The sequence below is a fragment of the Oryzias latipes genome, chromosome 8, assembly GCF_053564925.1.
Source record: "Oryzias latipes strain Hd-rR chromosome 8, Olatipes_Hd-rR_3.1".
NCBI lineage: Eukaryota > Metazoa > Chordata > Actinopteri > Beloniformes > Adrianichthyidae > Oryzias > Oryzias latipes.
In genome coordinates this window covers 4,242,915-4,378,742 of record NC_136244.1, presented here as the reverse complement: position 1 = coordinate 4,378,742, position 135,828 = coordinate 4,242,915, and the positions used below count along the sequence as shown (strand labels likewise).

At 43.3% G+C, this 135,828-nt stretch overlaps 5 protein-coding genes and 1 long non-coding RNA gene across 15 annotated transcripts; 3 read left to right on the top strand and 3 right to left on the bottom strand.

Moving 5' to 3' along the window:
* Positions 1-5,888: 5,888 nt before the first annotated feature.
* On the bottom strand, positions 5,889-38,618 carry prr36b (proline rich 36b). 2 transcript variants are annotated; one of them, XM_004071977.5, is made up of 5 exons: positions 38,315-38,618; positions 22,258-22,989; positions 21,928-22,012; positions 11,231-11,442; positions 5,889-10,644 (listed from the first exon to the last, which is right to left on the bottom strand). In XM_004071977.5, exons 2-5 carry the CDS (start codon positions 22,880-22,882, stop codon positions 7,085-7,087), a joined length of 4,482 nt encoding a protein of 1,493 aa, XP_004072025.2. In that variant the 5' UTR covers positions 22,883-22,989; positions 38,315-38,618; the 3' UTR covers positions 5,889-7,084. The 2 variants fall into 2 exon arrangements, with proteins under 2 accessions (XP_004072025.2, XP_011476894.1); XM_011478592.4 differs by having other exon boundaries at positions 21,928-22,009; positions 38,315-38,585.
* LOC110015522 (uncharacterized) lies at positions 11,328-11,935 on the top strand. Its single transcript, XR_002290740.2, has 3 exons — positions 11,328-11,464; positions 11,536-11,601; positions 11,803-11,935. It is a non-coding gene; the product is annotated as an uncharacterized LOC110015522 (long non-coding RNA).
* A 4,593-nt stretch (positions 38,619-43,211) lies between the features above and the next one.
* On the bottom strand, positions 43,212-53,242 carry mcoln1b (mucolipin TRP cation channel 1b). Its single transcript, XM_004071978.5, has 13 exons — positions 53,000-53,242; positions 51,086-51,330; positions 50,831-50,992; positions 50,598-50,754; positions 49,699-49,780; positions 49,521-49,617; positions 47,897-47,996; positions 47,715-47,821; positions 47,481-47,630; positions 47,272-47,373; positions 47,073-47,195; positions 44,821-45,027; positions 43,212-44,730 (listed from the first exon to the last, which is right to left on the bottom strand). The coding sequence occupies exons 1-13, from the start codon at positions 53,061-53,063 to the stop codon at positions 44,599-44,601; spliced, it is 1,728 nt and encodes a 575-aa protein (XP_004072026.2). The 5' UTR covers positions 53,064-53,242; the 3' UTR covers positions 43,212-44,598.
* A 3,247-nt stretch (positions 53,243-56,489) lies between these two features.
* On the bottom strand, positions 56,490-58,469 carry trappc5 (trafficking protein particle complex subunit 5). 3 transcript variants are annotated; one of them, XM_004071840.4, is made up of 3 exons: positions 58,349-58,469; positions 57,364-57,636; positions 56,490-57,297 (listed from the first exon to the last, which is right to left on the bottom strand). In XM_004071840.4, the coding sequence occupies exons 2-3, from the start codon at positions 57,631-57,633 to the stop codon at positions 57,001-57,003; spliced, it is 567 nt and encodes a 188-aa protein (XP_004071888.1). In that variant the 5' UTR covers positions 57,634-57,636; positions 58,349-58,469; the 3' UTR covers positions 56,490-57,000. The 3 variants fall into 3 exon arrangements, with proteins under 3 accessions (XP_004071888.1, XP_078807329.1, XP_078807330.1); XM_078951203.1 differs by having other exon boundaries at positions 57,364-57,682; positions 58,349-58,443; XM_078951204.1 differs by having other exon boundaries at positions 57,364-57,667; positions 58,349-58,392.
* A 756-nt stretch (positions 58,470-59,225) lies between these two features.
* On the top strand, positions 59,226-63,376 carry pglyrp6 (peptidoglycan recognition protein 6). 2 transcript variants are annotated; one of them, XM_004071841.4, is made up of 5 exons: positions 59,226-59,503; positions 60,240-61,067; positions 61,138-61,348; positions 61,417-61,711; positions 63,297-63,376. In XM_004071841.4, the coding sequence occupies exons 1-5, from the start codon at positions 59,437-59,439 to the stop codon at positions 63,300-63,302; spliced, it is 1,407 nt and encodes a 468-aa protein (XP_004071889.1). In that variant the 5' UTR covers positions 59,226-59,436; the 3' UTR covers positions 63,303-63,376. The 2 variants fall into 2 exon arrangements, with proteins under 2 accessions (XP_004071889.1, XP_078807328.1); XM_078951202.1 differs by lacking the exon at positions 63,297-63,376 and adding an exon at positions 62,234-62,269.
* Positions 63,377-64,840: 1,464 nt separating this feature from the next.
* Positions 64,841-103,173, top strand: wizb (WIZ zinc finger b). Of its 6 annotated transcripts, XM_078951200.1 has the most exons (18): positions 64,841-65,135; positions 65,552-65,688; positions 65,755-65,929; positions 66,124-66,199; positions 68,351-68,484; positions 68,571-70,055; positions 74,033-74,461; positions 76,285-76,707; positions 81,351-81,473; positions 84,584-84,624; positions 84,658-85,129; positions 85,206-85,640; positions 85,712-86,215; positions 87,085-87,630; positions 87,701-87,912; positions 95,962-96,235; positions 99,507-99,672; positions 100,053-103,173. In XM_078951200.1, the coding sequence occupies exons 2-18, from the start codon at positions 65,611-65,613 to the stop codon at positions 100,363-100,365; spliced, it is 5,886 nt and encodes a 1,961-aa protein (XP_078807326.1). In that variant the 5' UTR covers positions 64,841-65,135; positions 65,552-65,610; the 3' UTR covers positions 100,366-103,173. The 6 variants fall into 6 exon arrangements, with proteins under 6 accessions (XP_078807326.1, XP_023813756.1, XP_023813752.1 ...); XM_023957988.2 differs by lacking the exon at positions 84,584-84,624 and having other exon boundaries at positions 84,779-85,129; XM_023957984.2 differs by having other exon boundaries at positions 84,584-85,129.
* The last annotated feature ends 32,655 nt before the right edge of the window (positions 103,174-135,828 follow it).

The window sequence follows — 135,828 nt, the reverse complement described above, 5'->3', positions numbered from 1 at the left end:
GCAAGAGTCCTTTAGGCTGGACAAGGGGGAGCCGGTGATTTTCTGTGTTTATTGCCTTCTGCAGCACTTTTCTGTCTGCAGAAGGTCACCAGCAACTTCTTCTCCAGGTTCCCCCTCCGGATTACGCTCAGGATGGCTGCTAGGCCTTTCTTACTGCCACCAGGGTTATAGTCCAGGAGAGGTCTTCAGTGATCTGCATGCCCAGGATGCAAATAGAATGGACCCTTTCCACACCGTCCTCATTTATGTACAGTGTGTGTGTGTGTGTGTGGGGGGGGGGGGGGGGCGTATCTGCTTTGCCCTTCCTGAAGTCCAGGATTACTTTTGTTTGTTAACCCCCATGCTCCTGGTGGTTATAAGTTATAGGACTGTAAAGCACTAATCAAGGTAGACAAGCGCTTTATAAGGACACACTGTTTACTGTTTATCAATAAAAACCTGACAGGAAGTCATATGTGCTGCATATATTCATAGATTCTACTAAACTCTTACATTTTCAAGGCTCACATGCAGAACTCTGCTTAAATTTGTAACCAGTTGTCTCAAGTCCCAATGTCATCCTTTTATGATGAGGTCATGTAATTTTTTCAATGTGCAGACTCAACCGCTCTGTGCTGCACAGCAACGCTGATGCATTAATGAGTGAATAAAAATGCACTGACCTCAGAGGAGCAGGGACTGCAGCATCCTCAACTGTAATCTCAGAGGGAGGCAATAATAAAGCCTTAATTTATATACATAGTACTGAGGGAAACAGTCAAATCCAAGCATATTGGCAATTAAAAATGAAAGTTAATATTTATTTTCTGACTTCTTCTGCCTAAGGGGTTTTATAAAAGTCGATTTTTTACGTCTCCACCTTTAGTTCAAAAAATAAATAAAAGAACACTCAAAAACAGAAGTATATTTTGAAATATTCGAATTTATTATATATTAGATTGTAATATATTCTTTTCAAGTTCCATACTCTGAACATACCAAGCACTAGCATGGAGGACACCTTCTGGAAGACGAGAAACAACCACTCTCAAGCCTTAAACTAGAAAAAAAAATGTAAACATTATCGTTTCATCTCACTACGTACTGGTTTTGATAGCTGAGGTGCACACGATATGTGACTAAAGGAGATCGAGGCACTGTGGAGTGTATCAAACCAACAGGTGTACATAAATAGATTCTCATATTTGCATGCAGTCCGGAGCTCAGGATTAAAACTTCATATCAAATATAACAGCAAGAAATATTTTTAACACAAACATAATCAAGCAAAAGTCATGCATCTTTAATACTATGATAAACTATGTTCTCTGCTATATATTGATTTAATTCAAAAAGACAGCATCTCTTTGAGGTGATAAAGTTATTTGACTAAGATTGTCGTCACAGGGTTGTGGTCTCTGCTGCCACTAGGGGGCAGTGTTGCGCTACTTTTATGGTTTCTGGCTATAGTCACTGACAGAAAAAAAAGAAAGAGGTTTTGTTATTTCATGGCAGAAATGTTTCTACCAGGAACTGAACGTGTTTGTGACAAGCTTCATAAATGACAGGACAGACGACAGAAGATGGGGATGTTTTAGGCCTGCGTCTCTACATCTTGACATCTTCCTACGAGCTCAGAGGCTGAGAATGCAGCCACCCAGGAAGTGATGCGACCATCCTGGAATGTGACAGAGGGCCCCTCTTATTCTAGCCTCCAAATGAGCTTAAGATCTCCTCTCTGCTGTCCGGTGGGCTTACAGTGACACCCCAGAGGTTAAGATTTTTTTTAGGACAAGATTCATTTAGGACAAATAAGGGCAATTTTGTCATAGCGAAGTCCTGCAAAGACGACCAGTGTCCGCTCTCTTGGAGGGATTTCACTAACCCTTGTGCTATCTTGTGGGGTCCAGATGACCCCCACTCCCAACGTTAACGTGCCAAGGCACGTTAACGTTGGGAGTGGGGGTCATCTGGACCCCACAAGATAGCACAAGGGATAAACAAACGTCCCCCTCGCAGCACAACGTCTACAGCAGTCACCATATTGGAAATCTATACGGGGAAACATACTCTAATGGGATAAGGGGGTTTCAGAAGGACAGAGACCTTGATAAATGTGACAGGGGGGGTCGTTTTCAGGAAAGCTAATAGGATAAGCCGGAAGATCTGTTTGATTCAAACATCTGCAGTCTCACCAGCGTGATAGAGAAGTATGTAAACAACTTTAAAGACCCACTCCGATGAAAATGGAGTTTTTAACATATTTTTAGGGCATTTTTCTGATGATAAAGGGCCAATTTAAGTATTTCTTTATTCAAAGTATTGTTACTCAGGAGTGGATGAAAAAAATGCCGTTTGAAAAAGATCGTATTTGTGTCGTAGAATCACAAGCTCCCTGCTCCGCTCCATTCTGATGCAGCTGCAGACAAATAGATCGATGATCGTCTTTCTTTTCCTCGTCTGAGCTGGAATCTGGATCTAAACTGTGCGGCTGGATAGCTACGAGACTGCTCGCCATTTTTGTTGCACCGCTAACGTTAGCTGGAAAACAATGCAGGCTTTCGATTTGGCAACAAACGGCATAATTCTAAGTAAAAGAGCAGTGGGAACGCTTTAAAATAGATCAAAAGATGATTGGAGTGGGACTTTAAAGCCTCTCCTTTGCAGAACTGAATAGAAAAGAAAGATGAGTGGACTTCAGTGCTGGGTCTCCAGCTCCACCACGGTCCAGTCTCCAGACGGAGAGCTGCTCCGGCTGTCTGGAGAGTAACTGCTGACGGAGGTCACCGTGGCGGCTGGGGGGCTGAATTGGGGAGGCAGGCTGGGCCACATGTTGCTTTCCAGGGGACTAAGTATGCCCCCTGTCCCCACCGGAAGGAGAAGCAGAGGAGGACAGCCTCCGTCTCCGGACAGTAACAGGGTCTGATTGATGAGCTGCTGGACCATGTCCACCTTCTGGTTCCACTCCAGGTCCTGTGGAGGCACGGGACGAGGCTGCTTCTGGACGTTCTGGGGGGAGGGAACCCTCGTTCCGGGCAGCCACAGGTTCTTGTTCGGCTCCTGTCCCGCTTCATCTTCTTCATCGCTGGTTTCCATGGATTCGTAGATGGTGCAGAGCCCCGAGGAAGGGGAGAGCATCACCCCGGTGGGGCTCCTCCTCAGCTGCTGCTGCTGCTGCTGGATCTGTTTCTGCTGCATGCGGTACTGATGCTCCAACTCCAGCTGCCACTGCAGGAGCTGCCTGCGGTGGCGGTGCTCGTGCTGCTGCTGCTGCAGCTGCAGCTGGAGGAGCTCCCTGCGCTGCCTCTCCAGGAGCCTCTGCTGCTCCAGCCTGAGCTGCTCCTCCTCCAGCCACTCCCTCTTCTGCGTCTCCTGCATCTCCTTCACTTGTTCCTGAGTCTGCTCCATCCTCCTCAGTTGCTCCCCGGAGTTGCCCTTCAAAGGTGGGGGAGGTGCAATCTCTGCAAAATGTTCAGCCAGTGCGGGGTCAATGGGTCTCCTGTTGCCAGGCACCAACGCTAGGTAGTGGCAGTTCGCTACGGGGTTCTGGTTCCAGTTGTCTTCCTGCGAGTCACTTTGCCACGTGTGCTCCTCTTCCTCATCAGTGCTCTTCTCGTCTCCTGTGAGACAGTGGAGATCACTTGGAGCATCCGATAAAGATGCATGCATAAAACTGAACGGGGGCCAAGGAGGAGCATTTTCAACAAGAAGAAGGGGGGGTGGGGGGGTGACACGGAAAACAGGGCTCTCTCAAAAAAAAAAAAAAAAACACGTGACAACCGGGGTGCAGCACAAAACAGAACCGGTTCTTTGGTGTGACGTCCGCTCTCTCCTCACCATTGCACTTTGTTCATCATGCAAGACGGCGGCCTCACGGCGACCGGGAGGAAACGAACGGGTGACGGGGTGCTGGAGGGGGGGGCAAACACACGGCTAAGGCTAAAGCTGGACTCTTTCATGGAGCTGCCCGTCTCACACGGATGAATAGATGATCCAATGATATTGTTTAATGTCAGTCAAATAATTGACAGCTATGTTTGCTAGTTTAAGCTTCGATTTCTGGGACATTTTTTGTCTGAATATGTATTTTATCCGTACTTTTTTGTTCAAATAAAAATGTTTTTCTCTCATGTTCTAACTACATTTAGATCATTTTCGGAAAAAATAAAATCCAACAAAATTTGAACCCATCTAAATATTAGACAGGAGTTGTTTAACCAATCAGCTTCTTTTTTGTCAACTTTTTAAATGTGTTTTTAACCAAAGATTTGTTTTTCTTTCTGGAGTGGAGGAAATAGGTATTTGACCCCTTACTGACTTTGACCTAAAAAGATGGTGGGTTCATTGGAGCAGTGAGCGATAGAAAATCACACAGACAATCAAGAAATTATTTGCATTTAATTGAAGTTATTTACCCCCCCCCACCCCCCCCATTGGCAACACAGAGGTCAGATGTTTCTTCTTGTTGATGAGCAGGTTTCTGCACATATCAGGAAGTATTTGGGTCCATTCTTCTTTAAAAACTACTTCTATATCACTCAGATTTGGTGGCTGTTGCTTAGCAACATCCGCTCTCTCCATAGGTTTTCCATAGGATTGACTGGCTGGACCGCTCCATGACCTTGATATGCTTCTTCTTCAGCCGTTCCCTGGTTGTCTTGGCTGTATGTTTTGGGGGTCATTATCTTGTTGGAAGACTCATCCACCACCCATTTTAAGCCTCTAGATGGAGGCAAGGATTTGATGGTACATGGCTCCGCCCATCCTTCCGTCCACACGGTGAAGTAGCCCTGTGCAGATCCCTCCCCCTCCCCTAAAGCATGATGCTCCCACCTCCATGCTTGACGGTTGGGATGGTGTTTTTATCATCTGCAGCATTTTTCTTCTTCCAAATATGACGGGTTGAGTTGATGCCAAAGAGCTCCATGTTGGTCTCATCTGACCACAGCACCTTCTCCCAATCTCTCTCTAAATCATGAAGGTGTTCAATGGTAAACCTCAGTCTGGCCTGCACATGTGCCGTCTTTGTAAGCTCTGCAACATGTTAAACCACTGTGGTGTAAAGTATTAACAATGGTTGCCTTGGTGACTGTGGCTCAGCTGCTGTTGTTTCAGGCCGGTTTCTCTCTGATCTCATGATAATGGAAACCCCACCAGGCATCTGACATCTGGTTTGGAGTCCCTGACCTTTAGGTGGACTGATGGTCACGTTGCACCAACAGTTGTCATGGTAACCCCCAGCTTCTTGCTGATGGTTTTGTAGTCCAGTCCAGTCTTGTGCAGGTCTACAATCTTCTCCCTTGAATCCACTGAAAGCTCTTCAGTCCTTCCCTGTTGGAGAGTTTGGAGTCTGACTGATGGACTGATTGTGTGGACAGGTGTCTTTTCTACAGGTGATCAGTTCAAACAGGTGTCTTCCATTCAGGTGACAGGTTGATTAAGAGAGTCTAAAGGGTCTGTGTGAACCAGAACTCTTGATGTTTACTAGGGGGATCAAATATGTATTTACCTCCATGAAAGACAAATAAATGTATTTAAATGACTTAAAGTCGATTTCTTGATTTCTCCATCTCTAACTGTATAACATCACAGTTGTCAACCACATGCTTGTCATATTTTTCCTTCATGCATGTAAAAACATTAAAGACATTTCAGGAGTGTGTATGTTTTTTTATGCTATTGAAGCTTTTTCTTGTCTAGAGGTGATGTTGGTTTTGTGGACTTGAGCAGCATCTATATTGAGCTACTGAGCAGTTTTTCCTAAATGTCACAGCTTTGCTGGTTTATAGAGCTCAGATGTTGTTGTTTTGTTTTTTCAGCTGAGGAAGAGGAGACACTGAGGGAAACATAAATCCACAAACAGCTGAGGCATGCTGGATCCACTGGGAAAGGAAGAAACAGGAACGAAATGCCTTGCAATGATGCTTTAATGGAACTTTGAAAGATATCCTAGAGTGAACCATTCATTTCTACTGCAGAACTGTCTCAAACGTCAGGTAGTACAAACTGGTTTTGTTAGTTAAACATGCAATATACTGTTGAACAGAAACAAAAAGCCTGCTATGGAGGCTTTCAAACTGGAAAGCTCAGCTGTCACAACCGTATAGGCTTAGCAGGATCTTACAAAATAAAAGCTTTGTGGTTCACCGGAGCACAAACGGTCAAGCTAACGGAGCCACGTCACACAAACGCTGTGACTTTGACCAACCTACGGCAAGAGCGCTGAACCTGCTGAAGCACACGAGAAAACAAAACGTCACCAAGTGCTAGCTAGTTAGGGCTGTCCCACACGAGACTGTGGGGCTGGAAAAATGTATCCAGAAAGTTTGAGGACTCAGATGGGGTTCAGATAAAACCAGTGAGCTTCATTTGCTCCCAATCAAAATAAAAACAAAGAATAAAAAAAAGGCCTCATGTCCATGATCAAAACACTAGTCACACTTAGATGAAAGTCTCCAGTAATTTGGTCAAATTTACCAAAATCTAAAACCAGTGTTTGACAGTAATGATGCTTTTATAGCAGGAGGGTCAGCCCTGAACCTTAGTAAAGCTGTAGCTGTGTTTCTGACGAGGCTTTATTTTGAAACTTTCTGAGAAGAATGCCTCATGTGCAGAGAGGAAGGACCAGAAAACAAACCAAAACAACAAAGCAAATATAAAAAGAAAAGGACATGTGTTTGGTAAAAACAGTGGGATAAATACACAAATGAGTCCATTTCCTTCCGTCAGAGTTTTCCTTTCAGTTTAAAGGCTCGGTCGCCGTGGACCAATCAGTCAGTACCCCGCTGGGAAGGGGGCGGGGCCTGGGGGTTTGCAGTGTTACTTGGTGGAAAAACGGTAGTATCTATAGTCCGTTACGGTTTTAGCAATACACTCAACTCATAACCATGACTGGAACAGTAAGAAAGACAGAGGCTTCATTGAAAAACCGCTACTGTCATTTTTTTTCCTCCTTCTCCTTCATTTTTTTTATTTTTATCTGCTCCTCTACTCTGTTGCTGTCCTCTTTGTCTGCTAAGACGTCTAACCCAAGTGGAGAGGAAACAAACGGGGGCGGGGGGAGGGTTGCAGGGAAAAGGTGCATTCCAGGGAGAACGGGAAGGACTTATACGTTACCTTCCAGGAAACTATCAGTCTTATCGCAAACGGTGGAGAAGTACGGAGGCTGGAAGTCGCCGGGGTCCTCCGCCTCCTGGTTCCGTGTGTGCTGACCGGGCTCCTGTGGACCTTCCACGTGTTCTGCTACAAGCTTCCCGCCGAGCAAATAGTGACGCTCATCCAGACTGGGGTAGGGATCTTCTGTGTGGCTCAGAGGCATCAGGTCCACGGCGCCGCCCAGCAGGTCCTCGGGGCGGGCGGCGGCGGCGGATGGCAGTGTGAGCTCTTTGATGAGGGAGGGGTCTTTGGCCTCCTCTGGAAGCTGCTCCTCGTTCTCCAGGGAGAAGATGCCGGGGCTCTTCCCGCAGCTCTCGGCCATGGAGTGGGCGTTGGAATTGGATGTGGTGCAGTCGAAGCCGTAAGACGCCACAGAGTTGGCAGACTGAGGCGTGGTCCCGCCGCCGTCCTCCTCCCCCTCTCCGGCTGCCGTGTTTCCGGCCTCCTCCTCCAGCGCTGGCAGGCCGCAGGTGGGGCTGGGGCTTTCGAACTCAACCCCGGCATCCATCTTAATGGGGGTCTCTGGGTCGTTGATCTGGATCTCCCCCTCTGTGTCGCTGGCCTCGTCGCCTGAGGTGGAGGGAGAAGATGGGTCGGATGCTGGAGCAGTGGGGGGTCCCGTTCCCGGGACTTCGTCGGCAGGGAGCGTCTCGGCCTCCTCTTCCTCTCCGTCCCCCTTCTCCATGTGAATGCCCAGGTCCTGATCCACGTCCGGCTGGAGCGAAGCAGGAACGGGGGTCTGCTGTTTGTCAGAGCGCGACTCCACCCCGGAGCTGCTGTCGTAGTCCTGGAGCTCCTCCGGAGTGCTGGTCTCACTGCTGCTGTGGGCCGCCAGAGCGCCCCCACTCAGGGTGCTGGACTGGGACACGCCCACAGCCGGAGCAACCAGGAGGTCAGGGGCCTCTTCTGGAGCCACGCCCATCAGCAGGCTGTATTCGGGGGGTTGGCTCCCAGGTTGATGCTCTGTCTGAGGAGCAAAAGACGGGGCGCCGCTGTCTAAGCAGGCCTGGGCGGGAGACTGGGTGGGGGTCTCGGACTCAGCGGCACCATGGTCTGACATGGGGCTGGGGGAGGAGACGGAGAGCAGCGAGGCAGGCTGGCTCCACGTGTCGGAGAAAGGGTTGGTCTGACTCCAACTAGAGATCGGGGGGGCACAGGGCGGGAGACCAGCGAGGTTGATGTTGTCTGAACGCTCCTCCTCATTGAAGCCGTCTTCATCCATGTTCCCGCCGCTCTCCACCAGCCCTTCACTGTGCATCTCCACATCTTCATCCTCCTCCTCCTCATTCTGGTCCCGCTCCTTGAACAGGCCGTGTTGCTCCTCTACCTGCTCTGAGCTCATGTCCATGTCGTCCACCCGTTCATCCTCTTCATCCTCGTCCTCTTCTTCCTCGTTTGCTAAGGTTTCCACGTTGGGAGAGCCCATGAGGTTGCCGTCTCCCTCTGACCCTCTGAGGCTGGAGTCCACTAAGGCGTCTGAGCTCTGGGTGCCCTCCAGTATGGCGGTGTGCAGGGTGCTGCTGAGGTCGGACACGCCCGGCTGTCGACTGCTCGTGCAGCTGCTCACATCCTCAGAGTCCATCCCAGACAGCAAGTCGTCTCCATGCCAACCGGCGGAGCCGCCAAACACAGAGGAGCGGACCTGGAACTCATCAGAGGGCTGAGATGAGCTCATATCGGTGATCATAGACGAAAGCTGGTGTCCCAGTCTCCTCTGTTCATCCTCCTCCTCATCATCCTCATCCTCATCATCCTCGTTGATCTCCTCATCAGCCTTTTCCACTGCCTCCTCCTTTTCACCGGGGGAGGTCAGGTCCCCAGGAATGAAAACCCCTGGAGGAGAGGCACCCAGGAAATGTAGTTGTGCAGCAGCATCAAAAGCCCCCGGAGCCGAGAGGGGAGGGAGGAAGAGGTTTTCTTTCTCACGCTCCTCATCCTCTTCCTTACCCTTCATCTCCTGTCCTTCCTGCTCTTCATCCTCTTCTTGGCTCTGAGCCCAAGAGTCAGAGTGGACATCCACGCGCAGCAGAGGGGAGGCACTCTGTGGTTGTCTGACAGGAGAGGCGGGGCCTGGCGGAGAACAGGGCGGAGACATGACTGTTGTTCCTAAGGAAGGGAACGAGTTGTTGGTGGTCTCTTGGAACTGGAAATGGTCCATCTGAGCGGCGCTGGAGCCCAGTTCAGCAGCTGCTGATGGCTGAGGCGGTCCTACTAGAATTTCTGAAGAAGGTTCTAGAATTTGGTGTGGACCTGATTCATGCTCAGTTTCTTCCTGGGTAGGTTCTGGAGTCGGTTCTCGTAGGTATTCTAAAGTCGGTTTCTGCACCACTTCTGAAGTTGATTCTTGTAAATAATTTGGGGTTGATTCCCTTGCTGGTTCTGGAGTTGGAACCCTAACTGGTTCTGGAGTTGGTATCCTCATCGGTTCTGGAGTTGGTTCCTTCACAGGTTCTGGAGTTGGAACCCTAATTGGTTCTGGAGTTGGTATCCTCTTCGGTTCTGGAGTTGGTTCCCTCGCTGGTGCTGGAGTTGGATCCCTAATTGGTTCTGGAGTTGGTATCCTCATCGGTTCTGGAGTTGGTATCCTCATCGGTTCTGGAGTTGGTATCCTCATCGGTTCTGGAGTTGGTATCCTCTTCGGTTCTGGAGTTGGTTCCCTCGCTGGTTCCCTCGCTGGTGCTGGAGTTGGATCCCTAATTGGTTCTGGAGTTGGTATCCTCATCGGTTCTGGAGTTGGTATCTTCATCGGTTCTGGAGTTGGAACCCTCATCGGTTCAGGGGTTGGAACTCTTAAAGGTTCTGGAGTTGGTACCCTCACGGGTTCTGGAGTTGGTACCCTCACAGGTTCTGGAGTTGGTTCCCTCACAGGTTCTGGAGTTGGTTCCCTCACGGGTTCTGGAGTTGGTACCCTCACAGGTTCTGGAGTTGGTACCCTGACAGGTTGTGGTCTAGGCTCCTGCATGGGTTCTGCAGCTGGTTCCTGTAGGAGCTTTGACTTGGCTTCACACGCTGACTGTGATTCTGGGACCGGTTCCAGAGCGGCCTCAGGTGTTTCCTCCCGAGCTGCAGCTGGTACCTCCACATGAGCCTCTGCCTGAGGCTGCAGCCCTTCTGGTTCTGCAGCGACAGCTGTTGCCGTGGCGATGGCTGCAGCAGCAGCTATGGCTGCTGCCACTTCTTTTCCAGGTCCATCAGCTGCCGCGGGTTTGGGGGCCCGTTTGACAGGGGTCGGGGTGCTGCTCCCCACAGTCTTCTTGGGGCTGGTGGTCTTGGCTGCTGCTGGTTTGGTGCCGCTGTTCTTGGAGGGTGTGGCCCTGCCCTCCTGTGTTTTGGTGCGATTGGGCGTCTTTGATTCTGAAATCTTATTTGGGTTGGACTTTTTGGCCGTGGCGTCTGATTTTGAGGATGACTTGGGGGTTTCGGGCTTTGAGGACTTTGTTGAGGAGGAAGGGCGAGTCAGGGGCGAATCCGCAGGTTTTCTGGCTGCTGGAGTGGACGGTTTGGTAACGTCTAGAAAAAAACAGCACAAGGACTGGTTACATGCTGAAAAACCAAAAATGTGTGACAGGATGACTAAAAAATAGTTGTAAACAACAAATATTTTGGGTCCATTTGCATCCTCAGAAGCACAACTAAAATGACCCAGCAACCTTTTTTTTAAGGTCTCATTAATTACTCCAGGCCTGATTAAAGTGTGGGTTCAGGCGATTGAGTGGATTAGACAAATTAAGAGGGATTAAGTACGTCACTTATAAATAGCAACAATTGCTCCTGTGGGGCAACTCTAACAACAGATTTTAACAATGTTTACTGATAAAACATCTTAGATGACAGAGACACAAAAGGCAGATATGGAACTGGAGTCATCAGAAAGGATCTTCTCTGAAAGCCCCAGCAGGGATTCTTTAGTTTAGGTTTTGGGGCCAAATACTTCTCAGTGGTTTAAACTTCTTCCTGTCATAAAGGCCCCTGCTGCTGAAATGCTGCCGTTATCAGGTCGACGTACTGCTCTCTCATTTGAATTCAGCTCCGCCTTTCATTAAATCCACTCAAAAGGATCTCCTTCACAAAATCAAGGGTTTATTTCCCCCCATACCTTTCTTCGCAGGTGTTGTGTTTCTGGATGCTTGTGATACCGGAGGTTTGCCACCAGAGGGAGTGCTGGACGCTGATTTGGAAGTCGCAGGCTTGCCGGCGTTGCTAGGAGTTTTAGGGGTGGCGGGCTTTGATGAAACCATGGGGCTCTTGGGCGTGGTGGCCGACTGAGATGAGCCGGTGGTGGGCCGGGTCGGTGTACTGGTGGTGGCCCTTACAAACAAAAAAGAAAAGGGTAAGACGGTGACGCCACATCGCACATCTGTGAGACATGCATTCTAATCACATTGAATCTCTTTGTTATAGTTCTTCGAGGAGATGGAGGCAACCACTCATTACAGATCCTCTAATAAGCCTTTCTGGAGGAGATTGGTAAGTTTTTAATTCACCAACTGCACTGATCATACCCCACCATGTTGGCGGTTGTGTTGTCATGTGATCACACGCAGTAAACAATAGGCAGACCCGCAATTACTGCGTAAAACAAAGAGTCTAAAGTAGAAACTACCCAAAATTTCTACTGTTTTCTCTGAAACCGAAGGTCACGTTATTTTTTATTTTTTTTTCTTACAGAAACATCATCAGAAACTTTCAGCTTCAAATCCAAACCCACAGTCTGATCTTCAATTAAAACCCCTCAATCAGCATTACTGTCCAAACCACTGACTGTATATGAGAACTGGACCGAGTGCGTGTGACGTCACCCGCAGAACATCCCAGAATACAACCCAATGAAGTCAGCCGGTCGCCATTTTTTCACGGTATGGACGCCATGTTGGTATCAGAAATCATCAGTAAGCAATGATTGGGTGGAGTCGGTCTGAGTCATAGTTTCTGTGACAACCTTTCTGGCCAATCAGGAGTGAGCTTGTTGTTAGACCACACCCCTACGATTTTAAAGCACGCTTGGGAGAATCTGTCAATCAAACGTGTTGATTGTTCAATGTGAGACCACATACTTTTGTGGAGGCATCTGATTGGCCAGTTTATCACTTGAACTACAGAAATATATGAAAAATAAATGAGGATTATCAAGAACATGGTTATTCTGACCAATAGACTGAGTGGGTCTGTTTATTTCTCAAAAGATATCTATGGGATTTTCGGCTTCTTGGAGCCAGCAAGTACTTCCTGTTTGAAACGAAAGGGGGGTGGAGACAGTTCTCATATACAGTCAATAGTTAAAATGCATGAAATGGAGAAAAGCAGCCAACCAAGGCCCAGCCGACCCCATGAAACATGTGAGGGATGAAGCAGGGCCGTACAGAAGATGAGTCACGACAGACTCCAGAGTCATTCTAACACAAACAGCCCCCCGTTCCCCAACTACATCCACACGGGGGACCAACACTCGGGGCATCATGCATCAGCCAGCCCCTGCAGAGGTTCTGGCCTAGAAGCTGCAAAGCATGTCACATCTGAGCAAAGTCACCTACATCTAGTGGTTCTGACAAGTCTGTGGTGAGCCGTCTCCCGGGTCCATGCTGCACTCACTGCCTGTTTCTAAATAAAGACCTGAGTCAGTCCTGGCAGAAAGAGAACAGCCCACAAAGGTAGGGGGAGGGGGTGAAAACGCCTGGAACAACTTCAATTTTTAATATCAGAGGAGAACAGAAATAACCCCCAGCTGGAACACGTGGGATGTCAGAGGTAGAGGAAGCAGGGCTTCATCGTGTCTGCAGTGGAGGTGGGTCCATTCAGAGCCACAGCTGAGGTTTCCCCATTGATCCAAATCCGTCTGAATCGGCTTTGGTTGCAAAACGGAAATTGAAACTACTCAACAACGTCAGCACGGGTTTAGGAACACACCCGAGTGTGAAACCACAACTCCAGCAGCCGTGTAGACACGGATCCTGGTCAGTTTTAGACTGTAAAGGCCAGGAGAGAAGAGGAGAAACGGGAAAAAGACCGAGATGGAGAGGGGTGATGGGATATCGAAAGAGAAAAGCATTCATAATAATCGGCCTCATGAGAGAAACGAGGATAATCCAAGGAGGCAGGAGTTTGAGGGAGCTGAGAATGAACCAGGTCACTGACTAAGAACGGCATGCTGAAGATGAAGCAGAGTGGATTTCACCTAATTATTTCACTAATTATTTCTCACTTTTACTGAACATGTGGCCAAAGATTGACCTACAAAAGAAATGTGTGTAATACAGATAAATATTGTATAAGTTCAAGAGTTCGGTGATAAATGGCACCCCCATCTCGTCTCAGGGATCAAATGGCTAAAAAGAAATACCTTCAAATGAGTCTTCTTCATCCTGCGTCTGTGTCTGACGTGATTCACGGGGTCAGATTAACCTCAAAGAATTGACTGTTTGAAAAGAAAAGCCGTATTCATGATGTATTTTTCTCCACAGGCTCAGATAAAGATTATAAATTGGGGTTGAAGTTAATTTTAAACCCAACGCCCAGAAAAGCGCTGGAGCAGAAACATCAGATGACTTGGACATGAAGTTGCCACAGGCGCACGAGGCAGAACGCCGCCGTTAATCTCTCCAGCATCCCTGACAACAGATCCATTTTAATCGCCCAAAAGCCCGTCGTCAATCACTCGATTGTACACGGCTGCCTGCTGGTTCCCCAACGCGACAAGACGAGGGAGTCGTTTACATAATGAGACCAGTGAAAAGGGCCAAATGAGTAAGTAAGGGAAAGGCAGGCAAGACGGCAGACATCTTCCCTGCAGCAGCAGCCAATTATGGCAAAGGAGGAAAAAAAAAGGAGCAGAATATGAACAATGAGGCTGTTTTCATTCATTAGCACAGGAGTGGAGGCTGGCCCATTATTCAGATGAACGAGCCTCATCACAGCTTCTCTCACTAAAACGCTTCTCATGCTAGACAATTAAAGATGGAATCAGACAGAAAATAAATAAATCAACGAAAAGAGAGAAACCCTGCACACCCTTTACCCACGCCCCTCCCTCACACAAAACAATGATGGCACAAACAGCTCATACTTATAAAAGTCAATTCTGGAAATGTAAGGCTTGGTTCTGCTGTGAGGAAACAGTATTTTGGGAATCTCTTCATACCAGGAGCCAGCTTGGCCACAGGAACATCGCCACAGTGCCCACCCAGACCGGGACAGCAGTGGGGTCCACTCCACAGCCGTGAGGCTGCAAAGTCGGACCCCAACCGGCCCCACAAAGGGCGACAACCGCAGCAACGACCCCAGACAGAACCGGCAACCCCTGGCACAAAGGACCCCCAAAGGGAAACACTGGGACATAAATTGAATACGAAGTATGTATGTAGAAACATAAATGAAAAATAACAAAAAATGCACAACATAATTTAAGAGCCATGTTAAAAAGGTGGGTCTTGAACTTTTTTTTTTTCTTAAACCTGGCACAACCAAGTGGGAGAACCAAGCCCCCCCACCCCCCTAGGTTTTGGTCTTCACCTTAGGGACAAGCGCCAGAGCACCTCAGGGTCCACGACGGTTCGTATTTTAAAAGCAAGTCACATAGGTAAGAAGGCCAAAGACCATTAAAACATTTATAAACCATTGAAAGAATCTTAAAATACACCCTGAAAGTCTAAGCTTCTGAACAGGGTTCTGCGTCACACGGGGGAGTGGAGGAAGCCTCAACTGTGACAGAGGCCTCCATTCTCGACTTGTTTATCTTATTATCTTCATAAAGACCTTTATTTGTTTGGTCATGCTTATGTTGCAGCTTTCTGTGGTCAGGAGTCTGCAGTGAGCGTTGAAACGCCTCCAAATATTGCATTCCTTGGCTCATTACCGAATCCATTTGGTGAATTGCTCTGCCCTGCAGCCTGGTGCCGTCAAGCCAGCGTCCCGTCACTGAGCATGCCCAGAGCCAAGCAGAAGATTTACCACCGCACCACCCGTCACCCTCACTCTGAGCTGTGGACGACCTCACCGGCGTTGGGCCATTACATCAACCCTAATATACCATGAGTGCCGCATTCAATCCACTCCAATAAAAAAGCACCGCCCCCTAAGGGACCATCGTTAAGTTAAAGAGCGTGACTAATGTGGGAACATGGGCGGCTGAGGAACCACATTAAGGACCAAAAAACCTCAGCCTGTCATTTGATTTATGAGAAAAAACAGCTTCTGCATCATGCAGACGTCCTCACGTTCCCGCCTCACCCGAGTCTGTCTCTGCCTCCCCCTGCAGGTCTGCAGCATCCTGTTGGACCATCTGGATTTTCTGATTCCAATGACCACACATGTATCTGCAGCATTGCAAATGGTATGGATATAACTACAGCTAATACATTAAGCTGTGTAAAAGACTATATTGATTTGACTTGGATTCATGTTTTAAATTCAGTAAAAGTGTTTTTTTTTTTTATATTTCCATTCTAAACCATTTTGTTTATACAAAATGTTTAAATAGTAACATTAACTTAAAGCTTGTAACTTTCATAAATAAAATGAGAAGATGATAAATTAACTGGCAGCATTTCCATCTATACATTTTCCAAAACCCCTTATCCCTTTTTCGGTCATGGGGTTGCTGGAGCCTATCCCAGCTACTGTTGGGTGAAGCCGGGATATACTCTGAACAGGTCAGCAGTCTGTTGCAGGGCCACACACTCACACACCTAGAAACCATTTAGTGTTAAATGAACCTATGAAGCATGTTTTTGGGCTGTTGGAGGAAACCGGAGTTCCTGGATAAAACCCCCACATGTGCGAGGAAAACCTGCAAACTCCACACAGAAAGGTCCCAGCTGGGATATGAACCAGAGCCCTTTCTTGGTAAGATGAGAGCGTCAACCACTCCACCACCATGCAACTCTAAAAGAAGTTTTTTTGCCTTTAAAATATACAATAAATTACCCTAAAAGGAAACTGATTCAAGGATTTGATGAATCAAAATTGATTTTCTAAGTAAAGATTTTCAAATCCTAACTCTACAACAGTTCTCTGCTTAACAGACACAATCAGAATAGAGCATAAATAACCCTGACTATGTGGCCCTCATCTGACTCAAGAGTTTCTGTCCATAATCCAAACACAACCAGAGGTGCCCTTCTCTTACAGTTAGAGGTCATCGTGTAGTGATGGTGTGAAACTGCCTCATGTTCTACAGCAGCAGCAAACAGGACGGTGCCTGCATCCCTGCTGCTGGCTCTAAGGCCATCTTTAAAGGTCAAGAGAACCACTGAAGGCTGGGCGTGTGAGGTGCAACACTCCTCTACAACATAGCAGTAGAGTTTGGAAGGCTACACAGAAAAAAATACAAGCTCCTATGGACGTGATCTAGTCAAGTTACCAAAGGCGATTCTCAATCATTCCAATTGAAAATTCAAAAACCGGTGCAAATAAACAGTTTTACTTATTGAAATGTCGTTTTTGCTCTTAAAAATAATAATAATAATATATTTTATTTATATGGCGCCTTTCTAGACACCCAAGGTCGCCTTACAGATAGAAAACAATAAAATACAGTTAAAGAAAGACACATTAGTTAAAAACAAACAAGACACTGGAATCATAAAATTAATTAGGGTGGGTATGCTTGTCTGAAGAGGTGGGTTTTATGATTTTTAGCAAACTGCGGGAGTGAGTTCTTGTGTTAGATGGCTGTGAACGGCTTTCCGCCAACTGATTTGTCAAGAAGCCAAAAACAAAATACACATTTTCATGGTGGTACAACCAGTGTCCAGTCATACTGGTGATGGCACAACAAGCACAACAACAAGCTTGACCTGGTTAGAGCCTCTCCTGAGCAGGTACCATAAAATAAACTGATATTGTCCCTGCTGAAAAAGCAAAAGAAGGTTAAGTTGTGCCGACTAAAAACTAGTGGACAACCGAATGTTGTTGTTCACCTTCCAGCATACCCCTTTAGGGGTCACCACAGCGACTCAGCTTTCACTAATTCACACAGCTGGTTTGGCAGAGACTTTTACGCCGGATGCCCTTCCTGACACAACCCTGTGTTTATCCGGGCTGGGAACCGGCACAGGGGGACCAAGACTTGGCCCCCTTTGGGCTAACATAGCTAGGCAGAAGCACCAAGTTCATCCCACCCTCAGGGAAATGAACCCTGGTTTTCCATGCGTCAGTCCTACACCCAGCCTAGTGGACAAGTGAATGACATACGAAACGGCCAACTATAACTTTACAGGGTTTTAGATATCCCATAATACTTAAGAGCAGAAACAGTCTGACTTTGAAGGAATTTATTGACTTGCTGTTTGTACCACATTGATTTAAGTGGGTTTTGCTGTCATTTCTGTAGCTCAAACCCGTCACTGCACGTTACTTGGAAATAAGAGAAAACTCAAATAATCTTTAAAATTCTGGATAACATTTCAAGATAGCGAGGGGAAGAAGATTAAAAAACGTCATGTTTGTTTTTAGAACAGTTGTCGAGCAATTCCTACTGCTGGAAGAGGAGTAATCTAAAAAGCTCCCCTGCATAATCTCAATCCACACACACCTAATATTGTGTTGTCAGACAGACGCCTTGAAGATCTGTTTACATAAAGGCTCAAATGATGTGAGCAAGTAAGACAAAGAATTTGTGCACCACATCCATAACCAATATAGTCTGACAGGAAAAAAAGGGCTCATTGTGTTGATGATGGAGCCAGACAATGTCAGTAAGCAGTGATTGGTCCGAGTCAGTCTGAGTCAGTCTGAGTCAACCACACTCACTAATCACGAGTGAGCATGTGGGAGGGCCACACCCCTACCACTTGAAAGTGGGCTCAAGAGAGTCTGTCAATCGATCAATGTGAAAAACCGAATGATTGAGTGAAGCTGTTTATTTCTCAAAAGAAGTCTATGGGATTTTGGCTTCTAGGAAGCCAGCAGGTACTTCCTATTTGAAACGTGAGGGGGGAGGGGTAACTCAGTCCAGTTCTTATTTACAGTCAATGGTACATACACATCTATATATTAAAGAAAAAGCCACCTGGAAACGTTGTTAAGGTATTGATTTACACTGTATTTTTTTCCAGCATTTTCTCAGCATAATGGTTCGAAATACAACATCTACCTGAGATGGAAAATTTCGAGGTTTAGCAGATATCTAGTTTGTGGTGCGGACGATCTGTAATTCCATGTAATTTACGTTTGCTTCATCTCAATGTCGAAATAAAACGGATTCTATTTTTAAAAATCTTTTTAAGGTGTTCTTAAGTGAAGGTCCAGATTGCAAATCCACTAGCTGTGTTTAATGTTTTAGCAGAGCAGCAACTCTGAGGCTTATAATCTGGTTTGGTATGAACCTCTGGCTAACCAGAAGAACCATTCGTCACTTTAAATCAAATCGATGCAGTTCAGTGCATCTGCATTTACTCTGCGCTTTTATTTGCTTGGGAGCTGGAACCATCTCTGAACAGAATGGAATTAAAAGAGCCTTCAGAGGACAGCTGAGTAAACAGACAGCTGGCTGATAACCGATGGACATGAACGGCCGGGTAGGAGAAAGGGGGCCAAGTCTAATTGAAGCAGAAGTCAAAGTCCTCCGTAGAAACAACAACGAGTGCATTCACACCACACATGGTGTGCCTTGAATGTATATAGTGCTGTCAGAGGAGGTGATCATCTTTCACGAGGAACTGCTTTGGAGAATCCTTTTGTTGCATCACACATACTCTCAGTTTAGCACAAAGTGGATAATGTGGTGAGTCTTTCAGTCATATTCCGTCATCTGATGGTGGGAAATACCTTCCTTTGTTGTTTATTTAGTAGCTTAGCAGCCATTTGTGCAGAGAACACGTGTAAAAAAGAAAAACAAGTCAAAACACAGAAATAGGTCTGGTCTTGTTTTAAATCAAATACATAATTATCTGTGTATTTAGGAGTTAGTTTCTGTGTTATTAGAGATGGAGCAAATGTTACCAAACCAAATGTTACACCAATAACCGAACCGCGGAGAAACTGAATGGTTGGATCTTTACAGCATACAAAACTTTATATCTTTAATATTGTTTTATTATATCAGGCTTAGAATAAGCCAACTGAAAGGGTTTTCTTCATAGTTAATTGTTTACTGTAGTAACAAAAAAAATATATACATTTCTGACTAAGTTTTTGTTGGTCTTTGGTATCATACAAATCATGTATCAATAGAAAACAAAACCATGACCCAAAAAGGTTTTTCAGGTTTTTTCGTTGCATCCCTGTGTCTTTCTATAACTACTGGATTGATGAAGAGATTCAACCGCTGACATTTCATCAGTCTGGTAGTGGCTCTTTAGGAACTGATGCAGTAAAAACATGAAATATTGTAAGACGTATGGTTTCCATACAGTCAAAGCCAGCAGTGCAGTGGTTGCATTGGTGTTCTGTGAGAGCTCTGCTACAACACAGCATCCATTAAAAAAGCGTCGAGCTGAGGGCAAGCTTCACGTGTGGCGAGGGCAACAACGGCGTCGGGGACAAAAGGTCAGTCAGATGCCAGCCTTTCAATTTCAGGAATAAGGAGGGAATCTTCCTCTTTATGGGATTGAATTTTGTTTACTCCTCTTCTAAAAAAAAGTTGGCTCATTAGGATCCAACTTCATCTGGTTACCTCTAAAACTGTAAATTGCTGCTTTCCTCACAAAAACATAAACAACATGGAGCATCAGGCTGACAACAACACAAGTTCTCAGAACATTTACTGAAGCATTTGAGTTCGTGTGAAGCAGCTTTGGTCAAAATAGAGAATTCTTCTGTGAGGTTTTTAAATGACCAAAACCCCTTTAGGTCCAGGTCCTCGTTGGGTGAACATTGTCAGCCACTTGGAATCAGCTGGACGATGGCCGTTCAGAGCGCCTGCCACACTTCATTACCAGCATGACCTTGTGTAATTCTTTTTAATGAGATGTTTGCACATCACCCATTTCATGAGGCTGTAATCTGAGCGTAATCCCCATCATCCAGCTGCTCTGAGAGTGGAGGGGGGAGGGAATGGAAACACCTGAGCGGGCGTTCACACACTGAGAAGGAGGGACAGCTTTTCCTTCGGTCAGTGCTGAAAAGAAAACATTTCAAAGCTGATTTCCAGTCAGTTCTTTTGTTCTGTAGTCTGATGCACTGAAAGACTGAGATGTTTGCGTTCCAAGCGTCCATGCTCCGATGTTTACATCCAATGATTACAGGTTGTACCATCTTGCGTCACCCTTACAGTAGAAGATAATAGAAACTGATATCTCCTTTATGTCTACAGCAAAACCTCCAGAGCTCTGGAGTCATTGTTCTATTTATATTATATGAAAACATTAAAACGACTTTGTTTTGCTGCAGAGGACTTGGATTTGAAAAATCAACAGAATCCTTTAAAGACCGACTCCAGTCATATTTAGCTCTATTGTAAAAGCATTCCCAGTGTTCTTTTAATTACGATTATGACATTTTTAGTGAAAATCAAAAAACCTGTATTGCTTTGTAGGACATAGTTTCTGCAGAGCAGCAAGAGTTCATTAGAAATTCACTTCAGAGTTGTGGCCGGGACATCTGGTGCCGAGCAACCGCCCCCCTCCCTATTGGTGAGAGCTCTATTTTTAGGCGCTGTCCCGTTAGCTTACAGCCCCTCGCACCCCAAACCTAACACTAGTGGTGCAACAAAATTGGAGCTATCCAGCCGTACAGGTTTGAGCCAGAGGCCAGCTATTTTCAGTATCTTTTTGTCTGATTCACAACAATTTGCATAAAGAAATACTTTACAAATTTTCTTTACTTAAGCCCTCCATCATTAGAAAAATGCCACAAGAGCATGTTAAAAACAGCATTTTCATCAGATTGAGTCTTTAAAGTATATGAACTTATTAAAAGGGCCTAGTTATTATCTAGCCTAAACTTTTCCCAAAACTATTCAAATAAATCAACTTCGTATAGACTGAGTTCTTGCGTTGGATTGTCTGAGTTGCTCTTTGTCGAGTAAATGATTCATCCCAATGATTCAATGTTTTTACCTCATATGTCTTCACAAAGACATGCCGACTGTGTAAGTTCACCCCCAGCAAGAAAGGCAGCATTGCTCCCAACCGGAAGCCGCCTAAAGGCAGACTGATCCCAATCAACACCGTCCCACACAAAGACCTCCTTCAGCCGAGCCTCCTGGTCTGATGCCAAGCCACCTCAGGATCAAACATCATGCAGACAGTGTGACCCAGGTGAGGAACACTGCATGATGTCTATCTGATGCCACGCCCACACACAAACATGCCGCGGCTCAAAAAAACAACAAAACCACTTACAGCATCTGCTTGTTCCGCATAACCATCCTTCTCCAAAGCTCAAACTTGTTTTATTAATAAGGCTGCTTGCGAGCTCTGATGAAACTCTGCCAGGCATTCCTCTAAGGCTTGTTCCAATGTTGGCTGCTTTCTGGCCTACTTATGCCTGGCTTCCTTCTTCCAGCCTCGATGAGGGGAATCATTGTCCATCGTCCTTCTAGGGGGTTCCATCTTGAACCACTTTGAACCCGAGCAAAGCCTTTTTCAGCGGACACTGAGGTTCATTCAGCCATCCAGCATCCTATCACCACCTTCTCCTTACCCAAGTTTTTGAGCAGGTCGGAACATTTTCCTTTGACCGTAGAAAAGGCGTTTTTTTTTACAGAACCAAAGTATGCTTTTGAAATGTTTTTTTTTTAACAGAAAAATCCAAGAACAGACAGCTGTCTGTGTTATCTCCAAGCCGGCAGAAGGCTCTGGTCTGTGCTTGCTCAAATGGGTGAAGCTTCAGCAAACTTAAAATGTCACCACATACCTGGTTGTCTTGGAAACGGGGGGTTTATCAGGTTTGGTTGAAGCCACGGCGCTCGGCTTGGGAGTGGAATTAGCAGGCTTCGCTGCTGAAGAAAAGAGCAAAAATGAAATAAAACGCCACAGAAATGAGCATTTCACAGATGTCAGTAAGTATGATGCATTTGTAGAGTTTCAAATATGAGAGTTTATGAAATGTGAGGGTCTGCCTGGTTTTCCATTACAGCAATTTAAGTTAAAAGAACATAAAGACAGATTTCTCTGACAGACAGACAGTCTGGATTATCCATTCTGCCTTGGACAAGCTAATAGACAGCGTGGAGGGATGGCTCACCTGGGGGCTTTTTAGCAGCAGCTGCAGCAGTGTTAGATTTGACTCCATTAGCAGTTGTGGACGGTGGCTTTTTCACCGCTGCTGCTCCGCCTGCAGCCTTTGAACTGTTGCTGGAAACGGACAATCCCACAGCTTTCTTCTCCCCGACTTTAGCAGGTGTTTTTGGGACGGTGGCGCCCGCTCCAGCTGGTTTTTTGGAGGAAGCTGGGGTCGGGGTGCTCTTTTTCTCCACAGCAGGTGCAGTCTTCTTAGCGGCGCCATTCATCTGAGGCTTAGTCACGCCATTTGCAATGCGGTTCTGGGGCGTGCTTGTCCGTGGGCCTGATATGGGCTTGGGTGAGCTCGTGCTCCCGGGTTTTGTCTTGGCTGTACCCTTGTTGGTAGCCTTGGGCTCTGCGGAGTTCTTGCTGTTGGTCTTAGCAGCAGAACCCTCCTTGGCCTGGTTTGGTTGCGGGTCCACATGACCCTTTGTCTGTGCTGCAGGCTGTTGGAGCATCTCCTGCACCGCTGGAGCTGTTGCCTGGTTGGGTTCCTGCTCCGTTGGTGGCGCCTCTTCATTTGCAGTGTTGGATTCCAACGTTTCTATTGGCTCCAGTGCTGCCGTGGCAACTCCATCCGGCTTCATCTCCCTGCGAATAGTGGAGGTCCGTCTCTGCAGGACACGGCTGGTCGACTACGGCCTTTGAGGATGGCCACAGCACTACAGGCTCTTTGGAGACAGTGAGGATTACTCTGGTGAGAAAGAGAATATATGGATATGGGTAAGTCAACAGCAGGATCAGACATGCAAAGCTGAGGAATGTTGGCCTAAGGAATCAGAATAGCATAGAATGTCCTTCTTCATGTAGCTTCACCATCTAATTCAAAGAGATATGTCATAATCGGGGTAAACGGGTAAATGCCAAGAAAAAGCAGATAATTCGTATACTAGGTATAGTGTTATCAGTGTTGGATGGTTTTAAAATGTCTAAAAATGCAAATCCAGTTGCTTTTCTGAGCTTTGTTTAGTCAGATGGACAAAAACAAAAAGTATTTATTTATTCAAAGAAAAAAATAACCAATGTCTCAATGTGCTCTGGTCAAAGTAAAAATGATGAAGTCTTAAACGTTTAAGTCCCACTCCGATCTTCTTTTCATCTATTTTGTGGGGCAGCCGTGGTGCAGCGGTAGGGCGGTCGACCCATGATCCTAATATTGCAGGTTCAATTCCCGCCTTGCATGCCCATGAGTCGAAGTGTCCTTGGGTAAGACACTGAACACAACCTTGCCTCTGGTGGGACTTTGACGCCAGTGTTCAGCAGCGAGCCACCAGTGTGTGAATGTGTGTGTGACTGGGTGATTGGGACTGTGACTGTAAAGCGCTTTGGACCTTGTAGGTAGAAAAGCGCTATTTAAGTATATGCCATTTACCATTTATCTATTTTCAAAGCGTTCCCAGTGTTCTTTTAACTGATTATGCTGTTTTTAGTCAAAAGCACAAAAAAAAATCTGTTGTTTTTTTTAGGACAGTTTCCACAGAGCAGTCCATCAGAAATTCACCTCTGAATTGTGGGACAGACAATGGACGCGGAGCAACCCCATCCTTCTGCCCCTCCCCGTTGCTGAGAGCTCACCGTTTACATGCTTTTTCTGCTAGCTTACAGCGCCTCACACCCTTAACTTAACATTAGCGGTACAACAAAAATGGCGAGCAATATCGTAGCTATCCAGGCGTACAGTTTTGATCCAGATTCCAGGTAAGACGAGCAAAGACGTTCGTGGATCTATTGTTCTGCAGGTGGATCCGAATGGAGCGGTGCAGGAAGCTCGTGCCCCCCCCAGTGTATTTTCTACAACACAAATACGCTTTTTTCCCAAACAGCATTTTTTTTTTGTTTGCTCCTCATTCACACAGATTCACAAGAAAGGAACAAAAGGCAATTTTGAGCTTCATTTGCCTTAAATAGATCCTCCATCCTCAGAAATATGCCACAAAAACATTTTAAAATTGTCAAAAACATAATTTTCTTTAGAATTCTAATTTGGGCCTCTATTCTAAAATAATTTGGAACCTACAGAATTGATTTTCTGTAGGTTCCAAACCTCCTTTGGAAATATAGCTGTTCAGTCTAAAGCTCCGTCCAAATTCCTTCATGACTCCCCAACATTGAAAAGACTATAGAGTGCCCTGGATCTTAATGCAATTTGGACACCATGCTTATTCCATCCATCCATCCATCTTCCTCCGCTTATCCGGGACCGAGTCGCGGGGGCAGCAGACTGAGCAGAGATGGCCAGCCTTCCCTCGCCCCGGCCACTTTCTCCAGCTCCTCTGGGGGGACCCCAAGGCGTTCCCAGGCCAGCCGAGAGACGTAGTTTCTCCAGCATGTCCTGGGTCTTCCTCGGGGCCTCCGCCCAGTGGGACATACCCAGAAAACCTCTCCAGGGAGGCATCCGGACTAGATGCCCGAGCAACCTCAACTGGCTCCTTTCGATGTGGAGGAGAAGTGGTTCTACTCTGTGGGTGACCGAGCTTCTCACCCTATCTCTAAGGGAGCGCCCAGCCCCCCTACAGAGGAAGCTCATTTCAGCCGCTTGTATCCAGGACCTCGTTCTTTCGGTCATGACCCAGAGCTCATGATCACAGGTGAGTATTGGAACGAAGATCGACCGGTAAATTGAGAGGTTTGCTTTTTGGCTCAGCTCTCTCTTCACCATAAAGGACAGGTACATCGACCGCATAACTTCATACTTTATTTATTTTGCAGAGGCAAATATGGCGTATCCCATTTGTAGAAGTAAAAATCTAATAAATATGAACATTTTACAATGTCTATTTATGAATCCCCTGTGTTCTGATGATGAAAACTTGGATGGTTTATAAAAAATACATTTACATACAATTTTTTAAAATTAAAAATAAAAAAATAATGAGACACAAGTGGCCGGGATAGGCTACGGCATCCCCGTGACCCCGAAAGGGAAAAACGGTTAAGAAAATGAATGAATGAATGAATGAATGAATGAAAAATAATGAGAATTGATGCACACTGATTTTTGCAGAGACTTTTAAGGAAATTCCAGGACACTGGATGTTGGAATTATGGATTTAGACACCCCAAAAAAGTTGGCGGATGCCCTATAAAGTACACCAAGTAGTGAGGAGTGAGGGAATTGGGACAAATCTTAAAAATGAGAGTCTTTGTGAATCAGCAGCTGTGATGCAGCTGAGAAGACCGTTCACAGCTCCATGAGGAGAGGTAAATCTGAGGATCATCTGATTCAATAAATTCACATTCAGCTGCTCGGACGTGTCACAGACTACAGACGGGAAAAAACAACAGATCCTACTCTAATTTCAGTGTCAACAAGACCACTGCTGCAAATGAGGCCTTTGTGTGACACTGAAAAGCTCAGTGACACACTTGGCCACAGTGTGTTTTTCCTGAGACACTGCACGATCGGAGGCATTAGTGTGGAAAACGAGCATCCAGCGGAGAGCTAAAGTATTTGAACATGCACAAATGAACAAAGCGTACCTCCAACTGCTAAGTTAAATGGGTTATGAAGCCGACAATTATCAACTGGACCACAGTGTTTGTCATCCAGACCCACAGTAAGACCGTCACAGCATTGTGGGAGGCAATCTGAGTACCACAGATGGGATGAAGCTGAGCAAATACTGCGAGAAATCTTCCTCCAATGTTTTTTTCCTTCCTAACCACTTGAATATGAGCATTTTCAGGGAGGTGGGGGTACACAGGAAACTGGCCCGTGAAAGTTTACAAACAGAGAGGGGAGGCGGCAGTGCAAGAGGTTAAATGGTGGGACAAACAATCAGGCAACGCGGAGGCCAGCCCAAAGGAAGACGCTTGGCCTGTGGAGCATGGGAACAGAAAGTTAGCAGGGAATGGGAGCGAGCACAGAGGAGAAAAACAAAAAAAAATGAGCTCACTGTTGGCTGCTGCTCACTGGTCCGGCTTTCAAATCCAGACATCACCAGTCATCCCTGTTTCCACGGAACCAAACTTACGCACACAGTCACTCTCTATTTGGAGAAGTCCGTCATCTTTATTTTGCGCTCTTCTCGGAAACAACTCCTGATATTTCTGGCTCTTTTTGTCCCCCCCTTCTACTCATCTTCAACGCTACATGTCCCCAAAAGCCCTCTTTCATTCTCAGCTGATTTGTCTTTTCTCCCCCCTCCTCGATTTCCTTCCTCCCGCTCTCCTTCCATCCCTCTGTTCTCTGTTTGCCATTGCCACAGATGGCTGGAGCAGCTGAGCAGGGCCAGAGGGGGGAAAGGACCAAACCCAAAAGAAGGATCCGTGGATCTCTAACAGCACAGATCAGACACAAGCAGCCCCAGCAACAGGCGGATTCCCCAAACCCCTGACCCGTTGGTCACAGCGAGGTTTAAAAGAAGCCGCAAAACACGGACTTATCTCTAGATCATTTTGAGCGATGGCTGCTCTAATGAGAGGGGCAGGGTCGGTGATGAAAGGGGAGCAGAGGCTGACGTGATCACTGCAGTCAGAACCAATAAAACCAGAGTAGACAGATGAAAGAATTAAGGAATGACAAGGAGCTTAAAAGGTGAAGCTGAAAAAGTTGTCTAAACATTTGATTTTAGCCGAGGAGTTACGTAGTTTGTGGAAGTGATAAATGAAAAGGGACTACAAAATAAAACCACAGGCTACAAAATACTACAAAATAAACTACAAAATAAAACCACAGGCTTCTCCATTTTTGCAAAGGCTCTCCTCAGTGGTTCTAAACAAAGCTCCACCTTTTTCTTACCTCCTATAATCTTCCATTAAAGTGTTTGATTCAGGAGTATTATAGCTCACAACACTGTGACCTAATTTAACCACAAAAGTGCTTCTGCGCACAACTCCCGCCTCTTTAAAGACTGTTTGGTTTTGGATCCTTCCACAGCAAACTGAATACTCGTTTCTCAGCTCCTTTCCATGGAAACCGGTGCTGCCGATGTCTTACAGGGAGTCATAAATCCACAGCCAGAGGAGCTCTTTTATTTCTTCAGACAGCTGTGAGATTGCACGTCTCTCCCGAGTGTCATCAGGATAATCAGACTGTGGAAAGCAGGAACTAGCAGCAAACCGGGCCAAGAGCAGTCTGGTTTTCTTTGTTTGTTCTTTGTGAAACACAGACATAAATCTTGCACTGAAATTACACTGAGGTCACTCAAAAAGGCCAAAGGCAGATGCTGACTATGAAAGTTCAAGTTCTATAAGTGAAAACATAAATTTCTCACTGCAAAACGAAATTTTTCTGTTTTTTAACTCTAATCTGAACAGAAGTCATGCAAAGTTTCATGTTCAACTGGTAAACCTGAGTTTGAACTTTGGGAATCAGACATCCTCAAATAGACACATTACAATAGAAACAACACTAAACATATTTAACTTTAAACAGACATTTACATGTTGTGATTTTCAGAATAAAATGAAAATTTATTCTTGAACATTAGCTTTTTATTTTAAGGTAAAGTAGTGCCGTTGTGTTGTGGTGTAGAGTTGACAGTTTGTTTTTTGTTTTATTTATTTCAGTTTGAAGACATTGGATTATTTTTGGAACAAATCCTATTAGTACATTATTTATTAGGTATTATTTATCAAGGGTCACTTTTCCCAACTCTGCAGCAAAGACAAGAAAACAGAAGAAGAAGAAGCAATACTTCTAATTCTAAGGATGACATAAGTAAGACCAGCCACCTCCAAAGAATAAAAACATTTGTCAACAGTTAAAAGTGTTTATGGGAAGTCCATTAAGAACCTAATGTTTCGTTTGCTGGACACCTGGAGGCCCAACCAAAGTAAAACCAACCACTCAGAAGCTAAAACAATTTATACCAATAAATTGTTGCATCAAATGTAAACACAGCGATTTAACACACTTAATTGTAAACTCTGATGAAAAGGACAACAAAATATTTTCAGAATTTGAACCATTTACAGTGACCCCTCCCCCCCTGGCATTCCAAACAGGAAGTACCTGGTGGCTCCAAGGAAGCCAAAGAATTGAAAAAGAAAATCCCATTAAATTCTATAGAGAAAAAGCAGCTGTTAGTCATTCTTGCTTCCCTACCTTTTTTTCCTTTATCTTATTGATAATACTATTTTTAATACTTTTTTTTCTGTTGTCCGAGTTATTGAAGTTATAAACTGAACAATCAGATCCCTAAAAGTGCATGGTGTTGCGTTGAACGTTAGAAACGTTTAATTGGAAGCCCTGCTTTCTAGCAGGAGGGGTGTAGACTTCCAACAAGCTCCCTCCTGATTGACGAGAGTGGTTGCCATGGAAACGATGGCTTAACCCAACTTGGACCAATCCCTGTTTACTGATGATTTCTGCATCCAACATGGCGACGTCCGCATTGCAAAAAAATGGCGACTGAATCGACTTCATCTGACCTGAGCCAGAAGCAACAAAGTTTCTACATACGACATCACACTCACTCGGTCCAGTTTTCGGCTACAGTCAATGGTTTAATCAAAGAGTCATTGATGACGACAAACAAAGCCTACAGGAAGTTCATTCAAACTTTACTATTTCACTCTTACTATAAGACTGGTATTTTTTGGAGAAAATTAAAAGCCTCTTTTAGAGCAACAAATAAAGTTAAACAAAGATGCTGATAAAATAAATGACAAACCTCAAGTCTAATCACTATTACACTCGTCAGAACTAAACCCTTCATAATAAAAGCAGTTAGAACCGTTAATGGATTCCACCTCATTTCCTCTTGACGTGTTGATGAGTTTACATGGGGGGGGGGGGGGGGTCTCACATCCATATGGTGACACAAGTCTGAAAGTTGAGCTATGAGGCACAACCCTTGTCGTTTCTAAGCAGCTTGACTGAATCAACTGGGATTAAATGTGTTCTGGTTCACTGGCACTTTAACTATAGCTGCCGAAGGTGGTTTACAATAAGAGGCCTGTAATAGGATAAGATTACTTTGTTCCATTACATAATACTTTTGTGTTGACTTTAGCCCCTAATCTATCGATTTAATATGAATTAACTAGATATTCGTTAGGAAACCCACATTATATGAAAGTGTTGTGGTAGAACATTCTGAAAGTACAGAGATGATCCCATCGCTGGTTTGGGAGATCCTCGAAGGTGGTGCACAGGTGACCCAGAGGAGAAGAAAGGGGACTGATCGACCCAACATCACCACCTGATTTCAGACAGATGACCCTGTTGGATCTTTCAGATGATGTTGAAGCAAAACTCTTCACCACAAAAAAAGCAGGAGGGGATACAAAGATCTACGTCAAATATTGGACTAGTGGTGTTAACAATGTGTCCCAGTCATGCACTATCGGCTTCCCACTCCAAATTCTCTGAAAGCCCCAATGATGATCTAATCAGTGCCAGAGAGTCGAGGACACCCACACAAACATCAAAAATATCATCCGGAAACACGAAGATGAGATACTGTACACACAACAGCCTGACATGAAACAACTGAGAAATACATGTTAACCTGTCCTTTCCAGGCTGCTTTGTTTCTCGTGTTCAGTATGTGGAGCACTGCAGGTGGATCAACCTTAAAGGAGTCACCCTGACCTAATACCCACATGAGGACGTAAACACAGCCTGTTTATGGGAAGGAGCGGCCGCCGCCGCAGCGTTTAAGCCGCCACAGTTCTTGTGTTGGATATGAGCTCTACTCGGTGTCGGAGCTCCTGAATAATCAGCTCATCAACATATTTAAACAACAATCCAACACTCTGACCTCATTTCTGTTCGGAGAACAATCTACCATTATATGTGCTGGGGGTGTGTGTGTGTGTGTGGAGGGGGGGTCGTGTAGAGACTGGCTTTCCTTTATAGAGCCGCTCTTAGAGAACAGACGCACCAAAGTCCAGTTTTCCTTTAGCAGCACCTGATGTGGGGACCCATCATGAAGACCACGTGAGTGAGTTCTGTAAATATATTGATTTAATGTTCATCAGACATTCACACATGTTTGTCAGGACATTAAATCCATTTGAACACAGATATTTTGTTCCACTCATTTCTATTTTTTTTGGACCACAAATGTTGAGCCACAAACAAGTAAAGTACTTCAGAAGCTGTCGGTGTGCTTTCATTTTTAAGAATCTTCATATTTTTTGGTTCTCGTTACAATCTTAATTAAACTAATCTAATTTTTAAAACTTCACCAAACAAATGTAAAAAAATACAACTACAAAACGTAAATAGAAGCTTCTTCCGTCTTCATTCTCATCATTAGATGGTCCACAGTGCAGCAGAACGCACAAAATGACGACAATACACAACTGTGTGCACACAGACAAGTGCACATGCTTTCTGCGAGCCTCCTTCCATCCCCGGGGCCTGCTCTAAATAAGGGAGGGATTGTGGGTAGAGGAAGCGGTGCTGATGGAGGTGGGGGGTGGAGACACCAGAAAGAGATGTATAGACTAAAGAAAGTGAGTCTGTGTGGAGGATGCAACCACCCATTTATGAAGAACCGCAGACCAGACTCCACCGTTACTCCTGGTTTGAGCGGACCGGACCAGACCGGACCGTACTGGGTCAGCTGTGTTCAAAGCAGACCTCTGACCTGGAGCGTTCATGCTTCTTATCTTTACAAGGAGCAATGCTGCTTACTGTTAACTAGCACTAGTGAACTACTCCTTACTGCTGCTGACAACTGAGACCAATTTTTTCACCAATTGTTTTGGAGAAAAACTACATACGCATTAAAAGTCATGTCATGCATTATTGGGTTTCAAAAACAAGATTTTAGTGCACAACAAACCGCACAGCGTGTTGTGTTTCTCAAAGTGACACCTTCAAGAAACCTGAGGCTGCAGAGCGGCTTCAATAATTTACGGCCGCGTTTCCTGCAGCATCACCTAGCATCAGCAGATTAAACCACATGAGATGCAGCTTTTTATTTTTTCCCCCTCTAATTGTGGCCGTTTGCTTTATTAAAACACGGCACAATGGGTCCATCCATGGCTCCTCTTTTCTGCAGACAAAGTCCCATTGGAGATGCCACTTGCTGGCACAGGGCCATAGATTGTTCATTCAGCCCACTCGGTAATACAACAGTTGTTTCAGTGACTTCTCCACTTCATGCATGGACTGTTAAAGGAGTCTCTGAAATGGATATCTATGTGATCACATGTCTCTCGATCTTAAGTATGAGATATTAAAAATAAATAATAATAACTGTGAAATCAATTTTCTCAAAGGTCTGATGCAAAATACGCTTCTTTTGAATATTTTAAGAAGATTTTAAATACGCTTTTATTCTGAAAAGGATCTAAATCAGGCCAACAGTAGATGGATGCTGTTATTCACATTTCTGTTCACAAGTATGAAGCATTTTTTTCCCATTTACTTCAAGCCTATTGGCCTGACCAGAAAAAAACACAACTGTTTATAGACGAGACATGTGCACAACAACTGTTTACACTGTAAAATAAACAATTCCATTTGTAACGTGAGCTCTGCCTTCAAGAATCTGTCAGAGAGAAGAGTCATTAACATCTCTGGACCACAACAAACCTCAGCTTGGATGCATCCAAATGCTGCTGACCCGTCAAAACAGACGAATGATGCGGCGAAGGATTCAGGAAGAAACTTTACAACAAGCGCCGTCCGTCTCCATCCGCTTAATGCTAATCACCTCACAAACACCCCTGAGCTGAGGAAAATGGTTCAAGCCTGAAAACAAACAGCTGCTCTTTGGGGCATTCCCATGGCATCATGGGATTGCTGAGCAAACGAGGAGCAAAAACACTTGGAAGTATATGAGATGTGATTCAGTCAGATGGGTGGAGCGGGATGTGATGCCATCCATCCACTGGTTTGTGTTGAACCCATTCAAAACCACCTCTTTTTTTTTTTTAGCTCTGTGGTCACATTCTTATGACATCATCAAACAAGGCCGTTCCCAAAACAGGACAATTAAACAACCAGATGGACAAAGAAATTCAAAAGTATTTCAGGATTAGAGAACACAAATGCAGGAGATGTGACTTGTTAGGATGAAAACTTTAACATACAAAAAAATAAAATAAAAATCCTGAAATATGAGACGACAAAAAGGTGATGTAATGGATGACCTGAATGTTAATATCTTAAGATTTAATTGACCAACAGGAAAACAGCAGTGGGTGACCATCAGATGGCATCTGGTGAGACTGTGAAAACAAAACCTAACAGCACCTAACTCAAACACAAAACATGACTAAAACACTTAGACCAGGGGTCTGCAACCTGAGGCGCCGCAGCCACGTGTGGCTCTTTCATCCCATCATTGTGGCTGCAAAAAAATGCAAATGCTTTACATGCTTTTTAAAAAAATGATATGTTAGTAAGTTAATTGACACGGGAAGCATTTTTATTTTGAAATAAACTTGTATGTGCTTCTGTCTAAAGTACCGGTAAAATAAATTAAAGTTGTAATACATATCGAAAAATATAATTCTGCATAATTCATTAAAAGTTAATATTAAAAAGGTACATTTTAAATTAAAGAAATTACCTAATGGCCACAAAAATAAAAAGTTGACTTTGCGGCTCTCGTTGGGTTTTGGCGAGGAAGAATTTGACCCAAATGGCTCTTTTAGCATCAAAGGTTGCAGATCACTGACTTAGACCGAACAAAGCTAGACAACAGAAGCAGCAATCCTCAGAAATCCCCCCAGAAACTCTAAAGGTGGGGATTCAACAGTCATCTGTCAATCAGAGCAAGGTTGTTTACCGCATTTTTGTTTCAATTTTAAAAGGGTTATAACCATTTGGGTTTTTTTTGAATAAATTGTCACATTTATTATTGTAACTTTTTAATTACTATCAGGCTAAATGGCATTGCTTTAATTCTTTGACCATATGCTAAAATCAACCTGAGAAGTGAATTAACGACTACTATGTGCAACAGACCGGGCGTGATGTCTCCAGCATCAAACTCTGGCTGCATGATGGTGTCAATATCACCATTCAGCCCTCAGGCCGCTACTGCCGCCACAGCATGTTACCAAAAAACCACACAGAAACAGCCAAGCTCATCCAGACTGAACTGCAACAAGCTCAGCTTTGGTTTTAAGCATCAAACCCACAAAGTTCCAGCTTTCAATCATAACTTGTAATAGATCAAACTTTAAAACTGGTGATACCGACGTACCTCTCATAAAAAGTGGAGGGAACCGGGCTCCACTGCTGCCTAACTAATGCACAGTGGTTCTTATCAAGTGGTTTCTAGCGGTTCAGTGGGCTGCAGGCGCTCGGCGACACAAAGAAAAGCAAAACAAAGACCCTGCTGAGAAAAAGGAGCAAAGCCTCATTTGTCTTCTTCTCTTTAGATGCCGGCACGTGAGACGGACGGACAACAGCAGATTGAGTGACGGTCACCTGGATCACCAAAACATGTGATCTAAAGGACTAATCCTTCAAACTCTCTGGAGCTTTACCTTAAGATGTTACAGACAAACAAACTACACCACAACACAATACAAGCTTGAATTTGACTAAAATGCAAAAAAGACATCAAATGAGCTACTTTAACCTTAAACTGCTTGTTTTTCTTGTAGGTAGATCCTTCGTGTCATTCGCTCTCTTTTGCCGTGTCAAACATCAGATTTGATGCACACAAACACTGCTGCCCTGTCCGCCTCTTTCAGGCCAAGTGAAACTCGGCCCCATGGGGGGCACGCAGATTAACACATGACAGAGCTTGTTAACCCTGGACAAAGAAAGACGCTTATCTTGTACAGTCTACCTCATCCGTCCTCAACCAGTTCAGACAGAGAGAGTGACAGGAAACAAATACAAACAAGGGAGGTGGCGTTGACAGAGACCTCAGTGTGTCCCAGGTACTACACAATACTGTGGGGAGGCAGGGTGGAGGGTCTACTGGGTCTTGAAACAATAGAAAGAGCCAAAAAGCAACTACAACCAAATCCTAACCCAAGCACATGAACTCTACTGTAACCTGGCAACGCTCCATCACCAATAGGACACCAACTCTGTGGATTCTGATCACTCTGGGGGGAGTGGGGAGCCAGCTCCAGAGATGACCAGATGACTGGAGGACACAGACAGGGAAGTGCATTAGTGGGACAGGCTCCTGTAATGGTCTTAGATGTCCCCTGGGTGATACAGAGGACAGCGGTGATGACGTTTAAGAAGAAGATGTGGGTAAAAGGGAGGCAAAGAGGGAAAAAAAGAAGAGGTCTCTGTCAAGAAGGCTAATTTGTAACTTGAACATGCTGCTGGATCATGTCCATACCGGCTGTCTGCCCGCAAACAAGCGCCTCTCTGGGGGTAAATAAGATCAGACCGGCCCTAGACCAGCTGGTAGCTTGGATCAATAACGCCAGATAGAGCGGAGATGGGGAGGGCGGAGCACCGAAGCATCTGGACAGATAAGCAGAGACACCCTCGGTTGGCTCCAGCATTCTTTCAAAACCGTTTGCGGGTGTCTGTGCCCCCCAGCACCAACAAGCAACACACAAAAGTGGAACAGCTGAGTTCATAAGAGGATTAGCTCTTGTTTGAAGTGGAACCCAGATGGGATCTGAACCCTTGCAGGATGGCAGGCAGGTTAGGTGCTTGACCGGATCAGAGGAAAAACAGCTTTCTAAGAAATATATATTTTTTTTTTAAATCCCATTTCCTCTAAATTAACACAGAACCTCCCTTTAGACAAAGGCAATCTGTGATCCAGAAATGACCCAATTGTCTTGATACCCAATTACAACTATTACCACTCTCCACGGGAACAATATACACCATTAAAAGAGACTTTGGAAGCCTAGCAACAGGCCACATCTATGATCCATCCTCCCACCAGAGGAATTCAGCGTCCAAACACGGCAAATTACTGCAGCTGCTGGCAAATGCAGCCCCCAAACTGCGCCACCAGCTGCCAAAAGCACATCTCGACAACTGCGATACCCCAGAGCGTGGCTGCCATCAAGGCTAGGAGCAGAGACAACAACAGCAGGGTTTGTCTCTGTTTTATCTTCGCTGTGCAAATTCGCTGTGGCGCCCGTGGCAGTTTCCTTAAGCCCCAATCAACCAGCAAACAGCAGGAAATACAGTCAGCCTTTCTGTTTGTGTTTGTGTTGTGGTAATCTCTAAACAACAAACTATTGTGCGCGTGTTCTCCCAGATTAAAGAGGGACAAAGAACGGTGGCAATTTTATAATGACGCCAATGAACGTAAGAGCCACGGGTCCAAGCTGGAAAAAGCTTGATGGTCAGAGGCCTGGAGTAGATCAGAGCTGGGGGGGTCCTGAGTCACACGCCGACTAATACCAGGCCTCAGGCAAACAGCAAGCTGACACACAGGTCTATCAGTGGAGAAATCATCACCCCCCTCAGGGTCAAGAGGCCAGCACAGGGCAACATGGGTCATTAAGATTCACAACCTACAAAAAAACATTCAATAAACACAGAATCCCAACAGAAAGACCAAAAGCCACTCAGTGGATTAGAAGAAATAGAATTATTTTCACAATTCTATTAATTATGTTGTTTTTATTGGAGAAAAAAAACAGTCTAGTATAAGCAAATGGTGACAATAGAGCAGCACAATATGAGGAAAACTTGCAATGTACAATATTAGTGATCAATATTGCGATATGACAGCACAGGAGCAAAAAAGGAAAATAAAAAACAACTAATTCATTATTTCCATTTCACTGCAACCCATTTGTATTTGAATAAAAGTCAACATAACTTAAATTGTCCTCCAAATGTCTACACAGGAGGCGGGCATCCAACATAAAGAGACTCCATTCAATCTGGTCAATGACGTTGGGGGCCAATCTAATAGGTCAAAAATGCGTAAAGGTATTTATTTGATTCATTAAATACATCAAGCTGCCATTTTTTAGGATGTGTGTAAACTTTTAAGGTAGCCCTTTATTGCCGCTTATGCCGTCTTTTGCGGCACAGGATGATTTCGGAATAATGATAGTTTTTTATTTATTGGGCGGGGCGGGCCTACATGACGATTCATAAATCTGTGGATGAATTATTCCACTGGACAAACTAGACTGACTCATAGAAATGTAACCAAATAGGCAAATAGGTCTGTTCCAAGCATAGACTGTATATAAAACTGGACCGAGTAAGTGCGACTAACTTCTGGCTCCAATGAAATGAAGTCAATTCAGTTGCCATTTTTTTCACGCCGCCATGTTGGAGCCAGACGACCTGAGTAAGTAGTGATTGGTCCGAGTTAGTCTGACTCGGTCTGCGACGTTTCTATGGCAACCACTCTCACTAATCAGGAGTGAGCTTATTGGAAGTCCACACGCCTAACACTGGAAAGCGGGCTCAGAAAAATCTGTCACTCAAACATTTCAAATGTTCAAAGTAGGGGCCAGTGGGCATCACATCATTTTATTGAGGCATCTGATTGGTCAATTTATAACTTCAATATCTTCCAATAAATAAAAAAATACAATTAAAAAAAATAATATTTACAAGAACATTTTACAAAAGGTATCAAACAATGGATATACTGACAAATATAATGACGTAGTAACAGCCGTTTGTTTCTCAATAGAACCTTCTTGGAGCCAGTGAGTACTTCCTGTTTGGAACGCCAGGGGGGAGGGGTCACTCAGTCCAGTTCTCATTTACAGTCAATAGCTCTACATGACTGAACCTAAGGGAAACTTTTGATTCAAATCTGCATACAATTCATCCACAGATGTAGAGAGACTGCAACCACAGACAAAGCTTTCCTCTGAGGAGATTTATCCAGGTTGAGTTAGTGACAAATCCCCCCCTCCCCTCAGAGAACGCCGCTGGTCATAATCCACATCCTCCAACTCATAATCCTTCAAAGTCCAGCTAAATAACTTCATTAAAAGAGGGTGTGCTTTTTAATGGCCGCTAAATTTAATTTTGACATGATTGCATTAGGACGCCTGGCTGTCATTTCCCCCCACCTCCTCCACCAAGTCTGTGAGTCAGCCATTCGCTCATCCATCCAGCCGCCAGAGGGGAGGGGTGGGCGGGGGGCAACCTGCTGATGGCTAAGCCCACATCTGACTAAAGGAGAGCCGGAGAGTCTCAGAGCCCCCAGCGTGGCCCAGGCGGCTTTCAAAGTGCACACATTAGTTGCCCCGGGATGCCATGTGCTCGGGATGACATCAGCATCTAGCTGGACCATTGGCTGACCCAGTCCCCCACTGGGGGCTGCTAAGCTTTAGACAATTTATGAGGCTGTCTGCACCACCTCGGGGGAGCAGAATTAAGTTTTGGGCCAAGGATAAAGACTTTTATTGCACGTTTTGGGTCAGACTTTGGGGACCACTAAATGGACGAGAGTCAAGAGCCCCTCCAGCCTGGAAATGATGTCTGATCACTTTTACAGATTATTTAAATGAAATGGCAGATTTACTTCAGCATGTGAGGAAATGCTGCTGAATTCAATAGAAGGTTGATGTTGTGCCTCCCCCGGGCGGCTGAGACATTTCTCGGCTCCACTTTGCCCATCACAGAACAATGGGAAGGGCGGATGGAGGAGGGGAGGCAAAAAAGAGGAGAAAGTTCCGGGTGAAAAATCGCGTCCATGCATCAGGCACAATGTCACAAAGAGGCGCGATTCCCGACATTCACACCCCCCCCCCCCCCCCCCGTCATTTATATATATAAAAAAAGCAGCCCAGTTCTCCCTGGTCTGTTGCGCGACCATGCTGTCCGCCGCCGCCGCCGCCCCTTCAGCCGTTTTTCACCGGGGCGGGCGGGCGGGCGGGGGGCATCCACTCATGATGGAACGGAGCCGCGCGACCAAAAGATAAATTGACATAAAAAAGAAACCGCACTGACGCACCGTCTGGAAATTCTCCTGCACAGAAAAACGACGGCAGCTTTTTTTTAAAAGCTCCTGCTATCTAAAAAAAAAAAAAAAAAAACCCAGAGCAGTTTGTCACAGTCGCCATAACACATAAAAAGTCTGTTTGTTTTTGTTTCTTTGTTTTTTAATCGACATATTAGCAAACGAATTAGCGGGAAACTCCTATATGTTAGCATGCTATATTAGCTTAAAACAAGATTTGGACCTTACCAGTCAGTCAGTCAGTGCAGCGGCACACGGGGAAAAGCCTCCCCAGCTACGCCCAACGTTAGCCGGTCCGCCGTGGCGGGATCTCGGAGCCGGAACACGCAGATAATTGGGTCTGGACACAACCTGGACCGAAAGCGCGGCGGACGGATTCGAGCACGAACGAGACAGAAAAAACCGATGCCGGTTTTCTCTGGCGTTCACGAGAGATGCGCGCACACGAACGGGAAGAAAGGAGGAGAGTGACGCTTCCCTTCACTACACTCGATAGTAAGCCGGTGAGCGGATGGATGGACAGGAGGAGAGCGCTGCCTTCAAGTACCTGGAGAAACGTCGGAATTTGAAGCACTCACGACAAAATCCGTTCACACTTTGACATAAATAAAGCAAATTCAAATGTTTAATATGTTTCAAAATAAAATATAACAAGCACAATGTAGTTTGTTTGCCCCGAAGTGACTTTTTTTTTGGAAAGGGATGTTAAAATTTCAAACAACCCGCGGAACCCAAAGACGTAATTTTGTGTTGTTTCAAAAACAAACAAATCATTTGGATCATTTATTCACCTCATAAACTATTTAAAATGGGTTTTTGAATATGGAATTTATGAACCAGCTTTCTGCTTTTGAACACAAATCCCTGGACTCGATGTGTAAGCATTTAAATTATCACCTATTAACTGCTTTTCACTTGAAAATGATGAAATAACAGTGTTCGTTTACCATTTAAGAAAGGCCAGAGAATGTAAAGTAGAGGAACACCGAAACGATGAAGACAAACATGTTCAGTGCAATGGACAAGCGGGGCTTTCATTTGCATGAGGGCAATGAAGGTCATGACCTCCTCTCCATCTACGTCTCACCATGTGGTTACAGCGTGGATGTTCAACACATCCCCACTTTATAATTTGGGGGGTATAAGGTTTTAACAGGATAAATGTGTCAAGTGGGAAAACGTTGCCTCAAATGCAAATCAAAGATCTTTTTATTTTCTCCAAAAATCAGAGTTTTCCTGTGATTCCCTGAATGGCGCATTCACCAGACAGCGCGCCATGCCTGAATTGAAAGGGCTGAATAGCGAATAGCAGAGGAACTCTTCTCTTTTTTCAGGAACAGCCAATCACCTCTCAGGCTTTGGGGATTATTCAAATCAAGGATGATGTCACCTCTTGCAAGTCACCCTACTCTCTTGTCCGAGTTTCTCCCAGTTTGTCTGTTGCCCTCCCCCCTGGGCCCCTGGAGCCCTTTTTCTTCACCGTTCAAACCCTTTTCTTTCATTCTCCATGCCTGACTGCACACATCTACACACACACATTCACGCGCACTCTTTGCACACACTTGTGCACCCGTGTGACACCGCATGCCACAAGTTGCCTGCATTGTCTGCCTTCATGCTACTGTTGCATCAGGGCTGCAGAATCCCTCCATGCTCTTTAAACCTGTCGGTTATAAGATGATTCGTTTGGTGTTGCAGATTCTCCCCCAAGAAACATATCTGAAACTGAAAGACATGGAGGTTGAGAGGAAAAAAGATTTAAACCAAGACTCTTGGTGGGCCGTGATTGGACGGCGAAGGAGCTTATTTTTGGAGGTTTCTGCGCTCCTCTCCAGAGCACAGCTCTCCACCAGAGACCGTCTGGGTGGGCACGCCGTCTGCCTCTTCATCTGTCTGGCTGTCTCCGGCGCTGCATGCTCAGCTCCCAGCAGCCCTCTGCGCCTGTCTGGATGAGCCAGTCCCTTTTGTGTGCTGCTTCGCTGTGGTGGGATTTTCTTTCTTCATCCCAAAAATACATCCACCAAACTTGATTTGCATGAGGGCATTTGTGGGAAAACAACCCTTATCTCCTGGTGTCTTTTTATCTCTTTTGTCAGATTTCCACAGGAAGCTTTGTTTGCTGGGAGTGACCTCATGGCACTCTGGGATTGCATACAGCCTTACAGCTCAGAAAAATGATCAGCTTCTGGCAGTTAGGTGCTACCACATCTCGTAAAATCCCACAGGGACATAAGAGATTCAATCTGGTGTTTCGAAGAGCTGGCCATCGGGGCCAAAATGTGCACGGCCTGCAGGTTTGACTGCAACCATATTCAGGAGGAGAAGGGGAAAGCTGTGCACAGGGGCGTTCAGTGCCTGCCAACTGGAAGCCGATGGACGTATTGGCAAGGTCAGCGGGGAGCAACAAAGAAAGGAAGGTGTTTTTTCACACCAGTGACGGCGAGCCGGAGCGGAGGCAGGAAGAGGCTGGGCTGTGTACCCCGGCGCGCAGTTCCCCTGTTGTTTATCTCATTGTGTTTTTTTCCACACAACTCGCTTTCCAGCTGGGGCGGTCACAGCACGAAAGGGACTGGCACTCAGTCACCCCCCCACAAAAACAAGCTGGCCTCCGGTCAAGAGTCGGCTACCTTTCACAAACTCTTACACAACACATGGGTCAGTTAACCAGAAATGCGCTCACTCCTCCTTGGGTTTCATTTATTCTGCTGTGAGGAGTCGGATTGCACTCAGGTTTGAATATCTGAGGCACACCCATCTCCTCGTATCATCACAAGTGGCTTCCTTAAAAAACATCATCACTTCACACAAGGGTGGGAGCTGTCTATTCAGGTGAACACATGCAGCTGCCGTGCACACAACAGGCTCCCTGAAGATCATCAGGCCCCAGCGCTGCATGTCATTAGCATGCAGGATGCCTCCACATTCACCGACACGCAAACTGCTCACAAGAAAAGCAGGGAGAACCTCATTATTGGATCATCATCACACAAAGACGCACACTCTTTTAGAGCATGTGGGTCAAATATGTTTTTAAGGTTAAAAAAAAAAGGATTTGTTAATAAGGTCAAACATAATGAGTCTTTGACCCCAAAGATGCTGTCTGCAGCAAACTGACCAGCTGCTTATAAGCTCCCTGCAGGATAATGCATGCAGGAGCTTGTCATATCAAACACTGACACCACTCCTACATGCCTGTGAGTGAGCGTGCACCTCCCTTTGTGTGCTCTTATTTGCATAATCAGTATTCTGTCTTTTCCATTTCCTCCTCCATTTAGCCTGTTTAGATGTCTTCGATAATGGGGGACTTCAAGGTCAAGTGCTTGGCTCAGCATAGTTAAACTTTAATGTGGTTAATGTTTTAGGCTGCCTCCCTCAAAGTGCACGTGTCTTCTCCTTCCTGTCCATTTTGCACTGCTTTTCATTGTATTGATCCCCTGTGATTGGTGGGCTGGGGGCAGAAAAAAAAGGAACAAGCTACTCCCTCTAGTGGTGACTGATGGTGAAACCAGGATAAGATTTGTGATCAAGATGTGTCCGGGAAATTTTTTGAAGACCCCTTTCTATGAACATTATGTTTTTAAAATGTTCATGGAGACTTTTTTTTCTCACAATGGAGGACATAAAAAACACAAGTTAAGTTGCACTTCTGAGTATTTCTTTATTCTAATCGTGGAGTCAGGAGCAGAGGAAACAGTCGGCAGGTTGCAAGCTCCCTGCTCTGCTCCATTCTGATGCATCAACATCGTCTCAGCTTTCCTTGTCTGAGCTGGAATCTGGATCTAAACTGTACGGCTGAATAGCTCCAACATTGCTCAGCCTTTTCGTTGCACCGGTGAGCTAGGGAAAGAGAGTGAAAACAAAAGGATGATGCGACATCAGGGCAGGCTTACTCCGCACTAACTGTCCCACCCAGAACACAGAGGCAAGTTTCTAAAGAACTACTGCCGCTCTGCAGAAACTATGTCCTATAAAACCCCACAGGTTTTTAAATTTTACAATGGAGCAAAAGATTATCGGAGTGGGACTTCAATGGTTGGGGCCTGGAAGTCTAACCTTCATGATTAAAGAAAGGGAAAATAGAAATTTAAAGCATGACTTTACTCTAACCAAAGCACAGTTCAACCAAAAAGATATTCTCATCAAAACAGCTGAAGTAACAGTTCTATATCTTTTCAAAAATCTTCTAAAACAAACATCCTTAACTTCTAATGATGGTCATATTGCACCTCATTGACTGTATACAAGACCTGGACTGAGTGAGTGACCTCACCCATAGAAAATGGTTTACTTCCGGTGCCAATGAAATGAAGTCATTTCAGTCGCCATTTTGTTTTGCAACACCAATGCCGCCATGGTGGAGCCAGAGGACGTCAGTTAGCAGCGATTGGTCCGAATAGGTCAGAGTCTGTACGTTTCTATGACAACCACTCTCTCCAGTCAGGAGCGAGCTTTTTAGAAGTTCACACCCCAACCATTTCTAAGCGGGCTCTGGATAATCTGTCAAACGTTGTGACCTATCAATGCAAGACCCCCTGCTTTTATTGAGACATCCGAATGGTTGGTTAACAATACGAAATACGGAAAAGTAGCATGAAAAATATTAGGATTATGAAGTTAAAAGAAAATGTATCAGTAAGAATTGCAATTTTGAGAAATAGAATGACTGAGTAACAGCTGTTTATTTCTCTACAGAAGTCTATGGGATTTTGGCTTTTTGGAACCAGCAGGTACTTCCTGTTTGGAACGCCAGGGGGCGGGGAGTCACTTAGTCCAGTCCTCACATACAGTCAATGTTGTAAAACAAACATTTTTACAAACAACCTCTGCAGGGTAGATAGGTTTTTACACATTTTAAAGAAAAGTTAGCAGAACTTCAGAGGTATTCACTTTAATTTGCACATCTTTTCATACATTTCCTAAATTTGGGGAACTTTTCTAACCACAGATCTGCTTTTTGAATTTAGTTTATACTAAATGATAAAAATGGCAAATATTTTTGTTTTAAATTTTCTCTATTTTGATTGAAATTTTTGCCAAGAAAGCAGAAAACGAAAGCAGAAAATATTCATAATATACCAAAGTTGAACTAAAATGTTATCAAACACAAGCAGAGCAACATTATCACTTTTAGTGCTTTAAAAGTTTATTTAGGTGCATTCTTTAGACCAGAAAATAGCATACAGAGCTGTAAAAACTCCCCACTTACTTCCCTTTTAGGTTGATTTTCAAAATGACAGAGAAAAACAAGGAAGTGCAAAAAAAAAGATAATATTCAAGTGAAAAAAACTTTAATATTAGCAACCAAAGAGGTGGTTCTTTCCAACATTTTTATTGCGTCCCTATATGTAAGATTTCGAAAATCAAATGCAAAGGAATCTGCACAAGACTTTTACATGAAAGAAAAATAAATAAGTGGTTATAAATAAAAAGAACGTGTCTCCTTTTATACAATGTAAACACAGACGGCCTTAAAGAACACAAAGTCTTTTAGCATAAAAGAAAATTAAAATCCTATTTTAAAGACAACTGGAACAACATCAGACAAAATCCTACATTTGTCAGCTAAAATAAATAAATTACCCTTTGTAATTCCTCCTAAATGTCAGTGCACTGAACTATAAATACAAAGCACAGCCAAAATGCAAATACTGGACAATATTTTCAGCATAATAATTCAGGACATACAGTAAGTTAAATCCTAACATCATGAGATCATCTGAAAACATGCAATATTTGTATTTCTCATAAAAATGAATCTAAAATGATTTTCAGCCTTTCAGGTTGATTTTCAGAATGTTTTTTCTGCAGAAACAGGCCGTTTTCTGTGTGATTACACTCCAGAATATTGTGTGACTCACAAACACATAAGTTTGCCTTCCAGTACAACTATACTCCTCATGGGTGTCGGTTAGAATCCTCTCCACCATAAATATTCATGACCAAATGAACAGTTGGCTCCGGGACTCGTCCTTCCGTGTGCAGCCGTCGTCTCCTTCCAGCCGCGGGATGAAGGGAACAAAGAGGATGAAGAGCCGGCAAACTGAACACAAGAGGAGGAGCGGCCTTGAATGGAAAGGCTGCTCGAGCGAATGCACTCCAGAGCTCCAGATATCGCTCTCTTCTTTCCTGCCTGCCTGACTCTGAAGACTGCTGTTAGATCAGGGTTCTCTGCATTATTTACATCACTGACAGGCACACATGAAAAGCTGCACAAATGAGTAAAACTAAAGTGTAGAGACCCGGAGTCTCAGTGGAGTGTCTGCTTACTGGTCATCCCTGCTCCAACCGTCTAACAGTGAAGAGACACCACATGAATTATTCATACAGTACAAAAGCTGAGGCAGGTAATTGGGCCTTTGACTCCGCCCTCCCAGCACAAATGTAAAGACAAAATTCACAGACCAGAGGACATGGTGGTCCAAGGTCAGTCCCCTCTTCAGGCGCTCCTTACGGTCCCTGCTCAGTGTCTGGAAAACGCTGCTTCAACCTCCTCCTCCTCCTCCTCCTAATCCTCACTCACAGCAGCAGAGGAAGGAGCAAGACGGCTCCTCAGGCCCCCGGAATTTGCCAGAACAGGGTGTGTCTGTGCATTGTGCGATGAATGCGTGCAGATCGGTGATGCGAACCTGCTCCTGGGATTGAGCCTGTGACAAAGGTGACAAAGGTCAGAGCCTTCTCTGTCGAGCTGCCCAGGAGGCTCAACAATCACGACCACTTGGAACCAAAGGACGTACCATGATGGTGTCGTACGCGCCGGTGATGAGCGCGATGAAGAGCGATAGCACCATGTAGATGAAGAGGGAGATGAAGGTGTAAAGGTAGAGCTGGCTGAAGACCCACACCAGCGAGCTGCTTTGCTCCATCTCGGCGAACGTCACAAACATGTCATCCCCGTTGATGAGCGAGAACAGGCACTCTGACACCGTGGACAGGGAGCGGAACTGTGGGCAGAAAATCCCCTCACTCATCGTGATGGAGCTACGCTGTTTCATACGCTAACAGAAAGTCTCAATAGCATTACATGACAAAGCATTACTATAAAAATAAGAAAATGAAAGAAAATACCTCTGAATCCATCCTTAAACTGTTGCATTTGCTAAAACAGCCACAAAAATATATAATTCTGATCGTTTATAATTGAGTAGTGAAAAAAGTTCTTCTGGGAAGCAAAATTAGCGCATCTCCAGGGAAGTGATTTCAATAGAATCATTATATATATGAATTATTTCTGAACCTTAAAAGTCCAAATTATTTATTTCAAGTGCACAAAATGAATCATGTGTATATAAAGTGAACAGCTGGTTTGCAAAAGGCTAAAAAAAAAACAGCAGAGGAAAAAAAATAAGGATGTATGATCGATGTCTGAGGCAAATTGTTAATCGAATTCCATAATAAAATCGTTTCAAAATAAAATGAATCGATACTATTGGACAACACACACGTCATGGCAGCAAAAAATGATCAAGTCTTCATTAGAAGCAGCATTTCCATCACACATATGTGCAAAACTTTTTTAAAAATTCTAGAAATGTTGAAAAAACACAATTTTGTAGTTAATCCTAATAATGGTAAATGGTATATACTAATATAATGCTTTTCTACACACACATTCACACACTGGTGCCAACATTCCACCAGAGGCAGGGTGGGGTTCGGTGTCTTGCCCATGGACACTTTGACGCATGGGTGGGAATTGAACCTGCAATCTTACGATCATGGGTGGGCCGCCCTACCGCTGCACCACGGCCGCCCCCATATTGACGCAAATAAACACAAACCAACTCACGCAATAAGTCTTTTAAAAAACATGGTGGCGGATGTGAACAAAACTTTGATTGACAGCCGTTACATTCAAATGTCTGCCACGGCCCTAGCGCTCATCATCACCATCATCTTTCACAGGAGACGTCTGCGTCTTTTTTCGGCCATGGAGCGGCGAGCTCCTTACAAGTAGGAGGGGCTACGGATGAAGCCATTTTGGAAAATGGTGGTTGCTGATTTTCCAGAGGAGCTGTGGATTCAACACTTCCACATGACACGCTCAGCTTTTGATGAGCTGTGTGACGCTGTGGGATCTTCTGGTGGCGCCCGCTGTGCAGCGCCCAAGGCCGCCAGTTCCTACCAAGAGGCGCATCGCCATCCAGTTGTTGGTCACGTCACTCATTTAATTTGAAAAAAGTGTTTCCATTGCAGTTTTGCGAAATGTGTCAATTTCTTCAAAAACCAAATCCTCCAAGCCCAAGCAATTTTTTTCCGATAAATGCGAGTTTTCCCCCCGAAATTTTTAGGTTTCCATTAGTCGAATTTATTATCACAAATCCAATTTGCGGAATTTCATTGTCAATGGAGACGCAGCTACTCTTTAATGTGTGGACACACTTTGAATTTTGCAGACATGTGACCATACAGTGTGCTAGAAGGTTCTAATAATCTTCAGTTTATGTGGAAAAATAACAGTGGGCTGAACTTTAGGAATCTAAAATGTGAATGGATTTGACATTCATTCTTGTTTACTTGTTTGTATATTTAATTTACACCTGATTATCTTGCAAGAAACACAAGGACTCTGGAAGACTTTACCTGTTCAGTATCCAGGTGTTTCTCTCTGAGTCCCACTGGTTGAAGTTTTGCCTGAAGATGTCCTGGATCCATTTTAAGTCAGCGAATCGAATTGTTCAAAATGAACCAATATTGACTAATCCGATCAGCAACCACAGACTACGAATCCATGTTAAAACGAATCATTACACCTCTAATCGGAATGGAGTGGATCAGCTTGTGGCCGTTTCAGTGTATGTCCTTCGTCACAAATATGATCTTTATCAAACATTTGTCTGCTCCTGATGCACAACAATTTGAATTAAAAAAAATACTAAAAATGTAACATTTTAAGCTTAATTGTTCTCCAAATATGCCACAAGAACATGTTAAAAACACCCAAAACACAGTTTTCATTGGAGTTGGTCTTTAGTGATGCCAGTGGTACCTTTGTGTGATACGGGCCGAGCACAATCCACCCACAGAAGCAGTATCCTAAATAAATGGCAGCCACGCAGCAGCAGAAGCGGATGACGTTGGGGAACGCAGCCCGCAGAGTCACAATCAAGATCTGAGATGAAACGCAGAGACATGGGCTGGGATGAGGGGCTCTCTCTACCACAGAACACAATGAGGGTTCCACATACGTTGTACTTCTGAAAGAAGCTGAGGTAGCGGATGACTCCCACCCACACCAGGAGGGTGGAGGTTCCCAACAGAATCCCACACACATCATAGGAGGACAGAGTCTGAAATTCAAATATGAGACTTGTTATTTCCATTTTCTAGAAGAACAGATGCTATTTTTGTGTATCTCTAGGAACCAACAACCTCTCCTACTGGCAGAGATTGTTACCTTAGACTCTATTCCAATCTTGATGAAGCTCCCGATGATGGTGAACATGTCGCTGATGATCAGCAGGATGTACCAGCCGTTGATGAACTCCATCCTGTCTCCCCAGCTCACTCCCCGAGCAAGTTTGTGCTTGAAAAACTGCACATACTCCTGGACAGGAAGAGGAAGCGGATGTTCAGGTGCCTGACAGGCGCGGCGGAGCAAACGGAGGAGAGCTCGGCCCGCTTCGCTCACGTGTTGAAGGAGGATTCCTCTGAGGACGGAGCGGCCGCACAGCAGCAGCGACAACACGCACACGACCACCACCAGGCAGTCAAATAACTCCCGCGCGTAGCTTTCCGCTGACGGGAGGAGAAAAGACGAGGAATGACGTCACGTGACGGAATTTGGGCCCAACCGGTTCCCGCAGGACTCACCGTGTCCGGACACGTTGGGGTCCTTACACTCCTGGATGGTCGCCCGGTTGTGGAGAGAGATCCCAACTCTCCCGCTGTGTGCTTTGTTGTCCATGAGAATCTGACCAAAAAAACCAACGACAAAAAATGCATGATTAGTGCTATACATCTGTCACAAATCCAAAAAAGTTAGACTTGAGTTTTCAAAGTAAGAGTTTTGCTCGAAAATACTTTTTCCTTAAATATAAAATGTGCATTAGAAACTCTATAAATTAGGGCTGCACGATATGAGGAAAACTTGCGATATGCGATATTAGTGATCAATATTGCGATAACGATAAATTTGCGGTAAATAAACAAATAGAAAAATAAACAAAAACATCATTCCCATTTCATTGCAACAGTTTAAAAATTATACTCCAAATGACCCTCATCGACATGGGGGACAAACGTCAGGGTGGCTAACCCTGGTCCTCAAGAGCCTCAACCCTGTCTGTTTTCCAATTCTCCCTAGACTGCTCGATAATGATAACCAAAATCAGGTGTGTTCAGTCAATCAGGATGTGAAATCACTTGAGTCAGCCAATCAACAGCAAGCTGGTTAAGGAGAGCTGGAAAACGGGCAGGGTTGAGGCTCTTCAGGACCAGGGTTAACATAATAGGCCTCCATCTGATTGGTCAACAATGGGAAGGCGTCCATCTGATTGGTCAAAGCATAAAGGGATTTATTTGATTCGTTAAATGCTTCAAGCTGCTAGAAGATTGTTTTAACACATTTTGGGTTTGCGATTTATTGCGATATTCGCCGTCTTTTGCGATATGCATATTGCAGAGCTGGATATTGCGATAACGATAAATTTGCGGTATATTGTGCAGGCCTACTATAAATTAAAAAAAAATAACAGTATTCAGTATGGCTTCTAATTTAACCAAACATCTACCTTGTTGGTAAGAAAGAAACTGGACCAACAACACAGAAAACTTTATCAGCACAATGCAACGCGCCAAGATGTAATAAATGGTCTCCTTGGAAGCGCCATCTCTTTTCACCTGCATCCTCACCACAGACGTCTCAGAAACGGAGCGAGGACTAGAAAAAGACCCAACTCTGCCTGAAAAACCCAGGCCTGACACAATGCCGTCAGAACATTTCTTTCATGGCCGAAAGAACAAGGTCCTGAATACAAGAGGCTGAACTGAGCGTCCTCCGTAGGGTGGCTGGGTCACCTGGACGCCTCCTTGGGGAGGTGTTTCGGGCATGTCCCATTGGGCGGAGGCCCCGGGGAAGAGCCAGGACACGCTGGAGAGACTACGACTATGGCCTTGCATGGGAAGAACCTCCGAGAAGAGCTGGAGAAAGTGGCTGGGAGAGGGAAGTCTGGGCATCTTTGCTTAGACTACTGAACCTGACACCCAGTCCTGGATGAGTAGAAGATGGATGGATAGATGGATGGATGGATGGATGGATGGACGGACAGAAGGACGGACAGAATGACGGCTGGACGGATGGATGGATGGATGGATGGATGGATAGAAGGATGGCTGGATGGATGGATGGATGTTTGACAGATTTCCTTTGATGATCTGTTTCTGTAACATTTTTTGTAGCAGAAAAGGCTTTAAATAAGAGGGAAAAGCAGCTCACAGTGATGGCGAAGGTGTAGCAGTCTGGGATTTCATTGTTCAGGATGGTCTGAACGTTGATGGCCTTCAGCTGGAAGTCCATGGTCACGTTGATCAACCTGGAGGAAACATCAACAACAGATCAGCGGAGATTCACAGAGGAATCTCAGAAGAATCTTGGAATTCAAAGGAAATCTAACTTGGAAAAATGAAGGGTGAAGTTATGAAGGTCACCGTTTTCCGGAGTGGAATCTTCTGTGGTCGGATTCACTCCAAGGCAATCTGGGGAACAAAAAAACAGAAAATATGTGAGGAAGTAAGACTCCGAAGACTTTTTCACGTTATTCCTGCTTGTCCTTGATCACGTCCCACTGCAGAATCACCTTCTTGGAAACATCTGCAAAACTCTGTTTTGGAGCAGAGCATCTCCGCCAAACCAGCAGGTGCACGCAAATATTTCCTTTCCCAAAATGACACGCTGCTGCTAAAAAAAAAGAAGCTAAAAATAAACATGAGGGCTTAAATGTTTCCAGCTCAATCAGAGATGAATGTTAGGTCCTTAAAGACAAGGAAAATGGTGTTTTTAACGTGTTCTTGTGGCATTTTTCTTATGATGGGGGACAAATACTAAGAAAATTAAGTTTAAAATTGTATTTCTGAGTTTGTCTTTATTTAAATCATTGTGAATCAGGAGCAGACGAAACAAAATTGCCTCCTAGAAAAGGCTTGTAGTTCTGGTGGAGAAACTACTACGGCAAGCAACAAGGTCCCTGCTCCACTCTGATGCATCCACTTGCAGACAAATAGATCCATGATCGTCTTTGTTTTCCTCGTCTGAGCTGGAACCTGGATCTAAACCGTACGGCTGGATAGCTCTAATACTGCTCGCCGTGTTTGTTGCCCCGCTAATGTGAGGTTGGGGGTGTGAGGGTCGACTTTATTGTCAGTGTGGGAAATGATGATGGGAAGTGGGGGCGAGGTTACTCTCTAAAGTTTCTAATTAACAGCAGAAACTTCTTTTTGACCTGGACCAGTGGGAAAGCTCTAAGCTTTAGCGTCCAAAATGCACACTGACAATGGATAAAAGAAATGCTCCGACCTGTGAGAACATGTGGGTCGATGTCAAAGGTGTCGTTGACCGGCTCGATGCTGCCTCTCCTGAAGTACCGCTGGCAGAGGGAGAGGGCGCTGCCTCTGACGCCGACCCCCGTCACATAAGCGTAACGACCCAGAGCGATCTCCGGCAGAGCCAAGTACTGAGGAAACAAACCAAATAAAGAGATCAACTGAAGCAAAGAGAATGTTTCTATGGCAGATGACACGCAGGCGTACCCGCTCTAAGGTGTAGTTGATGTGGTCGTGGAGCTCGGCCTGCGTGTGGACAGCCTGTGGGACGTTGTCCTGGTAGTCCTTCAGGAAAAGGTGCTTAAAGGTTGCCGTGTTTTCCTCTTTGAAGGTCACGACCATCTGGTTGCTCAGGCCAAACATCACCAACTGGGAACCAAAGCAGGAAAAAAGCAGGAACCACATACTGCAGCATGCAGGAACACCCCCCTATGAGTGGATATATGACGGAGCTCCGCCCACCTGTACAGTCACAATGAGGATTTTCAGCAGCTGCAGGCCCAGCTTGAACGGCTTGCGGCCCTTAGCGTGATACTTGTCACACGGGCTCATGAAGAAGTACTTCAGTTTCCTCCTCAGGGCTTCCTCCTCTTCCTCTCCCTCGTCTTGTCGCTGCTGCTGGTGGAGGCTGCTGGGACGCAGGCTCCCCCTTTTAGACGGATCCCGGGACCCATAGGTGGTTGGAGAGGAGAGGAGTCGATCTTTCTCTAAACAAAACCCCAAAAAGATTTAAATCACTTTGGGATCAGCGAATATAAAGAGTGGGGGAGAAATAATTCATTAAAATGCCAATCACTTATTTTTCAAAGTAAAAGCATCGATTAGTTGAGAGGCTAGATCAGCATCTATACCGGTCCGTTACCATGGCAACGGAATAAAAAAGTGAAATGTGGCAGTCACCATGGAAATGGATGCCTGTGTTTTCCCTGTCCTTGTTCTGTTTGTTGTTTAGAATGAAAATATATAGTACTAAAGTATTTATAGAACAATAACAAAGGTAGGAAAAAGGAAATAATATTTAATTTACTATACTTACTTACTTTGCTCATGGATATTGACCAGTTTGAACTTTACAGGCAGATTTCAGTCTCTGTCTCATAAATAATTTGCTTCAAACAAATATATAAAGAACTGTACATTTATACATATTGGCAATCACCTCCAAAATATATATATATATATAAAAATAAAATTTCTTTAGAGGAAGAGCAAATCGTTCAATTATTTAAAAATGTCTTTTTTTCCTTGAGGTGAATGATAAAAAATGATTTGGGTTACTGACCTAAATTTCAGAAATATTGTAATAATCTTTTCTAATAACAATTACAAAGCACTGCGTTTTCTAATGAATACGGATTTCTGGAACAATGTGATGTTATTAATTTGAAGTTATTAACCAGAATATGAAATGTTTGTAAAAAATAAAATAAAATCTCTTTAACTTCAATGTTTCTCCCCCATCAAATGACGAATCATCTTAATTTTATATGTCTATGTACAGATGTGCATTGCTCTTGTTTGTATGGTGGCCCTGAAGTTCAAATCCCACCAACAAATCACTCAATGCAAAAACATTTTAAAGATCACGATAATTAAAAAGCAAATCAATTAAAAAATACAATGTTTTGATTCATTAACATTTTAGAAATGAGCAAAGAAAATTCCAGAAACCAAAACATGATAGAAAGAAAATAAAAATGAAACAGAAAACAGAAAATTGCTGGAAGTAGCTTCCAGAAAAAGAAAAAAAATATACTAATATTGACTTAAGAATTAGGGGAAGAGGGGCCAATATTAGCTCCGCCTCGGTTTCATTTTGATTTCTGGAAATTACTTCTGTTTCCCAAATTTTTATTTCATTTCATGTTTTAGCAATCGTGTTGTGGTTTTTCTGGGTTTTTGTTTTGATTTCTGATGTTTTCCATTTTTTTGTTTCGCCTCTTCAATTGTAATTGGTAATTCAGGGCCACCGTACAATTGTTTCATATTTGGTTTAGATTGCTTAAAATAAACCAAATCTAAATTTATTACAGTAAAATTTAAAAGACTGTAATCCTGAGGCTCATTTAATGATTACTTTAACCTGAATTAATGTCTCATTTTTTTGTTTTTTACTATTGTCTATCAGGCATCACTTACATCCTTAGAGATGCCAATGAGGAGATTTATATTTTTATTTAGGTTGATCTTATTGTATTATAAAGAAATAGCGCCTCATTTGAGTAATCATTACACTCGTTACTTTTTTTACTTGAGTAATTAGGAGCCCCGTTGTCACTCGAGTATTCTCTTTCTCTCTTTTTGATTAGAATTAAATGTTTTTGCTTGAAGAACCAGGATGACACAATGACGCTGTCTGCTGCTGCCTTCACTGACCTGAGGCTTCGTCCTGGCCGCAGGTGTAGCTCGAAGACGCCATAGCGGGACTGAACGGGGCCATTACCGGGACCAAAACGGCGAAAAAGACGACTTCATCTTCCAAACGCCCTCGGTGGAATAAAATTAATCGAGATCAAATGTAAAAAAGCTGCGGTCTAGGTGTCGCAGTGGAGACGACGATACTGCAGGTTGGAGGTAAACACAGCCACTTCCTTAAAGCCACGTGACACGTGAGTCACGTGACCGCACTGATCCTGACACGCTGCGGAAGATTCACCCTGCTAGTAATGGGTAATAAAACACAACAAAAACTCATTAAACTTTGTTTTAAATCTTTTTATGTTGCTGGCACAGTGTTCACATAATCTTCACAATAATTCCTCCACCTTAAAATATTACAGATGTTTGGCATTTATTTATTTATGTTTGTTTTTGCATTAAATCTAGCTTATTTTACCTCAATTTTTAATCCATATATTTACTAACCTATTTTTTAAGTGCTCAATTGAGTCCCCAGTGCAGCTGTCTGCATCAAGGATGTTGCTGCTTCTGTTTGTGGGCCCCATCCATGTTTCTGTGATGCCTGTTCTTTTCTTTTTCTTTTAAAAAATAAACTTTATGAACAAATATTGCACATACAGAATATCAAACATTGGCTACCCACTATGTGCAATGGATAAATTTTCACTTGTGCCAGGAAAATGAACAAAAATGTCATAAAGGCCATAATATCTCTGTTTGGGGAGCCTGTGTCCCAGACTTTTAAGGCGGTATGGGAGCTTTCAGAAGGATAAAAGGAGTGACGAAGGGGACAGTTAGTTAAATTAACGATTTATGTGTATATTTGTTTGAGACAACATTTTGTTGTATTGTGTAGTTAACTCCAGTTATTGGACAATCGACAGATAATGGACCCTTTTATTTTTTCCCTTACAGCATTACTTTAATATATATAAAAAAAGAAAAAAATGTATATAAAAAAGTAAAATAAATGATTAATCACTTATTGAAAATGGTTAAATTGATCAATGTTTAATGATAGTACTTCACTTGCTCCAAAAATTTATAAATTGATTCAAAAATCTTTCCTAATGTAGCATAATTTTGCACGTTTTTAACTTTTGATGCTTGATGAAATTTTGTTATGAAAATTCCTGAAACAGTGTTGTGTCTATTTTACAGATATAGTATTATGTTTTATTCATATGAATGACTTTTATAAGTAACTTAATCTGCATATATTTTAGATGACTGATCTGCATTTGCCATGTTGATTTCTAAAATAGTTATTATTTACATAATAATTAAGTAATTCATCTTTGTCATGTGCTTTATCGATACCTTCTGATTTTTAATTCTGTCTGATAAAAACTGGGAACCGGATATTGATAAATCATGTAATAAAATGGTTATAGTATAACGGGGTGGGATTTTCCGGACTATAAGTCGCACCGGAGTATAAGTCGCACCAGCCCAAAAATGCATTATAAAGTAGAAAAAAACACATATAAGTCGCACTGGACTATAAGTCGCATTTTAACTTTCACAACCTTAAATGACACAATCATAGCAGACTGTTTATCTAATAATTTCACAGTAATCTTTTCTCAAACTTATTTATTTATTCTTTTCATGAAGCATCATTGGCCAACTAATACTCTGTTTTCATCCTGTATTTGTAGAAACAGTTGTCATTTTTATTGCATTTCTGAATCTATGAAATCATTGGAAAATAGAATATTTTGTTGTTAGCCTTCAAAATCTTACTGTAAAAAAAAGTTTGCTGATTCTCTGAGTCACTTAACATACTCTTAACACTTAACATACCTCATACATCAAATTGACCCAGGAACATCATCTCTGTTCCTCACAAATGAACATAACAGGAGGGTTAACAATGTATTTATTTCAATTTATTTCTAATAAGTCGCTGCGGAGTATAAGTCGCACCCCTTGCCAAACTATGAAAAAAGGGCGACTTATAGTCCGGAAAATACGGTATATAAATTTGCTTCCTTCCACTCCCTTTCAAGCAATATTTATTAATATGTCTAATTATCATACATTTGATTAGTTACTTTATGAATGTACAACTGATGATTATATTGCTTTGGTGTATTATTTCTACTTAATTGCTTGAAATAAACCATTTCAAATCAAATCAAATGTCAATAGTTTGATCCGGTCACTTTAATTTGATTGTTTTGTGTTATTTAAGTCAGCTTATAGTATTTTTTGTGTAATGTTTGATGTTAAGTATTGTCTATTTTGTTTAGTTGACCCATCAATGGCCCAATCAGCAAATGTATTACTCATTTGGCTCTATTGGGTAAATAAAATTCCACATTTTTATTCATCCAGATGGTTCAACATCCCAGCTTCTTTCTGTGGTGTTTTCCATCTGGACTTCTCCATTCCACACTCGACACAGATGTTTCTGTACACTTTTTCGTCCATTTGGTTGTGGCGTTCCGTGTACGCTCAGCCTGCATCGTGCTGGAATTGTCCCAGGAGCGTGTTTGCACAGCCTGCAGCTGGAGTCCTGCCCGGTGAGGTGGATTCTGATCTCTACTGATCCTGTGCTGCCGTGATTTGTATCGCTGTGGCGTCTTTCTTTGATCAGCTGCAGTTGGGATCAGCTGTGGGACATACCCCCCCCCCCCCCCCCCCCCCCCCTTCAGGTTTCTGCTGCTTGAGGTTTTTCATGAGCACGCCATCACTTGGAGCCATCTTGCTGATTTTCCTGGATCTTTGTTGTTGTTTTTTCTTTTCTTAGATAATCACATTTGTGGGCTGCACGGTGGTGCAGTGGTTAGCACTCTTGCCTCACAGCAAGAAGGTCCCTGGTTCAGGATCTCCTGGCTGGGGAACCTGAAGCAGAACATCAATGTGGGACCTTTCTGTGTGGAGTTTGCAGGTTTTCTTTTTCATCTCTTCTGGACAGTTTCTAATGAGCAGCAGGGCATAGATGTTGATAACCCAGACATTATTCAGGCCATTCCTGAGTCGCCTCACTGGCCGTTTCACTTAATAAAACTTTTTAATCATTTGCTTTGGTGCAGATGCTCAGTAAGAAATAAACCCCTAAAGACAAAACGGTTATCACTTGGCCAGAGTTATTAAAGGTGTATTTATTTTTTTACATGAATTGGTTTGAGCATTTAATTAAAAAAGAAAACTGTATGAATTTTTGCACATTCTTTCATTATAACAATGTTCTACTATTTCCTGTTTGTGATGGTTGACCTGTTCTCCAGCATTTTACAAACTTTGTCAAATTAAAAAGGAGCTGAATTGAATCAACTGAATCTTTTTTTAAGATGCAGATAGAAGTTTGCACCACTTTAATATTTTTTTTTAAATTTTCTATACTCTGTTTTACGACTCAATCGTATCTGTCAGACGTCTGCATTTCTAATATACAGAAAAGCATCCTGGGCCCTTGACTTCTCCACTGCTGTGCCTGTCAGTGAGAAAATGTGGAAACTTTTGACAATGACAACTAGTAAAAGTGTTTTATTCCAGGAATTTAAACTCAAACCCAATAAGACATGCTTCACATTTATAACAAAAAAAAATGGAATGAAAACAAAAAATAAAAACTCTGGATGTCCAAAAAACATTTGACTGAAATGAAATAAATGACATTTTCTGTTCAACTTTAGCTCTTTACTTTGTCAAGAAGGGTTTTTCCCCCCTTGGCTCTCATTTTTAGCCAAATAGATTGTCAAGTTTAAATCTTGAATGTTCAGAATCTTAGAAATGAATTTTTATTTATTTAATATTTATATTTTATGGAACATGGGTGAGTCAAAAAGGGTTCATGCCATCACGGAAGATATCAGGCTAGACATGACCCACGAGTGCTTTTTTTGTTTGTTCTACATGAGTTTCAGTGAAACATCGACATCCATTCATTCATTCGCAGAGTCACACACCATAAATAATCTAGGTTCCTCTTCATCCCACATCAGCTCATCACACACACACAGTCGCTCTTATCTGCCATCCAAAGCCTTGTCCCTGACTATTACAGCCTCGTTGAACTTGATCATCAGGGTGGTGCCTTTGTGCCAGTGAGCAGTGACTTTAGCGGGGAAGCCGCTGTGTGTGAGGATGGCCTCCACGATGCCCGCTGTGAAGGCAGCACAGTTCAAGCTGCTGTTCTCCTTGGGAACCGAGATGTACGTGTTGATGAGCGGATCTTTCTCAATAATGTAGTAGGTCTTGTCATCGTCGTTGGCTTGCTCCAGCTTATCTGCCTCCTTACCGAACAGGGACCTCCAGACGTTCACCTGAGGCAAAAAGACGTTCAGCTCGCAGATCGACTCAAATCGAGCCAGCGCTTGAGTTCTGCTCACCTTAATGAAGAGCAGCATGTTGAGGACTTTGGTCTCCCTCTTCCCGTTCTTCTCTCTCAGCACCAGGACGTCCAGCATGCTGGCTCCAACGCTCTGACCCATCTCAGAGAGCCGGGTCTGCAGCTCGGACACCGAGTACACCCGGCTCTGACAGTACTGGACCATCTCTGAGAAGAGCAGGGCGAAGGTGCTCAGGCTCACCTCCGTCTTGGGTCGGGTCAGGGCTCGCTCCAGGATGGTGGATTTCCCTCGAGTAAACCGCGTGTCCATTTTCTGTAAATCAGTTTACGTGAGGTTATCGTCTCTATTAAGTAGAAGACTAGGAATAATAGTGATTACATTTCAATTGATTCCTTTAAAGTTAAAGATGCAACATAAATGCTCATTTTGCTTAGAAAAATCTCGCAACTTTTGTAAAATGTGATACTTAAAAGCAAATATTAATTAAAAGAGCCTCAGCAACGTTGTTAAAAACAGGAAGAGATATACTAGGAACAGCTGATGATTGTCGGAGCTGACTAACACACAAATACAATTTGGATTGCGTGTGTTAGTTAGTGAGTCACTTAAATGTTTCAAAATAAAGCGAGGACAAGCTTTAAATCGTCCAGGTGGGCTGTCGGGGTCTCAGTTCACTAGGATGAATGAACTAAAGGCTGCTATGTGTCTGTTCTGTTCAAGCTTGGCACGAAAAATATCACAATCCGCCAGATTTAGCAGCAACTTTCGGCCCCGTCAAGACGTGTTAAACTTCTCTGAAACGTTTTAACTTTGAAAAATAGTAAATTCTACCAGTTTTCCATATCAAAACAATTAAATGATCGTAGGCGACAGTCTCGGTAAGCTAGCCAAGTAGCAACAAATCTTAGCCCGGTTCCTCAAGTTCGATCGGCCAAAAGGCTAAAGGCAAAGCAAAGACGCGCGCTATTCACAGCAAAAGATAAATAATACTATATTTTTATACAATAACTTTCAAAAAACACACCTTGTTAAGGCTTCAGTGTAGCTTGTCGTCGGCTTTTTCAATTGTGTCCTGACGGATGTTAATATTTGTAAATTATGATATCGCCCCCTAGCGGAGCGGAGGCCCCAGTGCTTGTGTTGATTTCCCCTTTCTATTCTTTAATTGCAATAGTTGCAGTTATTAAGTGCTTATTTGGTAGTTTTTTTATTTGTTATCAAATTATTATTTTTAATGTATGTTAATATAAAATGCCTTATTTCCTTATAAAGAAAACCAAAATGTTTGCAGAAGGAAAATTGAACTTTGTAAAAGGAAGCTGCAAGTGCACATTTAACCATTAATCAGTGTTTTTTTTTTTAGAATGTCTGCTGTAAAAACTGGACATGGAAAAAGCACAAATGAATGATTTGTTTTGTTACTCCAGCACTCTTCCAGCTTGTTTTTTATACTGTACTTTAAGCTAATATTTTCAATCTCCTAAACATATTTTTTTTTAGTTTTCTTCCCCATATGAACTTCCTGTTGTGAAATATTACAGCCTTTCCTTTTTGCATGCTTTACCTTCTGCAGTGGATTTTCCGTATCACATATAGAGTATATCCTCAGGGGTACCGACTGCAACATGCTTTTGTAGAACATCTAGTCTTTGCACACAACAACAGCATCTGCATAAATGTGCAGAGTTGCAAACTGTACCTGGACGTGTGGAAATCTTCAGTTTGCATAATTCATATAGTTTTGGGATTTCCTCATTTTTGCAGCCTGTCTGATGATTTTCTGATTATTGTGCAGACTTGCTTTTCAGAAGAGTGTCCTCAGGTTGCACAGAGGATGCCACTTTTCTCCCAGGGTATCAAATTTGATTATTGCTGACACAAGCATGTCTGGATGTTTACAGAAGTCTGGAATTTTTTGAAAATGTCCGTCACAGAGGAGGACCTTGACTTCTCATACTGCAGGTGCCGGCTTCCCACATGGCTCAGGCGGGCGCACACGGATGAACAGCAGGCGTGGCCGTGTGCGGCCTTTACATAACCACATAAACGCCCATAAATGAGCGGATAAAGACCGGACCTCACGCTTGAAGCAGAGTTTCTCCACGGATCAGGATGAAGGAAGGCGGCTGGAAACTGACCCTGGCTGTTCTGGTGCTGTTGGTCAGCACACACGCAGACGGTAATCCAAAATTTATGTTGCAACATAAATGTGTAAATTGCATTTCTGTGGAATTATTAACCAAGCAGCCTATAAAAAGTATAGACAAAGATTATTATAGACATTTCTAAATATTTTTTGTTTATGCAATGGACTTTTAATACTTTTATTGCTTAAAGCAGATATTTTCCTTTTTAAAAATGTATATATTACAGGTTTTAAAAGGGAAATAAAAAGGTTTTCCAATAATTCAAGGTTTGTTTTGAAGGAGAGTTAAAGTTGCAACCAATAACTAATCAACAAGGTAAATGTTTCCTTTGGTTTGGTCTGTTATTTTTTTGTTATTGAAATAAAAATACTTTTAGAATTTCTAATTACTGATCCTACAAAACCTTTTAGTCACTGACAGAAATTCAAGAGATGATGAAAATATTTGAACAGAAATGAACAAATAGAAAAATCTTAGTGATCAGTATTGAAAAAAACAATGATGAATAACTAAAAATAGTTGAAAACTGTCAAATTAAAAGTTTACAGGTAAACTGAACTCAGTCTTTATATATTAATAGAAAATAAAAGCATGGAAAAAGCAGATGTGTTGTCCTTTGTCTGAGTTTTCTGCATCCTAGGGATACCACACCCCTTACTAGCTCTTTACTACCAAGAGATGCTGAAACTGAGCTGAAAGGGTTTCTGGGAAACAGAGATTCATGTAACATGCTCCTACTGTATGTTTTTAATTTTTTTTGGTCTCCAGCCTTGTTTTCGTGCCACATGAAAGACTTCATTAAGGCGGTGCAGCAGGTGGAGGATGAGAACCCTGAGCTGGAGGCGGTGGAGGTGCTGAGGATGCTGCGCCGGACCGCCCACCTCAATGACGCCTTCGTTCAGCACTTTCTTCCAGACGCTGGCTCCAGCGGTCCTGAGCTGGACGCCGACCTCTCTGGTTACCTTCAGAGGGCTGTGCAGCACCGAGTGCTGGAGGGAGCCAGGGAAGAGGGCGTGGTTCTGGCTCCCGATGGGATGACGGTGGCCGTGGGTCCGCTACTCCTGGGCATCGAGGCTGGTTTCCTGTCCACGATTCCCGGCCGCGTTCCGGGACTCTACCAGCTCACTCTGGCTGGAGATCTTGGCGTTTCTATTAGACGGCGTTCTGAGAACGGCGAGCCTCTTGGAATAGATGGCTGCTGGGACAACCTGACCGCGCCTCAGGTTTTCACGCTCTCGGACACAGCATCCACACTCACTGCAGCTCAGGTCCACGGGGGCATGGATGGGGTGATTCTGGGAAAAGAAGTTTCTGCCAAAGCAGGAGAGTCTGTGAAGCTCAGCAGCCTCCTCACAGACTACTACCTCCACCAGCTGGACGCCAAAGGAATGGACGGCGCACCTCGCCTCATCAGCCGTCGCCGCAGGGAGCTCTTCAAAATCCTGGTGGCTCCTCCAGTGCTGATCCGGCAGGTTGCAAAATCCATGGAGCTGCGGGAGAAACTGGAGGGCCGCGTGAAGATGGAGGTCCGGCAGAAGAGGCGGCTGATGGCTGCGGTGAAGGAGACCATGAAGGAGTTTGTCCACGTCTTCATGGGTGAGAAAACAGAGGAGGGGGAATGTGGGCAATCTGCAACAAACTAACCGATGTTCTCCATGCGCTCCAGAGTGCCCCCCCATCATTGCTCGCTGTACGTGGGGGGCGGCTCCCTACATAGGAACCCCCACCATGCTGTCTCTGCCACTGACCTACCTGTTCATCCACCACACCGCCAGCCCGAGCCAACCCTGCCTGACCTTTGAGCAGTGCTCAGCGGACATGCGCTCCATGCAGCGCTTCCACCAGCAAACCAACGGCTGGGATGACATCGGATACAGGTAAGCGGCGCAGGAGAGGACGACCAGCTCATCCACAGCTGTCTCACACACCTGCTGTGTTCCTGAAGCTTCGTGGCCGGCTCGGATGGAAACATCTACGAGGGCCGTGGGTGGAAGTGGCAGGGGGCCCACACCGGGGGCTACAACTCCAAGGGCTACGGCGTCTCCTTCATCGGAGACTACACCTCCACCCTGCCCAGCCAGCACGCCATGGCACTGGTGAGGGATCAGCTGGCGTCCTGTGCCGTGGCAGGTGGGCAACTTGTGTCCTCCTACATCCTGAAGGGGCACAGACAGATGGTGAGCACAGAATGCCCCGGGAACATCTTCTACAAGGAGATCACGACATGGGAACACTATCAGGTAAGGACGGTGAACCACAAGCAGGACCTCCTCTGAACTCTTCATAGGTTTCAAACTACAATCTAAAATGAAATTTCAGATAACTATAAAGTCCCACTCCAATCATGTTTTGATCACTTTTCAAAGAGTCACTGGTGATGTTATAACCCTTGTGCTATCCAATGGGGTCAAGATGACCATTGACGTGTTATTCCTACCATGACAAAGGTGGATAAAGGTGGAGAGGATTTCATGTAATTCATGGACACCAGTGAAGATCACAAATGATTGAAGAAAAAGGTTCAGCGCACTGTCTAGTGGGTCTAGATGACCCCACTCCCAATGTTAAAGTGCCTTGGATAGCACAAGGGTCAATTATGATTATGCCGTTTTTAGCCAAAATCCAAAAACCTGTGTCACTTTCTGGGACATAGTCTCTGCAGAGCGGCAGGAGTTCAGTAGAAGTTCACCTCTGAGTTGTGGGCGGGACCATTGATGCTTCCCATCATCCATTTGTTGACATTCTCTCCTGCTGGCTTACAGCCTCTCACGACCCCAACCTGACACCAGTGGTGTGATGGACGTGAATCGATGTGTCTGCAAGCGGGAGCACTAGAATATATCAAGACAGGGAGCTTGTGGGTTCCTGCAGTTTCTACATCAAACCTACAAGCTTCTCCAAACGCCACCTTTTTAACCACTTCTGATTCACAAGGAACTGAATAAAAAATACTCAGAAATGCAATTTTAAGCTTAATCTTGTTTAGAAATGTCCCCAATCATCAGAAAAATGCTACAAGAGCATTTTAAACAAACACACAAAAAACAATTTAATCATCTTAACTTTGTCTATAGGAAGAACAAATAGTGGCTGTTTTTATCCATATATATCTATCCTGTTATTGTTCTATGCATCTCCTTTGCCCTAATAAATTTTATCTAGATCCAGTATTGAGGTTTTTTTAGTCAGGTAGGGGGGACAGTACACAGGTGACAACGATGAGGAGAGATTGGTACAAAGGAAGTAAACTCAAAACCATGACAAAACAGTAAACCTTTCAAAATAAAACAGGAAACAGAACTCAACCATGACAGAAACAAGATGGAAAGCAAAAACCAATACATAGAAACCCAAACCATGACATTTTATGCTTTTTATAAACAAAACTGCAGACAAAACATGTCAAACACAATTTGAGAACATGTGGAAACGCAGGTTTGGTTTTCCTGACCTACTTTCTTTCGTCATAATGAAATCAGACTTACCTCTAGATTACGACCCTCCCAGAGCCCCCAGGTCCTCAGGTGCCGGTCTGCTGGGGGGTAGAACAAAAACCCACGGCGAGGGCACACTCCAGCACCGTGGGCCTGGGAACTCCAGACTTAACTTTTTAGCTTAGCTTTTACATTTCCTCATTTTCTATTTGGATTTTATGGAGCTTTTTTTTGTCAAATGTTATTGTGTGTTGAGATGACTTGATGAAGAATTTTGACTGTTGTTTTGATTGTTTATTCATTTGATGTAAAGCATTTTGGGGTGTTCTGCAACAGGAAAAGAGGTCTGCAAGTAAAGTTGAATTTGAAAAACGTGTTTTCTTTCTTCCAGCCATGATGGCGACTCGCTTCAACCTAAAGAAGAAGCAAAACAAGATTCTTCTTCACAATAAAAGCTTGCTCTTCCTCTCATCTGCTGTTTGTTGGCGTTATCTTTTATCAAATACATTTCTCACATAGATATATGGAAGTCTGCTGTCTTTTCTAAGTTATGGAAAATTTGCAGGAGAAATATTTTTGTTTAAAAATGACCTTGCAAATTACTTTAGGCCCTAATTACCTGACATTTATTTTTTAAATTTACCTTTAATGTAGATAGTAGAATGTGGATAGTGATTAGATGTTTCATGTGCATCAATGCATCCATAAAATAAAATTGGATCTAGAAATTGTAGGATTTTTCTTCTAGCGTCTCCTTTTGTCAAGCACTTTACGCGGCACTCCAATCAACTTTTGATCTATTGTAAAAGTCTTCACGGTGGTCTTTTAAATATGATTATGCCGTTTTTAGCCAAAATAAAAAAAACAATGTGTTATTTTCTCGTACATAGTTTCTGTAGAGCAGCAGGGGTTCATCAGAAGTTCACCTCTTCTAAGTTGTGGGTGGGGCACGGAGTAAGCCCACCCCCATTTCCCATCAGTCCTCTGGTTTACACACTCTTCCACTAGCTTACAGCCACTCACACCTCCAACCTAACATTAACGGTGCAACAAAAATTTTGAGCAATATTGGAACTTTCCAGTTGAGAAAAATCAAGACATACGTGGATCTATTTGTTTACAAGGGGATGCATTGGAATAGAGCAGAGCAGGGAGCTTGTGGGAGTAGTTTCTACGTCCCAAATATGATCTTTTACCAACTGCATTTTCCGTCTGCTCCTAATTCACAATGATTTGAATAAAAAGATATGTAGAAAGGCAATTTTAATCTTAATTTTCTTTATATTGACGTCCTCCATCGTCAGAAAAGTGCCACAAGAACATATTAAAAACGCTAAAAACACAATTTTCATTGGAGTGGGCCTTGACAACTTTCTGTTTACTGTGTCTATTTTAATATTCTATTTTATGTTTTAAAAGGTAATCAATCAGTCAACCATTTCATCAATCAAACGTCGTCATAAAGTAATAAAAGTTAAACATTAAGTTTTTGCAAGCTAAACATGATCATGCAGTTCCACCAATGACCTAACGGGGGCGACATTTATCCTTTTGATAATTAGACGTTTATTTATACACCTCAATTTGAAAAACAAAACTGAAAACCAAAGTATTTCATATAATATCATAAACATATAGAAACGTATAATTTCTTATGAGTAAGTCTACGTACGTTTTGTTGACGTAGTATAAATGTTATTACAGAATAATGAGCTCGCGCACGGAAATGTGACAGGTCAGGTATATAGCTGAAGAAACCCATAAGTGCTAAAGCAAATCTATTAAGGATGAAGAGGGAAAATAATTTATAGGTGTGTTTTTATTAGTGAAATATTGCAGTGGATCATCGGTTAGAAAGGGCAAAAGTCTGAATATAGAAGCAGAAACGAGAAAAAAAACCCCGAAGATTTAACCCCGGTCGCCGTAAAGTTTAACTCTTTCAACTCGCTCCGGTGGGTCACTCGAAACTCTCCCCGTCGCCCTCCCCGTCGACGTTACGTACGCCGCCGTGGCGTGCCTGCAAGCAGAATAACATGGAGTCCACCGCCTGGCATCTCCCCGCAGAGAGTCCGAGCTGAGCCTGAAAGCAGCGCCGCTCTTCCCGCCGCAGCGGCCGGAGCCTCCCGCGAGCGCCGCGCGCGCGGCTCAAAGCTTCGGCTCCGCTCGGGAAGAAGAACGAGCGGCGCCTGATCCGCCAGCCCCCCTCTCCCGCTACACCAGGCCGATCTCAGTGAGTACCCCCCCTCCTCCCCCACTAAAGCTGCGCGTTGACGGCGTCGGTGGTGGAAACGGCGGCGGACGTGGCGGCCACTCGTCCCCCGTCAGCTGTCAGCAGCTGGGCCGGCGCGCGCCGCTCCGAGCTGCCCGCCTGACAGCCCGACGCGTCCGGGCATTTTCCTGCTGTGAGAGGGGGGCAGCTGTGGAGGCAGGACGCGGGCCTGAACAGAAAAGGCCACTTATTTATGTAACCGCCCCAGCGCTCCAGCTCGGGCTGAAAGAAAGACCAAGCGTGCTGAAAAAGTGGGTCAGACCCTGATCCAGTCCTGCAGAATCGAGGAACACCTGTTTTTTTTTTGTTTTTTTTTGGTCTTGTGTGGTGCGTCACTGCAGAGCAAAGTTGTTAGCAACTGTTGATGTTGCTTGCAGGCTGCACCATGTAGGTGGGCTGGTCACCAGTGGGACTCTGCACTGTCCTCTGGGGGACCATGGAGCCAGAACCTCTGACCCCAGGGACCAGCCATGAGCCCCCAACCTCTACCAACGTCCCCAACTGCGCCTTAGCGGTAAGCCTTGTGTGTGCTCCTTCTGTCTGTCTTTAACAGACGCTCATTGGGGTTTTTATCTTCCAGTCCTTGACTTCTCCAGATTCTCCAGGGGATGACCTGATGTCTGCTAAATGGGCCGGAGCCGGAGAGGAGCAATCCGGAGCAGAGCCGGGGAGGGGCGCACAGAGGACGCTCAAGTCCTCAGCCTTCACCTCCTCCCTAAGCTGGGACTCCGACTCTGAGAAGGAAGCTCTAGATGGTAACTCTTCCTGTCTCCTGGAACCAGGAGAGCCTGGAATGTGTCCTGAATTCAGCTAACCCACTTTCATTGTTGTGTCCTTGCAGTTATACATGTCCCTCATCTTGCCTCTTTATGTAACTTGGGTATGGATTGTAACTGTTGAGCTGTGATGTTTCTGTTGGTTGTGTGTTTTGTCCGCTGTGATGTGTCAGAAGAGGAGCTACAGAACTTTTCTAACCCTCACGGTCTGGCTGCTCACAGCCCAGGATCTCCTTCTTCCGGACTCAGGTGAGGAGGAGGCGCAGGAGGGAGGATTGTTCTGTTTGGCTGTGAGGTCAAACAGCACAGAGGACACATGTTTTCCCCTTTGTAGGACATTCACTTCTTTTTGCATGCTAAACCCTGCAAACTCTTTTGTTGACATTTTTAAAACTGTACTTTAAAGACCCATCCCAATCATCTTTTGTTCTATTAAAGCAGTGTTTTTCAACCTTTTTTGAGCCACGGCACACTTTAACCGTGACAATAATCCCGCGGCACACCAGCATCCAAAAATAAAAAGGAGAAACTCATAGTCTGTGTTGATCTACAGTCTCTCCGCAATCTCACATGCATTTTTGTGATAATTGTAGCAGAAAAAGCTGGAAGTTGTAGCAGTTTTTTCTAAAAGATAATGTGTGTTCGTTGTTATTTCAAGACGTTAAGAGGAGAGACTCCTGCGTCCAGATGCTGTCACTTTAACCCAATGCATCATGGGAGATGTAGTGCAATAATCCGCCGAACGCAGAAAGACAAGCGTCTCTGAGCTTCACTGTTTTGTTCACTTGTTCCACGGTCTGATACCGGATTCTTTGGAAAACTACACAGCTAAAGACTAGCTTTAGGTGGTATTTTTATTAGAACTGAGCGACTTTATCAGCAGAATCAGAACAAGGAAGTGAATACTTTAACCACGTCTGATTGGTCAGACTGATGACATGTGATTAGGACTCCAAGAATGATTGGCGGAGACAGTTAAAGGGGCGGGACTTCTCAGAAAACGGCTTTAGCTAAATCGCGGTACCGTCATTCTTATCAAAATGTCTTTAATAGAATCAAATAAACACAAAGAAAAAAGTATTTTATGATCTTTCATATTAAAAATTTCTCAGTGTTTTATCAGGGCCTCTTTGGAAGAACAAAGACCTGATTTCCTGGAGATAGAAAATGTTGTTAGATCAGTTAATGAGGGTAATTTCCACACCGGTTGAAAAACACTGTATTAAAGTGTTCCCAGTGGTCTATTAATGATCCTTAGGCCGTTTTTAGCCAAAATAAAAACTGGCATTTTCCTTGCACACACTTTCTGCAGAGCGGCAGGAGTTCATTAGAAATTCACCTCTGAGTTGTGGGCAGGGTTTGTTGGCGACCCCACCCCCCATTTCCTCTTCCCGTTGCTGAGATCCCTGCTAGCTTACAGCCCCTCACACCCCTAACTAGACCTAAATCAAAAATGTATCACCTTATCAACCTGTGCAGTATGCAGTCCCCTTTAACCACAATAAATGGTTACCGGTAGCTTACATTTTTATACACAGCTTGAAGCATTTAATGATTCCATTGACTGATGTTAGATCTTGTTAGATGCATACTCCTATATAGACATTTGGAGTATAATGTAATTTATGTTGGCTTTTATTTATAGAAAACTGTTGCAGTGAAAGGGAAATAATTTGTATGTCATTTTCTGTGTTATTAGTTTGTGTATTGCAAGTTAAATCATAATTAATATTGCCCATTGCAAGTTTTCCTCGTATCGTGCAGCCCTGCCCCCAACTTAACATAAAAACGGCGAGCAATATCAGAGCTATCCAGCCGAACAGTTTTAGATCCATTGGATCTGTTTGTCTGTAAGTGGATGCGTCAGAATGGAGCGGAGCAGGGGACTTGCGGCTTGCCGTAGTAATTTCTGTCTTTTTTCATCTGCTTCTGATGCACAATGATTGGAATGAAGACATACTCAGGAATGCAAGTTTGATTGTCTTTATATATACATATATATAAATGTCCTTTATCATCCAAAAAGGCAGCAAGAACATGTTAAAAACACCATTTTCATCAAAGTGAGTCTTTAATATAATGTCCTTATACAAATATAACCACCAGAAGTGAAAGGGACAAAGGAATGATTTGGGAGATTCCAGAATTTAAAGATTTTGAACAAAAATGAGGAAAAAAAAGCACATTGTGCAAAGAAAATCTGTCGTATGACCTGTGTTTTCTTTAAAGGATATAAAATAGTCCCTTTAAACGAAATAGGTGCTTGTTGTAAATAAAGATGCAATCCTAATTGCTTTATCCTGTCCTCTGATGTTGGTACTGAAATGCAACTTTGTCACAATAATAAATGATTCAAACTTCTCCTATGCAGAGATGTCATCCATCTCTCCCTTCTTTTAGGCTTGACAGCAAAGAGGAGCGTGAAGCGGAGAAACTGCAGCGCCTCAGCAGTAAAACGGACCCGTCGCCCCCCGTGGACAGACGCAGTGACATCCGCCAGAGCGCCGATGCATCTCCGCTTGGTCAGAAAGAACGTAGGTGCCGAAAGGAGGAAGCTGCACGTTTGATCTCCTCCCCTCGGTTCTTCCAACCACCAGGAAAACCTTTGCTTTCTTCTCAGTGGAAGACGGCGGCGCCTGGGACGCTTCTGAGAGAGGGGAGGCGTTCCTGTCCAGACCAAAGGATGGCTCCCGAATGGAGGCTGAGGAGGACAGCAGCGAGAAAGAGGCGAGGCCCAAGAGGAACCAAGTCCCGCAGCCGGAGAGAGACGTTTACACCTTCCCCGGGGACTCGGACCCAGAGAGCCCCCCTCCTGCCCCCTGGGCTCACTGCACCTTCATCCAGCGGTGCAGGAAGAAGCGGGTTCTGCTCCGGCCCTTCTCCGGACTCAGAAGCTTGAACAAATCGGAATCTGGAAAGCTGACCAAACGCAGCCCCCTGAGGTGTAAAGCTGCAAAGAGTGGACCAGTTCACCCCGGGGGAGGGGTTTACGACTTTGAGGAAGGCTTTGAGGAAGGACCGGCGGAGACCAGGAAACTGAGAGGGAGAGGAGGGAAAAAGCCTAAAGAGGCAGAGGAAGAGGCGCCAGAGATTTTTACCTGTGTGGAGTGCAGCATTTACTTCAGAAAGCAGGTCCACCTGAAGGAGCACATGGCCCAGCACAGTCAGAGCACAGCAGGGGGGGGCCGGCGTGCGGGAAAGGGCAGGAGTTTTCAGTGCGCCGAGTGTGGGTGGAACCTGCCCAACAGGCCGGCGCTGGCGGACCACCACAGGCGGCACTGCGAGTCCCGCCTGAAGATCCTGGAGGAGATCGAAAAGCTGAACGAGAACGGAAATGAGGCGGCAGAAAACGAAGAGAATCCTGCCCACCCGGCCGTTGCACAACACACGGGCCCAGTTTACAATGCAGGCAAAATGTCAGCCCCAGAAATAGTCAAATCTCCACCTCTGTCTCCTGCTTCACTTTCAACACCAGACCAGGACTTTTACGCAACGCCTTTGACTTCAGCTGGAATCCCGGCTCAGACCAGAACCGTGTCTTCTTACCGCCGCCGCTTTGTCTGCACCAAGTGTAACTTCAGCACAAGAACATCACAGGCTCTGGCTAATCACTCCAAGACCCACAATAGAAAAAAACCTGCTCTCCAGGCTGACTCCCCCTCTCCTGGCTCAGCATCGACTTTGGCATCCACCTCCCTAAGGTGTGGTCACTGTGCCTTCCTGACTTCAAGTCTAAGCACACTGAGGGAACACCAGACACTTGTTCACCACGTGTCTGCTCGTGGGAAGCACGATGATGGAGGGTCTCACCTCTCTGAGTCTGGATCCTTCCCAGAAGCAGCTCAAGGCAAAAGCCAGCACGGAATCACTGCCCCCGAGGACGAAGCCGCTCCAGACGGTGCCGCAGCTCAGCCTAAAAGCCAGGCAGTAGGGAGCAGGAGACTGAGCACGCGAGGGAAGACCTGGACCGAGTTTAATCCTGAAATGGATGATGAATCGTCGAGTCGAAGGGAGAAACTGGATCGAGAGCGCCGAAAGGAGCCTACCTCTGAGGAAAACTCACCTGTGGGAGGGAAGCCCCGAACAAAAGCGAAACCCAACACCGGTGAGAGCAGAGGGCACTCGAAAAACACAATGCAGACGTCGTGTTATCTCATGCTCACAGAAAAACCCGCTATAAGGAGACTTTTAAAGCTAATTCTTCCAACACGGTCCCATTATTTCCTTTAAATAGGTGACTTATTGCAAGAATGATTACCCAACTCTGTTGCTCCATTACTATGGGTTCTTTCAAACATCTCTCAGCTCTGTGACCTTAAACTAGTTCACCCTGACAGTTTTGTAGATTTCCTTTCAGCTTAAACTGAATTGACTTTTTCTGCACCAAACTGCAGCCACGCTTAAAATATTCCATTCCTTTACAACTTAGGAGTTAAATGAGATCTTTCACAGGAGGTGAAAACTGAGAGGCTATTCACATGACTGAATCCTGATTCTAAATGAAAGATTTTGTGTTTATGTTATGTCTTTTATGTTTCCTGACAAAAACATTTAAGCTCAACAGTAATAGTTTTTGTATGTGAGCAGTGCTGGCGTGGAAACATGTTGGTTCACTGATCTCAGTGTAAAAAAAAGGTCCTAAAACGGGGAGATGCGTTCATCAACATTTATTCCACAGTATTAGCTACAATATGAAGGATGATTTGAGCATAGATTGTCCAGAACCTCATCAGTTACTGTGAACTAGCTCCAAAATGACTATGACTTTCACTGAAGGCTAATGGTACATTGTCTTGCGAGACACCAATACTTTTAAAACCCAGTAACCCTTGTGCTATCCTAGGCACTTTAACATTGGGAGTTGGGTCATCTAGACCCACTAGACAGTGCGTTGAACCTTTTTTCTTCAATGATTTGTGATCTTCACTGGTGTCCATGGATTACATGAAATCCTCTTCACCTTTATCCACCTTTTTCATGGTAGGGAGAACACGTCAATGAAGGGTGGGGTCATCTAAGATAGCACATGGGTTAAAGTCCCACTCTGTTCATCTTTTGGTGTATTTTCAAAGTTTTCCCAGTGGTCTTTTTAATTAGGGTTATACTTTTTTTTTCCTATCTACTTTTTTTTTTCTTAAGTGTCACTTTCTAGGACTTTGTTTCAGTAAAGCGGCAGGAGTTCACTGGAAATGTGGCCTCGTAAACAACATCCCTTTGTTTACGCACTTTCCCGCTATCTTACAGCCCCCCACAACCCCAACCTTACATTACTGGTGCAATTGGTGTACAGTTTTGAACCAGACACCAGCTCAGACGAGGAAATCAAAGACGTACATGGATACATTTGTCTGCAGGCATCGGAATGGAGCGGAGCAAGGAGCTTGTGACCCACTGACAGTAACAAATCTGACACTGATACAGGTTTTCTGCTATGGCATTTTTTCCTCTACTCCCGATTCACATCATTTTAAAAAAGAAATACTCAGAAATGCAATTTCATTATTAATTGTCTTATTATGTGTTCGCTCTCTTGAGCAAAATGCTACAAAAACATGTTAAAATTACACCCAAAAAAATCTATTTCATTGGAGTGGGTGTATGAAAATACTTTTGCTGTAGCTGCAGCTCATGTAACTTGCCAATTCCCATTGTGAAAGCAATGATTTTCATGATATGAATTTTTTATAGGAATCAAAGCCTTAAATATATTATATGTTCTTTGCCAGATCAAAGTTTTTAAATCATTAAAATGTGCCCAGAGTTATTTTGTTCACATAAACAGTACATACTAATAGCATGCCAATTTGTGATGTAGCATGCTAGTAATCATTGTTTATGAAATGAATCTTTGTAAAAAGTCTCTGTATCATAGCATGCTATTATATAGACCTTTAATTTAAACGATAAACCACAAATTGAATATTAATATTAACAAAATTTTTTGACACAAACTTCAGGGCTGGAAACATTTTTGTGAATATGAAAATATTGTTTACTGCCTGTCATACAACGTTGCCATCAGAAATTTTCACTTAAGATCCATTACACCGAAATTGTTGCACTTTTACACCCCCGTAAAAAGTGTTTGGCCACAACAGCCCTACCTCGAGGATTTGTCCTCTGACCTTTGTAGAGGACACTTCCTTTTGACATCATGGCGTCCTCAGAGGTTTAAACATGCTTTCTTCAGTCAAACTAATCTAGAGACGCAAGCCATTATGAACAATTCCAAACATGGTAAATGGTGTATACTTGTGCTTTTTTAGATTCCTTCAAGGCCCAAAGTGCTGTACAGTTACAGTCCCATTCACCCATGGACACATACACATTCACACACCGATGGCGTCTCTGCTTCCAAACACTGGCGCCAACCCATAACTACCAGTGGCAATGTGGCATTCAGTGTCTTGCCCGTGGACACCTCGACACATGGGCGGGAAGGGTGGGAACCAAATCTGCGATCTTCCGATCAGAGGTTGACTGCTCTACTTCTGCACCACGACCGCCCATTGTTGCTCAATGGGTGTCTCATAAGCAGTTGGTTGGAGGTTTTGACACAGACAAGCTTTTGGAGCAGTAGTTGTGCACCAGAGCTTTTTGGCCAGACGAACAGATGGCCATTCAAGACCTATCCAGGGTCTGTTCTGCTTCCGAGGGCATGATTTCGTTTAGGTTGCTTCAGCCACAGTGTTCTGACAGATGGCATCTCTAATTTTTTAGATCAGCACTAGTTTGACAAAAGAATAATAACTGTACTTTATTAGATGACGGCATCATGACTTGTTCATTGAAAGGATTTGAAGACACAGGAGTGCTCATAATAATCACTCAGGCAGAAATCCTACCTGTTGGAACTTATCAAGGCAATCATACATGCATACAAGTCATTTGTTCTTGTTGGAGGCAAGCTCTTCCCAAACATGGGCCAGAAATGGAAGGATACTCTTTTAACCCATAAGAACCCAGACCTGTTTTTTCTAAAGAGAAAATTGTGTGGGATGTGTCACAAACCAAGTAGACTACAGAACACATTCCTGAAGTTTTTGCTGTTACACTCGGATGTTACCACGAGATCTTATTGTTTAAACCCCTGGGTTTAAACTGGCTGAAAGCCTTCTACATAACCAGGAAATAGGATAATCGTGCTCCTTTTCAAATGTATAGAGCGTCTTTCTGTTAGACAGACAGGACTGGAGTCATTGGTCAAAATGTGTCAAAGTTGAAGTACAGCCATTTGTTTCCTTTTTTGTCTGATAGAAACAATCATAAACATCTTGCTAAAAACTGTACCAAGCTAAACAATGAAACATATCATGTTAAAATGTGGGTGTGGCTACGATATATTAGTTGTTAAAGAAAATGTCAAAATTGTATTCATTGTGGATACATGGAAATCAGTAAATGTCTTAACCCAAGATGCCCAAAAGCTAGTGTACTTCACGTGTTACTGTGAAACCAAGTGTTTCTTGTCCTGTCCAGCAGCTGAGCAAACAGATTTTGCCTGGACAGTAGCTTAGACTGCTAAATGCTTGGTAGAGGACATGTAGGGGGCAAGTAGGGCTTTTTGCTAACCATCATATGAAAATCAGGTAGTAAAAATAAGCTGTAGAAATTCCGTTTTGGCTTTCAGTTTGGCCAGTTGTTAGCTTACAGCCAATGATGTTAACTAATGCTCTAGCATGCTAGCTCCAACGTCAACCTACTAGTCAACAGGAATGGCTCCTACTTGAACATTTGTGGTTGATCGTTATTGAGACTGAGCAGAAATATTTACTTAAAGGGTTGCCTGTTTGTTTCAATCATAATTTGAAGGATTAGAAAACACAATATGGGAAAAAAAAGGGGTGTTGTTTTGATGTGAGGGATGAATGCGTATACTTATAGATCTCTTAAGTGTTTTAAGTGTGAAGCTCACCTATGTACCCTAGATTGCAAAAAAATCCTTTTTGTTGATGTGATCTATAGTAGTTTTATGGTGTCAAAGGGGAGCAGGCAAAAGTTTAGTGAAGTATTTTATAGGGTGTAAAAGCAGATGAAAAGGAACATTTTTGGTTTGATGATCCAATTCTTTTTTCTTTATAGAAGAGTCTTCTTCAGTGGTGCATGCTACATTATCACTGCCCACTAAAACGGCTGCAGAAGATGAGGACAAGAAGGAAATGGACAAAGATGGAAAGGTTTTCTTTTTGAGGAGGAGCAGGAGGGTCACTGCTGCCTCGGCCCCAACTGACAGTGACGATGACGATGTGGACGAGGTAGATGTGCAGCACTTCCTGTCACACCACATCTTAGATGAAGACGACTCAGATGAGGACCCAGAGGCGCTGAAGCCCGTGGAGAAGAAATGCCCCTACTGCCCTGATCGGTTTCACAATGGAATTGGGCTTGCCAATCACGTGAGAGGCCACCTGAACCGAGTGGGTGTCAGCTACAACGTGCGCCACTTTATTTCACCTGAAGAAGTCAACGCCATTGAGAAGAAATTCTCGTATCAAAAGAAGAAGAAAAAAGGTCTCTTTCATTTTTCTAAAACAATGACTAGTATCCAGTTGAGTTTTATCTTCAGAGATAAAATATCATTTTACCTTTAGCCTGAGCACAACAAAGTATTTCAGATCTTTTCTTTTTGTTGCATCACGGGCTTTTGAGCCAATGAAGATGCTTCTATGAATTAAAGCCTCAAGGTCAGCACTCCCGTTGCAAAATTCTTCACTTCTAAATTATTCAGATTAAAAGAAGAAAACCAGTCAGTGGTTGTGAATGATTACCAGTTGGAGCAGAGCAGATGAAAAAAAAGGGGCTCCAGTAGAACATTTCTGGAGACAATATAGAGGCTGCTTTGAATATTTTGCAGTGGTGCTGTACCAAAGGAGGCAAAAGTGCTCAAGAAAGAGTGATGGAGCTTAAATGTGGACTCCATCCATCCATCCATCCATCCATCCATCCATCCATCCATCCATCCATCCATCCATCTATCCATCTATCCATCAGCTACATTCTTACAGTTTACCCTTGTGCTATCCTATGACCCCACCCTTCATTGACGTGTTATTCCTACCATGACAAAGGTGGATAAAGGTGGAGAGGATTTCATGTAATCCATGGACACCAGTGAAGATCAAGAATCATTGAAGAAAAAAGGTTCAGCGCACTGTCTTGTGGGGTCTAGATGACCCAACTCCCAATGTTAAAGTGCCTAGGATAGCACAAGGGTTACATCTAGGGTCTCAAAGTCACTAGTCAACCATGACACATTTTCTTAAGCTGCAGTAGGGAGCCAGGATTTCTCAACCCATGAACAGAAAAAGTGTAGGTGGGATTTATACCAGTATGCTTTTTTGAATATGACAGAATGTACATTTTTGTAGTTTGATTTAAACAAATGTCAACCAACACCAAATGGTAAATGGCATATACTTACTGCATATAGTGCTTTAATACCTTCTTAGAAGGCCCAAGGGGCTCTACAGTCACAGTCCTATTTGTCCACCCACGCACACACACATTGACAGACTGATGGTGACTCCGCTGCCTTAAGCTACATTCACACCACCATCAGTAACACGTTTAAGAGACCATATTCAATTAAAAAGTCTATGTAAACACAAATATATATGTGTTTTGGGTTTCCGGGTTTAAACTTCTTGCGTTCACATGTAGTTACAAAGGTTTCTTCAACAATTTTCGGGCTTCATGTACAAAATGCATGGCCACTGATCGTGATAGTTAAACCATATCGAACTTTGACCTGCAAGGGACCCTGATTTGGTATTGATGTATAGATTGTGTCCCCTTCATTAAGGATAAGAAATTAATAATTGGGGTTTGTGCCCGGCCAAAATTATGGCACCAAGTCTTTCATATGTCGGAGTACAGCCATCAAAGGAAAAGCTTGGAGTAAGATTTTCGAGATTTGCACCGGCACATTTTGTTTGACATTTTGTGCCAAGCCTATTCCAACTGTGAGTACATATGTTAGTATCGAGTGGGGACAGTCCATGTGTTTACATGCCTGGTGTGAATGTAAAATTACACTGTTGCCAACCCATAACACCAGGAGCAATGTGGGTTTAGTGTCTTGCCCTAGGACACTTTGACACATGAATGGGCAAGTTATGAACAGAAGCTGTGATCTACAGACTGTAGGTCGACTGCTCTACCTCTGCACCACGGGCACTGTTTTGGGGATAGTTGAGCTTGCAGTGTTTCATTGAGTTTATTAATGTGTGGATTTTGTACCTGTATAATAAATTAGTAGATTACTTTGGTCAATGTCATGAAAGCACTCAGTTTCATGAACTGACCGGTGGTCCATTTGGCTTCTCTGTCCCCAGTTGCCAACTTTGATCCAGACACATTCAGTGTGATGCACTGCGAGTTCTGCAAGGCCGGCTTTGACACCCGGGCTGGCCTGTCTAGCCACGCTCGGGCGCACCTCCGTGACTTTGGCATCACAAACTGGGACATTACCATCTCGCCAATACACATTCTGAGGGAACTGTTTTCCAGTCGGCCGGACCTGGTAATCCCCACAGCACCCCCCAGAAGTCAAAGCAGCTACTCAGAGGAGGAAGAGGAGGAGGAGGAGGAAGAAGGCGAAGAGGATGATGAGGAAAGAAACTACAAAGATGGGATTATAAAAGTTAAGCTTGAGGGAGGGACAAGCAAAAGGACTCCGTGTGTCTCTGATTTGAATGCAGTGGCTTCAGCGTCTTGCCATCAATGGAAGAAAAAGGATGGAGAGGAAGACTGTAGAGGTATGTTCAATTTCTGCAACTATCTAAAAATTGAATGCAGTTGTTGATTTTGGGTGTGAATTGTAGTTACTGGTGAATCTTTAAGCTATTGTCCAGCTACACTGGAAATGCCAAACATTTAGTGATGCTTTTACACCCAAATAGTCCAATAAACTTTGTTCATCTGGATAAAAAAATCTTCAGATCTTTGTTTAGAATAGTTTGTTTTGACACAGATCAAACACTGAAGCGATTAAACTGTTTTGAAGAGGTCTGCAGTTAGAATGTCTGCTAGCTTGGGGTTGGTATCAGCTAAAGGAAGTTCATACTAGGTAAAAAAATAACTAAATGCCTGCTTGTTGAGCTAATTTTCTTGTTAGAAATGCCTTTATCACCTTTTTTTAATACAACCAGACATTGAAAACCTTCTAAAATTTTTATTTGTGCTTCTCTGAGTTTATGCTTTGGCTGCTTTTTTTTGGCTGTACTTTGAAATATGTCAATCACTTACAGTCTTTAGTAAGCTTCACATTTGGTTCTTAAAAATCCCATTTAGATTCAGTTTTAATTAATTCATTTTATATATTAAGCGCCACTTCCCAACTGAGGGTGTCTCAAAGCATTAAAACCAAAAAAACATCAGACCAATTATAATAATCTAATTACAATTGTATTAATCCAAAACCAGGTCATTTGAGTAAGGCCAGTTTGTCTTAACTGTATAGTAATCGGCTATGTACAAGACCAATAGATACCACTAAAGGGTGTTCAGTGTAATTCCCAACTGAACAGGTAAAAGGTGACAGGTGAGAAGAAAACTTCCTTTAAATGATAGATTAGGAAAATCCTTTCAGCAGAACCAGACTCAGACAGGTCCACTCCCTGTGGTGACCAGAATATTTGCATTCACATGGTTGGTGAACTGCACTAGGGTTTATTTGCAACTAAACCATGACCCTTGTTTTCAGATGGATTAAGGTTGGGGTATTTTATCAGAATCCTCCTCCATTTACCCTTGACCGATCAAGTTGAATATTAAGGAAACAATATGCGGACCAAAAGGTCAATTGTAAAAGTGCTCTAAATGTGGCTGTGTGTTCTGGTGCAAAACATATGAATAATCTATAAATTCAAGGTACAAAAACACCTGGAACTAACATACCTGACAAGATAAGGTAGTTACTACAGTAATGACAGAAAACAAGAGGAAGATAAACAGAAAAATCCACAACATCTTTTAAAAGGCAGTAGAGATGTTTAGCAGAGATGTTCATGTTTAAGTCCGTCTAACCGAGACAGACTTAAACAATGGAACATCTGAGAGAAGACAAAATACATAACTTAAGCCTTAGTAACAACTGCCCCTACGAGTAGATACTGGCTTTTGTGAGGGAAAAGTGAAAAATAGGCAAACCTTTATGTGCCACACACGTGGCGCATATGAAACATCAATGTCGTAGACGGCTATGGAGGCAGAGTGAAAATATTCATGCACATTTTTTTCTACTGGCATGCTGGGATGAACAGGTCGTAGCAAACACTTTAACAACACAATTGGGTAAAGTAAAGGCCCGTACACACCGGGACGAATATTCGCCAGGCGTTATTCGCCACGTTTTTTGTGTTCACACCCAGGCGATTTTCGCTGACGATGAGCCGAGCGAACATGCAATTTCATTCCCTGACATTAGATGGCGCTTAATGTAAACAGAAATACTCCTGTACACAAGGTGGCGCTGCGCAACTTTACGCTTCTTAAAGTCGCTTTTCACTCAGAAGAAGAGAGCAAGTATTTACGCGCTTGTCAGATTAATACAAAGAAAACATGAAGATTTCAAGCACCAGTAGCTCCAACTGGTGCTTCGTTCGGGGATATTTTAGAATGTCCGTCATTATTTCTTCGCGGCTGTGTAGACGCTACTCGGCGTCTATCTTCTTCGCTGGTATGTGTGCTCAGCAAGGCAGTTTTGTGTTTGAGCGCCCCCAAGTTGTGTTTTACTGTAACTTCAGAAGCTCCAGACACCTGTGCAAAAGCGCCATTCTCATTGGTTGAATAGATTTCGACGCGAGGCGTCAAAAAAAAAAAACGAACCCGAGGCGGGTTTTTTTTTGACGCTTTGACGCGTGGCGTTTTTTCGCGTCGGTGTGCACACTCTCATTGGTGCCCTTTGTTTAGTCATGAGGCGTTAAACTCGTCCCGGTGTGAACGGGCCTTGCGGGTGAATTAAGTGAGAAGAGGGGGTTTGTACGGGTTTTTGATTTTTTTCACGCCCCTCCCAAATCCTGATGAAGGGGCTTATACCATGCGATGAATGCAGGCTCCTTGTATCCTCCGTGCGAGTAGCCTTACTGTTATAAATTAAAAAAACTAGACAATCTGACTGTAGTTGTGTGGCCATCCTACTGGCCCCCGTTGTATCACGTGTACAAACATGTGCATTTGGCATTTGTGCTGGGTCAGTTAGCAACCAGCAACTTTCACCTTAGTAACGACTTGTGTGTGGCATAAGGGCACCGTACAACAGTATGACCTGTACATCGTAAGTGCATCTTATAGTAGCTTTTTAAATACTTAACAATACACTTACCACACACATGACAATGTTACAATCCATTTTCATAACATCTCTTAAGATGGTCTCAAAGGAACTGCAAGACACACCTGCACACCCCTTAAGATCTATCTATGACCCTGCTCAGGCCGGGCAACCCAAAATCCCACATAACCTGTACATGGTCAATCCCAGTAGCCTCAGCTGTGTTCACACCGAACACGATTTGCGCATCAGGGGCGTCCACTTTCAATGTTAAGTCAATGTACGGACTTGATCAGGGGTCCTGCGGCGCAATTTGAGTGTCGGGCACGGTGTGTCAATATGGCAGCAATGTGTTTTAGGTGGCACAGTGCAAATTGAGCCAAGACTTTAAAAGTCTGAACTCTGGCAATTAAAGCAATTGGTCAAACTGGGTCACAGAGAGACGGATGTACCGCTGGAACAGCCGTCATTCAGATGCAGCTCTTGCAGTAGATGGTGAAGCTCACCATACTGGGAGAGTCTCTGAATGAACCGAGACATTAAAACATGATTACCGATCTTCAAAATAAATAAACATATCTACTTATCTGTGTCTTCCATGCATTATAAATGCAATATACAGGAAATACTTTCATGTAGCGATGAGGCTAAAAACTTCTAGAGCACCAAGTTTATGTGCAAATCTCTGGACAGGCGTGTAGCAGCTAATTTGACGAATGATTAACTGTAGACAATAGAGAAATGAAAGAAAACAACACAAAACACTGAAGGAGGGAGGAAGAAAGGCACGGAAATTTGTTTTAAAGGGAGCAAACAGACACACTGAGAGGTAAAAAGGATGCAAATGAGAGAAATTCTGAGCTTTTTAAGGTAATTTTTGTCAAAAATGTGAAACTTTGCAGCTTTTGTTTCTATAATGAAAGGCATGTTCAGATAGGAGACGATCATCCGTAAGAGGTGTTATGTGTGCGCGTGCATGGAGTGTCCCCGGTGCCCACGGTAAAAGTGGCACTCAATGCCCCCCCCCCCCCCCCCCCCCCCCGCTTTACTCGATTGGTCACGCCTTAGCTTGTCGGTGCATATGGGGGCAAAATGGCTGCTTCCACCTCCCTGCAGACCCAAACAAAAGAGAGAAACTGTCGAGCTTCAGCAGCCGGGAGTCCGATGCACTGCGGACCGGTGAGTAGCGCGCGCCGTCATCTCCCGCGTGCCCCTGTCGCAACACGCGGCGGCGGCGTCGCGCGGCACGTCTCGCGTGGGTCTTCTGTCACTAGTACATCTAGACAAGAAGAAAGAAAGAAAAAAAAGAAAGAAAAGAGGGGGGACAAAAAGTATAAATCGCGCGCGAGCGCCTAGAGAGGAGAAGCAGGTAGCCGGTGACATGCTCGGCACGAGCCCCTTGAAGCGGTTCGCCGTCGCTGTTTGGCAACATTAACGCGGAATTTGTGTAATCTGGCGAAACTGTTGGCGTGTTTTCCGAACGTCTGGGAGTTTTCTCCATTCTCTCCCGTGACGTGCGGTGTTTCACAGCGCTGCGGGATCTCCCAAATTACCTACAGTTGCCCAATCTTCGCCATTTTACTTAGATTTTTGATAGCAGACAGCAGCTTTCTTGCATCCTCCGGTGTTTGTAAAGTAAAGCTGAACCCAGAGGTAACTTTCTGGACCCCGAGTGTCCGTAATCGCTGATCTTATTCTAATTTACCGGATCTGTCAAGCGTAATACAAGTACTTGAAGGAGTCGGCTTGGTTCTGGGTGTCAAGTTCGGTTCGGTTGTTGTTGTGATAAAGGTTGTTCTTGTAACGCGGGGCTCCGAGGTGCCACATCAGGAGATGAAAGGAAGCCGCCCATCACGCAAAGAGCATTGTCTGTCTGTCTCCGTCTCTTTGATTCACCGATCTGTCGCAGAAAACGGGACTTTTGTCCCATGACTGCAGGGACTGCCATGTTTGTTGCATTCAGTCCAGCTAACATCACTTTTTGACAGGAATCATTTCAGTGGATGTTCTTCAATAATCTTTACAAAGTCACAGCTTTAAAAAAATATGTTATTCATATTTGTGACTATTAAGAAATACTGCCTAAAAGTGTTTGATCTAAAAGGAGTATAAATCTTTTTGAATCAGGGGTTGATGGTGCCGAAGAAGATGATGAGGATCTGCAGCGTTCAGCCCCTGATGGTGTGAGCGACGGTCCGGGGAACGCCGTGGGCGGCAGCCAATCTACCGTGGAGGATGCAGACACCAAGGGTGAGGCGGAAATCCGGGCACGCCGATCCGAGAGTGATGATGACACATTGGATTTTCTGCAGCCCGGCCTCATCTCACCTGTCAGGGGCAGAAATAGGAAGCCGACCCCAGGTCAGCGTTTAGGTGTGGTGACACCCCAACGCTGTGGGGCGTCCTGATGGATTTAGGTGTTGAGACACTTCTAGTACAGAAATTACCCCAAAGTTTCATCATCATCCCAGTGGAAATAGTTGTAGTGTTTGTCTGTGATTGCACGCAGAGACGAGGATGAGCTTCTTGGTGCAGAGGTTGAAGCGTTCTCTCCTCCTCCATTTACTGTTTTTAAGTTTTGAACTCTTGCAAGTTGGCATAATCGCCCTGCAACGGCCTGGCATGGGCAAGGGGGTGATGGTTTGAAAATGACAAAAATAACCAAAAGCAAACAAAGAAAGAAAAGAAGCACATAAAAAACAACAAATATACAATAAAATACATGAATAATAAAATACTCTACCTGCATCTCGTAGTGGGGCTGGTTAAATCTGGGCTCCGGCAGCCTCACAGGGGATACAGCAGGTTAAGATAATGAATGGATGGAAGTTAACATAAATCAGCAGTAATTGACACATATTTACAGCTATCTACTAGGGATGAAATCATTTACCACGATTCGGTTCAAACCTCATTTCTGGCCTATGTTTTGTTTATTACAAAACAATAAGAATAGTGACATCCTTACTATTTATGTAAGGCAGTGGAGTCCCCTTTAGCTACCGTATTTTCACGACCATAGGCCCACTAGGTTATAGGGTGCAGTCTCAGTTATGGGTGATTTTTCGGTATTTAACACAAACAAAAGGCGCACCGGGTTAAGAGGCGTGGGCACGTTCACACTTCCCGGTTAAACATGCGTGCTAGTGTGTGTTTTAAGAAGGCAGCAGAAGTCACTGCGGCACCATATTCCTTGCCCGGATGGAAAGATGACGGCGTTTCATAAAACGAAAGCTAAAGCTTCTTCTATAAGCCTTACTGCCCTCAGTCGAACGGTGACGGCAGAGAAGCTTCTCCAAGCTGATCGCTGATCGTTAATCCATCACTCGAGTCGCATTTTCTCCTCGGAAACTCAGCTGCGTCTTCTTGACATGTCGGAGTTTTTTTTCCAGCTTCCTCCACTTGTGGACCAATGTTGTTCACGTCCACACTTCCCTCCCCTGTTCTCATGCCGTCTTCTTCTACGTCCCACAACAACACATTAGACGCACCGACTCATAGGGTGCCCCCTACAGTTTGGAGAAAATAGAAGACCTTAGTGTGCCTTATGGTCGTGAAAATATGGTATTCTTCTTTGGGCTTTTTTTTAAAGATAAGCTGGTGTGTTTTTTAATCTGTTTTCTAATCCTGGGGTGCAGCAAATCCAAGAACAGAGTTCGATGGAGAAGGAGATTTTCTGCTTTCAGTGATGTGTGGTATCACAGTACACTTATCTGCTGCTTGGAATGCATATTTTAGAACTCGAGTCATAAAAACAAACCAAGACAGATTTCTTAGGCTGTGTCCGAATTCTCACCCTAATCCCTAACTACTACAAAACTATATAGTGCGGGACTATTTAGTGCTCTGGATTTTTAAAGCAATTCCGTCACTTTTTTTCTTTTTTCTTCTAAACCATCAATATGACATCATCGATTTCACAAAGTGAACTGTAACTGATATGAGCGTTTTGTGATCAATATTTATGTGTTCTGATGATGAAAATGTTGATGGTTTATTAACAGAATACTTTTTTTTTTGTGGCAAAAATTGTTCAAGCGCAATGCATTGTGCTCTATATTCGCCAATCTAGTGAGCATCGAAGCACGCAGACTTTTGGGAAATATCTAGGGCACTCGATTTTGGAATTGTAAATTCGGACGGCACTACAAGTCTGCACTATATAGTGCAGTAAGAATGGAGTAGTGAAGGAACTCGGACACAGCCTAAGTTAGTGTTTTCACACACAAAAAAATTGAAAACCAAAGGATTTCCTGCCCGCATGACCCCTTTAGCAGCACCTAAATAAAACAGGCTCTTTGACATACTGTAACACGATCATCGTGAATCAGCGGCTTCCCACACGCTTTTTAGACGGGCTTTGCAGCGATATGCTCAACCGCTCATGCAGTGAGCGTTACTTGACGTGTAGAGTATCGGCTGATTTTACGTTGATTGCATAAACACGTCACTACCGGACAGTGTTGCATGTCAGCACAAAGCTGCTTTCCTCTGATTCGGAATTAGCTAGAATTACATTTAACGCGTAAACGGTCAAATAGTCACTGTAGTCCAAAAAGTGTAAACGCTAAAGCTAAAGCTCCGTTGATTAAATGTTTGTATCAGTGACCCTAAATAACAAGCATTTTTTGACTAACGTAATTTTTTGACCATTTAAATAGTTAGCGTAATTCCAGCGGATGTTGACGTGGAAAATAGCAGCTTCACTAATGTAGTTAGCTTCATTAGAGTAAAGTGTTGCCACTTTGTCGGTTTCAGAATGTGTTAAGGTCACGTCAATTGGATAAATGGATGGATGTCGCCAGCGACACAACATTACACGATTGTTTAAGCAATCGAAATAATTCCAGCCAATGCTAAAGCAGGTTTACTAATTTAAAGTGTTGCATGTCGGGGCAAAGCCGCTTTTGGATCATCCGAATCTGTAAATGGTTGCAGAGTCACGGTAATTTCAAAGAGTGTCAACAGTGGAGCTAAAGCCCCGGTGTTTAAGGGTTATTATGGGAGATGTGGGCGGCGACACAACATAACAAACTCTCTTTGTACTACCGTAACTCTTCAATTGTTTGAGCAATTAACGTAACTCCAATGGTCGCCATAGTTGACAACAGCAGCTTTACTATTGTAAAGTGTTGCATAAAACACAAAACCCCTTTATTCTAAGTAGATGAGTGGATTTCTTTTGATTGTGTAAACACTTTACTATGTTAAAGTGTCGCATATTTTTTTTTAGCGTCAGAATCTGCTAAAATTATGCAAAGAACAGTTTCAGAGAAGGTCAACAGTGGAGCTAAAGCTCTGGTGTTAAAGGGTTGAGAAAAAAATTCTTAGACTCTTTTCTGTTCTTTGTCTTGCTTTAGCCCAACACCTGAAGTGTGAAGTGTGTGACTCTCGGTTTGAGAGTGGGCGTGGCCTGTCCAGCCACGCCCACTTGCGACAGCTGGGCGTCACCGCCTCAGAGCGCCGCGGCGGCACACCGACCGACCTCTGCCGGATCGCCAAGGAGTGCCACACAGACGGCAAAGTAAGCCTGTCTCTTTCCGATCCTCTTCCAGCTACGACCCCCTCACCACCCGCTCCCGTAAAAGATGAGGATTTAGAAGACATGGACTTGGACGAGAAGCCCATCCCGGCTTTCTTACTGGCCAAAGCAGCAAAAGCTGTGTCGCTGCCATCTTCCTCTCCGGCTCCTACACCCTCTCCTGGTGCCTCTCCGGCTTCGTCTGTCTCCGGTTCTCCTTCAGTGGTGAAGAAAGCTCCCATTTCCTCTCTGCTGCCTGTGTCTTCCCCCTTGCGCTCTCCCGAGCTCAAGGCCGGAGGCATGAAGAGCCTCTCTGCCACGCCATCAGCGGAAACGGCGAAACCCCTGTGGGCGCCGCAGGAGAACGATGCTCCTCTCAATCTCGGTAGGTGTCACTGCTGTCGTTTTGGTTCTGCACCCCCCCTTTGGTCTTAGCCCGGCGCCGTTTTCTCCTTATGCAGCACTGGAGATGGACTCCAGTAAGGACATCGTCTGTCAGCTGTGCGGCGCCTGGTTCGAGACCCGCAAAGGCCTGTCCAGCCACGCTCGAGCGCACCTGCGGCACTTTGGTGTGGAGTACTCCGAGTCAAAGGGCTCGCCCATCGACTTGCTGAGCCAGCTCATCGACACCGATGACTTCAAGCACAAAGCCGGCACGCTGGAGCTGGACAGCCTCGCAGAACCAAAGGGCCTCAACTCAACCGTCTCCTCCGCAAAGCAGTCCCTGCTCACTCTGTCCTCCTCTCCGTCCCTCCTCTACAAGGTGACCGCTGCAGGGGGTGGATCCACATCCAAAGCTACCTCGCCTTTACTTGGTCCCCCTGCCAAGCGTCCCAAGGCCTCTTCCATGCAGGTCTTCCGCCTTAGTAGCGGGGAGCTGATGGCTCTTCCACACAGTGAGTGCAGCTTAGGAGGATCTTTCACGTCAGTTATCTGTGGGAGGTTTTAAAACTCTTTTCTCCCTCAGGTGAACCTCCAAAGGAAATCGGCTGCGAGTTCTGCGGGGAATATTTTGAGAATCGGAAAGGGCTTTCCAGCCACGCCCGGTCCCACCTGCGCCAAATGGGCATCACAGAATGGACTGTCAACGGATCCCCGATAGACACCCTTCGGGAGATCATCACAAGGCGGGGCCTGCCCTGCGCTCTTCCTCAGAATCATCTCAAAACCCCACCTTCTTCCTCCCCAGGACCTCCTCGTTCCCCTCTGACAGCCTCCTCCTCTCCTTCTGCGGGCCTCCTCAGTCGCCTCCCTTTTACCTTCGCCCGTCCCTCCAGTCCTCCTCAGCCCTCGGGAGCCAAGTCCAGCTCGGCGTCTTCTGCTCCTCCTGGGGGTCTGAGCCTGAAGCTGAAAAGCGAGCCGGTGCAGCTGGAGGTCACGGCTCCGGCGGCTGCAGAGAGGTCTGGAGGCTTTTCAGGCGGCGCTCCTAACTCCAACTGGAGCTCTGACAACGCGTTCCCCCTCAACTTGGGTAACACGAATCACTTCTCATGGAAACGTTCAATATAAAACTTTAAAGTCCCACTCCAGTCATCTTTTGATCTCTTTCAAGTCGTTCTTTAAATAACGATGATGCTGCTTTTGGCTGAAATAAACAAACCGGGGTCTTTTTCTAGGACGTAGTTTCTGCAGAGCGGCAGCGGTCATTAAAAATTCACCTGCGAGTTGTGGGCGGGACTGTTGGCATGGAGTAAGCCCGCCCCCACTTCCTGTCACCCATCTGTTTACACACTCTCCCGCTGCAACTTGTGAAACATTTGAGAGACAGTCGGCAGATAATCTTTAGGCGGAGCGGCTTCTGGTTCGTGGGAACAACCATCTCGGTAAATGAGGATTTGGAGCAAAACTTTTTGGTAAAGTGCAGCTTTATGTTTCTTTAAGGTCGAAGGCTCTTCTTCAGTGTCCTCACTGGCTCTTTTCTCCCCGAGCAAACCTTTAAATATTGATTAATTGATTGATTGAGTGATGGATTTATTTCATTAATTGTTGTCAATACAATAAATAGTTCACAAATCGTTTAAATTCAACATCTTCTGTGTCACTGAAGGCTTCAGACTGAGCGGTGCTTCTTCTTATGTGTTGCTGTCAGTGGAAGATACTGAAACACACACCTACAGCGCCGTCTAGTGGTTGTAATTATTTATTTATTTCAAATTAATTGTTCAAAAAATGATTACTCAGGAATGCTATTTTGAGCGTCATTTTCTTTGTTTTTGTCCTCCATCATCAGGAGAAGATGGCAAAAACACTGGAGTGGGTCTTTAACGACAGTAAACTTGTGTTTTTGTAAAGCTAACCTTTTGAAAACTGTCGACTGGACGGCTTTTCTTCTGTCTTCAGCCAAGTCTCCGGACGTGGAGCCTACAAGGGACATCCGCTGTGAATTCTGTGGGGAGTATTTTGAGAACCGGAAAGGCCTTTCCAGCCACGCTCGCTCCCACCTGCGGCAAATGGGCATCACCGAGTGGTGCGTGAACGGCTCCCCCATCGACACCCTGAGGGAGGTCATGAACAAGAAGGGGCTGGGCGCTTCCTCCGACCAGGGGGTGAAAAAAGAGTTGAGCCATAGAGCCAGCAGTCCGTCCTGGGAGAAGAAAGTGGGCCGTTCGGAGAGTTTTGGCTTTTATCAGTCCTCAAAGTACCGGAACTCCCCCCTGAGTTTGGTGCAGTCGGGGCCAAGGGTCCAGAAACCGGGCTTGGGGTCCGGGTCTGGCACCACCTCTGCAGCAAGGTTTTTCCGGATGTCCCCACTGGGGAAACGGCCTCTGTCTGGGGAGTCCCGGTCAGGAGAGGCGCCGCACTCATCTCCTCATCGGCTTAAGACCACGCCCCCTCTGCCGCGGGATTTCTCCGTCAAAAGAAAACCCTCCCCAGAGAAGCATCAGGGTGAGCTCAAAGGATTCCAGGTCATAAAAAAGGCGATCCTGCCGTTTAACCCCCCCCCCCTTCATTCCAGATCCCAGTTGTGAGCTGTGCGGCTTCTACTTTGAGAACCGCAAGGCTCTGGCCAGCCACGCTCGGGCCCACCTCCGGCAGTTCGGTGTGACTGAGTGGAGTGTAAATGGATCGCCCATCGAGACGCTCAGCGCTTGGATGCGCAGCAGGCCTCAGAAGGTGTTGGAGATGCACCGCAGCTACATGCAGGGTAACCGCTCCGCCCTCAAGAAGGTGAGGACAGCTCCCCGCGGAGCAGTGGCGCTCCGACCAGAGCTGCCGCCGAGGTTTTTATTTCCCGCAGAAGAGCTGGAAGCTGTCATGGGAAGAAACCGGGCCTGTGGTTGAACATCGCTTCCCACTGTGCCGCGTTTTGACACAGACGCCCCCCTCCCTGTGTGTCTGAACAGGCTTTGAGGTCTTACAGGCCCCAGCTGGTGGCGTGACAGACATTTTGTGTCTCGGAAAGCTTCAGATGTGCTTGTCTCTCAGCTCCCAGCCTCACTGTAGATCCTCTGTCTTTACATACTTTAAAAATCGCAGTGGAGACAGATGCCAGAACGACTTGATAGTTGCCATAGTAACCGGGGTGCCTGGCAGCTTATGTTTCATCTTCAGATAAACTATAGCAAGCTGTTGATGGAAGAAAATGTATGTTTTTTTCCTTTTTTCCTTTGTTCCCTCCCCTCCCCTCCTGAATCAGATTTCTGGTGCATTTGCGACACTGTCACACCTTTTCTCTGAGCTGTCGTTTCCTCACAGCAACAGAAAAAGCACTTCCTGTCAAACATCCCAGTTGATCCATTTAAGGCAGTTTTCTCCCAGAAACAGATTAGTTAGCCTAAAGCTGAATAATCAGTGTGATAATAAATTACACTGGAAGATGTAAGCAAACATGTTTTGTTCCATAAATGTATCATTAAGGAATTTAATTAATTAATTAATTAAGGATTTCATTTATTGATTTTTCTGATTGTGGCTCCTGAAAAGCCACTTTGATACTCCTCACTCTGTTTAGAATACATTTTTAGATTAAAAAATACGTAATCCCTAAAAATATGTGAAAGACATCAAAATGAATGTTGGATTTAAGGTGAAATAATCTCAAACTTTCACAGTTTTAAAGTCCCCCTCCGATGAAAATTGTTTTTTTTAAGTTTTGTGACATGGACGTGTGGCGTTTTTCTTATGAAAGAGAACAAATGGAATAAGAAATCATTTCATTTTTGCATTTCTGAGTATTTCTCCTTTTAAATCGTTGTCAACAAAGACGCTCGGATTGAATAAATGAGATTTTGTGATGTCACAACAGCCCAGGACTGCATACCCGTTGCACAAGCTCCCTGATCTGCCCCGTCCAGCGCGCACAAGCTCAGGTGCAGGAGAAGACAACGGGGCACACTGCTGCATTTCCTGCCTAGGGTGTGCCCGCCTTCACCCAGCAGCAGCCAGGACGAGTACTGTTGTTTACCGTTTGATTCAGACGGGTAGAAAATATGCCGCGCTGCTGAAATTGTGGTGCCGCCAGACCTTTGCGTCACTCAAACCGCATCGCAGGAACTCAGATCGCGTCTGTACCATCGACTGAAACTGACCGGCTCTACCACAAGAATCGGGTTCTGTGTTCTTACGCAGCTTAACCATAACCCGTAATCCTAAACGTAACCCTTCCTCTGGGTCCGTGCGGAGGAAGGAGCTCGTAACAACTAGCTTTACGTAACATATAGGTTTTTTTTACACAAAAAGGCTGCAGGTATTTCTAAAATTACGTGCAAATAGTCACTTTCTTCCTGGCTTTTCATTGTATTTGCTGTGAGTGAATTCAACAATCTTCATGTGATAGCATCAAATCAGTTCTGAGCTACTGGCAGTACTGCTGGCTGCTGCAATGTAGCCTAAATTCTAATCTGATTCAAAGCCTTTTTCATGGACTTATCAATGTTCTTTTTCCTGTGTAAGTTTATGAAATGGTCTGGTTCACACATTCAGTTTCAAAAAGTGTCGGTTTGGAACCCAAAATACGTCACTTTCCACCGTTTCTTTATCGCTAAAGAGAAACTTTTGAGAATAGGGACTGTCAGTCAGTGTGTCAAGCTTTTCACTCATGCAACATACGGCTCGCAGAAAGGGGGCATCGGGGCTACTCAGCTCAGCACCGATGACCACGCCCATGTAGAGGAGATTTTGAAAACAGAGACTTCATCTAAACATGAAATGTGACTCTTTAAGACATGTAGGTTGTGATAAGTCATCATAATTACCTAGGAATGTTTTTATTTAAAAATAAATGGTCATGCGGGACTTTGACCCTTGTGCTATCTTGTGGGGTCCAGATGACCCCACCCTTACATTGACGTGTTATCCCTACCATGACAAAGGTGGATAAAAGTGAAGAGAATTTAATGTAATCCATGGAAACCAGTGAGGATCTCAAATCATTGAAGAAAAAAGGTTTAGCGCACAGTCTAGTGGGGTTCAGATGACCCCACTCCCAGCGTTAACGTGCCTCTGAGGCACGTTAACGCTGGGAGTGGGGTCATCTGAACCCCATAAGATAGCACAAGGTTTAAAGCCTGGTGGATCTTGGTGAGCTCAAGGAAATGTCGGGATGTTTTTGCAGCTCCACACAGGCAGGTGTTGCTTCACGTGTTTTGGTGTGACAGTGGGCTGTGAAGTGGGATATTTCACCTTTGTATTAATAGGAAGAGTAAAATTAGAAAGCGGGGGAAAATCTGCACTTTATATGTCTTTAGTGTAAGTCATATTTGAATATCGGTTAGTTAAATGTTATTTTTGCCATATAATATAATAATAACTGTCAGAATTGTGACAGTATGTCACTCAACGTAGTGTGTAGAAATGAAACAGTTGGAAAAACTTGAAAGAAGCTGTTACAGCAGCTCTACACCACATTACAACAACAAGATCTCATGAGAATCAGCTTGTGCAAAGTGCTAAATGTTCAGTCAGGCTCTTAGATTTCTTTTGTTTATAAGACATGTACTACTTAGTTTTTACTGAACTGTAACTCTGTGCCATGTTAATGCCAGTACCAAAACAAAATGCAAATTGTGGTGCTTTGTAGTGGGCTCAAGATGCTCCTGACACACAATATGCTTCACTCCGGACACTTGAGGTGTATCGCGATACACAACGCGTATCACAATACGTATTGTCAGACTCTTGCCAATTCACCCTCCTAATTAATACATTCATAATGCATCTATGACCTGCTACTGAGACTTAGTTTCTTTATTTGGACTGTTTGTTCTATGACGACTTGACAGTTTTAAGGAAATCTTGATCCTCTGCTCAATTTCTCCACATATTTCTACATCTGTAAACATGAAGCCGATAAGATTCTCTATTGAACTTCAGCGTTGTCTCACCACACTCCGAGGACGAGCTTACCGAAGCTTTGCGACTTGTCAACAAGTATTTAAAGCCTTAGACGCAACTGCCCTTATGGTTAGATATGGAGGTAAAAATCCTGGACGGGGCCCACAGGTGGCCCCCATGTAGTTTTATGACCGCCTGGTGAGCCCGTAGAACCAAAATGTTTATCCCCTTTCCTATAAACATGCTGCAAGCGGTGTTGGGAATCTTACTTTAATAAAGTAGTTACATCACCCAAAAAGTAGTTGAGTTAGTATGGTTACTTCATCTTAAAAGTAGTTAGTTACTCACCAAAATAACTATTCTAGTTACTTTTCCAGTTAAAAAAACATTAATAATTGAAAAACTTAACAAGAAAATATAAATAATATTAACTTTACAATAGTAGAAAAACAAACTTGCATAAAAAGAAAAGTAAATGTATCAACATTTCAGGTATCCTATGAAATGACACTTTTAGCTGCATATTTCATTTTGTGTTTTCTTCATCGATGTAGTTTATGGGAATTCAACTTTATAATTTAAATGATCAGACAGCAAGAGCATTATTTCCACAACAAACTTTTCAATAAATACGTTCAGTTCTGTGCGAGTTGCTCGATACTGGGCTGCAAATTCCAGTTGGTCTTGTCGATGGTGCTGCTTTGTAACCGGAGCAAAGAGGCATGGTGGCTTGTAAGAACTAGAAATAGTTTGAAGTTTCGGAGCTTCGTTAGATACGGATCATATGTGTTCAGATGATAGGTGTTAGAAAGGACAATATAAAACAGAGTGTAGTTTGTGTGGACATCCTACGGGCACTTATATATCAAAAGCATACCTGTGCATACCTGTGCCAGCCAGTGCACATGCCTTCCTAACAACTAGAGTGCTGCGTTGGGACATCATACAATAGGATCATAAGTACGTGCAACTTGCATTATCCTTACAAATACTTCACAATACCTCTACCACACTTATGACAATGGTACGCTTCATTTTCATGGCCTCCCGTAACCCTTGTGCCATCCAAGGAACTTTAACGTTGGGAGTGGGGTCGTCTGGACCCAACAAGACAGTGCGCTGAACCTTTTTTCTTCAATGATTTGTGATCTTCACTGGTGTCCATGGATTACATGAAATCCTCTCCACCTTTATCCACCTTTGTCCTGGTAGGGATAACAGTGTAAGGGGTGCGGTCATCTGGATCCCATAAGATAGCACAAGAGCTAAGTTGGCAGCACGAGCCTCAAGGGAACTACAAGACACACTGCACTCTTCTTAACCCTTGTGCTATCTTAGATGACCCCACCCTTACACTGACGTGTTCTCCCTACCATGACAAAAGTGGATAAAGGTGCAAAGATTTCATGTAATCCATGGACACCAGTGAGGTTCACAAATCATTGAAGAGAAAAGGTTTAGCGCACTGTCTAGTGGGTCTAGATGACCCAACTCCCAATGTCAAACTGCCTAGGATAGCACAAGGGTAACAATGCGGCTGCCTCTGTCTACGGGCTAGACAACCCAAAAATCCACAGCAGCCATCCCCATACAGATGCGTGGGACTGAGGCATAAGCCAAATTAGATTTTGTTTTACAAGTGGAGTCTTCTTGAAGCCCTTCAGCCCTAATATTTCATCTTTAAATTACACTTGTCCGTCAGGATAAGGTGATGTAGGACCCAATGTCCATGAGACCAGCCATAGTGACACAAACTGAAACATTCAATAAATAAACTAAACATGACAAAACCCAGGGAGCAAAAAAAAAGGTGACGAAGCAGGACAGATGACCTGAAAAAGAAGAACTGAAAACCAGACCCTGAGGGTATTTAACTGAAACGTAAACAACTGGGAATCATGACAAACCTACAACTGGCTGGACTGGAAAGAGTCAAAAAACAAGCCAAGGTTCACAAGCCACACAGTCATTCTTATCAACTAGTGAACTCAGAGAAGGTCAGATCCTAGAAGGGTTGAGACAATCCATAAAACCATTGATAAGAGTACCACAAACACAAGACTTTGGTTCTGTTTACACAACTATAAACCCAAAGGATCCTCTCAAATGCAACCATCCCGCTGACGTTGGAAAAACTTGAGCTTGTGCGTTACATGACTTCATGTTCTTGCGAAGCTAAATCACAGAATGAAATCATTATAACCATTTTGCTATCCTAGGCACTTTAACATTGGGAGTTGGGTCATCTAGACCCACTAGACAGTGCGCTGAACCTTTTTTCTTCAATGATTTGTGAACCTCACTGATGTCCATGGATTACATGAAATCTTTGCACCTTTATCCACCTTTGTCATGGTAGGGAGAACACGTCAATGTAAGGGTGGGGTCATCTAAGATGGTACAAGGGTTAACAAAAAAGTGTCCATATTGTGACTCAAACTGAACTGAGGCTCTTGAACTGATTTCACGAAGGAATGTCATATCAGCAGAGGTCATCAGGGGAACACAAATAGCATCACTTCCTGAGCAGTCAGCACCAACGCTATCTAGATGATGTGTTGGAGACCTGATCTCATCAGAGCTGATGACAGCTCGGCCGTTCTTTCGGTCCTTAAATGTGTTACAGTCACAAAGCGGTTCTCACCCCCCAGTGCTGGAAACTGATTCGTCTTTGCAGCCTATGCTCTGATAAAGTAAATGCAGACCTCACATCAGGCAGACATTAAGCAATCTTCTTACAGCATAATAAGCAAGTTTCCAAAGGTTTTTTGTAGCCAGCTTGTCTTTTTCTTGCACATTTTGTTCTGCGATATTTGTTTTTATCCTTATCCTGCAATGTTGAGGTCAGAGGACATAAGCCTGAGCATGGATTTCTCCATCATGGACGACTCTTGGCCTCATTGTTTGTTGCAGGGAGCCCGGCTGTCTTGATTGAGTGTTTGGCATTTGCAGGCAGAGAGCTGCTGTGGAATGCTTCATGTTTGCCTTGCTGACACCAGCAGACATCCAGTTTTGTCTGAGCCGCCCTGAGTCACGTCTTGTTTTTTTGGCAGATGCAACAGTGACGCAATTACAATAAAACCTATGATTCAGGGTGAAGCAAAACTTAACGTCTGTGGAACTGTAAGGGAAAACAGCACTACTGAGCATGCTCGAACAGAGGAGGCAGCAGTAAGTCCTGATGTAATGAGTCCTTTATCTGTCTGTGGCGATGAAGAGTCATGGGGGCAGAGCTTCTGATTTTCTGGAAGTTCACTTTTCAGGCATGACATTTGGTCGATTCTTTGCCAATATATGCAATGACATGAGGAAATTGGGTTATTATATATTTGTTATTATTATTAATTTACCCTCTTTTCTAAAACTATGGGACGGGGATGCCCAGTTGTTGGAATACGTCCCTTAAGTCTGTTTTAGAGCACTACCAAAGCATCAAGATAAATATTAAATAAAGTCTTCATAATACACTTTATTTGGTTGGAATACCGGAAAGAAAAAAGAATGCAGCCAAAGTGAAAGTAGAATAGAATGCCTTTATTGTCACTGTGCACATGCACAATTTGCATCATACGCGTATACAATGAAATGAAAAAAAGCCGCTCACTATTCAGTGCTAACATGCATAAGAAAATTATTTCACAGAAATAATAGAATAATAAAATTATTTCACAAAAATGAAGAATACAATATACCAAGTACCAAAAAATGTACAAAGGTGCAAAAGGTGCAATAGAAAATAGAAAATTTCCACGGAGAGGTAGTAGTTAAAACAAAAACAAAAAACAGTTATGCCCATAATGGCAGAGATATATTGGACTTACTATATTGCACATTGATGGAAATATATTGCACATAAGGACATGGTGTTGACATGATGAGATTACTGTGCTTCCTGTAAATACTCCTACCCAGGGGGCAAGAGTTGAGTGGTTAGGCTCGGATGCAGTTCCGCAAACGGCCACTGGAGGCTTACCGTTGACTTGCATGTTACGGTATGGGACGGTAAATGTCTTTTTTGGTCCTTTAACACCGGAGTTGTCGCTGGCGACACCTAAATAACTTTGAGATACTGTAACTCTTTGACTTTTTACGAGTCAGCTCATTCTGACGTGGAGAAAAACGGCTTTTCATATCAGCTTTGCACCAACATGCGCTGCATTTCGAACACAAAGATAGCGACAGGATCAGCTGACTGACGTTGATTGCATAACACTTGACCACTTGAGCGCTGGAATTCTGTTTTTGCATAAACAGTTGTAGAGTTACAGTAGTAAACTCTAATTGGAATTGCATTACAAGAGGCGGGTGGGCTCAACAAAACTCTCACTTCACTTTGTCCCACCTCATTGACCATTTGTGGAACATTGTTGAGGTGGGCGGGGCAAACTCAATGTGCCTGTCCTCCTGTTTGGTGGCCATAGTTCTGTGAGTATCATCATCATTAACCGTCCAGTGTATATCTAGGATGGGGACAAATATACTTGTGTAACAGGCCACCTAGAGGTTACCTTGTGAACTGACCTGACTCCAAACACGCCTTACTTAACAATCCTGAGCAGGGAAATATAAACGCTGCCTCTCGTTTTCAGACCCAAAGCTCCTTCAAGAGTGATATTTACTTGGATGTGCACTCATCCGGTAGAGGTGGTGGTTGTGTTCACACAGCCATGAACCAGGAGGAAACAGATGGTGTCTCTTAGTCTCGTCTTGAGATTCTTTTTACAGAAAGTGTTTAGTTTTTTAAGTTAACTCTTGAAACCATGACAACAACATAAGCAACAATAAAGCTGCAACTTTTACAGTAAAAATATTTGTGTTTGAAATAAAAAAAACTTAAATTGCAAGATGGTAAAGGAAGCCATTTCTTGTCCGTTGATGTCATCTTTACAGCGAAAAAGGACTGTGTCAGCAGATTCTGACCATTTCCTCTCAATTTTCTTGCAGAAGGCCCCCTCTTCCTCCTCCTCCTCGCCATCCTCCTCTTCCTCTCAGTGGTCATCGTCCGTAGCTGTGAGCCTGGGCCGACCGGCTAGCCAGGAAGTCGGCCACCGTTCCTCCTCCTCCTCCTCCAGAGCTTCAGGGGACCATGCCGGTACCAGCTCGCAGGGGGGTCCCGTCAGGCCCGGCCGCGGCAGCCCCGGCTTCTCGCGGCCCAGCAGCGCCTCCCCTCCCCAAGCACCGGTGGCTCGCAGTGAGCTGAACGTCCGTCTGCCCCGAGGTACTTCCCAAACAAACAGTATGAGTATTTTTATACCAATCTCTCTTATCTACTGCAGACCCTACAGCCTAAAACAGCCAAGAAGTGTTTCTATATGAGAATTATTATGTGACCATTCAGTTTAAATCTGAAAACAGTGACATCTACACCCTAAAAACCTCCTTAAATGTGTTTGGAAGAACGCCAAATACTACAGATAAAACTAACTTCCAAACTCCTATTTACTAGTTTATCTGTGCAAACCGACATGTCGTTGTGTAGAAAAGTATCTGCGGCCCCTGGTGACAGCAGAAGATTTTATTTCTAAAGAGTTTAATGGGTTTTTTTGAAGCATCCGCCTCATCTGATCCATCCAGAGGTGGAATTCCTGTTGTGTTTGAGGGCTCCTACATCTACATTCTCCTTTAGGCTTTTCTAGTGGTCCAGTTGGAAAGCAGGTCTAGACCATCACACCACCACCGCCGTGTTTGACTGTAATGGTGTTCTTTTTTAGGCAACGTTTGTTCGTTTTCTGCCAGTAGATCCACATCTTCGGAAAGAAGTTTGGAAGAAGTCTTTGTTTTGTCTTTCCTGGACATTTACATCCTCCTTAAACTCTCCCATAGATCCCTTTTGTCTCTGTTGTTATTCTTGAAAGATAAACTCTGACCTTGAGTCAAGTGAGGCCTTCATGATCTTCCATTTCTTCCTTTCTTATGACCTTCTGTACAAGTTTTGTTGCGTTCTTGGGGTCATTTTGCTCACTTAGTTCCTCTGAATGTTCTCCTGTGCTCCAGGTTTTTCTTGGAATTCATAAGGAATGATAGCTGGTGATGATAGCAGGAATGATAGCAGGAATGACTTTGTTGCCTTTCAGTCTGAAACATGTGAAGTTTGTTTCTTATTTGTCCTTGAATCTCTTTAGATAGCAGCGAGATGAGGTTCATTTTGGGGATTTTTCAGATGAATTTTGTCCAGCAGCATCTCTTAACCCTTATGCTATCTCCCAACGTTAACGTTGGAAGTGGGGTCATCTAGACCCACATGATTTGTGATCTTCACTGGTGTCCATGGATTACATGAAATCCTCTTCACCTTTTTCCACCTTTGTCATGGTAGGGAGAACATGTCAATGTAAGGGTGGGGTCATCTGGACCCCACAAGATAGCACAAAGGTTAAAGAGACTTTTTGCCTCTTTTTGTTCGATAAGCTGAATGTATTTTGAGCACAGGCTGGTTTTAAAAGCTTTCTTTTTTCATAAAGGAAAGATAAAGTAGTTTATCTTTGGGTATATTAAAGTATCTTTTCAGTATCCAATGATCTCACTGTGCCGTGCAAAAACGAAAACTGCAGGAAGTGGTAAGTCCTTGTTTGCAGCAGTCTAATTACCATAAATGAAATATGTGATGTTTTAGCTACAGATGCATTAATGGGGCGACAGCCGACTCTGCCTTTTTGCAGATTTAATGTCTGACTGCAGCTTCACAATAGCTGTTAGAATAAAACGGCTGCTGTGTAAGAAGGCAGAGAAACGTTGGGAAGTAATGTTGTTTCATCTGGGGAGATAACTGAAATGACAGGCAGAGAGCCACACAGCCGGGCTGTCCTTTGTTTCACTGACAGTCTTTATCTGCATTTGACTTCAAGTCTGAGCAAAGCAGGAATAAATACGCTCTCTGTGTTTGTCACATCAAAAACAAAACAAAAAAAAACGTTGTCATCCAGAATAAATGAAACAATTTTAAAGTACAAAATAATGAGCTTTGAAAACACGGATTGAAACAGATGTGAGTTTGTGAATACTGCATCAAACTGGGGGATTTATGTAGAATAAAAACAAACCTTTTAACCCTGGAACACTTTCGCTATAAAGGTAATTTTTACCCGATATAATTTACCCCACAAAAAGTAGTTGTCATAAAAAATAGATCAAAACAAGACGTGATAAATTAGAGTGGTTTTCTTTTATTATTTAACTGTGGTATGTGTAACAAAATGAAAAAGAAAAACACAGGAAGTTGCTAAAAAATGCTCAAAAACTACTGAAAAGTTAGGAATTTAAGTACAAACAAATTCTTAAAAATAATAAAATGATACTAGAAACTTGGTCTTTGGTCCACCCAATCCTGGGACATGTGAGACCTCCCTGGTGAAAGCACAGACTCCTTGACACGCGACATTTTGAAAATCATGTCAATAGTTGAGCTCGGGTGAAAATCACCCGGCGATAGTGCTCTAGGGTTAAGGAGAAGTGAAATTTACTTGTAAAATGTGACATCACTAGAGGGTGAAATGCTCAACGATAGTATGATCTAAAGACAAAGGGCCTTGTTTTACCTGTGGGTGTCAGAAGTCTGTCTCCCTCTCTGGTTACCATCAGGAACCATCTCCATAGTTCTAACCACACTTCCTGGATGCCGCACACCTGACTCTCCTTCACTCACTCAACCACAGCATTCTGAAGCACTGAGCGTCACTCAGTGCAAAGTAATGTTTGTGCCACTCTGCCTTCATTACCGAGTGTTATAGCTGGACCTGGTCTTCTGACCCTGACTCTGACTCTGACCCTAATTTGACCCTGACCCTGACTCTGACTCTGTTTGCCTGCCCCAACCCTCGCCTGCATTTTGACCATCTCTTCTCTGATGAACTTGTGCCTGTTATCGACCTCTGCCTGACTGACCCTGATTTAGCTGACCTGTAGCTGAGCTAATAAACCTGCTGCATTTGGATCCTGCCGTCTGCCTGTTCTTGTGACAGTGGGTACCCTTAATGTGATCATTGCATTCTACTTGCAGCTCTGTGTTAGCAACCTGGAAAAAATGAGCTAATTAGAGAATTGGTAGTTTGTGTGGACATCCACACGCGGTCAGTAACTCAGTATTCACACCTTACTAATGATTAGAGTGTGTCATAAGGACACCGCACAAAAGCATCGTCATAGATGTGTTTAGCTTACATTATCCTCACAAATACTTCACAATACTTCAACTGCAAGACACTTGTGACAAAGACATAGAAGACTTGAGTTTGGGCTGTGATTAGTGATAAAGATCGGGTCTACTTTAGATCCCTTTTGGGTAAAACTTGGACTAAACAGTCCAGTACCTCATTAACATTTCTGCTGAAACGATCTATTAAATATAAAAGGGTTTTATTTCACCGTCCAACACCTCCACACTAAGATTGCCCTGTTTTTAATTTGAAATCTTTGAAAAGTTGAAAAGTTTTTGAAGTTAAGTAGAGACACAGATCGCACAGACTCATGCCTACGATCTCCTCTGTTTTAAGGTTTCGAGCGTCGGCCCTTAAAGCACCCCTCCTGTCCAGAGGGAGCAGAGAGGGACAGTGGTACTCCTAAACCTTTACGCACAGGCACCGTCCCCGCCTTGGTGCCCAAACCACCCTCCTACCCACTGGTCAAGCTGGTGGGCAAGTTCTACACACTGAAGTGCCGGTGAGTGGAACCAGTACACTGGTAGTCCTGTGATCCTCGCTGACCTCCTCACAGTGTAACCCTTGTGCTATCCAAGGCACTTTAACGGTGGGAGTGGGGTCATCTACACCCCACTAGAACATTTTTTCTTCAATGGTTTGTGATCTTCACTGGTGTCCATAAAATCCTCTCCACTTTTATCCACCTTTGTCATGGTAGGGATAACATGTCAATGTAAGGGTGGGGTCATCTGGACCCCACAAGATAGCACAAGGGTTACGCTGCTGATGCGGAGTGTGGAGAACACGAGGGAGGTTCTGATCCGAATGCCGCTTTATGTGTGCTGGTGACTTGCAGCACCACCCTGGCATCATCTCCACCTGCTTTTCTCCTCCAACCAGGTTCTGCGAGGTGGAGTTCCACGGTCCACTGTCGGTGCAGGAGGACTGGATCCGACACCTCCAGCAGCACATCATCAAGATGAACTACAACAAGCCTGCTGCTTGCAAGGCGACGGCAGCCGACCCCCAACCCTCGGTCCAAGCCTCCACCTCTACCTCACGAACCTCCCCCGCCGCGGTTGCTAGGAGCTGCTCCCCCGCAACTTTGTCCGACTGTGCTCCTGCCATAACTGCCACAGAGGGGATCCGGGGCTCAGAGGAGCAGCCCGGCCTCATTCCAGCCCCCTTGCCTCTCCCCACCCAGACGGCGTGAGCTCCAACTCGCTGGCCAGCGACCCCCCCCAGATAAAATTCGTCCACCTGTTTCTTTCTTTTGGCCTTGGCTGAGTGTTCAGGAGGAGCACTCTCCCTCTGAAGAGCCCTCCGAGCTCCAAGCACCTTTCAAGCAGCTCCAGACTGTTATAAAGTCCCGTTACCATGGGAACAGAGCCCTCCTGGATTGTCTGTGCAGTGGGGGCTGGTGATTGCTGGTGATTACGGGAACTGTCCAAGGTCACGAGGAGGGATGAGCTAATGTTTTGTGTTTGCCTTGTTTCTACTGAATGTTCATCGTTGCTTTATATCTCCTTCTAGATGGAAGGTGTAGGTTTAATGCGCCCCTCTATCCAAATCTAAACCCCCGCAGCACCTCACCCCCTCCTGCCCCCTCAAAAAAAACTCGCACTTCCAAACCCTCCCGCTTAAAAAAAAAAAGTCCTGGTGAGATGAAATTCCCGTTTCCACTGAGTGCTATGGTTTGGTTGGTGCTCCTCCATCCCGTCCAGGTTCCTGTTTAACGTATTTATCGTTAGGAATCACTGAATGCTGTGGCTATGACTTCCAACTCCTCACCTAGCTAATGTAGCCGTGATCTGTTAGCTTCAGCCACAACATTTCCATTAGCATTTGCAAATTGGTTTAAACGTGTCTCAAAATGTTCTATTTTCTTTCAGACCTGAGTATTGTGGAGCTGTAAACATTGGAATAAATGTACGCAAATGCATTTTTCCAAAATAGTTTTCAACTCGATACAATTTCAAACAGTTGCTGCCAGCTAGCTCATTTTCTTGCAAACTCTTTCCTCCCCAAAAAAATACATTTTACCCTTGTGCTATCCTATGGGGTCTAGATGACCCGATATTACATTAACGTGTTATCCCTACCATGACAAAGGTGGATAAAGGTGGAGAGAATTTCATGTAATCCATGGACACCAGTGAAGATCACAAATCATTGAAGAAAAAAGTTCAGCACTCTGTCTAGTGGGGTCTAAATGACCCACTCCCAATGTTAAAGTGCCTAGGATAGCACAAGGGTTACAAAAAATTGGAGAGGTAGGGGAAGAATTTGGATTCTGCCCCTAGATTTGTCTCCAGTTTATCCCAATTCAAAGTGCCCCAACTCTTCTCAAAACTAACTTTTTTACCTTCAAAAACTAAATTAAAAATGATTTGAAACAAGTTTGAGACACCTGTAGCAACTTTTCTTTAGAGAAATTGTATCGTGCAAATTTTTCAACATGTTAAAGATAATCAAGGTGACTGTATAACCCATGCTGATACATTTTTAACTGCAAATTTTTGCAGTTTTTATCAAAGGATAAAATCCCCTGAACTTTACCACTCAGTGGACACGTGGCTTACAATTTTTAGCCAAGCTAGTCTTGTGGTCAAGACTTTAAATATGGTAGCACTTCCTGTTGAAAAAGGGCACTTTGAAAGTTGACTCAGCACTTAACAAATCGCCCATGAAATGGGTCGAATCCAATCGGAAGTAGAAGTTGAAGCACACCCAGGAGCGCAGAAGATTCAAAACGGTCCTTCCAACATACGTTTAGCTTTAATGTAGCGTGAAGCGCTTGATCGGAACGCTTTTGCACACGTTCATTCCCAATCAAGGCCATGTTCGGAATCACTTCCCAGAGCAGCCGTTGAAGGCACAGCAGTTTTTTTCTCGTTGCAATTTCCTTCCTGCCTTTTTTTAATGTGACCCAAATAAGTTATTTATTCTTTTGCAACTGAATGTGGCGAGTTTCAAGCTTCAGTGTATCTTAGGAAGGTCTGAAGATAGACCGCCGGTGTGTGTTAGTCTGGATGTCCATGTACATATGTAGCAAATGTGCATCAGTTTTCCATTTTTCAAAGAGAAAGAGGAGAGAAGCTGCTCGACTGGAAGTCGAAAATGAACAAATCTTCGAGCGTTGTCGTCCATTCGGGCCCCCATGGCAACCTTGGTAGGAGGAGCCAAGGTGTCTGTTCACTTCCATGTCTTGCCGGCGTGAATCCGTTGATACGGGAGGAAACTGCGGAGCGACAATAGAACCAAATTATCCGCTTCCCCTGGTTCTGAAGGACTCACTGGACTTCTGTTGAGTGGAATTCAGCGTGAACAAAAACCAAAAGCAGTTTCAGTTTTCAAAGCGTCCAAGAAAGAGTCCATGTGTGTTGGCGAGCTTCTTGGGTTTGGTCCACTGTCGTTCCATTATTGAAGCTACATTACCCCCTACCATTTTACGGAGTATAGAAACATGCTATATTACTACATATACTTAAGACACTGCTGGTTCTAATACAGCTATCAGCGGTTCTGTTAGCAAAGTAGTTCAAATAAGTGATCTTAACTTCCTTCGTTGTGATTTGATTTGCACAATTTGATGTATTTTTATCGCTCTGTGCATTTCCGTATTGGCAGTCCTGCAAGGTGAAGTTCGGTTTTTTTATTTTTGCTTCTCCAAGCTGAAACCTTGGTGCTGGTGAGGATGTTGCAGCAAGTGACAGAACACCAGGAACAGATTTGGATGTGAAAAGTCACAGATTTAAACAAAGCAGCCTTTAAAGGGGACCACTTTGGAAAGTTGAGAGCAAAACCAGCCTCTGCATTCATCCGAGTGTTTGAGCGTGCTGGAAATAGCCTGAGCTGCTGTCACTTGCTAGTCGTTGTGTGTCTGCGTGTGTGTGTGAGTGAGAGATGCCACAAAGCAAAGCGAATACGTGTCGGAGGAATGAACTGTACAGTACTCAAAGGGTTACATTTCAAGCAAATCAACTTCAAAACAAACAATAAATGTGATTTCAATTTCAAACGCTGTCTGTGGCTTTTTACTGACATGACCTATCTAATTAAGAAGGCACACAACAGCTGTTTGTTGGCGGTTATGACCACCAGGGGGCGGTAAAGTACCGCATATAGCAGGCTTCTTGTGGACTCAAAAGAGTAATAACTATTATCAGCAACAGAAGTTTGGAAAATGTTTTAAAAAAACAGCCTGATAACATTTTCATTGAATTTTCAGTCAGACTCCAAAATAATATTTTGTGGAGGAGTGCTTGGAAAAGATACATTTTGATCAAGGATTTTGGATAATTAGCTTGAATTCACTGAAAATTTCAAAATAATTATTACCTGCAAATATGTAATTCCTGCAAACATGCATTTGACTTTGATATTTAAAGTGGTAAACTTAAAAAAAGTGCTTGTCTGGAGGGCACACATTTCCAATTTTGAATTTCATAAAACACATAATAAACATGATTCAAAAAGACAGAATTAGGCAAAAAGCTACTTCTTTTCATCCCTGGTCCAATAACTAACTTTACTCTACTGCCCCCCAGTGGAATGATGATGAACTACAGAGCAGAAAACACGGACCAAGTTATATACAATGGGTTGTTAAATGGCCTATATAAACTTTTTGGAGTTTTTAGGTCAGTGTTTTTCAACCAGTGTGCCGCGGCACACTAGTGTGCCGTGGGAGATGGTCAAGTGTGCCGTGGGAAATTGTCCTCATTAACTGATCTAAACACATTTCCCATCTCCAGGAGTGTTCATCCAAACAGTCATCCAGTGTTCATCCAAACAGGCCCTGATAAAACACTGAGTAGTTAGGAATATAAAAGATGTAAAATACATTTTCTTTGTGTTTATTTTATTTTATTAAAGACATTTTGATAAGAATGACGGTACAGTACCGCGATTCAGCTGCACCTTCGGCCGTATTTTGGAAAAGTCCCGGCCCTTTAACTGTCTCCACCAATCATTCTTGGGGAGCTTAATCACATGTCATCAGTCTGACCAATCAGAAGTGGTTAAAGTCTTCACTTCCTTGTCCCGATTTAGCTCGTAAAGTCGCTCAGTTCTAACAAAAATACCAGCTAAAGCTCGTCTTTAGCGGTGTAACTTTGCACAGAATCCGGTATCAGACCGTGGAACAAGTGAACAAAACAATGAAGCTGCGAAAACCGATCTCCAGCCGTTTAATGCACTACATCTCCCGTGATGCATTGGGTCATGAGATTGACAGCGCACAAGGAGATCTGTTGTTAAACGTCTTGAAACAACGAACACACATCAATCTGTTTTTAAATCTTCTAACTTAACTTTTATTGCATTTTTTAGAAAAAAAAACCAGCTGCAGTTTCCAGCTTTTTCTGACACAATTATCTCAAAAATGCATGTGAGATTGTGGAGGGACTGTAGATCAATACAGACTATGAGTTTCTCTTTTTTTTTTTTTTTTTGGATGCTGGTGTGCCGCGGGATTTTTTTTTAAGGTTAAAGTGTGCCGTGGCTCAGAAAAGGTTGAAAAACACTGTTTTAGGTGTATTATAATGTTGATTCCTGAGTAGGGGTGTAACGATACGCTAAAATCTCATTTCGGTTCGATTCAGAGTTTCTTAGGGCTCGGTTCGATACGTTTCAGTTCGGTACGGCGGTTTAACAAATCTGCCTGATATGAACTGCTATTTTATGAGCTATTATAATATTGTTATTTATTGTGTGTGTTTTGCTGTCAGACATCTGAATTTCTCCCTTGGGAGATTAATAAAGCTTTAATTGATCTATTTTCCATATTTTTTTCTGTAAAAAAAAGCCATAAAATAATTACTTGCAAAATGCATTTATTGGTTTTATAAAACAATAAATAAAATTGACCTATGTAGGTGATCTGCTTAATAAAATAAGAAAAACTCTTAGCTGCCAGGAACTAAAAACTTTGAATAATTAACACTGGCCTGAAAAATTAACTTGCACATTTATTTTCTTGTAGACCCGATTGTTACGGTCGGGTCATGCCGTTTTAAGAGCATTAACAGATCTATTCTGTGGCATACACTATCTTTGTGTAACGATGTCAACACAACAGAACATTCCCCACACAGGAGAGCGTAAGCTAAGCATTATTAGCCATGCTCATCCTGTAGACATGCGCACTGTCACCTCCATCACCTGATAGCTGTTGAAGCTGAAGTGCAATGACGTTTCTGACCGTGGAAGACGGATCTTCCTTCGGGGTTCACTTACCCGTTTGGACTTATTGCCGTTCTCCAAAACTGAGCTACACAAACTGAACGCGCGCTCACACACAGTCTTAAGGCCCGTACACACCGGGACGAATATTCGCGCACGATATTCGCCGACGTTTAACGCCTCGTGACTAAACAAAGGGCACCAATGTGAGTGTACACACCGACGCGAAAAACGCCACGCGTCAAAGTGTCACTTTTTAAAAAACGCCTCGGGTTCGTTTTTTTGGTTTGACGCGTCAAAAACTATACGACCAATGAGAATGGCGCTTTTGCACAAGTGTCTGGAGCTTCTGAAGTTACAGTAAACACAACTTGGGGGCGCTCAAACACAAAACTGCCTTTCTGAGCACACTTACCAGCGAAGAAGATAGACGCCAAGTAGCATCTACACAGCCGCGAAGAAATAATGACGGACATTCTAAAATATCCCGAAAACGCTCATGATACATTTTCAGGTCTTGTAGCAGTCGATAAAACTCCCCATGTTCTTCTCTTTTCGTAACTATGGGATGTACCCAAAATCGGCGTATTTTCCGGCGTCTTTCATCATTCAACAGAACAATAATTTCTTCATCGCTGGAACTGGAGCTACTGGTGCTTGAAATATTCATGTTTTCTTTGTATGATTCTGACAAGCACCTAAATACTTGATCTCATCTTCTGAGTGAAAAGCGACTTTAAGAAGCGTAAAGTTGCGCAGCGCCACCTTGTGTACAGGAGTATTTCTGTTTTACATTAAGCGCCATCTAATGTCAGGTAATGAAATTGCATGTTCGCTCGGCTCATCGTCAGCAAAAATCGCCTGGGTGTGAACACAAAAGACGTGTTGAAAAACGCTGGCGAATAACGGCTGGCGAATATTCGTCCCAGTGTGTACGGACCTTTACGATGCGCGCGACACGCCCCCTCCCCCGCCCCCCTTCCTACAGGCACGTGATTGCAGAAACCATTGAGAGTCTCGCCTCAACGCAAAGTTAATACATTTGCGGGGAAAAAAATAAACAAACCGAAAACCGAATCGGTACGAACGTGAACCGAACCGAAAGTGCTGTACTGAAACGGTTAGGTCCAACTACGTGTACCGTTACACCCCTGTTCCTGAGTATTCCTCTGAACACCAGCCCCTCCCAATCCACGACAACGAGCGGGTCCTCACGTTGTGATGTCACAAAGTGAAGAACAGCCCCTTCAAACACACTTTCTCCACAGACCTTTCATCTTAAATGCACAATATGCGCATTCGTGTTTGCAAAATGTCGAACATTGTTAGTTTTTGTGGGAGAAACGCAGACACGCTGCCGAGACCGGCTCTAAGATGACGGCACCCACAAGGAGAGAAAGGCGGAGCCTCAGAGATTGAGCTGTCTTACTTCCAGGTAGGAAAAGGAGCTGTGAAAAAAGATGTGAAAAAAGCTCATATTTCATTAAAAAAATCGTTCTACAACGACGCTTTCTGGCTCCTCTCTCTCTGTGTGGGGTGGGTGGTGCTGGGCCTGGGGTGTCGGCGCCTCCGGGGATGGGGGGTTTAGCCTGCGATGCGCCTTGGGGGGGGGGGGGCTACTTGGCAGTGGCCCCCCTCCTATGGTTGCCGTATGGAGTGGGCCCCCTCTCTTTCGGTTTTATTTGCACCTTAGACATGTAGGGCCCTTGGTAGGGGGGGTGCTTGGACATCACTGCCAGCAAGCAGCAGATATCCTCCTAGCACCCTACCCGCCAATTTTAACCGCACCTCAGACATTTAGGGCCCCTTGGTGAGGGGACATCACTGTGAGTAATCAGGAGATGTCCACTTAGTGCCCTAACCGCCAATTTTAACTGCACCCCCCTTAGTACACACACCCCTCCCCCCTCAATATATACATCCCAACATAAACACACACACATGCACACCCTCTCAAACACACGCACACACATTTTGCAAGGAAGGTGGGACCTAGGACCATCTGTCCCCTACCCCTTCCCTGGTGGGGGGTACGGGGCCCTTGGCAACGGCGGCCGTGTCCCTTGGGTGTCGGTTTCCTGGGCCCGGCGGTGCTCTCTCCGTGCGGGGAGGGGGTTCACATTAGACCTGAGCCGGGGGTGTTCGTGTCCCTGGGGGGTGGGTTCGGGTCCTTGCCAACTGTGGCCGAGCCTGGTCTGGCCATGTTTACAACAACCCGGGGGGTGCCCCCCCTCCTGGGCGGGGGCGGCGGGCCCCTGCCTTGCTCCTCCCTGGACCAACCGTGGGCCGGGTGGGTGGCTGCCTGGAGTGCGGAGCGGGTCTCCCTTGGGGGTCCTGGCTCGTACCTGGGGTTGGGGCGGGGGGGTGCCCGGAACTCCTGGGTGGTGATGGGGTGCTCGTCCTTGGGCTCTCACGGCGCGGCGGGGGGGCTGCTCTCCTGGTTGGGCTGATGCGGCGCACTCTTTCCTCCCATGCATCCCTGCTCTCTGGCTCTGGGGGCCTGGCGGCGGTCCTGCTGGCCCTGGCCTGGGTGGCGGGCTTGGTCGCCCGGGGGCGGTTGTTCCCTGCCTGCTCCCGTGTGGCATTGGGGGGGTTCCGGCTGCCGCTGCTGCTGCGGCGGGGGTCTTGGTGTGGGGATGGCTGGACTCTCCCTCCTTCTTTACACATTCCTCCATCGATTTTAGAAGAACATAAACACTCACCTGAGCACAGGTGTTAGCTCACCTTTGCACTAATAGTTTGCGTGATAGAATGAATGGAATATCTCACACTAGTTGGTTTTAAGGCATAAGTTTGCGTGTGAACACTATCTGTTTTGTGTACATGTTGACATGTGGACATTTTTACAGCTAGCAGGTGTGTTTATAACATTTGAGTGTGTGTGTGTGGACAGGCCCGGCCCTTTTTGTACTACACTTGAATCTTACCGTAATGATAAACAACCAGTAAACTTGTTGCTTTATGCTGCTTCATTGTTTTATCCCCCCTCCCCTCCTATTATCACCCTCCTAACCCCCCCCCCCCCTCTCTAATATCCCTCTCTCTTCTTCCCGTCTTTCCTTTTCCGTTCGGTCCAACACCAAAGATTTTCAAACATGGTTGAAATTAATAAAGTTTGGCCTCAATTAAAAAAGGGGTTTATTCAGACATACCTTTGGTTTGTCTGAAGATTAATAACGCCTATTGTTAAAGAAAAATATGTCCAACACAAGAGGCCCTCAGCTCTCATCTGCCTGCCCAGCTGTTGGACAGGACAAGTTAAAAAAAAAAATAATCGTTCTATAGGTAATATATTATCATATATATATATGGATGTAGTTTACTCTGAAATGCTTAAGAAAAGCATGATATAGGCCCTTTAAGGAAAGTTTGGTTCATGATAATGAGAGATACGTATGAATGGTTTTATGGGGTCGACTGATTGTACATTTTGAGCAAAGAATAAAGAAATGAAATAGTCTAAACTATTTACACTTTGCCTGTTCCAACTTGTCTGATGTCAGAGTGACACTTTAAGTGCTTCAACTAATCAAACCTGTCCTTTCTTAGACAACACAGTGGATTTACCGGACAAACTGAACTGTTGCTGTTATCCACACACGATCATGCAAACATTTACAGCCTTATGGAAAGCTAGGTGTGAGGCACAGTTTGGATGATTCGGGTAATAGGAAGACCTGGGGGAAAACTGATACTTTGGAGCTCAGCTGGAGAATTAAAAACCGTAGAGGAAAGACAACACTGATGGTGTTTCTGTGAAGAGGCCAGCCAGGCGTCCAAGATCATCCGCGTCACTACTGCTCTTATTTTGATGGAGATGCACAGTTTTATTGCAGTTATCTATAATATAGAAGATAAAATGTCTTAGTCTGTGTAGAGATCAAACTACAAAAACAAGAATCAACAACTACATCTGTTAAAATCAGTGACAGAGTTTTTTCTGGTTTAGATCAAACTCTTTTGTCTTGGGGGGATTAGAACCTCGTGTTGCATTCATGGCTTGGCTTTGGATTTCTGTGAGACCGTGGTCGTATCATCTGAACGGCGTGGGCAGATGATTCCTGACTGAAATCACCGGGGGACCCTCTCCGAATGGACTTGAACAAACCTGTTCCTGCGAACTATCACACTGATTTCATTGTTTTGACTCTGGGGATTATTAGAAATCCTCTTTAGACAAGACAGGCATCACAAAAATGGAGCGAAAATACAGATGATTTTACTCACACAAGCTGAACTGAAAGATAATAGCTTCAAATGAAAACTTCTTGTACCTCTGCAGGCCCAATATGGACAATGTTCTGGCTGCTTTTACCTCCAAGTGGCCCCTCAGGGCCATGTATTAGAGCCAAATCAGTTTAAACAATTTGGTATATTTGGTTTCTAAATGTCTGGGGCTGCATTGGACATGAGCTGCAGCTGTCAGTGCTGGATGTGGCTCAGAGAAAACACACATTTGGGCTGGGAAAGTTCAGAAAACCAAAGTGACCCAGAACCAACACCTTAAAACACAGCTTTTGCATTTATTGGAATATTTCAAATGTTTTAATATCACGAAGCATGGCCAGACGAGATGCTAACTTTGACAAACTGGAGTTTTATGGCACAGCAACGTTTTTCACAAGAACCCGCCTCAACAGCGAGCTGCGAGGGAGCAACACCGATAACGAAGCACTGCAACCCATTTACCGAAGGAGAATTTATTGAAGACTGCGTGATGAAAAAGGTGGAGAACATTTGTCCTGAGAAGAAGCAGGAGTTTGCTGGAGAATTGCATACATTTCATCCGGTATTGAGCTGCAGTGTGACCTTAAATGTTGCCGTTTGTTCCTTCTGGTCAACTTTTCCCGCCAGCTGGATGAGGGCAGCGTTCAGCAGATCATTTTGCTAAGAAAATGCTGATCTTGTTTGGCTTGACATAGCTGCGCGAGGAGGACCACACTAAAGGACCACACTAAAGGACCAGACTAAGGGACGCTCACTTGCGGGACGTCTTGCACATCAAAACCACAGTCTTTCAGCCAGATCTGGCCTTTTTGCTGCTATTTCAGAATCACTATCACATTCGTGCAAGGAAGTTATTTGTTCTGCGGTGAATTAATTCTAAATTTGCAGTTTTTTTTGTGTTTGTGATTAAAACTTAAGTGGTTTGTACTGGAAAATATAACAGTGTTCTCCTGTTTGGAGTTTAGAAGTGCAGAGTGAATAAAATGTAACATTTCATATGAACCAAGATTTCGTATTAATCCATTTTTTATTTTCCAGACAGACTTTTTTTTAAATTCTATTTCTAGTCTTCGAATGTGGACTTCACAGTCATTTTGGTTCAAATGTATTTAGATGTGTTTGTGTGAAAGATGAAAATACCACTGCAATAGAAATGCTCAATATGACTGTGCATTTGTTGTTCAGTCAGAGAATTTGTTTTCACCCCGTTTGGTGCAGCCGTTGATACGTCTCCAGGTGTTAAATCTGTTCTCAAAAGGGCAAACTGAACCGAACAAAGGTGTGTCTGCATGTTCCTGAGGATACAAAACCAGTTTGAGCCCTTCCAGCTTCACTTTAGACGTTTAGTCATGCGTGGAAGAAAACTTAATCGAGACAAATAAAAAAAACGATTTTGCTAATCAGTCCTGAAGAGAGGAAAAGCTGTCCAAGCGTTGTTGTTTTCGAGTTCTGACTGTGTAACATCTGTGTCACAGATGAAGGTGACGGGTCAAACCTTTTTATACTCGTCTCAAGCAGCTGTTTCTCCATCTGCCAACGCAAACGCCTCTGCTTCCATTGAAAACAAGCAATGTGGCTTGAAGCAAAACGATTAGTCATTTGACCTACTGTAACTATTTCGTGGAGGATAAATTAGTTCTTGACCCTTGTGCTATCTTGTGGGGTCCAGATGACCCCACTCCCAACGTTAACGTGCCTCCGAGGCACGTTAACGTTGGGAGTGGGGTCATCTGGACCCCACAAGATAGCACAAGGGTTAAGAAGCCAAAGTAGGTGTGACTTTGGCTATGATCAAGTCCCAAAGGTCTCCAGATGTGAGGGGAATGGGCCTCAGGAAGCGCCGGGGGGGTCCAATGGGGCCGAACCTCAAACGAAATGCAGATTTGGAGGATTCTCAGGAGAACATCAGCTCTGATCCTCGCCGAACAAGTCAGTGAAAACTGGAGATGTGGGTCAGACGTTCAGTCCCTGCAGCTGCAGTCCTGCGGTCATCAGTTCACATTTGCGGGGGTGTTTACATCCCAAAAAGAACAAAAGTCCCAGGTTGGAGTTCAGATAAAAGAGAAAATATGTCTGCGATTTTATCGGAGGACCGTCCTCGAGCTAAAGCTTCCTGTTTGGGATGATGTTCATCGAATTGGAACAAATTCAGCTTTCCCTGTTTCTCATCACAAAGATTGCCATCTCTTTTAGCTTACTGTAAATATAATAAATTATGTAAAGGTGCGCTTTTATTTTTTGTGACTCCCTTGTACTTACTTGCAGGATAGTTGTGGTAGTTGTATCAAGAATAGAAAATCAAAAAAATCCACATTGATGCACAACAATCACACACAAACATAAAACCGGGGGAACAAAGGCAAACAAATCAGTAAAATCTGAGTGTTTCGTGCCATGAAAAATCTCGGTTAATCCACCAGCCTACACAAAAACAAATACACCTGATGGTAATTAGCCCAGAGGCTGGTGGCTTCAACAAACAATGAAATAGAACTGCTGAGCTGGAGGAGGCGGAGCCAACAAACCCATCCATTTCTGGAGAAATAGCAAACCGACAGGCGGCATTATACAAAGTCAGCTAACGACTTTCTGTCATGCAAAGAATTAAACGTGGATAAAACTGAACTAAAACCCGTTTTACAAGATAGTAGTTAGAAAATACATTGCAGAGGGATAAACATTCTTTGGCTCCATCACAGACATGCTCAGAGGTTTAGTCTTTTTTAAACAGCCTCACGGCCTGAAAGTTCTTACATCTCAAAAAACACTTAAGTGTTATGCATTTACTGAAACTGAAGTCGTGTTCTGTATGTGACTGTATGTGGTCACTGGACCGAGCGAGGGTGACTTCATCCACAGAAAGGGTCTTTCAGTCAATTCAGGCGCCGTGTTTTTACAGTATGGCTGTCCCCATGTTGGATCGCAGTGATTGGACCGAGTCGGTCTGAGTCTATGTTTCTATGGCAACCAATCTCACCAGTCAGGAGTGAGCTTGTTAGAAGTTCACACCCCTTCCACTTAAAGCTGGCTCAGGTGAATCTGTGAACGCTTTAAACCACCTACTTTTAGTCAGTTTATAACTTGGATAACTTTCACTACCCAAAAAAGACAAAACAAAAAAAAACAACAGAGGATTATCAGGAACATGTTAGAAAGAGGTATCAGAGCAAGAATGTTTATTCTAACCAATAGAAAGACTGAGTACCAGCTGTTTGTTTCTCTAGAGAAGTCTATGAGAGTTTGGCTTCTTGGAGCCAGCAAGGGGGGGGTGGTCACTCAGTTCAGTTTTTATATACAGTCAACCTTGATCGTCTTTTGATCTATTTTAAAAAGTGCTCTCCTTTAATTAAGATTATTTTTAGTCAGAATCAAAACACTTGTGTCACTTTCAGCCCAATAATTGTTCAACAAAAATTCACCTCTGAGTTGTGGGCGGGACCGTTAACCTCCTTCCCTTTTCCCCTCCCTGTTGCTGAGAGATTTTTGTTGACATGCCCTCCTGCTAGCTTACTATGGAAGCGATTCTGTAGCATAAATAAAAATAAAAGTCAATACTTTTTCATTTTCATAATGAAACTGCATTTTTTGACTCAAAATTAAAATGAAAAAGCAATCCGCCAAAATGCTTTTTCATGTTCTTCCTCAACACTGATTCTGTCACTTAATTAAAATGATAAAGAAAATGGTATTTGAAATTTAATTTTCAAAAAGTTCTCTGGTAAATGTGTGGCAAAATTCATTTAGAAATGTCTAATTTGACAATTAAAATTGATTCACAGAAATGCTTTTTAATTTTCAAAAAGAAGCTGGATCAAATGACTCAAAATTAAAATGAAATATCGGTCCTTTACATTCCTTTTTTATTTTCTTCTTTAACATCGCTCATTCTGTGACATAATTAAAGTGAAAATGCAAAGAGGGGATTGCATTTGGGTCTTCACGTTCACCCCGCAAAATCTGTAGAAATATTCAATCCCAGTGAGCATTTCCAGGGGGAGGCGGGGTGATGACGTCAGTGCTCACTCTGTGTGGCTACTTGCTCTGCGCGAGCCAAGCATGTCTGATCAGTGCAGCAACAGTCTTCGTGTTTGTGTGAAGTGAAGGGAAGGGAAAGGTGCTTTGTAACATTCAACGCTCCGGAGGACGCTTCAGACCTCAGTCCGTCTTGACTGTGTCTCCCGGAAGAACCGAGTCTTTAGCAGAAGAGTAGCTTTAAGGCGGCTTTTGAAGGCGGAATTTCCGCTTCGGGCAGTCCTGAGAAACCGTGCAGTCATGTGAATTTGTGTTTCCAATCGAGTCCAGAGAAAATAAAGGCTGAAGTTTTTCCCGCATATTTACAACCAAGATGCACATTGTGGAATTATGCCTGCAGTACGGAGTTAAATGCATCAGAAGCTAAATGTTGTTGTTGACACTTATTAGCCTGATCCTAAACCCTTCTCCTGATCTTTTTTTTTTAATTTTAATCGATACAATAATTTTAAATCTGGTTTTAATTTTTTCCCTCTCGGGTTAACGCAGGATGGCAAACTTTCAGACTCGGTCAAAGAGAGAGATGGAAAACCACAGCCTGCAGCGCAGCGGCCGTCATGGCTGGAAGCTGAAGCAGAGAATCTCTGTGAGAAACATTCTCCGTGTCTACCATGCATTGCAAGTGAGATAGTGAGTGACACAACCCCGCTCCATGTAGCGATCTGACTAAAAACATTAGCTGGTAGCTCCTCCCACACTCAGCCTGGTGCGTTCATGGAGCTCCAGTACATAGAAGCTTCGCAGAACTCCAACAGCCACACAGTCCGGTAAAATATTTTCATGAGAAAATAAGAACTGCCAGACCGACCCTAAAATCACCCAAATTTTGCCCACTCCCCTAAAGCCATTTTTACCCTCAAATTTAGAACCAAAACCGCCCAATCTAGCAACACTGCCGGGAGGGTAAAGTGTGCAGAAGAACAGTGAGCACTGACGTCATCGCCCCGCCTCCCCCTGGAAATGCTGACTGAGATTGAATATTGCTACAGATTTTGCGGGGTGAACGTGAAAACGCAAATGCAATCCCCTCTTTGCAGTTTCGCTTTTCGCTTTGCTCACATTAGACATTTCTAAATGAATTTTGCTACACATTTACCAGAGAACTTTTTGAAAATGAAATGTCAAATACCATTTTCTTTATCATTTTAATTAAGTGACAGAATAAGCAGTGCTGAGGAAGAAAATGAAAAAGCTGCAAAATGCAGCTTCATTTTGAAAATGAAAAAGCAGTTCTGGTATTGACTTTTATTTTTATTTATGCTACAGAATTGCTTCCGTAGCTTACAGCCCCCCGTGACAGTGCAACAAAAAACGGCGAGCAGTATCAGAGCTATCCAGCCGTACAGTTTAGAACCAGATTCCAGTTCAGTCGCAGAAAACAAAGACGTTCATGGATCTGTTTGTCCCCAAACATCAGAATGGAGTGGAGCACAGAGCATGTGAGCCGCCCAGAGTATAAGCTCATTTTCTAACTACATCCTTTTTTTGATCTGCTCGTGATTCACAACAATTGGAATAAAGAAAAACTCAGAAATGCAAATTTAAGCTTAATTTTCTTTATTTGTGTCCTTTATCATCAGAAAAATGGCACAAGAGTCTGGTAAAAACACCAAAAGTGGGTCTTTAAGGATGCTAAATATTTTTCATAAAATATTTAAGTAGGTCCGAGTAAACCTATTCTAACCTAACACCTCAAAGCGTGTGTCGTTACTGTTCCTGTACTTTTTTAACATCAAAAGACAAAAACTCATTTTTATTGAATAAGTTGTTTACTCAATAATCTGACATATTCTTTAGAACTTCACAGATAGGTGTTTTAAATGAAGTGTGAGGTAAGTACACCACAAAACGGTGATGTGTTGAGTTTGCACTTATTTTCCCTGTATGTTTATTGAAAAGTTTGGGGAGTACAATTATTAGAGCAAAGCTTAATTTGAGTTGTAAGAAGCAGAGAAGAGGACACATATGGCTGCACGCACACTGAGACAGAAGCAGCAGTGCCTCAAAAAGCTCACAAACACAGATCACTTCAAACGTTTTCATGTGAGGCAAAAAAACAAAACAGCGAAAAATTATTTTACTTTATAGCCCCAAGGTGTTGCCGTTTTTTTTTTTGGAGTTACTGTTAGTTTATCTGAGGGATATACAGAAACCAAAAAATGTATTTTGTTAAACACAGTTTCATCTGCGTAAATGGATGAGCCTGCAGAAGAGAACGCCATGCGTAACACATCAGTAAAAGAAGAAAAACAAAAAACCTCCCACAGTGCAAAGCAAATATTCCATTTTTTTTCATTTGGTGTGTTTGTTATCCAGTCAAACAATTCTTCCACATGCCAGTAAATCCATTTATTTTTAGTCATTTAAAAGTCTTTAAATCTTATTTAGATCAAAATATTACCAAAACGCTGATGGGTTTGTTTGAAGGGGTGTTGTTTTCCAAACTGAACTAGTTGAAAACTTTTTAACAGCTATGTGGACAAACATCAGGAGATTATTCTGCCATGAAATGGCACACAGTGACATTCGCTGGGAGTGAAGTATGCAAACCCTTTAGATGTATTTATGTTTCAGAAAAAGAAAGAAAAAATCTTCAGGCGTTTTGGGCGAAGGCGATGCATCTGCAAGTCCTACTCAACGATTATTTTCCGTCTCAAGAGAGCACGACTGAGAGGATTGAAGGAGGAAATGGAAGGAAACAGGAAAGCTTGCAGTCACTTGGAGGAGATTGAATCTGTGGACCCCCGAGGTTTCACATCAATGTCCAAGCTGGATCTATTGTTAGCCGGCAGAGTCACACACTGACCAAACAGTGTGCTCTGCAGGGGGGGGGGGGTTAAAAAAAGCTGCAAACACCAGAGGTCTGGACAAACAGTTAAAGAAAATTTAAAGTAAACATCCTGAAAACGGTAATAACAAAAGCACAAAAGCTATACAGCAAACTATTGTCACTTGCAAAGATGTCAAACCTTATTTTTAGGCATTCAAGATATTTACATTCGAGATATTTGTTAAAAAAAACTTGTTTTAACTTCTCTTTGCTCTACAGCAGGGGTCTGCAACCAGAACCCCGTGTGGCTCTCTGGTTAAAGAAAAATAAAAAAATAAAGTCAATTTAAAAAGGAACTGTAAAGTAAAAAGTAAAGAAGTGGTAAAGTCAAATAAAAAAAGTAAAGTATACTAACTTAAAATGTTTTTGACTCATTAACAAAAAGTGAAAGGACAAATCGTATCAAATTAAAACATTCTGACAGATATTCGTGCACCACAGCAAATCAATTGAAAACCAATTAAATTCCTATTTAGAGAACACTACTGTAGATTATAACACAGATAATTTATTTTTTAAACAAATTCAAGGATTTTAAATGTGCATTATGGTTCGAAAAAATATGCTAAGGTTCACTTGATTAGCTCTTATCGGATTTGATTTAGTTAAATATACTCATTTCTGGCTGAGATGCTTCACAGATGGTAAAATAAACGTTTTTTTTTCAAAACGCTGACATTACAATACCTACACTATACACTATACAACACTGACAAGTTAAATTGCCAAATAGTGGAAAACAAAAATGTAGATTTATGTTCTGAGAATGAGTGTTAGTTTTAGATTTTCAGAAGATTTGTTAAGATTGGCCAACTTGTACTTATTTTCTCAGTTTATTTACACTTTGTTCTAAAATGAGTTTTCACTTAGTACACAAGTTTTTTTGTCACTGTAATCAAAAGAACTACAATGAAGTGCAAAAACCCGGCAAAAGTACAAACTTTTTGCTTAGAACTAGCAAAAAAATAATTATTATTGGGCTGGATTACATTCAATTTGAGGTCATTCTATTTAACAGTTAACTTTTTTAGTTTATTTTTCCTTTTTTGGATGCTTGTGGTAAACTATATCTAAATCTTGATATCTTCTAAGTAAACATGATTTGCTGCATGGACAGATCATTTTACCACCTTCAGAAAGTAATAATAGGGATTTTCTTCTTAAGATTAATGTGTTTAAGCTGTGCATAGATTTAGTAGAAATAAATCTGAGTCCTTCAGACAAATTTCCCACCGGTTATTGACGAGTTCACAGATGAAGGTGAAGGCTTCAATGTGGAAGGGAAATGCTCGGCCCTGTATTGACAATGCAATCTGAGGAAGAACCAGCATCCTCAGCCATGCTGCACCTCCTGTCTGCCTCCAGATCTCCTAGTTTATGGCGGCGTTGGCGGAGCCCGCCGTGAGGCAAATGTGTGAAAGTCTGACCTGTGGGAGCTTTCTCAACTAACTGGAGGCCTTCGCTGACTCTACCTTCATTCAGGCTGTTGAGGAATTTGAGATTTGTTACGACACGTCCGCATACATCAGATGTTTGAGCCTGAAAAAAAAAAAACCCCATAAAACTCAGGATGCCTGAGGAGTTGGGGGCCATGTACACAGACATTTTTCATTTTAACACCTGCTTCACAGAGAGTGAAATTGTAAAATGTATGTCACAGACATTTCCTCAAAAAAATTTATTATATTTTATCGCGCGGCGATTCACCGATTCTTTCCAAAAGGGCAGAGGGAGGGGTCCACACTGACGTCACTCGTGGGCAGGAATCCTGAGACAAGGAGTCAAGGTTAGAGCCAGGACTTGGAGTCAGACTAGAAGCACAAGAGCTAGACAAGACCATACTAGTCACCGTAATGGGTAACGATCTGGCGTTGATTAGTGGCATTGGATCTCCTTTTAAACAGCAGAGGATGATGAGTGGAGTGACGGCAGCTGGAGGGTAATCAGGAACAGAGTGGAGCCAAGCTGGAGGGGGAGGAGTCTGACCGAGGCACCATGACACTTTGTTGTCCATCAAAAGTTCCACAAAGTTCTGTGGGTTAAAACAATCCACCACAGCATCTAGAGATGCAAACTTTGGCTTTAACATGCAGACGTGCAGAAAGGAAGCCATAAATGATTAGATGGCTGTGAGGTCCTGGGGAGGGGGTCAAGGCTTTTCAAAACTAGACTGTTTTAAAGTAAACCAGTGTTAAATTTACAAAGTCCGTCAGTAAACAAAAGTGGACCTTCTAGCTTGTCCACAGAGTTCAGTTTAAATCCAGCATATCTGATGAAATGGATGTGTGACTGTGCAGGAATGTTAGGTGTTTTGGAATTTGTAAAGGTGCTGCTGTCCAGGCGACGTCTACTTCAGAGAAGGTCTTTTGTGTTTCGCAAAGACAACAAAAACCCTAGACTGCAGTTTTAACAGTTTATTCTAGAAGAGTCTGACATCTGAGCCCTCTGGCCTGCAGTTTTGGTGTTTCACCCAAAACAAAACAGGTGGAGCTTCACTCATAGAAACGCAAACTAAATACAAAATTCTTTAAAAAAACGGAATCACAAAAGAACGGGACAAAATCTCAATCAGTCTTGACTTTGACAGGGATGGGTCCAAACACACTGTGGCAACAAACCATAAAATCTCATTTCAACCCCAAACTTTTTATTAGCGGTCATCCAAGGTCTTAAAGTCCCAGTCTGATCATCTTTTGCTCTGTTGTCAAGCTTTCCCAGTGGTCTTTTATTTATGGTTATGCAGTTTGTGAACAAAATCTAAAAAACAGTTGTTGTTTTCTAGGACATAGTTTCTGCAGAGCAGCAGTAGCCATTTTTTTTCATCTGCTACTGATTCTATTTGAAAAAACAAATGCCCAGTAATAAAAATGGAAGCTTAATTTTCTTTATAAATATCCTCCATCAGGAGAAAAGTTCCACAAGAACATGTTAAAAATGCTGTTTTCATCGTAAACAACATTGTAAATTTCTAAAAGCTCGATAACCTTCAACTGACTTGTTCTAAACTTGTTCTAAGATTGTTTGTTGTTGTAGATTTTTAGGAAAACTTTAAAGCAAAATGGTAAAACATGCTTCCAAAAGCCTGCTTTTTGACGGCGCATTTCAATACATGCTGGAAAAAGAAAAATGGAGCCAAAACATTTCCTGACAAAAAGTTTTTCCAGCAAATGCAAACGTCATTAACAGCTTTCTTCTGCTACACTGAAACAAACTTTAAATCAGGAGGACGGTTATTTTTAGCTTCTGTCTTTATATCTCTGTTTTGGAATGAAAAGTTTCTTATGAGAGAAAGGCCAGAGCAGTCTGGCATCCATCTTGGATGTCGTTTGTCACCGTGGCGACACGTTAGTGGGTGGGCCGTCACAGGCCAGGATGAAATACACATTTCACAGGCCTGGGAGATTTAACAGTTATCAGAGCAAACCCTGGCCTTTTATGGCTTTTTGCAGCATCAAACTATTCCCATTTCCATCAATCAATCAATTTATTATTTGTATAGCAGTTATACAAGCCGAGGGAACCAAAGTGCTCAACATATAATCAAATAAAATCAGAAACAATATGATAAAATAAAGAAAAATTAAAGCAATAAAACAATAAAAACAAAAGAATTAAATTAACAAGCTGACCCACTAAATCTGCTCACTGGAGTTAAAAGCCTGACTAAGAAGATGAGTTTTTAAAAGTGACTTGAAATCACTGATGGTTCCGGCAGACCTCACAGAAAAGGGGAGAGCATTCCAGATGTTAAGGCTCTGTCTCCCCGAGTCACAAGCCCAGTCCTGAGAACCATTAAAAGCATGTGATCTTCAGATCTTAGGACTCGACGTGGACGATACACATGTAACAGCTTACAGAGATACAGAGGTGCCACACCATTCAAACATTTAAAAACCAAAAGTACAATCTTAAAAATAGTCCTAAAAGACACAGGCAGCCAGTGAATAGAGCATAAAAGTGAAGTGATATGCTCGCACTGTCTGGTCCCCATTAACAGGCGGGCCGCCGAATTCTGAACCAGCTGGAGACGGCGGAGCAGAGACTGGTCAATACCACTGTACAAAGAGTTACAGTGGTCCAGTCTGGAGAAGATCAAGGCATGAATCACTTGTTCCAGAGCAGGAGGAGGAAGATATGGCTTAACTTTTCTTATTAGCCTCAAGTGATAAAAACTAGACTGAACTACTGCACTGACCCGCCTGTCAAAGTTAAAATACCTGTCAATGTTTACCCCAAGATTCCTTTTAAAAGGAGCAACTGAAGGGTCCAGGGGGCCAACAGTATTACAGCAGCCTGTCAGCAGGTCAGTCTTTCCAAAAACAAACACCCCTGTCTTGTTTTTGTTCAGACAGAGGAAGTCAAGCTCCATCCAGGATTTGATGTCTGCTAAGCCCTTCTGTAAATTGCCAAGACCCTCAGCTCCTCCAGATTTTAAGGGAACATAGATTTGGATATCATCAGCATAGCAGTGGAAGGAAATATTATATTTCCTAAAAGTGGACCCCAGTGGCAACAGATAGAGCGAGAATAAAAGAGGGCCTAAAACTGAGCCCTGGGGTACACCATGCTTGAGTGGAGCTTCTGGGGAAGAGGACTGTCCAACTTGGACAGAAAAACTCCTTACACATAAATAAGATCTGAACCAACTGACCATTCACACATTTCTGAGTATTCCTCTAAAAATTTGCTCTCGGAGCAGCAGCCCCGCCCAACCCTAGAAAAGGAGTGGGTTCCTCATATGTAAGTGAGGAACGTCCCCTTCCAGGAAGAGTCTGCGCTGCAGGCTCCGCCCCCAGGCAAACACACACACCCACTTTCTCCGTGGAGCTAGCAGTGATTGGCTAAAACCCTTTCCTTTTATATGCACAGTATGCACATCTATCTTTGCAAAAGTTGGGATGTGCCTTGCAGACACGCAGCCGAAGACAGCTCTAGGGTGACGCCATGAAATGGGCGGCACCCTTAAGGAGTGCAAGGCGGAGCATCAGAGATCGAGTTGTCTTACTACAGAGTAAGAAAATGAGCTGTGACTCATATTTCATAAAAAAATCTTTCTTTATTGTGCCAAAGGTAACATATGATAAAATATATTTATAAATTGCTCATAAAGTAAATAAAGTTGGAAGCTTTGATGCTAAATCAGGGAATCTAGGGGTGGATTCCTACTTGACATATTTGGTCCGCTTTAAGTGAACCAAAATATGTTTCCCCTGATTATCCAGAACATATTTTCAGTCTGACTACACCCAAGCGGACCCTGGTCCGGGACCAGGAACAGATCTCGGGCCCATCTTTCGAGGTGGTCTCGATTCATTTTCAATAGGACTGAGCATCGGTTCACGCTGAGATTGCTCAGTCTGAATACAACTGGACCATGACGGCCACCGTAGCAGGTGGTCACGTGATCTAAACACAGTCGGAATGTAGCAACAGACGAGCCGCGGACATATCTAAAGTAACGGCTGTCATGTTATCAAACAGAAAAAAGGGTCAGACTGACTTCTTCGGTTCTTCTATTATCAGACACGGTTGTGTTTTTTCACATACCCTAACATGCTTCGACGGACGTCATGTTAGGTATGCGAAAAAATACAACCGTGTCTGATAATAGGAGAACCAAAGAATTCAGTTATCAATACAGCCACAATGAACTTTATTGAACTAAGGGTCCAACATTTATTTTAACACTGTTGAAAAGGCTTCTGACATGCCTTTCTGTGTCTCGTTACGCAACAGGTGCTGAAGGATGTCATCCTAAAAGCTACCTTAACAGAATTCTCTTAAAAACAATGCCATAACACCACAACGATGAGACACAGCAACTCATTGAAACGTTGTTGGATGCTCATAATCAAACAACTTTTAACGCGACACACATTGCTTCTCTCCGTTTTCCCGAGAATCTATGTGTCACAAACACTTATACCTTCATAGCCGACGTCTCCCCAGTAACTGCCTTGCAGCACGCCTCCACTATACCAAGTAGCAGTAAAAACTGTTGTGCCTGACGTTTATGCAAACATTTAAGATTGGTCAGTGAATTATAATGTCTGAATGAACTATCTCGGCAAGGATTGCAAAGTGCAGGTCTTCCCTAATTCCTGCCTGTAGTTGCTTTACCCCGCCCTCTTAATTCCTGACCAATGAGTGAAGAGCTCTTTAGTCACATGGTTTTGCTTACAAGCTTTGGTCCTGAACAGGAAAGTCCGCTTTACGGCGGTCTGAAGGCAGAGCAAAAGCAACGGTTCAGGACTCAATCCGGAACAAATTAAGTGGACTGGGTCTGGACCAAATGGTTGTTCCAGTCTGAATGCACCCTAACAGCCTTTTCATAAGGTCAACATCAAAACTTGCAAATCTTTCTGCTGCCTTAACCCCCACATTCTGTGGGGGAGCTCTGACTTGTGCAGATGAGTTTCTCTGATTCCAAAGAGAATAGAACTTTGTTGTGCAGTTCTGTGGAACTTTGCAGTACAATGAATTACTTTGATGTTTCCAGTCAACACAGAAGAAAAGTACCTGAAGAATGCTAATGTCTGAATGTTCAAGGTTACCGAGGACAACCATTGTGGTATTTGTAGTTAAATCTCAGGCATTATTCATGCGGGAAATGAAAGGAGGGAGTGTGGGTTGCAGCCTACTTTCATGGGAACAGGATTTTTATTCTGCCGTTGTCAGATGTAAAGAACCTGCAGCACATGACAACCCTGAGATGGTCGATATGACTTTTATGTCTCCAAATGGCTTCGCAGAGGCAGAGTGCTTTGAAGACGTCACCCAGGATGGGCAGTGGGAGTCTGTGATATCATTATTGCTGTCTGGAGGCTCTTCATTTGTGCTTCTGTGGCGTTCGCATACCCTGTTGTGGTTCTGTGTGCAGAGAGCTCCCAACAGAGCAGTGAAAAGACCTTGGGCAGCTCTCCAGACTGATGAAGTTGATGGTCCTCAGGAAATGAAACCTCTGCTAAGCCTCTCTAATCGGGGCTGTAAAAGTGGATGACCATGTGAGGACAAAGGTGTAAATCCCTAAATAGCTGCAGGAGGAAATGCTCTACTTTGTCCATTCTTTGACAAATCCTGAAAGATCCTATCTGCCATACTGGAAGGTCAGACGAAAACCTCAAATCATCCAAGAAATTCAAGAAATCAATGCCAAGACAATTTTCTCTGGCTAAAAATAGACTAGAAATCTGAATTTCATTAGTTGTTGTTTTTTTTCTGCTGCAGGGCCGCATCAAGCTGAGGCCTTTTAACAGTTAGTCTCACTTTTAATTAGATTATTTTGGTGCAAACATTTATTTACTTCCACATTTAGTCACGTGTTTTCCAAAAAATACAAAGCAGGTTCTAATTAAGCAAACAGCCTTTTAGATCTGCATCAGGCTTTTTACTCTTCTGTATTTTAAGAATCAGAGGCTCCAGCAGTGTACATATCCATATGGATATGTACAGCGTTACGGTAAATGACCTGATTTACCGTAACCATGTCCTAGAAACTTTGTTTTCCAGGACATAGTTTCTGCAGAGTGGCAGGAGTTTATTGGAAATTCACCTCTAAGTTGTGGACGGTACTGTTGGCGAGAAGTAAGCCTGTCCCCACTTCCTATCATCCCTTTGTTTGCGCTCTCTCCGGCTAGCTTACAGCCCCTCACACACTGACCTAAGGAAAAGGTTGACATACATGCAAGTGGATGCTTCAGAATGTAGCAGACTTTTTCCAACAATATTTTTTTCTCTGCTCTTGATTCACAACAACTTGAATAAAGAAATACTTCGAAATGAGCGAAAGGCGGTGCCTCAGAGATCGAGTTGTCTTACTTCCAGATAGCAGAATGAACTGTGAAAATAACTCATATTTAATTTAAAAAAATGTTCTTTAGTGTGCCAAAGGTAATATATTATCGTATTTATGGATAAAGTTTACTCTGAAAGGCTTAAGAAAAGCATGATACATGCCCTTTAGAAACGCAAACATGAAGGAATCCAAATATTCAATTCAACAAACAAAAATGAGCTTTTAACTCCTCATCTAAAATATTAATCTGACAGTTAAAAAATGAACTTAAAAACAAGTGTGGTTTCCCATTAATTATGAAAACATTAATAAAACTTTTCGTAAATTGTTTTTTAAGTTTAGGCAAACTTAGAGCCAGTTTTGAAGCTGCAGAATCAAACCTGTCAAGATCTACTGAAACACAAACTCACTTGATCATTGTTGAAAAAACATGTTTTAAGTTGAGCCATCAAGTCTTTCCCATCACCATGGTCAGAGCTGCTTTTGACAAATTTATGAAAACACACTTTTTTGGGGGGATGACAAAAAAGTCTATGTAAATTTTGGAAGATTGGGATTGATGTCTTTGACATCAACTGTGGGGTCCCCCAAGGTTCAATTTTAGGCCCACTACTTTTTATTCTATGCATGCTGCCACTACGGGACATCATCAGGAGGCATGGCGTTTGTTTTCATAGCTACGCTGATGACACTCAACTCTACATCGCTGTGTCTCTTGATGACGAAGAGTCGGTCAACACACTCTTAAAATGCATTTTAGACATTAAGTCGTGGATGGCAGAGAACTTCCTAAAGTTAAACAAGGACAAAACAGAGGTTTTAGTGATCGGTTCTGAAGAGAAGAGAGAGATTGTTTTATCTAAAAAAAAGAATTACAAAACTTCTCAGTGTGTGAGAAACCTGGGTGTTATTTTTGACTCAGAGATGAATTTTATACCACAAATTAAAAATATTGCGAAAAAACGTTGCCAGAGTCCGCCCATTTCTCTCTCTTGCCAGCACAGAGGTACTAATGCATGCTTTTATTTCCATTTAGATTATTGTAATGCCCTGCTCTCTGGTCTTCCCAGAACAAGGATATCGAACCTCCAACAGCTGCAAAATTCAACAGCACACGTATTGACGAGGACCAGGGGGCGGGAACACATTACACCGATTTTAAAATCGCTCCATTGGCTCCCTGTATGCTTCAGGATTGATTTTAAAGTTCTTCAATTGGTTTATAGATGTTTTTATGGTCTCGGGCATTTCATATTTATCTGATATGTTTTTAAAGTATGAGCCCATGGTGTGTGTGGGTGTGGGGGGGGCGTTGTCGGCATTGTTTGTCGTGTCATTTTGTATTTAAATTTGATTACATTTAATGCAAAGCATTTTGAGTGCCATATGTTGGGAAAGTGCTATATAAATAAAGGTTGATCTGATAAAGGTTGAAAAGAAAACTTGTAGATTTCCTTGGCAACCGCATTTCTTTTGTGAACCATGAATTTATTTTCTAAACCACGCTTACATATGATTCATGTGTTAAACTTTCACAATAGGGGTCACCACAGCAAAGGTGGGTTGGCAGAGAGATTTACAGAAGGAGTTCTTCCTGACACTTTATCTGGACTGGGGGGCTTGCACAGACTTGGCTCCAGACCTTTGGAGCCACAGACAGATCATGGCTACATGATACATACATACTACATAGCAAGCAACATGAAGAGTCTTACCCAATGAAAGTCATTGAGCCCCATGGGAATCAAACCCTGATTTCCCATATGCCAGTTCTGCACTTAACCAACTGAGCTGGTTTAAAACCTCTGCCTCAGAGCCGATCATACATGGCTAAACCATCGACTTTAAATGGGAACCGGACCAAGTGAGTGTGACGTCACCAATAGAAAATGGTTTACTTCAACCAAGTGAAGTCGATTCCGTCGCCTAGTATACTCAACATGGACTCAGCCATGTTGGAGGCAGACAAAGGCAGTAAGCAGTGACCACTCTCACCAATCAGGAGTGAGCTTGTTGGATGTCCACTCCAATCTGTCATTCAAACGTTTTGAACGTTGGACGTGAGACCACATACTTTAATGGAGGCATCTGATTAGTCAGTTTGTAACTCGAATATCTTGTACTAGAGAAAGAAAATACCATGTAAATAACAGAATTATCAAGTACACGTCAGAAAAAGGTATCAGATCCAGAATCTGACCAATAGAATGAGTAACAGATGTTCATTTCTCTATAGAAGTCTGTGGCATTTTGGCTTTATGGAACAAGCAGGTACTTTCTGTTTGGAACGACAGGGGGAGGAGTCACTCCCTCCAGTTCTCATATAAAGTTTCAGGTGTGGTGTCAATTTTCCAATTATGCAAACCTGATATTTTGTCAACACTGACTAACAGCCCTTGCTAGAAAGTTTGGGTTTTAAAATGAACTCTCCTTTGTGGAGCCTAAATTATTGTTGACTTCCTGCTTTATACGTGTATTTAAATCCTGAAAAATCACTGAACCCACAAAGTATTAAAAATGTCAATACATAAACTAAAGTAAACTGTTGATAATAAAGAGGAATTCGATAACTGATTTCTTAATTTGTTGATTGAAACGTGTCTAAAATGACATATGTCTGATGCCAACTTTTTTATCGTCAATTTCTTTTCCTTGATAATGCTTTTTTTTGAAACAACGTGACTTTTCAAACGCAAGATTCTAGATATGCCAGTGCTGAACTTTTTCCTTAGCCGCATAGACCCAGAGGAAGGGTTGGGGTTAGAGTTAGGTTATGTTAGGTATGTGCACTAATTTCCATCCTTTTTTTTTTTTTGCTTGGTTGCACATAAACGTGTCAAAATAAATCTGCCTTTTTAAAATTATAAGATATTGGAGAAGTTTAATATAAAATGACTACACTCACCGAACTCTCATTGTGCGGCACCTGCAGAGCTGTTTGAAGTCACTCCAGGTCTGTTTTGTTGGGTCAAATGCTGATCATTTCAACACAAACCTGTCTGCTCTTTTGCACCTAAAACCTGTTGGGTTAAAGGAATAAAACTCTAAAATTTGAATCGGAAATATTAAAAAACAAAAACCTTGTCCAGAACATGATTTTTTTTTTTGCTATTAGGCAAGAAGCATGATCAAATGAAAAAGCGAAATATGTCAAAGATTTAATTAAAGTTATATTTTTTTGCATCATATGGAAATTTAAACCCATCACCTTTTCCACATTTAGGAAACTGAATTTGCCAATATATGAACATTTTTTCTGTTTCTTTGTTATTAAAAATGTCCCCAAATGGCCTTCCTTAAAAAATAGATTTAGCATTTGTGTCGTTGATAAAGAGTATTTGACTTTATGCAGACTGTTTTTGCAGCATGTTGATGGGCATGGATCCTCACATACCTGCAGCCTTTGGGCGTCAAACGCCGCCTCTGCAGCCGTCATCATTTCAATGTTGACGTCATGCAGCCATTAAGTTGAGTCCATCGAGTGTGTGTGATGGCGCTGATGTAACAGACGCCATCTGGAGAGCTGATTGACTATAATGACCCACGTCTGTGATCTTTGGGGAAAGGTTGGGAGTAAACACTTGAGCGTCTCATCAATGCTTTTTAATAGCTTCACTTGGTCCACAGAGAGCAGCAGGACGTCCCCGTAAAGTCATTGCACATCCTGGATGGGACTGTCTTCTAGTGACACATCGATATTGGGGTCATTTACTGGCAGTGACCCCCCCACTGGATCAGGACCATCATCAGGACCAGTTTAGTGAAGGGAAAATATGAGAATATCTTCAAGTTCAAAATAGCTTTTTGTTCCTGTAACAACTCAAATGTCTACAAAACTGTAACCAAGGTTATTCAGAAGATCAAGGGCAGAAATAGAACACTTTTACTATTGATTGGTTGATTTAGTTCAGGGGTCTGCAACCTACAACATCTAAAGAGCCACTAGGGTCAATTTCTCACTAACCAGAACCCAGCAGGAGCCACAAAGTCAAACTTCAGCCTTTAGAAAAATAAAATACTGATTTATATTGATCTTAATTTTACTTTTGTGATGAATATAAACAACAGTTGTCATTTTTCAATAATAAAACATTATTATGAAGAGAAAATAGCCCCTTTTTCATCATAGTTTATAACTTAACATAACCTTTCAAAATAAAAGACACCCTGTGTCACATGTTCTATAGGATTTAGTAGTATGGTATCATGTTAGCAGTCATTTAAAAACAAAACAACAGTTTCTGTTATCATTTGTGGAGAATCTCAGTCTGAAATATATACATCTAACAAACCAAAATTAAATCAGAGCTATTCAAACAACCCTTGCCATACTTTTTGAATGCTTAATATCCTTGAATTTGTTCAAAAATTGAAAATCTGCCTTATAATGTGGTGAGCCTTATTTATAAATTCTGGTTGTGCTTACTAACCTTCAATTTATTTTCTGTGGTACACTGCGCACAAAAATCTGTCAAAAGGTTTCAGTTCGACCTGTGATACGTAGCATTTTTTGTAAATGACTTGAAAAAAGTTCCAGTTAGTTTACTTTCCTTTTTTTAACTTCCCTAATTATTTCCTTTTACTTAACAGTTGGTTTTAAAATTGAAAACTTTTTATTTTTGATTAACCAAAGAGCCACAATGCAGGGGTAAAGGAGCCAAACGTGGCTCTGGAGCCGCAGGTTGCAGACCCGAGCTTTGCTTCAAGCGGTTTAAAAAAACTTCAAATAAAACTTTCAATGTGACGGTGGGGCCAAGGGAGAAAACCCAGAAGCAGGAAGGGACGACACAGATCCAGTTTAGAATCGAAAGGCTTTAATGTCAAAAGCTCAAACACAGACTGGAGCAGGATAAGAAGACGCTCCGACACAGAACAGCCACAGTTTAAATAGGGACACACATGACAAACATAATGCAGAACACCTGTGACAGGAGACCGCAGGAAGGAGAAGGCCTACAGGAAGGACTTGATGAAAGCGTGAAACAAGTTTACAGTCGATGATGATGCGGTCAGGGACCCATTGGTGATCTGCCGGAACGTAACCCTCCCTGTCGACCAGGTACTGCAGACCCCGACCCACCCCTCTGGAGGCGAGGAGAGCCTTGACGGTGTATACAGGTCCAACGTCCACGAGACGGGGGGGCTGAGAGGATGCAGGAGCGGGAGCGGGTTGAAGAGGGGGGATTCTGGCAGGTTTGATTTTACTCACATGAAACACTGGGTCGACACGTAGAGATCGAGGTTCCAGGGTTGAATATCCGAGTGATGGGGTATGGACCAGTGTATCGGGGAAGCAGCTTTCTGGATCCTCCCTTTAAAGGAATGTCAGTAGAGTTGTGACAGAGCACAAGTCTGTCACAGTTTGAGAGTTAAATAAAGTGTATTTGCTTCTGACAGCATCAGTGGGTGCGGTGCACACACTGTATAGCTTTAAACTTCCAACAGTTCTTGCAATTCACTTTGTTTATTTTCTGTTTTTGGTTGTTTTCTATGTCTCATTTGTTTACTTACTGATTTCATGGGAGTACTTCTTGTATCCAGAATGTCCAGTGGACCCACCTATTGTTTTGGTTTCCTTTGACAGGCCTGTTTTAAATTCGAAATGATTTCTTTTTATTTTGCATTTTTGTTCAAATAATGTTGTTAAAGTTAGGACATCTTTGTGTAATTATTGCATTTGTTATTAGGAAAATGCATGTAATTGTTCTTTTGTTTTTTGGGAAATGTTTGATTTTGATTGTTGATTGTGTTTGTTTGGTAAGGGGTGGAGTCAACCGCCTATAAAAGAGGACCTCTTTTCAAGATGGAGGCTCCCTCTGGTGATGTGTGGTTTCCATGCTGCTGCACTGTAGGCTGCGTCCCTGCCACAGCATTTTCAATGGGTGCATTTTTCCCCACATTTTGCCTTAAAACGACATAAAGATTGAGAGCACCTTGACTTTTAGTGTGGACAGTAGTTTGTTATTCTGACATGAGGACAACCACACCTTGTCTCCCACCTTGTAGTCAGGAGTGGTGGACCTCCAATGATTGGCCACTATCGTGAGTCTTTCCTGGTTCGCTGAAGTTCGAGCCTGTATTTGCTCCAGGTTCGGTGACAGCGTCTCACAAATGCAGCAGGACTCGATGATGAAACTAAATGTTTGTGGTGAGGAAACAAAGGGGGCTGGTAACCACAAGCAGCTTGGAATGGTGAGTATCCAGAAGAATTGACCATGGAGTTGTTGGAATACTCAGCCCATGACCAAGTCCTGGGGTTTTTGCTGCACATGGCCCGTAGTGTCGTCTCCAAATCTTGGTTAAACCACTCTGCCTGGCCGTTAGTCTAAGGATGGAAACCAGAACTCAGACTAACCTTGATCCCAAGGAGGTTGCAAAACTCCTTCCAGAAAGCGGCAATGAATTGGGGTCCACGATCTGAGGTGATGTTCTGGGGAAGTCCATGCAAACAGAATACCGGTAAATGCTGAAAGACTTTCACAGCTAGGTCTTTGGCTGACGGGAGGTTGGCGTGCGCCAGTTTGGAAAAATGGTCTATGATGGTGAGTATGACTGTCTTACATTTGGAATTGGGTAAACCAGTTATGAAGTCCATGGCTACGTGGGACCAAGGTGTAGACGGTACAGGTAGAGGGTGAAGCAAACCAGCAGGCGGGGTCCTGGGGGTCTTGACACTGGCACAAACAGGACAAGCTGCCACAAAAGCCCTAATGTTGGAGGACATAGAGGGCCACCAAAAACGCTGGACCACGGGAAAACCGGTCCTGGTTACGCCGGGGTGACAGGCCAGTCGGGAGGAATGACCCCACTTTAACACTAAGATGCGCAAGCATGGAGGCACATACAGACACCCATCTGGACAGCCGGCAGGTATAGCATAGAACATGTTAAAAACACCAAAAACATAATTTTCACAGGATTAAGTCTTTAACCCAAATTATTGGCCAAATGTTTTTTTTTTGGTCTGGATCTCTAGAGACCAAGATAAAAGAGTAACATCATGTAAAAGTGCAGCTCAGACCTGGAGATTGTCAGAGTTGAGAGTTAGACAGGACCCCACAAGATGACTGATGTTTCCGTGTCATCCCCTCTTGGAAGACATTCTGCTCTCTCCTTCCAAAAAAGACAAATTCTCCAAATAGAAGCTTTGTTATTTTTCCAAAGGAACACATCAACCCCACACTCCCCTCCTGCCTCACCACCACCCGAAAGCCCAGCCAAACCGGATCCATCTGCTTTCAACAGGCTTCAGATGAGTGCGACCCATCCCGGTGTTATTTACCGGCCCGAGGTCGAAGCATTGCTTTCAGTGCTGCCAGCCAGTATTGATCTGTTTGGAGGCTTTTCAAAGTCTAGGGATGCATTAAGAGGAAGAGTGCTCCCAGAACCACTGCATAGACAAAAAGCAAGAGAAGAGGAGCCAGCTGGGAGGAGGAGGAGGAGGACGACTCATCCATATCTGACAGAGAAAGAGAGCAATGACAGAGGTGATATGAAAGAAAGTTTGAAAAGTTCTCAACATGTTTAAGAGCCCTTAACGAACATGAAATATTCATGAGTGCAAGTCATTTATTAAAGCTGAAAATTGCAGCCTTGCACAAATGCAACCTCTTAGCAGGGTGTCATTACACAGAGGAAATGCATCTCATCTATATATTTATATAGTTGAGATGCCTTCAAGTTTTAAGACTGTTTCCGGCACAAAGACTGTTTTTGGACTTGTTCTTGTACTTAAAACGTCTCACCCTTCTGCCAGTAGTGATAATAATCTCACATCATGCTGAGAAGACGTTACTGGTCCAAGTCCGACAGAGTACGAAGCAACTCTTAGGGCTCAGGGAGGTATGTTTGGAAGTCCAGGGTTTAAAATTTCATGTTCATCACCTTTAAATCTGAAAAAAAACTTTTTCTCACAAAATCTGAGGTCATCCAAGAGGATGTGTGCAGACAAAGTTAGAAAACTCCATATTTGGAAGATAAAAATTGAATTCAACTCAGAAAACTCCATATTTGGAGTGGGAAGATAAAAATTGATGTCAGCTGTTTACTTGCATCCACAAAAAAAAAACACTTCAGTCTTCTAGCATAAGCTTTTATTTCAATCATTTACAGATTGTAAAAATAAATAAATAAATAAATTGATTTAATTTGCAGTTGCAAAATTTGCTAAACAGCAATTCGTTGTTTTATATCCATCCAACCTGTATCGTAATCCTCCGTTCCATCCTGTCTCTGCTGCAGGATGGAAACACGGCCGTGCTACGTACTCCTGAGGAAGACAAACTGTGTGTCACTGATGGAGAACTCAGGGGAGCTGCAGCCAATCACAGCCTCAACGAGCATTTGTTGCGGTTTGACATATTCATCTGGGTTCAGGCATTGAGTATGGATAAAAAAATGTAAAAAAAAAAAAAAACACAAGAAAAATGTAAAGGTTTCTATGAATTTTTTTTGCTAATTGTCCGACAGAGCTGTTAGGCAGGTGGAGTATCCAAAAATTGTTTTGAACCAAGACTAGCATTACTTCAGTTTAATAATAAGAATAATAATAATGATAAGACTGCAACATGCGTTCAAGTGACCACTTCTAATGAAAAGTCTTTGTAAAACACACAGTGATTGAACATATAGAAGCTAAAACCCGTTGAACTTTGACCTATCAGGGACTCTGATTTGGTTGTGATGTATGGATGGCTTCTGTTTAATTCGCTGAAGTGCCAAAACCCTAAAGTCTCATTTTTAGGGATTCCTTTGTTGTAAAATAAATGGTTTGTAGAAATTACACCCAGAAAACATTTTTGTCCAAATGCCCTTTAAACTTGTGTTGTTTCCTTGTTTTCACAGTTCTTTTGCGATATGACTATAATGAAGTAAAACTGCAGAACCCCAGTCTTTATCTGTTAAATCAATAACAGAAAGATTTTGTCAACATTTTTATACTAAACACATTTCAAAACGAATTTAAATAATCTGGACTTTATGCAGCATAAATGTCATATTTTTAGTGCAAACGTTGTTATGGTTTTAGCCTTTGGAGAAAGCTTGCAAAGACATTTGGAACTGTAAAACAGTAAATAAAACCACAAACTAAAGACGTCTGAAAGCACAAGAAATCATTAAAATAATTCTTTGTGCCCTTTACAAAGAAGGCTAAACTTTTAAACTCTGGTTCCTAAATTCCATCAAACAAACAAAAATCCCCAACGGTCTTCTAAGTATTTGAAATGTGTTTCTGTTCACATGACGCACGAGAATGTAAGCACACCGTGCTTTGGTGCTCTTATTTTGAAGTGACAAAAAGCAGGGAAATCTCAGAGATCCTTCAGTTATGTTATGTTCTGTCACCTGGTGGAAGAAACCAATGGGCGGGTGCTCTGTTGGCGTTGGAAATCCTGTGAGTTAGGAAGCTGCTGCTGCCGCTGCTGCTCTTGAGCTTCATTTAGGAATGTGCTAAGATGTTCTCTGGAAAGCTTCAAAAATAATAAATGCATTGGCTCCTTCAACGTTAAGTTGATGCGTCTCAGTGGATCGATCAGTTATATAATGAGTCTGGTCCCCACAAGTCAGGGGGAGACGAGCGTTTTTCTAATGTGTGAAGAACTTCTGATGAATTACAGATGAACGAATAACAATAAAGGAAAGCCACAGACCGCCTCCTTTCTACGGTCCCGCCCCTCACCAGGTTAGTGGTTCCTAGACGCCCCTTTCTCTTTTTCTTTCTGCCCCTGCCATCCTGGTCAGAGCTTCATGAAAAAAACAACACTTTTTTTCAATATGGCAGCCTTTCTGTTGGTTTTTTATCTATAGCAACCATTTCTTTGTTTGGGCGATGAGAACAAAAAAATGTCATTTTTAAAAGAGTCTGCAAAAGTGATCTATTCGATTTCCTTGGCAACAGAGGTTTTTCGTTACCCACGCCTGCATTTCCTAATAAAGTATGTTATGTCGTTTACAAAACAAAAAACAATTGTGTAACAATTTATTTTAACAACTAATCAAATCCTATCACAATTTGTGGTTGACGATACGATTCATAGTTGATTTTGGTTCATTTTAACGATCCGATTCTCTGACCTAAAATGGATCCAGGACATCTTTAGGCAAAACTTTAGCCAGTGTGACTCAGAGACAAAAACCTGGATGCTGAACGGCTCAGGTGATGTTTTCCAGTTTTCTTATATTTACTGCAGGACAATCAAGTGTACCGTAAATTAAATATATGCACAAACAAAAAAGTGAAAAATCCATTCACATGTTCATTTCCTAAAGTTCAGCCCGCTGTTGTTTTTCCACATAAACTGAACATCTACCACATTGTGTGGTCACATGTCTACAAAATTCAGTGTTTCCACACATTGGAATAATGGTTTGATCATTTTCTGCTGTCATGAGTGTGTCGTTTTACGTTATAGTAAAGTAAACCTTCTGTGCTTTCGTCCAAATGGTATTTTCCAATATCAATCATAGTCCATTTATTTCATTTTGGCATTATTTTAAGGATATAGGGCAGTTCGATGTACAGCTTGCCTCAGGCAAATCGATCTGGTCGGATAAATCGAGTTAGTGGCTCAGGCGATTGAGCAGGTCGTCAAATGATAAAAAGGTCGGCGGCTGAGCCTCAGTCAACTGTCGTTGTGTCCTTGGGCAAGACGCTTCACCCTCCTTGCCTCTAGTGTAGCTCCACTGGTGTGTGAATGTGTCTGAATGCCCCAGTGATGGTCAGCCACGCCTCTGGCAGTCTGCCCTGGGGCAGCTGTGGCTACATCAGCAGTTACCATCACCAAGTATGAATGAATAATGGAAAAAGTGTAGAAAATTGTTATTATTATGAAGGTGAGGTTTTTTTTCCATTCAAGAAACAGTGCCGATGACAACCGCAGAAGGAAAAGGACCTTAATCTAACTCTGAAGACACAACAGCAAAAAGAACTTATAAACTCTGTTAAAACCAGAAGGACGGCTGTCAACCAGGCAGCAGAAGATGGAATACCAACCTTGGACAATGCTTAGAATATGGACCCTTTTATTTCACAGCATTACCTTATAATGACCTTATAAATATAAAATATATATATATATATATATATATATATATATATATATATATATATATATATATATATATATATATATATATATATATATATATATATATAACATTTTTAGGTTTTGATACTTGATCAATATATGCTATAAAGATTTTTGAAACAGTGTTTTCTGTTTTTTCTGATAGTGTTATTTTTAATCATAGTCATTATTTTCCAATGAATATAATCTGGAAGTTTTTAACTGATCTGCATTTGCCATGTTGATTTTTAAAATACAGTTATGTATATTTCTTACCTAATAATTAAGTAATTTATCTTTGTCATGTGATTTATTGATACTTCGGGTTCGGGATTCTCAATTCTGTCTGATAAAAATCATGATGCGGATAATGATGAATCATGTCATGAAAATGGTTATGGTGGAACAGGGGTGGCATTATTTGAGTTCGCTTCCTTCCACTCCCTTTCAAGCAATCTTTTATTTTATGTCTAATTATCCTAAGTTTGATACATCTTTGTATGAATGTATAACTGCTGATTGTATTGTTTTGTGCATTAT

What these genes read in the sequence shown, in the direction of transcription:
- prr36b (XM_004071977.5), bottom strand. Translation starts at nt 22,882, where the DNA reads ATGAAGCCGGATGGAGTTGCCACGGCAGCACTGGAGCCAATAGAAACG. An exon ending in TGCTGCTAAAAAGCCCCCAG is followed by an intron (nt 22,013 to 22,257) that starts GTGAGCCATCCC and finishes TCTTTTCTTCAG; the next exon opens with CAGCGAAGCCTGCTAATTCC. An exon ending in CACAACACCTGCGAAGAAAG is followed by an intron (nt 10,645 to 11,230) that starts GTATGGGGGGAA and finishes GTTTTTTTCTAG; the next exon opens with ACGTTACCAAACCGTCCACT.
- mcoln1b (XM_004071978.5), bottom strand. Translation starts at nt 53,063, where the DNA reads ATGGCCCCGTTCAGTCCCGCTATGGCGTCTTCGAGCTACACCTGCGGC. An exon ending in CCCCAACGTGTCCGGACACG is followed by an intron (nt 47,822 to 47,896) that starts GTGAGTCCTGCG and finishes TCCTCCCGTCAG; the next exon opens with CGGAAAGCTACGCGCGGGAG. An exon ending in GAGGAATCCTCCTTCAACAC is followed by an intron (nt 47,631 to 47,714) that starts GTGAGCGAAGCG and finishes CTTCCTGTCCAG; the next exon opens with GAGTATGTGCAGTTTTTCAA.
- trappc5 (XM_004071840.4), bottom strand. Translation starts at nt 57,633, where the DNA reads ATGGACACGCGGTTTACTCGAGGGAAATCCACCATCCTGGAGCGAGCC. An exon ending in ACATGCTGCTCTTCATTAAG is followed by an intron (nt 57,298 to 57,363) that starts GTGAGCAGAACT and finishes TTTTTGCCTCAG; the next exon opens with GTGAACGTCTGGAGGTCCCT.
- pglyrp6 (XM_078951202.1), top strand. Translation starts at nt 59,437, where the DNA reads ATGAAGGAAGGCGGCTGGAAACTGACCCTGGCTGTTCTGGTGCTGTTG. An exon ending in GTTTGTCCACGTCTTCATGG is followed by an intron (nt 61,068 to 61,137) that starts GTGAGAAAACAG and finishes CATGCGCTCCAG; the next exon opens with AGTGCCCCCCCATCATTGCT. An exon ending in CGACATGGGAACACTATCAG is followed by an intron (nt 61,712 to 62,233) that starts GTAAGGACGGTG and finishes GCTGGCTTACAG; the next exon opens with CCTCTCACGACCCCAACCTG.
- wizb (XM_023957984.2), top strand. Translation starts at nt 65,611, where the DNA reads ATGGAGCCAGAACCTCTGACCCCAGGGACCAGCCATGAGCCCCCAACC. An exon ending in TGAGAAGGAAGCTCTAGATG is followed by an intron (nt 65,930 to 66,123) that starts GTAACTCTTCCT and finishes GTGATGTGTCAG; the next exon opens with AAGAGGAGCTACAGAACTTT. An exon ending in TCAAAAGAAGAAGAAAAAAG is followed by an intron (nt 74,462 to 76,284) that starts GTCTCTTTCATT and finishes CTCTGTCCCCAG; the next exon opens with TTGCCAACTTTGATCCAGAC.